Genomic DNA, 144,179 nt, shown 5'->3' with positions numbered 1-144,179 from the left:
CCCAGTTGTGTTGGGACTTTAAATGTGAATGGTGAACAATATGGGCTGAAGCTGAGGCAAATGAATCCTTCAAAAAAAAAAAAAAAAATTATACATATATATAAAAGGAGAGTTGAAAAATCCATGACCAGATCAAAAGGTCATAACTGACAAAGTGAGACATTTTCAAAAAGGATAAAAAGTATTTAGGTCTTTCGCAAGAATAAAAAGTGATGGACTAAAAGGAGAATCAGAGAGATGTGCTTATATAGCGGAAGAGACATATTTAGTTGCTGGACCATCTGAGGTCAAAGGAAGTTTATGTGGAATGGAGAAAAAACAGGGAGATGTAAGCAGACAAACTAATGCATTCTCTGATTTGAAAGGGAGATCCTAGGAGGACAGCGGATGCTTGGGAGCGCAGTTAACCACAGGAGTGACTAACACCACGGAGCTGGGGAAGGGATGTTCCCAGATTACTGTGCACCCCCTCCGTCAGCATCGGGGCTGCCTTCGGGCTGACGTGGAGTCACAGCCTAACGCAGTAGGAAAAGAGTTTCAAAGCTGCTCTCTGAAGAAATGAAAATTTGGCTCACTGGTCTTCCCATCCCCACTGTGCTGTGCTTCAGTTCCCCAGGTTTACAATGAGGATAATGATGTTTGCATAAGAGCATAAATAAAAGGACAGAAATGGTACTTGTTGAGTGTTGCTGTTACAGTATATAGCAGAATGCCCACAAGCTAGCATTTTGGTTTGTATTGTAGGTAAGATTTCAGTCTCAGCTTACAAGACCATATGAGGATTTTACTATACACCCTTTCTCTCCTAATTCTTGACTCATAACAGAACTTAAGCTTAAGTCATCTACACTTCAATTATTAATGTGTCAGGTATATTCCCTAATTTCCTTTGTCCTTCTAGGACATTTTTTAATGTACCACAAAACATTTGGTTTTGCATCTGTAACTATATGTTCAAGAAAGTAATTTGCTTTTTAGAGTTAACTTACTTTATTACATTGTCTCTGCATGTTGTATGTCTCTTTCCATGATTATATTAATCCATTCTAAACTGTTGATCTTATCAAGCTAAAACAAATTAACATAAACAGTCGAACAACAGATTTCAAATGTGGGATTAATTTAATGTAAATTTCAGGTTTTTTTGCAAAGTTTTGGTATTTTGTCACCCTTGCTTGGCCTTAGGTTGTTGTATTTCAATTTAGACCTCATTCTATACAAATGGCTTCGTAACATCTCTATCCTTTAGAAGAGGACTGCTGTGTTGCTTGATTATTTGTTCCAGTTAGGTCAATATTTTTTTTCATCTCCATTGAATACTAAGAGCTACTGAAAAATAACTTTTTTTTTTTTTTTTACCAGAAGCACTTTCTGACAAAAATATTGTTTCAACTAAGACCTGATGGACATATATTTTATGGGATAAAATGGTTTTAATTGAAATATTCTCAAGGGAAAGCAGTACCCTGACCAGTTTTAAAAATAGAATAGTTTTGTCAAAATAGATACTTGGACCTGGAGGAAAGTATGGCTTATAGTTTTTACTTTATTTAAGTTGTTGGAGAAATAAGTATGTGTAAAGCGTCTAAAGCATATTTTGTTACTTTCTTGCCATAGTAATTTTTTTCAGTCACAATCACGTTTTGTTGCAACATGCCCATAACTTCTCATTTTTATGGTTAGGCATTATGGGGAATACTCCCATGAGGTCAATTTCTGGTTAAAAAGACAAATGAAATATCTTTCAATGTACCTATGACGTATTTGTCATAGAACTATACAAAACTTTGTGTAAGCCCACACTCTGCCGGTAATAAAGAATGAGGAAATTAAAGGGATTTAAAAAAAAAAATCCCAAACCTTAGTATAAGAAAACATCCATGTCTTAGTTTGATTCCTGTAATCTCCCCACATCTTCCTTCTTTGCTGAAAATCACACTGCAAGTTTTCTTATTATCCAACTGCTCTCTCACTGTATCACACTGCTGCTGAGGACCGTCTCACTGACTTGCTGGCTCTTACCCCATGAAGCTCCTTTCCCCACTTGTTTGGCTTTAGGAAGGATCTAATTGCCCTGTTTTCCTACTTTTCCATCTTTTTCTGTCATCTTCTACAGCAAAATATTTTAACCCGTCAAGGGTAAGACAGAGCAAACAAATTAATTAACAAGTTAGCTTTAGTAAATTGCCCCAGGCTGGTTGCAGACGGACACCGCAGCGTGCCCGAATGCCGCAGTGGGTGTGAGGGGCAGTGGTGCCCACTCAGAGCCTGCTCCAAAGATGCCTCCGGCTCCATCCCCTGACACACGGCTTGGTGCTGCCGCCCAAGCGTCCCAGACTGAGCCACCCGAGAGATGCTGCTGGTCCCTATAGTCAGGGGGCTCACAGGCACCGGAGTGCAGTAGCTATACTTCACTGCTGATACGTGGAAATATCCCACAAGAGGAAGCTGTTTGAAAGAAAGGTTTTTAAAGTAATTTTAAATCAATATAAATTCAATACAAATGGAAATTCTTATTCGGACTGACGCAAACTCCCTGATTACATGAGAGTTTCCTCTGCCCATCTTGGGGTGTTATTTGGTCTGCTCAGTCCTCATAGCAAGCTGGTGTCTGTGGAAATAACAAAGAAATCAGACAATCTTCAATGTTCAAAGAAATACATACATGTGTACAAATAGATACACACATTTGTAATACCTAGAACTACACATTTGTGAGATATTTTATACATTTACTTTATAGTCAGACTGGAGATATTTTCTCTGCTCACAGGTATTTCTTACCTTTGCATTAGTTAAAAGTAAAATAATTGCAGTTCTCTGTATTTTAAATTCCTCCATGTTTGCATCCATATGATGTAGCCATCCATAATTCTGGCTGATAATTCAGCCTATTTAACCTTTTGTTTCACTCAGTTTGATAACTTTACATGATGGCGACAACATCAAGGAAATTAAGTAATTTTGTTATTTCATTTGTATAATTGAATTTGTCTGAACTATAGCTGAACCGGAATACAAACTTGAGTATGGAGGACTAATCTTGCAGATTTAGCGTGAGAAGGAATATTTTTTGGATCATAGGTTAATTTTATACCCAGACTACTGAGTAAAGATGATGATCATAAAAGAAAAGATCATGGAAACTTGGGGCTGCAGCTGCCCAGAGGATGACAGGTGCAGTAGCACAGGAGAGGAGTAGTGCGAGTCAGCGCTGAGAGGAAGCGCCGGACACTCCTTGCTCAGAGGGATAAGGAACAGACTATCCTGAAAGGATAAACCCGCCTGCACATCCCCAGACTATGTGTCTGCCTCAGGTAGGATCCAATGAGTAAGTGTAGGGCAGGACTGCAGCTTCTCTAGTGATGATCCTACAAAGGGACCATCAGAGCATGTGAGCAGGGAGTGTGCACGGGGCATGGGGAAGGCTGGCGAATTAGCTTTGATGCCAACACCAGCTGGAGCTCTGTGCTCAGGGCAAGCGGTCTGGTGTGGCCACTACTATTTGTTATCTTGATGGCAGACTTTGGCCTGTTTAGGAGCCTGGTTGACAGAGTCCCTTGGGAGGCAGTCCTGAAGGGCAAAGGATGAGGAAAAGGCTGAGGTACTTAATGCCTTCTTTGCCTCAATCTTTAGTAGTAAGACCAGTTGCTCTCTGGGTACCCAGCCCCCTGAGCTGGAGGACAGGGAAGGGGAGCAGAATGAAGCCCATAATCCAAGGGGAAATGTTTAGCGACCTGCTACACCACTGAGACACACACCAGTCTATGGGGCCAGATGAGATCCACCCCAGGGTACTGAGGGAACTGGTGGAAGTGCTCACCAAGCCACTTTCCATCATTTATCAGCAGTCCTGGCTAACCAGGAAGGTCCCAGTTGACGGGAGGTTAGCAAATGTGATCCCCATCTACAAGAAGGGCTGGAAGGAGGATCTTGGGAACTACAGGCCTGTCAGTCTGACCTTGACACCAGGGAAGGTTATGGAGCAGATCATCCTGAGTGCCATCACATGGCAGGTACAGGACAACCAGGCAAACAGACCCAGTCAGCATGAGTTTATGAAAGGCAGGTCCTGCTTGACTAACCTGTATGAGGTTCAACAAGGCTCAGTGCCGGGTCCTGCGCTTGGGTCACAACAACTTCATGCAATGCTACAGGCTTGGAGAAGAATGTCTGGAAAACTGCCCAGTGGAAAAGGACCTAAGGGTGTTGGTCAACAGTGTGCCCAGGTGGTCAAGAAGGCCAACAGCATCCTGGCTTGTATCAGAAATAGTGTGGCCAGCAGGACTAGGGAAGTGATCGTCCCCCTGTACTCTGTACTAGTGAGGCTGCACCTTGATTTCTGTGTTCAGTTTTGGCCCCTCACTGCAAGAAAGACATTGAGGTGCTGGAGCATGTCCAGAGAAGGGCAACAAAGCTGGTGAAGGCTCTAGAGCACAAGTCTGATGAGGAGCAGCTGAGGGAACTGGGATTGTTTAGTCTGGAGAAGACGAGGCTGCTCTCTACAACTACCTCAAAGGAGGTTGTAGTGAGGTGGGTGTTGGTCTCTTCTCCCAAATAACAAGCAATAGGATGAGAGGAAATGGCCTCAAGTTGTGCCAGGGGAGGCTTAGATTGGATATTAGGAAAAATTTCTTCACCGAAAGGGTTGTCAATCATTGGAACAGGCTGCCCCAGGAAGTGGTTGTGTCACCATCTCTGGAGGTATTTAAAAGATGTGTAGATGTGGTGCTTAGGGACATGGTTTAGTGGTTGGACTTGGCAGTGCTAGGTTAATGGTTGGACTTGATGATCTTAAAGGTCCTTTCCAACCTTAATGATTCTATGATTCTATGATCTTTAAATTTTCACGTTTTTTGAGAGTAAAGAATAATTGTTTCATCTTAGACATGTTATCACACATTCCTGGACTAACGGCCATTAGATTAAACATGGAGTAGCTTAGTTCAGTGATGGCAAACCTTTTCAGCATCTGGTGCCAAATTTGCTTTAGAAAGCACTGTAGCTCACTGCCACTAATGTCCACACAAATCTGTCAGTGCAAAACTTGGCATTGGTACAAACACTTTGTGATTGTTGGCTTAGACAATGGAAAAGCTCTTTGTAATTTGAGCTGCCTGTTGAATGTGTGTGCTATACAATACTGGTAGCCAGGCTGCCATTGTCCTCCTAAAGGAATATTTTTCTTCATACAGTGTTACACTCGCAGAGAGAATTTAGCTCAAAAGAAATATTTGATGTCTACTGCATTTTTTTCTCCCATTTGTAGAGGATAAGAAAGTTCTTTAAACTGCCAAAACGAGATTACTATTCTCTACATGCAACTTTCATCCCAACAGTGACACATTTCACTTGCCTCAGAAGAATGTGGATAAAGCTGTACAGGAGCTTCTATGGAATAATTTCCTATTCATGGAAGTTTCTTACTGACCCTTATTAGTCTGAGCTAATTTTATGCCTTTAAGCATGATAGTTGTCATTCATTCTAAAATTACTTTCTACTTTCTTAATGAGAATGAGGGCTGGCTTAGAAGGTTTAATTCACAGACAGTATTGCAAAAGACACTTCAACTGGAAGGATGTTACATTGCATAGCAATAGATCTTTGTATCTGAGTTCCAGTTATTTGTTTATGCATTCTGAGGTCTTGTTTGTTCATTTTGTTTTATTTTGTTTTGTTTTGTTTTGTTTTGTCTTGTCTTGAATGCAGACATACACTAAGCTTGATTCTGCCATTGAGTGGTTTTTTTAGTGCTTTATGACTTATCTATTTATGCATCCTTGCTATTTTGGTTCCTCGTCCTCCAAATGTATGCAGTATATTTATACTAGTGTACTAGTTGCATTTTTGACCACTGAACCATTCACCTAAAAGCAGGATGTGAATGTAGAGGATGAAGATGAAATGCTGTCCTTTTCCCTACAGTGAAAGAAGGGCAAGGTAAATGGATTGGACAATTCTGCTCATTGAATGTGTGCCATTCCAAGGTAGTGTAAGTCCAAGGAGATACATAGTGAGATGTGCCTGCATCATATTTAGAAACTAGTCTTTGAAATGTTTGGACCAATATTGAATAGCACATCAACAGGGGCAATAGAATGAGTCAAAACCAGAGCACAGCCCCTTCATTTCAAGAAAAGTGGGAAGTGTTGTCCCAGGTGTGAATCTCTCATCATGGTCATTCCACATAATCCGGATGAGACACTGCACCTTCTTTCCATCCTTGTGCTCCCCTTCTTTCCTTTTAGCTTTCATATTAACTTTTGGTATGCCATAGATCAGTTTCCCAGCAGCTTTCTTACTCATGTGTGTGGCACTGCCCCGTCCATTTACTCCACTTACAAATTTACTGTGAAAGACATGGTCAGACATGAGACATGACAAAGCCTAACCACAGAGAGCAATGAAGGAGCTCTTCAACGGCCATCACTGCTCTGAATTTTGGCATAAGAGCAACATTACAAATGAGCTGGTGAAATGTCATCAGAAAGTGAGGACCCTGCTACCCGCTGGTTTAATGCCATCACAGCAAGAAATGCCCAAGAAAACTATCAAAATATGAGAAATGGGGCTTCAAGGGTACTGATAAGCTGATTAGCTTCCTGTGTATTCTCTTCTGAACTACAGTACAGATTTTTGATATTAGCTCAGTTGAGTGGTGGGATTGGATGTATATTCATTTCTCTATTGCAAATTCAAACAGCCAAATGAACAGAGCTTATTGTTGTTTTTTCTGAAGCACAAAGACTAAACACTTGCCTTCTTAAAAAAGAAGTTTGTGAACATCTACTGCCTTTCCCACAGTTATCCTGCAAAGAACTAGGAAATCAAGTAGATCTGATTTGCTGGTCTTTGTTGTCATACTCAAAGCAAAATTTTAATTTATTTATTTATTTATTTAAAGGCAACAATTGCCCAAAGTGGTAGGAGAGCCAATATTTTAGAGATAGTTAATGTAATACAAACATTCCACACACAGTTGATTAAATGAAAAGCAACACTAAATAACACTCTATCTATAGTACATATTTCATTCATTGCACAGACCTGGCCTGAGGCTTGTTTAAAAAAGCACCAGATGTTTCTCCAAGAAATGTATTTGTCTTTGTGTGATGACAGATGCTCTTTGAAATCACAAAGTATGTAATAGCAGAGTTTGCCATTTGAAATCAGGAAATTCAATTTGTTTTCTTAGAGGCACGACTGAAGGGCAAAGCCCAGTAAGAATTGCTGTATAAACTAACGCTTTTTAACATTATGTACTCATCTTGCTACTTTGAACCTCACTTCCAACACTGTTCCCAGAAAGATACTAGAAAATCGGCTTCCAAATACAAGAGACCTCTGCCAGTGGGAATTTTTCCTCTGTACTTTCCTGGTATGTTGTTTGTTTTAAACACAAGTTTACCTTTCATATTAGTCACCTCACATGGTCTTGTAGACTGGGTTTTAAAGAAGCTAATCAAATGGCTCGTGGAAGGAAACTGTACTCAGTATGAACTAATTAAACAAAATAAATTTATATATACTATGTAACATATCCTCTCAGTAATTCTCACATTGTGGCAAATTAAAATGATGCAATGCAGTAAAAGATGAGTGTGTGCCTAAATTTGTTAGCAGAATGGTTTTGTTTCAAAGATTTCAAAACAAACTGGCATTTAAAAAAAATCACCATTACGATGATCCCAGTATGTGAGTTCATGGTTATGTATTAATAATCCTGAGAAAGTAATGAGCAAACAGAAACAGGAGTTTGACTGAAAATAAGTTTTCAACCAAACTTGCATCAAAAATTGTGGAGAGAAAGCAGGACCAAATTTGCCCTGCTTGAGCCTCTGTTACGAATTCAGAACTGACTCGTTCATGGCAAAGTTTGTTGAGGTTCAAAACCTGGAAGATTTTCATGCCACCTTAGTTCATTAGTAGTATGGGATACAAATAATGTAAAAAAACAGTGGTTGGGGCAAAAGTTAAAGCATGAATTTTAGGTCATGCATTCTTAAGAAGAGCAAGCAGTGGTTTGAAAACTGCCTGATAATGTAGATGTCCTGTAACATGTCTGAATATGCAGGACATAATTCCTCTCACGTTGAGAGCAGCGGAGTTGTTTCAGGCTATAGCAATTTTTGACTAGATTACTTTGAAGTGTGTAAGTTTAAGACAGTTTTTTAGCTTTTCTTTTTTTTTTTTAATCCTTCAGTGGTCTCAGTGTTAAACATATGTTTTGGAGTAAGCTCTCAAAAAAAATTGCAATGCTTCTATGAAAAGCTTTCAAACTCCTTTTGCTAAGAAATAATTTTCTTGTAAGATATTTGGCAACCTCTGGGTTGAGTAGAAATAGTGAAAAAACCCTATTTCTTGACATATCCTAACTTTTATACTTCAAGTGTGACATAAGCTAATGTTTTTGCATGAAAAATATGATTTTTGTATCATGGTCCAGCTCCATTAATTATAATGACATAAAATATTTGTAATTCTCTAATAATAAAACTTATTTCAGATTTTCCACTGCTTTGAATGGACATAGACGTGGTGCACCTAATCCTTTTCTCACTTGTATGACTGGGTGGGTCAATGACAATAGCCAGGAGGAGAGGAAATTCAGGGCCAGGAGTTGTTCACACAGGAAAACCAGCGCGAATAAAACTAGGACGTACAATACAATGCTCCTGCAAAAGGCAATCCTGCCCTCTTGCTCCTCTCCATCTCTCCCCACCTTGTGCCAACATCAACATGTGTATGGCCACGTGCTAAAGTAGATCCAGGAACCAAGCTGAGCAGAAACTGAACTGGAAGGAGGAGAGAGGCTCATCTCTTTTTGGCTGGCGCAGTGAGCATTAGTCTGTGATGAGTGAGGAGGGAAAAGAAGGGCTCTGCCCTTAGACCATACCCTTTGATAACATAGGGAGTCTTGGGAAAACAGCTTCTTTACTTTGGCATCTTAGATTCTTGTCTTCCCTTTCTTTTCTTCCAAGCTCCTGCCAACCTGTGCTGAAGGCGCAGCACACAACTTAGCTTTCAGACTGTCGCTGTGAGGATGAGGTCAGAAGAAACCACTGGGCTGTATATCAGCATTCTGCTTTACAGTACGTTAACTTCCCTACCTTGAAAACACCCTAGAGAGAATAAAGCCTCGTTGCAATCCCACACTGTAAAAATCAGGTCTTTCAGTCAAGTTGACTGGGTTTATGTAAGTGCTGAATGAGTACAAAAGAAGTCAGAATCTGATTCAGAGGTTCAGTTTGCAGAGCCAGTGTTGGGGAATTCCTGCGTGTAGCACTTCTCCAGATTTTATAATGCAAATAGTGGTGCATTTATGCCTACTTCCAGTAACAGCCTGCCCATTACTGAAAAAAAACCACATGCATTTGGTTAAATTATTTTAGGAAGTAATTATTGTGTTCTTAACCCTGCAGTAACTGGTACACAGGAGACCTGTGATTTCTGAGCACTGTACGCTTCATGCCTACATGACTTCCATTTGTTTATGAGCTTTTCCTTTGTTTTTAATTATTGGCAACACTTAAAAGGTCTTTTACTGTAAAATTTAAATCCTCAAAATTAGATAATGTGCTATTTTTAACCACTCTTTGATCATCACTTAGAAATACATCCTGGAAACTCACATGTTCTTATGTGTCATATCTGGCTTTGAAGGCAGTATTTCTCTTACCAGGCAGTATACTCCTGGGAATGTCTCTTAGAATGCAGAGACACATAAGCTTGTGGATAAGTCTTTGTGGCACTGCGGTCTTACAATTCACATTTTTTTACACTATGTTGTGTTTTCTGCATTTGGGGTTTTTTTTTCTTTTTTTCAATAGTATGCTCAAAAGCTAAGATCAAGTTTCTGTGTTTCAGACTTGAATTCAATGCTGCATTCATTGTTTTAACACATAAGTCATTAACTTAGGGTTTGAATTCCACGTCCAAGCTGATCCAGCCAATGGTTGCTGTGGTGCCACCTTACCTCTCATCCTTGATCAGGTAATTTCTGCTTGTCCCTCGCAGCCTCTGCACTGCAGTTAGGCTCATCTCCTTAAACCATCAGAAAACTTCACTGTCAAAAAAGTGGTTTGTTTGCTCCTATTTTAGCTTACTGAAATGGTGTGGCACAGGGTCTGGTGTGACCGCTCCTGTGGGGGCTGGCATAGGGTGGGTGTGCAGTGTCCAGCAGGCTGGTTGTCTCAGGCCATGGTGGAGCTATCAAAGGCACTGGATGAACTTGAAGTCTGTGATCCCTGTAAAGCCAATGGAGAGATGTAGACTGTCCCACGGATGTTAATATTGATCAAGTAACTAAGAAATCCGTCCCTCTCTGTTGATTTTGGCATGAAAAGTATATGCCTCATAGAGTGTGTGTGAACACTACTTCCTCGTTTCTAACTTCTAGCTCACCCAAGGAGCAGCGAGGCAGGCATGCAAATCCCACCAGCTTGCAAGACTCCTCTGTGAAAATTGTCCTTGAAAAATCTTGCTGGCAAAGTCTGCTGGCTTGGGCATGGGTGCAGCTTATGAAAGTTTCTGAAGTTAATGGCTAAGAGCAGAAGTTTGAACCCTGGGGAATCTCTGAGAAATGTGATATGTAACCTCAGTGAAGGTAGGATTTCTCTCTATAGAACTAACTTTGTGCTTAAAGATAGGCACAAACTTGCACCACTTACTGAACTGCAGCTTCAATAAAAGCATTTTTTTTTCACTATTTTTTGCTTCAGGTTTCCCATAACCACTTTTAGACTTCAGTTCATCCTGTCCCATCAATGAGACTCTGAGAATGTGGTCCTGAAAGAGACATCATGGTTCATAAACTCCCTTTTCCTACCACACCATAAAGTCCCTTTCATTAGTTTATCCTCATTTTATTAGTTTACCATTCAAGACATTTTCTATAAATTTAGTTTTATCCTTGACGCCTACAAAATATGTTGTGTTTATATTGTTTTATTCTTTTGATACTATATTTAAGCAAGATAATTCCATGCGCTCATAGCAACCAGCACGTAGGGGCCATCAGCACAGAACAAATACATACAAAATTGTTACCAAATGTTCTTAGTATATACTTTTCAATAAAAGAGAAACAAAAAACATGCATAGTCTGACTTCTCAACATGGCCACTTAATTACTTACTTGACAAACATTGAATAATAAAATGCAAATGAATTCCTTCAAGATTTTGAATTCTTCTAGCTGCAAGGTACAGATTTTCAGTAAGTGGGTGGTCTAAGAATTTGCCTTTTGTTCAACAATTTTTCTTGAGATATGAATAGGACTGTGTTTTCCTAAGTGAATTAGTGCAACAGTGATATATTAGCAGATAATTCACAAGTCAAATTGGTAGGGAAGGCAGGAAAACATGAATGAACATCTTTTGCAAAAGATTGACTATTGAAAGTAGGAGCTACTGGTAATGAGCTCCAGACATATTGCTGTAGGAGCGATAAGAACAGGAAATGCTTTGGGCAACATTGTTCTACAAAAATAGCCCTTTTAAAATGCAACATGGCTGGCCTGTCTTCAGCAGCATAGCTGTTGAAAGGATTGCATTAAATGAATTGTACGATAGATGACTCTTGACATGCTGGGCTCCTCCTTGTTTCATATTCTACTTCATGGATCTTGTTAAGCTCTGGGACTGGAACAGCGGACTCTTTCAACAGATAACATGAAGAAGTTCAGCTAATCTTTTCTGTAGCTCCCTGTTATCTAGCATTAATGGAAAGATTAAGAATATCAGCTTATTTTCATTTGATGGGAAAGGCTCTGGGTATTCTTTTTACAGCCATGAAAGGAGTGTCTGACACAATCTGGGAAAGCACTGGCATTCAAACAAGTATTCTTCTGAACCCAGACAGTTATATAAGTTTCACTGGGTGCCATTGCCAATTTACTGAAAGCAATTTTTTTGATATTACGTATCATTTCAATGATGTTGTGAAGACACTGAAAACTGGATATTTGCTACCTCCTGTTCTAAAGACTTTATTAGTTTGGGAACATCAGATTCCAAACAATGTAATTATTCATCATTAACTTTTTTTCCACTTTTCCCTCTGGAGTAAACTCCATTTCAGGCCAGGCTTGTTGGGAAACTTTAAATGAGGGAAAGAGCAACCAGACAGTAAACAAAGGCAGAAGTTCGGTTGTCATGGATGTATTTTTTAAGTTATGTCCCAAAAGCATTGCTCATTTGAAGGTGTGCAGGTGTCTAAGCATGACTGTAGATTATACAATACAGTAATTATCTAGGTCTAAGGACTTTGCTGTTGACAGAAGAAAAAAATCAACAGTTTCAGTTAGCAGTCCACAATTTAGGCACAGAAAATTCATAGCAGATGTTCCTTGCAAAACCTTGGCTCTTTGGAGGGAGATAAGACTTATGGTTACATATTTCTACAAAATACCCACTAGGACCTTTTCAAGGCATTTGTTTGCTGCTTGAGTAAAAAAAAAAAAGTGTTTTTTTCCTACATCAGATACTTTAGTTGAAAGAGAGAGATAATTAGATAATTACTTGATTCAATTATTGACTCCCTGCAAAAGAATATACTTACGTAACTTCTTGTGCTTTTTAAAACAATCTTAGATTCAGAGCCTAGCTCCCAACACTTGAAGTTTTTCTGAAGGGAATTCTCAAGCAGTGAGAAATGAGGCACATGTTTTCCACACTTCTTTAACCACAATTGTAGGCAGTTATTATTATTATGAACTGTCCTATACAGTAGGCTCCAGATATACAGAGTAATTAAGGTGGTTAGCTTATTGAAAACATTTTATTTTTGTCTTAAAAATGGAAGTGAAATAGCTTGCTGATAAATTAAGTTAATCGTGTAATAAGTACCCTTGTAGAAACATGGAAAAAACATCTTTGGAAGCATCAAAGATTGAAAAGGCATGAAGAGTATATTCTTACCAGATGAAATGGCATGGCTGAGGGACAAGAAGGTGACATGACTGAAGTATGACTATTCTCCATTTCTCACATGCCATCTGAAGCCTATGAGAAGCAGAATATAATTTGAAGTGGAACAGATTTTACTGTAATTGAAATCAGAAAACCATTGGCTTGAAGGTGTCTAAGCCCTTATAAACGATTTTAAATCAAATATAATAACAACTATATAATAGGAAATTGAGAGATTTATTGTTGAATACTTTGATTACTCCCAGGAAACTTGCACAAACATCTTGAACTTCTTGGGAAGACAGAATTTTCAGACACCTTCAGAAAATATACAGAAGTGACTAAACCGTAAGTAGCACAGTCCAGCAAACTATTTTTATTTTCTGACTTGAGGTTTCAGCTTCTGGTCCTAAGGAAAGTCTACATTCTCACTTTTGCTAAAATGGGAATCTATTTTCTCTCGCTGTTTTTCAGACGAGATTACTGTGCTTAATCATAAGTGTCTTGTGCCATCGTAGACTATCCAGCATATCCCATCTTTTCCTGAAGGCTGGAGCTCTAGGAGTAGCAGGAGGTTGTGAATCAGCTTTGATGCCTGATCCTACCGGGTCTGTAGAAATTGAGGACAGCCTTTGCATCAGCGTTCAACATTTAAAAACTCCATTTTTAAAGTTTCCCTATGGAAGGAATTTAAAGACACTAGGGAGAGTCTAACAGTCCTCCTCTTCAACTGAAGTTTTGAGTAGAGCAGAACACAAACTACAATTGCAGTTAGAAATCCATCTGATGGATTCTTAATGAAAAAGAAAAAAGGAAGTAATTTTCTCCCCTAAAATCAATAATCTATTACTCTGATGAAAATCGTGCTTCAGCTACCAGCCAGTTCCATAAATTGCGGAATCTGCTGTGTAGTTTGCTACTAATTAGTGAGTAATACCCCATAAAAGCAATTGCGTGTGAACTCTTTCCTTTAAAAACACAACCCTCAATGGGAGTTGACTTCCTTACTCTCCTTTGAAAATTCCATCCCTGGTATTTATTATTATATTAGTAAGAAGTTATTATTCAGAAATTGTTACTGGCTAATTACATTAATTGGAGAAGGCAGATAAGGAGGAAACCTCTTGACTGACTAATTACAGTAAATAGTATGTATGTCTTCTTAATGGTGGGGACACAGTGAGTTCTGCAAGAAACTCTGCTTAGGAGTTTTGCACTCTGCAAAGGGTACAGAAATAAGTAATTTCTTCTTCTAAAGACACGTACTCTGTTGAAGAGTTTTTCGTTTTTCACACAGTTGCACTTGCATTTTGTCTGCAGCTCTTCACTCCCAAAATCTTACACTATTGAGAGAGTGTGGCTTCTGAGCCCATCATTGCTCTGAGGTTGCCAAGATGACCAAAATTATCAAATTTATACTCGCAATCTTGGTAAGTACAGGAAGAAACAGTACTGCTTATATCACACAGACATTTATTGGAGTAAATGCTTTTCTTTCCCAAGATGAATATAACTGGTCAGAACTACAAGTTACTAAAGCATGGCAGATAGGCTCAGCTGAGTCAGGAGAACTTGAAATGACTTAAAAAAGGTTGCCGAGTCCCAGACGACACAACAAATGGGTGCGAGTGCGCATTACACACACTCTGAATATGCTTTAATGTTGTTGCTCCAAATGCCTGCTTGGATATTTTTCTGATTGTTTTTGGCAATTTCTCTTGGCGTGAGACTATGATCTATGTTGAAATGATAAAGGAGACATTGTTACAATGGAGTCAGTGGCTCTGAATCATAACTCCCTGCGTAATTGTTTCTCTCTTTTACTGGCAACCCACTAATACTGAGGATGCTTTCTGGTGTCTATTCCCTGTTGCTGAGGTATTTCCTATGCCCTGTGGTAAGCGTTCTCATGGAACAAAGAGTCTGAGAAAATGGTCGCTTTAAAGGACTGATCTGTGGTGTCTGGGGATAATAGAGAAATAAATTAATTTGTATCTGCAAGTTAAAGTATGCCTACAAGCCGGATAAGTGCTGTTATTCTGTCTTTAAGAATAGTTCATGGCAGTACTGGTGAATGTTGTTAGAACATAAGAACAGCAGCAGTAGGTCAGATCCAAGGCTTCTGCATCTCAGCATGCTCTTTCCTGTTGCGATCAATAGAAAATGACATTACTCAGGAGTGTACGAAAGGGAAAAGCATCAGATTCAAAGATCTGGTGGGCACTGTACTGTATTGTAATAAGCAAAACTGAATGACATATTCCATATAAAAAGCTCTCTAATCGAGATCATATTGGAGCATGTGGTATCTTCAGCAAAGGCTGAAAAGGAAAGAAACTCAACATGGCATCCCAGATTTGCACACCAAAAATGTATGTCTGACCTGGATGTGGGTCATAAGGTTAGGTCACATTTAAAGATTTTTTTCTCTTTAATTGTTTTTGAACCTGCCACAGGAATGTTAATGCCACAGAAGACTAAATTCAGGGCTCTAAACTTCCAGCCTGCTTTTCAAATACATGGATAATTTTGCTTCTCACTGCAGCATTATTAGTCTGGCCATTACATTAAAATAAGAGAAGGCAATGAAACACCAGGCTTGATATAAATTTATTGAAGGCACCCTTCCATGTCTTATCTTTTTGATATGTTTCTTTTAAAACATCTGGGTCATGCCACAATCATTTAAAACTAAAACCAGAGAACACTGTCTTCCACAACTACCTTGTGCTCTTTGAAGGTATTCACCAGTTGTTAAGAATAAAAAACCACAATGTGAATTTGGATATGGATGGAAGCATAAACTGCATAAAGTTTATATTTGGTTTACACTGAGAAATAATAACCTAGGCTGTAAAAGATGTCAGCATTGCTGAGTAAACAACTTAAAACTTGATTCCTCCAAGGAATAACTAAATTTCTCCTACACATAAGGAAATAATTCCTTGCAAAATGAATTTTGATGTGAACATTCATAAACACTATGGCCACAGAATACCGTAGAGGGATGTGAACACCAGAGGCTTGCTACTCTAGTGATCAAACCTTTTGCTCTAATACATAAAGTTCTTTATCTAAGTGGATTGCTTCTCATTTAAGGATTGATGCATATACATAAGTCTTTATACCACCCACAGGAGTCTCCTTTCTCCCACACAGAAAGTGTAATTTATCCTATTTTTGAGGTATAACCTACACAATGTAGCACCTACACAATTGTTGTGCTCCCAGTGTTATCAAAGGTGAGAATACTGTTTACTTCAGTGTAAACTATAGCAAAGATACTGAAAAGCACTTACCCTAAGCAGTTAGTACCAAGCTTGGTGAAGCTATATCAGGGTAAAATTCTCACTTCCTTTTCTGTAAATAGGTATTGACATTCTAGTGGTGTCACCTGGAATCTGTGATAACAAAGGGCCAACATGTTGCTTGCTTAACTCCTACTGTCTAACAATGTATCATACACTGTGCACATCTGGCAAAATCATTTGATTTCTGCTACCACTGATTAGAGCAGAAATTGACCCACTGTGTTTTAGAGACACTGTAATCCCTCTCCATTTGATTGAGAATTACTCAGCATTGATGAAAATATTTAATGCAGCTAAAGTTAATTAATAGCATTCGTGAGTGAGTGTTTGGTTCATAGTACCTTAAATGTGCAGGTTGATCTCATTCAATGAAACAAACACAAAAACAATTTTTAGAAATCCAGCTCCCAATGTTCCTCTTGGACGGAGGCAGACCGATCACATTCAGACCAAATCTGTTTTTCTCCCCGCATCTGCTCTCAGTTTACATGCAAGTACATGAATTTGAAATCAGTGGAATTACGTATGTGTAACTGAGAACAGAATTTGGCCCTTCAGCTGTCTCTGCACCTCTCCTTTCTCATAAAATTTTATTTTTCTTAGCAAATGATTGAAATGCGTTCAGTTATGTTGTGGTCCAACAGAGATATCTGCTCATTAGGCATCTGTGTAGTGGAGTAAGCTGTGGATCAGCAGTTAAACATGAGAGTTTAAGCAAATCCCTATAAACCCTGGTTTGTTTCAAGTCCAGCACAGATGTAGAGCTGTTCATCTTCATTTAATAGCTAGCATATCCCTGAGGTTTTGGTATTTAAATGGCATCATTTTCCCTTCTATGTCTCATAATCTTCATATTGCACCTCTTCATTAAATATTACTTCCAGGCCATGATACTCAGCTTACTGTTATTTAATTTTCCTTAAATTTTTTCCCACTACAGCTCTTTCTTCAGAGACAAAATTGGAGTGTTCTTACAGGCTGAAATCTTGGTGAAACTCCCACTGAAGCTGATGCAGCCAATACTTGGTGCTCTGTTTTCGTTCAGACAAACTTCTTTTTGTGGCAGCTGGCACACATTTAGGAAAGCTCAAGGCACCCTTGGCCCCTGTGTTAGTCCCACCAGTTAAGACAAGGACAGGAACTCAGGGTTTGGCCCTCTGTGAGTATTTTGCTACTACTCTTTTTGCTAATCCAATTGCTCTTATGAAAATCTTTCTGCAAATGCTATACCTGTTAGCAATCCATCCCCTCTCTATTGGTTCAAATCTGATGACCGGGTTACTTTTCAGAGCACCTTTGGTACAATATAAACAGTGTTTACATTACATATTTGTAAAACAAGGATAAATTTCCATGACATTTATGCAAACTTCTGGTCTAGCTTGTGTAATTTGTACATTCCCTATGCACAAAGAATGGACCTTATTACATTAGTGAAAATAGGCTGAGCAGTTCAAAGAAAGTATTACTTACTCCAACTCAATGTAAACATATAAAAAATCAAAATTAAAGGCGATAATGTTTGGATCTTGGGGATTAAGTGGAGGGAAAAAAATAACATGAATGTGAAAAAAAAAGAACAAGTTAACCTTAAATTCCCTGCTGGCGTCCTTAACTTGCACATGTGTTTGGCAACCACGAAATACTTGAAATATGAGACCTGGCAGTGTCATGGTGCCAGACATAGTTAGCATTAAAAATGTTCTTTCAAATTATTAAAAGGTGCTCTGAAACTGCTGCAAAAACAGAGTTCCTAATCCTAAAATATACTCCTTACATCGAGCATATATATGTATTACCATCCTTTAACATTAAAAGAAATGGAGGTACATTTACACACTCAGGACGGATTATCCTCGATCAAATGCAAATACAAAATGGCTCCAGGTTGCAAAATCATTGGCAATTTGACTTTACGAAGCTTTCATTTTCCCCCACGATGCCGTCGTATAGACAACTGCTACAGCCTGTAGCGGCCAACAAAAGCTCTCTGTCACTTGACAAGTCCTCTGCGCTTTCTCTTACCAGAATTCCCTTTTTTTTAACATTGATCATAAGAAAGTGAGTGGGGTCAGTGTTCATTCAATTTCAGTAATCTTATCAGGTTCTAAATGGCACTGATAAATAAGGAATATGTCTCTTAAGTGATTACAGTACTGTAATTATATTAACTTTATTTCAAATTTAGTGGATGTCAGTTCCTCTAGAATAAGTGTGTCCATGCAGAATGTGGTGATTACATGGAAGGCTGAAGGTCACTTAGAGGTAAATTTTCCTATCTTTGCACAGGATTAATGCACATACACATTCCCATTTGCCTTCTACAAGTATAGTACAGTTTAAGGGGAAGTGCTGCTTAAATCAAGAAAAATCAAAAGGCTGGAAAATTGTACTGATTTGGATGAAAATTCAGTTTGCTTTAAAAAAACATAATTTGGGTAATCTCAAAGTGATAACATAGCCTTTTTTAGTAATATCAAAAAACCTTTCTATGACACCTTAATGGAATGATCCCCATTTTCCACTAAAATGGCTCTTTTAACTAAGAAAACTCAACATTTTTTAATATTGAAAGTGGAAACATTTAAAATGTTCAAAACTGGAACATGGTGCTTTATTTTTTAAAAGATTAATTACCTTATTGTTAAGTTTTGGGTTTTTTTCATGGGTCGTTCCAGCACTTCCAGTTTATGTTCTCCTTGAGAAAGCAACAAAAGAGAAGAGTTTGCCAATGAAATGGGCAAGCTGGTTCCCAGCCAGCTTTATTAAAGTGTAACTAGAGATAGGCAACCAACATTACCTTTTACTGGTAATGTTCTACATGCACTGAAGGAGGAATTCCACAGCCAAAACCGGCTGTAGAGACATGTCCATCACAAACCTGTGCCACCAGACTCCCAGCATATTCTACAAGAAGTTAGTAAGAATAGCATTGAACGAAAAAAAGCCTACACTAAGCTAGGCTGACAGTTTCCACAGTTATAAGATCTTCTGTATGAAGAAATATCATGAGTTCCTGATATAAAGACTGTTCTATGAGAAACGGAACTACGTTCTTTTGGTGCTTTCTCTAATTTTCAACCTGCCCTTCCTTTGGCTCACTTACTGGGCTTTGCCTGTGTTAGCAATCCCCTGGTGATTTTAATTCACGGCCCTGCTCAACTTGGTCATCTGACAAATGACTGCAGCTGTTCATCTGTTGCTCCCTGCAAAGGAAGGTGAGGACGGTGCTAACTAAAGGCACTGCTATCTGTATGGCTACACTATTATCGTTATATGATAACACTGTATTTTCATAAATCAGACTATGTCCCTTGGGGATATAACTCCTCCAGCTTCAGGGAATGCATAAGTAAATGTTCACCTACTGAGGCTGAAACACTAGAATTTACAGGTTTTCCTTAGGCTGCTAGGCTGTTGGCAACAAAATTCTCAGGTCAGTGGACCACTGGCTGGATGATTCTTCTTGTTCCCAGAAATATTTTTTATATCCCGAAGTTGTGATATTTTGCCGGTCTGTACAAGTTCCTTTAACATTCCTATAGTGGCATGATCACCAGTACCCAATGCTTCATGCTGTGGCGACACGTCATGTTTTCAGTTTTGTTAAGTAAGATTCTGAATAGAATGGTGGTCATTTCTGCTTGTTGGTAAGTAAGACTGCTCCTCACACTTGGTTTCTAGATGGAGTCAAATTTTGAGGCATCTCCCTTCTGCCTACTCCATCAGGTAGTCTGAACATGAAAAATGCTGGTGGTAAATGACTACCACTAACACCTATAGCACATAAATCTGGGCACTGAAGAACTAACCTGCGCTTCACCCGTACTTTGCTAACTAGCAAGGGCTAAGTGAACACTACTGTGTGGTGTAATCCCTTTACCAAACGCAAATTTCTGAAAATAACTGGTTTTGCTTGCAATGCCTGTAGGCCTTCAGCTGTCTTGAAATCTGCAAAGGCACTCCTAAGAGGCAGCCAGTGTCTGCATGTTTAAAAAACTTTTTTTACAATATTTTCAAAAGAAGATGGGGGCAATGAGCTATGGAAATGCACCATTTGTCCTCTGTCCCTAAGAGAAACTAAACATGCTCCAGGGAACAACAAAATTCTCTGTTACAGTAACAGCTCTGGCTGTAACCCAGCAAATTCTTCCCTGTTTATAATCCTCTTTCCCCTATGCCAGTAACAAATATGGTAGAAAGAACTTATCAGCTGAGAGTGTGTTCCGTGCCCCGACTTTTCTTCAGAAAACTACTCAAGGTTCTGGCTGTCACATACCACCCAGTCTAGTGATCCTGGTTAGCTGTCGGTTAGTAAGGGCCAACTACATCCTGGGTTTGATCACTCTTTTTCCCTACCTGCTTTATTTTTAGAAGATCAGTTTGAGCAAGACACGAGTTAACTCTGCACAAGCTGTCTAGGACGGTGTGCATGGAAAATAAAGATTAAATATAGAGTTTAGTGATATAAAGCTTTTGAAGCATAGACAAGTGAGAGAGGGAACAGCAGAGTCAGAAGTTTTAAGTACAGAGGAGTACTGGAAGAAGGGAAGGAGACGAAAGTCCTGTTAACGCTAATGCTACACCAACACTGCGGAGTTGTCAGCCTAGCCCACAGGAATGCCTACACTTCTCAAATAAACTTATCTGCTCTACCCACTTTTGTATACTTGTATAGCTGTGAGAACTGGTGACAGACAGATGTGGTCACTGAATGCCAGAATCAACAAAACTTTAAGTACAGCCCAATTCTCACATATCCTCTCTGCTCAGAGACCAGCCTTCAAGTCTCCGTCTCTGGGATATGCTAGTGTCGGATTGGATGCAGGTTAAAGGAAGAGAGATGATATTCATGACCACTATATTTGTGCATCTGGGCTCAATAACCAGCAATTATTCTATATGTAATTGATTATAAAGAAAGAGCAATTAACTCTATAAAAATACATACAAAATAGTATCTGAAATGCCCTGTACTGCATGTTTTGCATTTGTAAATCTCTCTAAGACTGTAAAGCAACTGTCATGTGCGTGTCTAAAATGTTGCTAATTTAACTGGCAAGAAGCCAGAACATAATCTGTGTAAAAGTAGTTGGTGGTCTCTTTAGTTTAAAATTTCTTACACCCTCCTGCTAGTAGTTTTTTCTGTACACCTTTCTCTTCTAGTTCCTCCGAGTGTGATTTTCAGCAGACAGCATTTTAACTAACTCAGTCAGATTTAAAGTGGCTTGGGATAATGGGCATGCTGAGAGTTGGAGGGAGGTTTAAGACTCTCTTAGGCTTACCTAGAAGCTTGGCACTGAGTTTTCAGGACAGGTCCTCAACAAAGAAATCATGAAATACATCTACTGCTTCCTCTTAATTCAATGACAGACTCTCAGACTCTGTGGAAATTGTTAGCTTTTAAAGACCAGTCTGCCTTTAATTATGCCAATAAACTCTGTATGTCTATCAGTCTATTAGGGAAAACATTGCTGGCATTGTTTTTAATACAATGTTTTTAATTTGCTTAAAGGATAGGAAAATAGAGTTAAAACCATTGTCCTTCAAGCAGGACTTAGAGGAGAATGAAAAATAAGTGCTGGGTTTGCCAGTGGCTAAGAATGGATTTTCAGCAGCCTGACACAAAATTTTCCTTCTTTTCCTGCCAAGATAATGCAATGAAAAGTAGAAACAAAAATGAAACACATGCTAAAAGTAACAGGTCATGGGCCACATCCTAGAATTCCTATTAGTACCCAATAACTTCATAAAACTGGGAGCTGTGTTCATGGAGCACTTGGATAGGAGCTCACTGCAACCTACAGGAAGTCACAGACAGGATTTGGGGCTCCAGATTGGGGAAAAATGAGCGCGAGGGGCCCACCATCAATGAAACCATAATATGGGTCTCCACAGAAGCCAAAGAAAGAGGTTTGTGCCGTGTCTGTCCTCACTGTGCACTAGTTGTCTGTCCTCACTGTGCACCCTGTTGGCTGGACACACGCTCTGAGTTTTTGGGAGCCTTGTTCCCCTACCTGTTCTCTGAGAGAGAGATGGGGACCGTTTTCCCAGCTGCCCACCTTGCTCTCCTGCTGAGAGGCTTTCAGGGCTGGGTTGGGGCAGACCCAGGCTGTGCTTGAGCATGTGTGGTGTGGGAGGGAGATCGAGAGGAGGGGAGAGGAGGGGAGGGACCATGCACTTCCCAAGAGTCCACTATGCTACTCATGGATAGACCTCACCTCTCACAGCACGGACCAAGCCTTCTGCTGCCCAACCTGCCCATACCCTGGGCTTCATCCTAGAGAAATGAGCCTTTCTTTTACAGGTCACTGAAGTTCATAAGCAACTGTGACCAGATGACTTATACCTACTTACAGGGCAAGGGGCTGGGTGTCCTGAGCCACTCAGGACCCAGGGAGGTGAGGCACAGGCTAGGCTTACTGCTTTGTCTTGCTCTTCCCAAGCTATTTTCTTTGTCATTATAACTATTCCTTTTCTGTCTCATGTTTCCGATCCTTTTATTACATTGAAAATCTTCTACTTCATAGCAATTTCAGGATTTTTTTTTTGTTGTTCAAAACTTGGTTTATCATTCAGTAATTAATTCTCAAGAGTTTATAGTTTTGTCTTAGCAGGGGCAGAGTATGCAAATTATGTGTAGTACTAACATTTCGGAAAAGATACAGTTACTAAAGGGAACCTCTTGAAAGTCGAGTCTCTTGGAAGCTTATTCTGTTTGACACTAGTGAAAGGCAAAAGTCCCAGCTGAAATAAAATGACTGTTATTTATATAAGGAGATCCTAGTTACTTTAATTATTGCTTTTGGCAGGATCCTCGAAGTTTAATCTTTCTTAAATCCCACAGTAATGTCTGCTGGCGAAAAGATTTAGTTACCATGAAAAAATATTCAGCCGCTACCTAACCTAAATGCAGCTATACACTAGGGCAATGTTACCCAAGATAGTTTCACTTGGATGAAATGGGAAGATCGTTCTCATTTACTAATTCAATTAGAAGCCTGAGGAACATGAGATACATATAAATCTAATTTCTTCAGCACAGCAATTTGAAAAAACTGTAGGTCTTTGAAATTAAAAGATCTTATTTATATTTCCTGATATAGGTCAGTCATTGCAGCACAATTTGCTCAGTCACTTTTTTTTTGGGGAAGCCAGTTTTATAAGAACAAAAAGAATACATTCATAACATGGATACAACAGTGCAAATGGTCTGTCAGTTGGGAAAGAACTATCCCAGTGTGCATCGAAGAAGATTTCCTACAACTGCAGTTCCATGCCTTCAACTCGCTCTTGAACAGACCACCCAAAGTACCAGGAAGCTGCAACAGGCTGTGCTGTCCGGGGCTGCTGAGCTGCCCGGTGGGTGCAGCTTCATGACGGAGACGGTAGAATCATTCTTTGAGTAAAGCGCTATTCAAGCTGACTCCAACAAAATTCCTGCTCCCTTCAGTGAGATTTGTTTAAAGCTCTGACCTATTACTTTGAAAAATCTATGTTGATTACAAAGTTACCTGAAATCGCTAATTAGTTAAGTTTTCTTGTACAAGGATGACTTAAAGCTATAATTTGACAGTACCTTTTCCTGTACCCCTTCAGCACCATCAGGCCTTAAAAACCTTTCCTATTCTCCTGGCCTTGGGATTCAATACAGCCCCGTTACTTTAAGAAAAACAGTGCTGTGACTCTTTTGGGTTGGCTGGTGATAAAATTCCCTTTTGTTTTTATTGCAACGCAAGGTGGACTAAATCTCTACTTTGAGTTCTCATAACCCAGTTAAAATACTTTATTGAGACTTTTAAGAAATAAAGATTATTTGTATCTTTCACTCCTATGTTTTATTTCTGTTAGAATAATGTTTGGGTTTTGCAAAGGTAATTGAAATGTAAAATGCAACTCAAGGCATAGTTTCCCCTATTGTTAAAAGTTAAATGAAAGTTTACATTGAACTTAAAAATATTATATAAAAATAAAGTTTGAGATAAAAAATCTAAATATTTCTGGAAAGATAAAAATCTTTCTGGTGAAAAATTTCACTAGTGGCAAGCCCTCGTTTTTTTCAACGAAAGGTTTCAGTCAGAAAGAATCAATCAGATCTAGTGGCCATGCTATCAGAGTATCCAACCATTCAATCAGCGACTGCACGAGGCCAAGCCACATTCACATGACGATTCTGTTAGCAATCAACGCAGCTGATCTGTATCCAGCTACGTTATGCTGAGATCATGTATCACCACCAAATAAGCATTTTATTAGTTTAATATAAAGAAGGGTGACATCAGGAAAAAATAAATGACTGCAAAATGTTTGACAGTGACCCTCTGTGACCCTCCCCTCCCTCAGTGTTACAGTGCTTTACATTCTTGGAGGAGCCCTTTTTCAGATAAGGTATAAAACTAATGTACTCATCACTTGTGATAACTGAAGATACCTTGATAACATGTCTTTATAAAAAAGGCAGAAAATTAGAGGAAAAAAAATAACAGATTTCTTCTTAAAATAGGTTTCCATGTTAAAAAATTTTCCTTGGAAAAGATTATTTTAAAATAAAAGAGTGGCTACCTATAGCTGTCTTCTAGAATGAGTAGGCGCAGTATAGAGAAAAAAATATGTATTGTTATATATACAACATGCAGCACATTTTGCAAAAGCAGTGATTTCACCCACATCCAAGAAAAATTAATGCTTGGATCAAAACATTAAGTGACTTAAAGCTACTGATTTTTTTTTTTTTTTTTACATTTTTCTATCATCTAGCATTGAGTAAAGCAGTCCATAAAAATCTCTTTGTTCCAGTATGTGTTACTTTAGAGGATGTTTTTGAATCATTTTAGTGAGCTCTGGCATAAGACACTAAAGACATATTAAAAAAATGTATTCCACACACAGTTCTATAACAAGAGTCCATATGCTGTATCAGAAATTACGTTGAACACAGTGTTGACAGTCTTTTTAGTAATATAAGAGAAAAGAAGAATGTGTATGGAAGTTAAATGGAATTAATAAAATGGACTAAGCTATTTCATTCACATTAAAAATTAAATCTAACTCATCTCAAAATGCCTTTTGGGCTATTGGATATAGATCTCCTGACAGCTGCAGATGTAGTCACAGCAGTATTAGAAAAATAGAGATTTTTTCTTCCAAAGTTCAAGACCTGAGCACTGCCTAAAAAGGGAGACATGCCTTCGAGCATTGAACTTTTGATATTTTTCTGACTTTAATGCATACCAACACTTGGAGTTCAAAGCATGGATTTAGTAACCCAAGGAAAAAAAAAACATTAATTTCAACTGTGATTACATAACAATGTACAATACAACATAACTTTTACTTGGGAAACCTTGAAAATGCCTGGCTGTTGTTTTGTTTTTCTTTTCCTTCTAGGGTTAAAATGGAGCAGGGAAAGAAAAGAGTGTTATTTACAGTCATCTGTAACATTTCAAAGTTAGCAAACATTTCTGATATGTGTAAAAGTGAAGATCTGTAGCAGGTAGCAACATGAATGCCTTCAACAACAACGTTACATGCTTCCACGCTGAGGTAGATGGCTGTCCACCCAGCAATCCAGACAAACAGCCATCCATTTCTTTTGGGCCCCTGTAACGGTGCTCCTTGCAAGGCTGAAGCCAGAGTTGTTTTCTGGCTGGGTGGCAGGTTGGACCTCAGACTATTTTAGGGAAGTTTCCAGGCTGGCCTATGTTTCAGTCAACACCAACTCTGCTACGATTGCAGCTGTATGGCTACTCTCACCCAGCCCTAGTGCAGCTTGCTGGATTTGTTTTGTCTTTTCTTTCACCAGATCACTTTTTGGGCAGACTGAATCCCTGATCTAGTTCCCAGAGCAGCCACCTGAGGACTAGAGCTGGCATGGAGGATATCATCCGTCCTCTTTTCAGTGGTCGTGCACATTTTTGTTGAATTGACAAGGCTGTGCAACTGGAATCTAACGGTAACTGTTCCTGCAAGCAAGGATTTGAGAAGATGCCAAGGGACCAGGGATAGACCCCTTCATTCAAGAAAAAATTCAGATGAGGGGCTGATAGGTCTGACGGCAGCCAGCAGGTATTTCTATACAAAAGAAAAGAATACGTGCCAAAATGTTAATATTCTCTACCCAGTCTGACCACCAAAAAAAGTTAAGCATAGAGAATGATATTACAAGATAATGATGGCACCTTAATGACAAACACATGCTTAAAATCTCTTAAACTTATAAGCAGCATACAGCATTGAGACAAATGTCACATCATTAACGTTGTATCTATAAATCATCCTTAACTCAAAAAATTGTCCTTAACTCAGACTACAAGAGATACATTCTTTTGTATTTTTAAGTGGAGCTTACAATAATTGATGCTTGGAAAGTGGAAAAAACCCAAGGCATTCTTTCTAGCGGTAACTGAAGGAAAGTTTCACAACAGGGGTGTGCTATTCAGCCTCGCTTCTGGGCATGAAAATATTATTGAGAAGACTCAGAAGAGCGCAGTGGTTTCTCCCAGAAGTACTAGACCCAATGTTATCCTTTTTTCTATGGGTGCAAATCCCTTCCTTGAAGAAATCAATGAGAAAAGTTTACAAGTAACCTGAGATCAAATGGAGTCCTTATCAAATGTAAGAAATGTTCTCTGGTCCTGGATTACAGTCAAATCTTGGTCTCACTGAAGTCAATGGAAGGTTTATTGTTGATTTCAAGTGAGCTAGTTAAAACTTAAAATTGCGTTAAGAAACAGTTACCATCTAAAATATGCTTAACATGTGACACAGGGGAGCTTCAAGGGAATTTGAACATGAAGCAAACAGAGCTTGGCTTCCAGCTGGACCACTGACCCTGCTGGCCACATTCACAGTTATAATTAGGTTCTTTTTCGCTTGTTTGGCAATGTAACGGGTCTTTGAAGTCTATATTTCCTCCTTGCATTTCTCTCCAAGTCACTTAAGACGCAGGGCTCCGCTCCAACCTTGCCGCCAGGTCTCTCACATAAGGCCATTGCTGATGTGCCACACGCTCTCCTCTGGTTGTTAGCACCCACCTCGCAGAGCCCCTGAGGTCCCAGACGTGGCAGCCAAAAGCTGGCTGAGAGCCGCTGGCTCTCCATTCTTCACATAGGTTCTTTTATCTGCTCTGGGGCTGGACAAATAACCTCTCTTTGCCTCGTTTTCTTCCCAAGTTAAAGGAGTATGCTAGTGTGTGCAGTAGACCATGGAAAGACGAGTTGTGGGGAGAAAGATGTTCTGCATCAGCACCTTGGAAGAGGACTCTGGTTTCAGTCATTGGCCCTTACCTAGCCAACTATGCATTGCAGTGAAAAAGCCAGTAAAAAAATATTTTCTGGCCCCAGAAAGAGGCTATATTGTGCCCTGAAGAATATAACCCGATCTTCTAACTCTTTCTCACAGTGGAGAGTCTAAAAACAAATGTTAAGCTTAGAAGAATTTTTTCTTGTTTATTATCTATCTATTCTTGCTTGTTATCTTAATATCTATATACCTATCATTATTTATTAGTCTTGTTTATTACACTTTTTTTCTCAAATGGATTTAAACTCCAAAAAAGATAGGAGATTCATATTTTCTCAGATGAAAAACACTGAATGCAAAAATAGGCATTCAAACTTTTTGTTGAAATCTCTTCCTAGCTATTTATGTGTATACATATATATAAACATAGGTATGATTGCAAGCAAATTTTATTCACACAGTTATGGGAAGACAGAAATAAATATCCCTGATCTTCACATGGCCCTCATATTTGTATTTTCATATATTTAGCAGTCACAAATGTGTACAGCTTCTTATTAAAAGCAATTAGCTTTTCTAAGTACCCATATGTTTAGGTATATTTACTTTTCATATTGCAAAAAGATATTGTACAATATGCTATTAAAAAGAAAACATACATAGAATGGGATTATACTCCAACTTCTTGTACTACAGAATTATTCTTTCCACAGGTACTAAGCTTTGATAATAATTTAGGTAACTTTTAATTTTTAATTCTTGAGGCATGAGACAGACTATAATCAGAAAGGGCAAAAAATATTTTCCCAATTATTTTCTAATTGTTTTTGACAAATTAAACCAAAACACTGTAACCTTAATGAATTCCTAGAACATTACTTTGGAAACAGGTTATTTTGAACCATAGCAGGGTGTTTGCCTCAGAATATGTTCTCATTAAGTTCCTATCTTATTACAGCCCTGATGTTAAAGGAACACTACATAATTTCCAGTAGCTGCAACAACGAGAGCTAAGTCTTTGCTTAGAGTTAAGAATGTAAGTGCTTTGCTGGACCAAAGCCACCATGTTTAACACTGAAGCTGGTTTGCCAAGACTTCTTTCTGCCAAAACACAACTTAGTAAAAATCAAAAAGTTTTGCTTTCACAAAAAGAAATTAAAAAATGGTTGAGAGGAAGAAGAATTTCTAGTGAAAGTATGCCACAGAGCATAGATTAGCCTGGGGAGTAGATTTTACTCTGTGAGTAGAAGACACAAGTTTAAATTACTTTTCTGATTGACTAGAAGCAAAGATTTTGTCTCAGGTCACTCTGAATTGAAAAAAGAATGGACTTTCAGAGTAGAATTTCTAAACTCCAAGTTTGGAATATGTGCCCTCCCCAGCAGGGTGCAGAGACTTCTCCCCCTCCCATGCTTTTCTTGAATTAATTCTGTGCTGATACAAAAGAGTTTGCAAGACTACTTTTTTTGCGTGTGACAAGGAAATGCTCCCACTGCAGATGTATGCAGCAATTGGCAAAGCCCAGCCCTCAGTGAGAGCAGGATCTCCAGTAGGCAAACCACACAAGAAACCTTCCAATACTATGATAAAGTAAATACTACATGAAATGAACTTGTTTTATTGTTTATTAAAAAACGGGTTTTCTTCAACCTTTCTTTTTCATCTACAGTGATAGACAGTGACGCCTCTGAAGAAGACAAAGGAGATCACTGAGTGATTCCACAGGTCAGTCTGAAGTCTATGTGGGACTTTCTAAAGAATTTTGAAATCATTTCAGCTGAACTGATTTTAAAGTCAGAAAGTATAGGACCAGTCTGAAATACCTTTATCATACCAGGCCATAAAATCTTCAGCAAGGTGTTTTCTTTGGAGATCAGGTTTTTTAACTTAAAAAAATTCAGTTCAAGTATGACGGATGCCACTTCAGTTCCCTATCCTCAGAGCAGACCCATCTGGTGACAAGAGTGCCTGTCTCACTGGTAGTGAATAAGATAAGTTTGCAGTTCATTGAAAACATTAAAAAAGATTGATTTAATCTATTTTGGATGTAAACCACATTAAAAATACAAAACCAGAATACCCAGAACATTTTTTCACAAACCTGAAAACCACTTTCAAGTACCTCCAATCTTAGCATACTTTTTGTTGAAATGGTTTCAGAAGTCAAGAAAGTATTTCAGTAAAAGCCCATCAATCCCCTTACACACTTAAAGATTCAGGGTGTACTATTGTTCAAATCACTTAGCAAAAACAATTTAACAGTTTTGCAGAAGACAGATTGGAAGCTGGAGATCATATCAGTCATTTCCGGTGTGATTTCTAGCTGGCCACTGATAGCTCTAAGCCATAGTACTTGATGATATTAAGAAAACCTATTTTACGCAGTTATTTTTTACAAGAGGTTGGCATTTAGCAGTCATAAACAGCAGCAAAGCAATATTGTGGCTTGACACTGTTTTGGTTGTAGCGATGATGTGGTAGGAAGTGGGTGTCAAGTTCCCTTGGTAACAAATAGAGGATAAATGACACACTCTGAATCACCAATGAATCATTAACAGAGTTCTGCTTCTGATTTTTGGCTTTTATTTCCAGATTCTGAAATTACGATATTTCAAGATAATGGATGATGGTGAAAACTTCACAGCATTCTCAAGTGTGTGGTAAGAGTTAGATTGTTATTAGACCTCCTAACACCATGAAAACAGGAAGCTTTAAAAACCAGCACTTACTGTTTCTTTCAGCTAATACCATTTAGAGTTAAAGGGTGTCCATGTTCTTTGTAGAGCAACAGAGAGGATGAAGGTAGAAGTATGAACTCTCAGTGGCCAGCAGCAGAACCACCAAGTTCAGCACAGTTCAGACAGGTCTGGATTTCGCTCACAGAGTTTACAAGAACTCATACCCTGTAAGCACATGCTGTACTACACGCAGTGCTGAAAAATGAACTACAGTATCTTTTACTGTGAATAAATATATTTTGATAACCAATCAAAATAAAATGATAACATATGCTAATTTGAGCAACTGGGAGCTCCCTCAAACTTAAGACTTGATGCCACAAGTGAAAGTAAGAAATAGCAAGCTGTTAAAGGCAACAAGATTATCTACTTCGAGTATGTCTGTGTTTGTGTGTGTGTGTATACGCGTACATACATAGGTTCATTATGTGCGTGTATAGTCAGTATCATCAGTATTAGTGTTGAAATTGTTTTAGGCAGAAGTTGCAAAAGCAATACCAGAATTCAGACTGTCACTTTGGAGTGGGCTTAATTACATAAAATATTTGATATAAAGATACACGCAAAATTTATCCTGCATTGACTCTTAATTCCTGTGGGAGTTCATTCAATAGGACCTAGACCAGCTGAAGGTCTAGGTTCTGGTGTCTTGACACACCAGTTGGAATTGGATAGCAACCAGATTCACCCTGTCAGAAGCTTTACCCTCCACTGGTTTTGTCAATTCAGTACTGTGTGACAAACTGCACTCATTGAGTAGGCAGGACCAGAAAGAGCCTGGGAAAGGTTTAGTACAGCAAGTGAAGAAATTTATCTTGCAGGTTTTTCATCTGAACACTTCTAGATGTTAACATTTACATCAACATTAGGGACCTTCACAGGCTTGAGAGGTGGGCCCATGCGAACTGCATGAAGTTCAACAAGGCCAAGTGCAAGGTCCTGCACGTGGGTCGGCGCAATCCCAAGCACAACTACAGGCTGGCCAGATAATGGACTGAAAGCAGCCCTGAGGAGAAGGACTTGGGGGTGTCGATTGATGAGAAGCTCAACATGAGCCGGCAGTGTGCACTTGCAGCCCAGAAAGCCAACCGTGTCCTGGGCTGTGTCAAAAGAGGTGTGACCAGCAGGTCGAGGGAGGTGATCCTGCCCCTCTACTTGGCTCTTGTGAGACCCCACCTGGAGTACTGCGTCCAGCTCTGGGGGCCCCAGTACAGGAGAGACACTGAGCTGTTGGAGAGAGTCCAGAGGAGGGCCATGAAGCTGATCGGACAGATGGAGCACCTCTCTTATGAGGATAGGCTGAGAGAGTTGGGATTGTTCAGCCTGGAGAAAAGGTGGCTCCGGGGAGATCTAACTGCGGCCTTCCAGTGCCTGAAGGGGGCCTACAGGAAAGCTGGTGAGGGACTGTTTATCAGGGAGTGTAGTGACAGGACAAGGGGTGATGGGTTCAAGCTGAAGGAGGGTCGATTTAGATGAGATGTTAGGAAGAAATTCTTCACTGAGAGGGTGGTGAGGGACTGGAACAGGTTGCCCAGAGAAGCTGTGGATGCCCCATCCCTGGAAGTGTTTAAGGCCAGGTTGGATGGGGCTTTGGGCAACCTGGTCTAGTGGAGGGTGTCCCTGCTCATGGCAGGGGGGTTGTAACTAGATGATCTTTGAGGTCCCTTCCAACCCAAACCATTCTATGATTCTATGATCTATTGCCAAAAAACTGTATTGGCTGTAGTTTTGTTTTCTGTTATGAAGTGATTGCATTAAATTAGCAATAGTCTAGTCATATAATCTATCCAGGCCTCTGTGATAGTTATTGTGTACATTAAAACACTCCTGAGCTTATAGAATAGTTGAGTTACAATAAGCAAACGATGCTGATAGAAAAATGCTCTAGGATTATCTAGGGCTATGACATAGCGACAGTGAAATAGCTATGAAGAAAACGAAGTGTGCTTTATAGACTCACAACATGATTTGACATTTTAATTAACTAATTAATTGTTTTAATTAACTAATTAATTAATTAACTGTATTAACATTTGCATTTCTACCAAGAGAAATTTCCACAGAAGAGAAACACCATGCTGCATGTCAGATTGATTTATCTTTTTTATCATCTAAGCTCTAAAAACTCCTTTGTGAAATGTTTAACTCTGGTTAAAAGAAAATTAACAAATTCAAAACTGGTTCTGGCTGTCATCCCAGGGCACAATAAAGAGTAGGTTTAAATTAGTGCGTAGGCTATTATCTCAAGAACACCACCACCACCACTACTTTTCTTGACTTTTGACTTTTCTGGTGCATGTTTTAAATTATAGAAGCACATTCAACTGTGAAAGATCTTGTTGGGTCATTCCATACTCTTTTCTTTCTAGGTTGAATTCAATCATAAAAGTTTGCTTCCAGCAAAAGCTTTCAAAGCAAAGACACAATGTTCTTAACTATTACTCTCTTTCTGTCTTATGAAATTGTACATATATTCTGCCAACTTGGAAACAAATGTTTTTTAAGAAAATGAGAGGTTATTGATATCTTTACTGGAGCTAAGTAGCTTATTTTCCGTACCTATTACATTGAATGGTGGTGAATGAATCTCTCTGCAGATCCAGAGGTGAAATTGAAGCCAAAATCTTCCAAAAATTTCTCCCACCTGTAAACATGTACTTGAATGTTGAGGTTGTGCAGTCAAAAGCACAATGTAATCCACATCATGCCAGTTTGTGCTGTTGTCAGTAGCGATTAGTGAATCTTAACGTGAGAACATGATAAACTAGTGGCCCAATTTGTCTAAGATTGACTCTGACCTTGACTTGATACAACATTCTCGTCCACTCCAACTTTTGTAGTATCAGACTTCAGAATAAAGCCTCCATAACCATAAGGAAAACTGAAGCCCATAATTTTCAATTGGTAAAGCCCAAGACATCTCTGTTCTTGAAATTACTGGACATAACTGCAGTTGTCCTGATTCAAAGGTTGAGCAAGGAAGGCTGACTATGATCAATTGACTATATTTTCACTGATGCCTGATACACATTGCCAGATACTCAGCACAGCTTTATGTACATCATGGACTTCAGCCACCCTGTAGATTACACCAATGCAGCTTCATCAGGTGCTTTTCATGAACTGCTGAGCTTAGTTCTCCCAAATTCAGGTAATTCCTCCATGTGCTACAGTTACCTACTAAACCTTGGCAGCCGGTCACAAGTGGTATTCCCCAGGGCTCAGTACTGGGGCCAGTTCTGTTTAATATCTTTATCAATGACCTGGATGAGGGGATTGAATGCACCCTCAGTAAGCTGAGGAAGCTGGGATTGTTTAGTATGGAGAAGAAGAGGCTGAGGGGAGACCTTATTGCTCTGTACAACTACTTGAAAGGAGGTTGTAGCCAGGTGGGTGTTGGTCTCTTCTCCCAAGTAACAAGTGATAGGATGAGAGGAAATGGCCTCAGGTTGATACCAGGGGAGGTTTAGATTGGATATTAGGAAACATTTCTTCACCGAAAGGGTTGTCAAGCATTGGAACAGGCTGCCCAGGGAAGTGGCTGAGTCACCATCCCTGGAGGTATTTGAAACAAGAGTAGATGTGGTGCTTAGGGACATGGCTTAGTGGTTAGATTTGGCAGTGGTAAGTCAACAGTTGGACCTGATGATACAGATCTTTTCCAACCAAAATGATTCTAGGATCTTTACAGAGCAGAACCCTGATTAAAAAAGTGAATGTCTGTTTATGCTGCAGTCTGCATCTATTTCTACCAGTAGCAGTAGCCCAGGTGATAATTTTGCCAAAGTATTTAAGGTCTAAGAACTGTTTCACATTGGCTGAGTCACATTAGAAGACAGATTTAGCCTTGTCAAAAGAAAACTAGGCCAGTTGGCCCATTGCCCTGGTTTCAGCTGAGATAGAGTTAATTTTTCTTTGTAGTAGCTAGTATAGTGCGGTGTTTTGGATTTTAGTATAAGAATAATATTGATAACACACTGATGTTTTTAGTTGTTGCTAGTTAGTTGTAGTGTCTACACTAAGTCAAGGACTTTTCAGCTTCTCACGCCCTGCCAGGTGCACAAGAAGCTGGGAGAGCACAGCCAGGACAGCTGACCCAGACTGGCCAAAGGGATATTCCCTGCCATAGAGCGTCATGCTCTGTATGTAACTGGGGATGCTAGCTGGGAGGCAGATTCACTGCTCAGAAACAGATGGGGTGTTGGATTGTTTTATTTTCTTTTCACCTGTGGTGATAAATTGTATTTGTTCATCACTTGTGTTATTATTGTTGCTGTTGTTATTACTATTATTATCATTCTGTTCCTTTGTTATCTTATTAAACTGTCTTTATCTCAACCCACGAGTTTGTTTTTTCCATTCTCCTCCCCATCCCCTTGTGGGGGAGGAGTGAGCGAGCGGCTGTGTGGTGCTGAGCTGCCGGCTAGGGCAAAACCACAACACCCGTTAAGAGATTGATGTGTTTAACTTTTTTAGTTCCTTATGCCCTCAATAGAAGAACTATATATCTATCTAAAATTAACTGGAGAAGATTTCATAAATTGCCCATGCACCCAAAGAGATGGAAAGCATCTGTGGTAGATGGACTGGCTTTTCCTCTCCTGGTCTCCAAAGATGTCTCCCTCTGTCTATTGGTTGTATAGGGAATGTAGGGACCTGTGAGGGTGTCCTCCCCTTTCCTGGGGCAAGGTAAATAAAATAATGGCAAAGCGACATTAAAATGACACCCTGAGTTAGGAGACTGATTCACCCTAAAGATTTTTGCTGAGGCTGCACACAGTTAATGGGAGTGATTGGCACCGTCTATCTCACTGTGCTGGTAGCCCACCTGAACAAAGTTAGGGAGCACATGGTTGCCCCAATCTGTACCAAAGTAAAGTTTCACTGACTCTAGATCAATGGTGAGAAAAATTCTGTAAGTTTTAATGAACAACCCCAAACATACGCATTCAGCATTTGCATGTTTTCAAATATAGTAAGTGCTTATACTGACATTTAAATTTCACAAGTACAAAGTTTCTGCTTTTACAGACTAATCTGATCCATCTCTAAAACAGACATAGCCTTTCCTTTGTGATATTGTGTAATATTTTTTCTCATTTTTTTGACTTCTACTTCCTTAGTTAAGGAGCAAAATAAAAAGTATACCTTGGGAGTTTAGGAAGTTATTAAGAAGAGAAACTTACTCAGAAAAGGAACTTCTTGTTTCTCATAGATGCCAGACTCAGAAGTCGTCTTTTTTTTTTTCTTTTTTTTCCCCCCAGCTACAATATACACTCTGGTTATTTGACTCATTATATTCCACCACAAAAATCAAAACTGAACATTGTCCTTTTGTTTACCTTCTTCAAACAAAGTCCTGTGTCTGAATATACAGCCTTTTCCAGACAGATGTTTTTATTTTACAGTTGCAACCTCTACAGTTTCACCTGGCCAGCTTCACCTCAGTGTTTTATTAGTGTCACAGGTGGAGATCATTTGCTATGACTTCAAGGTTATTATTCTTTCTCTTTGCAGCTGAGAGATAACAGATAAGCTATCATTGTCCCCGAGGGGAAAGTATATTCTCTTGTACTAGCAATGAGTCAGCAACGTGTTATGATGTGTGTGATCATCTCACTGCATGAATTTTCAGGCAACTGTACACAGGGTGTTAGCTTGTTTGCTGTGCATTACCTATTTCTTATCGAATTATTGCATTCAGAGAATCCTTCTGGGTTGAAATAGCAACAAAAATAAAATAGTATGAGAAAACAAAAAGAACAGCTTTTATGCACAGCAGAAAATAGTGTAATTCATTTTATCCAGGCTCTGTCATATCTTTACCTTCTAAATTTGTTTGTAGATACAGGGCAAATGTCTGCCGTGTGCTTGACTTCCATCACTTTTTCATATATTCTTAATACCTGGAACCACCTGTACTCAGTAGGGTCCCACAGAGGCAAGAACAGCACAACCCCTATGCCCAGCATCACCAGCCAGGAATCCAGTGCAGAAGAGGCTCCAGCTCTGGAGCCATTGAGATCTACAAGATGCCCTTCCTCTCTGTACTTGAAATTTTAAGGAAAATCACAGAGGAGTGTGTAGCAAAGTGCCTAACTTTCAGATGTATCCATGAAAACCAAATCAGATGTTTTGCCATTCAGACAACGTTCCTGAATTTGACTACACTTACTCTGTCCTGTGATGACAGGTTCTTTACCATCCTGTTTTTTCCTCACCTTCATTTTACACTTTGCTTCTTCTCCTCTTTCCTTCAACATCCTTCCATACTCTTTTTTTTTTTTTCTATTTACTTCAGTCCTTTCTAGTCAGTAAGGAAACTAACATGAAAGTGCTGCCTTCACACAGCTCAAATACACAATTATTTCACCACTTCCTCTACCTTGGGTCTTCCCTTTCTATTTGCTTGAGAAGCTTTACAGGAAACCTATGTCTCTATATGTGTAGATGCTAGACAGAACGATGCAGGGCTTTGTTCTTTATTGGTCTTCAGCATCACCAAATAGTATCGTTATACATGTTCTTAAATTAAGACCTATAATTTGATGACAGAGAAACTCACCGGCAGGAAGAGTTTTTCTTCTTGCTGCTTTCTACTTTCCTCCCATATCAACATGCAAACTTTTAAACTAAGTTTCTTCATCTGAAACTATGGGGTTACATGTTTCACAAGCTGATCCTTAAACCCTCACTCGGAAGCTGTTTTACTTTGTCCAGTTAATGACCAGATGAGAGTCGGGCACACTCTCAGCATGTCAAAGTACTGGACAGCAGCAGAGGCAAAGCAAGTCTTTGCAGGAGAGCCTTTAGCCTGTGGCATGCGTAAGGGAAAGCAACCTGGTGTAATTCTGTCAATGTTATACTGAACTTTTGAGTATTTACTCTCATTTTTTAAATGCTTGATGATAGTAGATTCTGAGTTTTCTTGGGGGGGTGGGGCGGGGGGAAGCCTGTTTTAGACCACTCGTAATAAAACAGAGCAGCCGTCATTTGCCTTATCTTAATTTTTAACATTGTTCACTGAATAAAGAAGGTGAATAAGTTCAGCCAACGCTTTTTGAAGTATGCTTATGTTTTGAAAAGTTGTGAATGTAATAAATCAACCCAGATGTCTGGGACTACTGTATTTCTCATACCTGCCACAGGATTTATCAGGGAAACAGCTTATAAGGGTTAGTTTTGTATAGTAAATGTAGCCCTTGAACTACACTTACTGCAACACTCCACTGAGCCTTTAAAAGATTGTGGGGCACACTGACAGCAGTGGGAGGTTAACGCGTAAGAAGAGAGACTGGGGAAGGAGACACGGCTGGAAGAGCTGGGGGAAAGGATGGAGGTGATCTCTGAGAAGTCACCTGTTGATTATACTGTGCAGATGTTATTTTGCCTGGCACTCTAAAATTAAAAGAAATGACAGAGGAAAAAAAAAAAAAAAGCGGAGGAATGGCATTTCCTTCAATCCTAGAAACGGAATAAGCACAGTTATTAAGGCCATCCTTTAATCTGAGTTATTTCAATGTGAATGGAATTACCTGCATCGACTGGTTGTCTCTGGAGTGAAAGAGCACAAAGGCAATAAAAAGTTGGGCAGCAGCTGGACCCGACTGGTGCCTGCACTGAGCTGTCAGTGGGAACATCCTGGGCTTCACCGGAGCTCCGCTGAAAGTCTCAGACTGGTTTGCATAGTCAAACAGTAACTTTTAGTTTCTTTCCTTCTTTTTTTTTTTTTTTTTAACCTACCTGTTGTGTAATATCTCAGGTTCCCTTCTGAGATGTGAAAGAAAACAGCAGAACTGGAAATATTTTTCTTAAGTTGGAGGAGTTTGGGGGTTTGTTGCGGGGGAGATTAAATTAAAACAATGAAACCTCTTACTGAGAGACTGTCATTTATGACAATTTAGAAATACGTGGAAATAATTTATTCTTTTTTTCCATTCTGCCCCCCTCCCCCCCAGGCACTGTGCACTTGTGTCCCTTGGATACATTTGTAAAGCTTGTTGTCTTTTGTTAGCAGTTCCCATTCTTTATATTTCCCCTTCAGGGGCAAAAAACCCTTCTCTTCAAGTGAAGAGTCAGTCTTAAAACAACAGAAACAAAAAGCAGGTGGACTATTTATTTTAGATAAAAGGATTCTTGAAAGTAATTTGGTTTGTCTGTTTCTGTTGCTCATGTCAGACCTATTTACTTCACCTGCAGGAGTAATCTGACTTTAGTTATTTCCACACTTTGGGCTGAAATTCTATCAAAAGACAAAAGCACAGATGTGTCTACTATAACTTGCACCTCTGACTTTGTAACAGGCTCAGTAAAGCAGTGTGTGTATGTGTTCAGCTTTCGAAAAGTAAATGTTTATCGCTTTGAGGACAAATGTTTGAAATTTTCTTCCTAAATTAAGAAGAATATATTTACCAAATAGCTAATTATAACAAAATATACTCATAAAGCTTCCTCTTAAGGTTGAGGATTGATTACTTCTATTCTGGAAGATTGTAAAGACATGATCATCATTTTTGGGTTCTTATTCCAAATAAGAAATAAAATATTTTGCTATCGTTTTACCTTCAGCGGAAACATTCTCCTTTAATGTAAAATACAGGCTGTTACTTTCTCATCGCAATACCTTAAATATATGACCTGATCAATGCCTTGTTCCAAATAGTATTTGTGTCACTTAGAAATACATTTCTGTGATGTTTTCTTTAGTCGTGTGTCCACAGAACTTCCTCTGTGCACAGAGTCCTCTGCTTCTCATCATTCTGGAGACTCTGCAGACAAATTACCTGCCTTTCATCTTTCTGCTGGGGCGAGGGGGAGATTAGTAGAGAAAATAAAGGCTTAGTAAGAGTGTTTGTGTAATAGAGTTGGAATGTGAGACAAAGATAACAATTTCAGGAAGAAAGACTTTTAAAAGAGCAGAATGGAAAAGGAATATGAGAAGATAAGTTATGCCTTCTTTTACATTTACCTTTAAACTTTCTCCTCTACTTTGTAAAATTATTTAGTTTTTATTTAATAAAATGTACCATTTTACTAGAGAAGAATGAAGGGAACATACTAATCTGTTTTACCTTTCTTTTGAAGCAATGTTAGGAAGTAACGTCCAAGTAAATTAGAGAAGCGTGAAAATATGGCATAGGATCTAGTTTCTCTTCCTTGATACAAACAGGACTAGCCTTCTTATCAGACATGATTATATAAGGAATTTCATAACTAAGTAGAGCAGAATCTGCCTGAGTGATGCCCAAAAGAAGATCTGGGAACTTTGCTTTTACTTCATTTCAGGGACTGTGAGACCTTGAATATGACATTCTTAAACTAAAAGTTTCAGAACATTTGAGAATTTTCAGATCTCCCACCCCCCAATATATTCAACATTTGAGAACATTTGCTGTCAGTGGCTGTGCTGGAGAGAGAGAGAGAGACACCAGTCTCCTCTTTGGTGTTCTTGAGGGTGCAAAGCTCCTTCATCAAAGTCTTGCAGGCAAATCCGAGAAGTTTGATACACACAACTGCGCAGCTGAGTCTGATGGAGGTTGACACTGCTGTAGGAAGTGGGTAGTACTGGATGCTTCAAACTGGAGAGAATTGAACCTGGGTTCCAGTGTCCTAACCACAAGGCTGAGCAGCGGCCTGAGTGAGATGCTGCTCTGGTGGTTGAAGCTGATTCATCTGTGCTGCCAAGAGCGGAGGTGTCATGGGTAAAAAGGAAAGCTGGTAAAAAAGAGCCTAGTCTAGCGGTTGGAGCATCCTGCTAAGGGTCACAAGTAAAATGCCGTGGCCAGGATTATGTATGCATTTATATTAGATCGTCACTGAATAAAATAATAACCAGTCCTGTAAGTAGGGGCTACAACCCCAACCTTTTGCTGAACCTAGATCTGAAATAAGCAGGTGAATTGGACAGAATTATTTCCATCTCTGTTGTTTTCTTAACAACTGTGTCATTAGAAATCTTAAACAAATGCTATAAACATGTGTAAATATACACATAAACGTGGACGTATATAAAAGTAGTAATTTTCTAACCAGTATCACCTGCTAAACCATTAAGTCTTCATTGGATAAAACAGGAGACAATCTAATCACTCTGTGCTTTATATGGTTCTGACTACTCCAAGTTTTCTTGATAAAACACTTGCCAGAAACCTGTGGTTTGCTTATATCTCAGAACTATATTGCCAGTTACTTGTATTATGTGGTGATGTTCCATTCCGAATGCCAGATTCCACCATCCCTTACTTCTGTGATTCATTTTTACTAAAAGAAATCATCACACACACCCCCAAATGTTGCTTAAAATCACTTGCCTGAATTATTAAGAAATGCAGTTCCACAATATCACACTTCCCAAATTCCCTTTCTTCAAATACCATGTCCTGAAGTTCCTTTAATGCTGTTCCCAGAAAGTGACTCATGATTCTTTATTAATTATGAAAGATGTTAACTTAATGACTGCACTAAAAATGTGTTTTTCTCTTCTCACCATAGCTTGAAGGAAATATCATTGCCAAGGCACTATCTCTAACACTGATCTCGACTAGTAGTGTACATGTAACCTTTTCATGATTGATTCTTTAAAGCCTGGCCAAATGTTGGGTTTTTTTAACATGTTAATTCAGACCTGATTTCATTTTCAATAGACTATACCTTTAATTGCATGAATAATTGTAGGTATTTAAGGTTAAATATTAATTTCATTAAAAATGAGGACAAAACCTCTCTGACTATAGGATGGCCAGCATTTTGCTCTGTTCATGCCTAAGTTTATTGCTGATATGGCACGTTGGGCTTTTTATTATTATTCTTTTTCGCACTGTAATAATCTGAATAATATTACACTTGAAGTAACCTGCTTGTGTGAGTTTGACAGATAGGTTAACCCAGTGTCAGGAAGTAAATGGGAATATTCCAGTGTTAGCTTCAGATACATTCTCCTGGTGTCATCAAGGGCATGTCTGGAGAATTATCTTGTGTTTGTATAGAGATGATAAGTGGAGCAGTTCATATTCTTAGTTATGTTGTGCCCTCTGGCAAGCCTAGAGGAGATTGCTGTGCTTGTTTTGTGAAGAGAAACGTCCTCCGCATTCCAGCTTGAGCGTATCTATTGTTTTCAGACATAAACAGATGTGTTCCTTACCTAAGGGAAGCTCTCAAAAATATGGAAGTAAAACAGAAGAAACTGATGTGAAACCACAACAGTATTTGACCTGTCTGCATGCATTAATAATCCCAGCTTTAGCTGAAGGCACAGGTCTGTTGCATTCAGTTTTATTTATTTGCTTAGCTTCTGCCCTGCAGTATGTAAGAACAATAAAGGATATAAGTATTAACTTCATGTTTTTAATTTTAATTAGGATTTTGTTAAATACATACATGCTTATTATGTCATTCCTAATCATTAAATGTAGGATAATTCAGATTTACTTAACAAGAGCTGGGGAAAGGAGGGTAAATATATTCTTTGTTCTGCCAAACCATGCTGTACTCCACAGGCCAAAATCTCAAAACTTGTGATGAGACCAAACTATAGAGCCAGAACAGAGCTTTTCCTAACAATTCTGAGAGGGTGGGTGAATTTTATTTGCATGCATCTCTGCTGATTGCTAACAAAAAATGTGCATTTGTCAACACTCAGATTTTTTTTACTTAAATACATTTACTTTTTGCAGCATGCTGATCTGTCTTTTCTAACCTTAAACCAATGTCTGTAGGATGTTCAGGCATGTGTTAGACTTTAGATGTCTGTGGGAGGTAAAATGATAACCCACAAGTGGGTCAGGGTTACAACTCCTTCATGAAGACAGGGCACGGCAGACTGGGTGTGCACATTCTCCCTTGAGTGTTACTTCTTTCTCCTCTCCCTCATCACCCATCTACGCCACAGTTACAACACATACTGTATGATGAAATAAAAAATGGCTAATATTGAGTAACTACTACTAGTACTGGGAAGAAGTACCGAGTGCTGGGGAAGGACAACAGCATGACCATATCAGCGAGGGGGAAGAAAGGGAACTGATGAACACAATGTAAGTACAAAGGGGAGAAACGTTGGAGCAAGGTGCAGTACCCCCAGCATAGCACTGTCCTGGAGCCAGCTCTAGGCACGCTGCGAGAGCAACACGTCACAGCACAGCAGGGGTTGATGTCAGCTGTGCTGGTGCTGGTGCTGCCTTCACTGTCTGGGTTGTATTGCAGAGCAGAGGCAGCTGGCCCAGGTTAGAGACCTCCCTGCAAGGTTACATCCATTTGTAGAATTAGCAGCTTGGATGTAACAAATCTTATTTAAAAGCAAAGATGCCCAGAAACTCAGATTTTTTATTTTTTATTTTTATATATAATATAGTGCTACAAGAAGAAAAGAATAAGAATCTAGGAAACAGTACAGCAAAAAGTGATGGAAGGATTCAAGAAGTGGAAATTAACTTTATTTTTAAATCTTGTAAATTCCAAAGTATTCAATTTTAAAATTTAAATGCAAGTAGCATCTCGGTTCCATAAAACTCAGTGAGACATAATTTAAAATATAAGACTAAACACAAACTGGAACTACCTGCAAAAAAGGATAATTAATGGTTGGAACCCCTTTTACTCAGAGGCAGAAGAATTTAATCAGTCTCATTCATAAGTAAACTGTAAAGTTTAATTTATTCATAGAGCAAAAAAAGATTTCCTGTAGAAATTCTTAAGAATTATAGTTATCATGATAGACTGCTATCTTTGTTCTTTATTTGTTATTTCTGAATATGCATCATATTAAAACCTCGGTTTCCATGCTACTGCAGTGTGATTCATATCTTGTGGTTGAAAAGACTGGGTTTTGTTTCCAAAATTTCTGCTGTGAGAAAACATCTGCTGAAATGTAGATAGTTTGTGGTGTGTGGATGAAATATGTATTCTTTATAACCTCCTCCAGTGAGAATAGACTCATCACAAGACATGTGACAACCCTATTCACACAGTTGCAGTCGAGTTGGAACCTCACCCACTAACTGTATTTTTTCTGTTTAGAAAGACAGGTTTCATGTGATATTCACATGTGTATGATTTGCATAATTTCCAGGTTGTAGATGTATACATTACTCTTGTTGCAGGACAGACTATTTCTATCACTTAAAATTATATGATCAAAATTATTATTCCATAAAGCATAAGTATTTCTATTACACAGAAAAAAGGCTCCTTACAATACCAATAAACACTTGTTCAACTGGAAATCCAGCTTTAAGTCCTGGGAGCAGAGATTTTTTTCTTATTCGGTTGCAGTTTATTGGGCTGTAATGGGAACTGTCTAACATGTTACAACATGAGTATCCATTGACAGGAGCTACCTATTGCTGGTGTCATCTCCCAAGCTTCCAAATAGAGTTCGTATGTCTAGACCAGAAATCCATGTTTTTGTATCCCTATGCTTCTCTACCCACTTTCTAAACTGAGGACAACTCCCAGAAAGAGTAGAAGATGCCCAGCCTTTCTGGTACGTGCTCCATGATGTCTACCAAGGCCTCGCCTCAATACTTGATGGCTTGGGCAATTCTCTTATATAAGAAATGCAACTTTGTTCTCACCAAATTGGAGGCCCACCTTGTATTTCCAATCTCAAAGCAACCCAGGCCTGCACCAGCATCCTGAGTGAGAAGTGCACGACTCCCTGCAGTTTGCCTAGAAGTGCACCCATGCCACCTGGAGAGAGACAGAAACAGCTGTTCCTCGCTCTGTACGTACATAGAAATGAATCGTTTCCTTTGCATCCAGTAGAATTAGTACCACAGTTCAACATTATCTTCCTGGAGAAGCTGTGTTTGCACTACAGAGCAGTGGAGGCTGATGGGCTTCCCGGAATCCCTCTGTGGCCGAGACAACGCTGTCATTGTGTATCGGAACACTGGAATTACACAAAGTTTTGGTGTGAGAATTTTCACATTAAAAAAGCCCTAATGTTTTGTGATGGACAGGCAAACTTTTGAGGATTTTGAAATTCAGGCTACCTTATTTGATTCCCCCTATATTTGTATATTTACAGGAATTTCAAAATGTTTGTATTTAATGCAAATATGGGTAATTAAATTATTAATACACTGTTGTCTAGCAATTTTTATGGGAAGAATTTTAAAAAGACGAAACTGGTGGCTTTTTTTTTTTTTTTGGTCACAGTATTTGATATCATCAGCTGCTCCAACAGCTGGGCTCATATATCCTGGCCGCTTCTTTAAAACATGTGAAAATGTATTCCCACAGCTAAGTAGTTAATGTAACAGATGTCTTTTCTCCTTCTAGACCGATTTTTTTTCTTTGGCTGCTTCCTACTACTGAAAAGCAGAAATATGTATTATGTTTGGTAAGCAGCATGGTATTCAAAGACTGATGCATTCAGCTATGATCCTAAGAAAGATTATTTCGTCATTGGTTACAGCTTTTCCCAGGGGTGTTGTGCCATGATTTTTTTCTAACTATTTCTCTTTGGATTTCTTTCTTTTTTACAGTTTGAAGTGGAGATCACTTTTGCACAGTTTGCAGGATTATCATATATGTTTTCTTGATAATAGCCAGCACTAAAAGAACACTTTTGGTTTGAGATACTTGAAGAAAGCAGTCACGGAGTGAAGTGGGTGTTCCCCTGTCCTCTGACATTTTAATAAGCAGAGCTAAACTTTACAATCACATATGCCTGTTACCTCAATGGGATTGCTCTTGCATGGAAATGATCAGATGCTCTTAAGAGGGAGCCTCCCTTGGATAGGGATCTGACATTCTGATCAGCAGAACGTATGCTGTCTCTATATGCAACTGTGACCTCATTCAAAGCCCTTTATGGAACTTATGGCATTGGTGACATTTTAAGAAGTCGTTTCCTTGATTGTCTCTCATTTTTATACATGACTGCTAACAGTCTGGTTATTCAATTTTAAAAGTTGTTTTTTTGTTTGTTTTTTTTTTTTTTTTTAAAGACATGGGGGAAGTGGTAGAGGAAAATGATTCATTTAGTTGCTTTGTGTGGGTGTGTGAGCCTATGGATTTAAAAAGCCACAGGAGTACAGAAAGATATAGTGGGAGGAGAAATTGCACTGAAGATTTTGTCAGGTTCAGAAGCAATGGGTGTAGTTGCAGCCCTACATTTCTCTATTTGGCTGTATCAGTGAGAACTTGGTATTAGAATAAAAACATGATTTTTCAGAGTAAGCTTTAAAGCATTACTAGGCTGCTTTGGTCTGAAATATACCCAGGCAAAAGCACACTGTGCAATGGCAGGGGTTGTATAAAAGGGAAAGGTGTGGGAGGGTGTCAGCCACCCTTTTGGAGACATTTTAGAGCCTACCAAGAATGCCCAACTGAAATGCCAACACCAAACCAAAAATGCTTTGCTGCAGTATAGCAGACCTCAGCGTCAACATGGCAGCACTGAATGCAAATCTGCCTTAAAAGACCAATGTGTTCTGCTCACTACACATCCACTGAAGTATAAAGTTTTAACTAACAATTAATAACCACCATGACCCACCCCCACCCTCCATCCTGAACACTGTCAGCACATGGTTTTTTAAACATAGCTTTAAAGAAGGAAATTTCAGAGACAAATGCTGCTCTTTCTTGCCAAGTCTGGCTGAATTGGGAGTAATGGGAGCTCTTCCCGATGCCTGGCTCTGTCAAGAGATGAGGGAAGAATTCCCTCAATACTGAGGTAGGCTTCTGGCTTACGAAGTGAGTGGAACTGAACTTCTCCCTCTCGAAGCCAATGAAGTCCCCAGCAGAGGGAGCTTGCCTGGCTGTTAGGGGAGATAAACCAGGTTTCTGGACTAAGAAACATCTCACAAACATCAACTAAGGGTAGTTTCTTCTATCTGTGAGGTGTAAACGGCCTCTTAACTTTCACCAGGCACCACAGCGGCTTTTGGCACAAGCTAAATCTGATAACTTGGAAGTATTAAAAAGCTCTGCTCTCCGAATCCTTTGACCTGTCTCTTACACTGCAATGCCCCAAGGCAAAATTCATTAATTCTCTGCCACTAGTAAATGTTTACATTTCAAAGGTAGCTTGGAGGGCCTTCAACCTGTACAGAACCTGTGGATTTGGACAATGGCTGAAGAAGACTGTCTCCCCACACCTGCCTTTTGTTTTGATTGTTATGTTTCTTCTGTGAAGCCACCGACTTGTAGTCTGACAAAATAGAAATATCACCTTCTCTTTTTGTCGGATAGGTGGACTTCTGAGATGAACGTTAACACCTACTCAGTACAAACATGCAGGAGAATGTTAATGTGCTAATGTTCAGTGCCTGCTGATAAATGTAGTAGACCTTTCCATGAGAAGCTGACCAGACAAAGAAAACAAGAACAATCATTTGGTTAAAAGGTTAAAGCCAAAATCAGAGGCTAAGCTGAAGAAAGAACTGGAAGGCAAGAGGGTAGAGAACTTGCTAAAGGCCAAAGGAGCCTTGCAGACTCATTTGGTAGGCCATAGTTACATATGCATCAATCACCCTGTACAGTGTGGTGGGGGAAGAAAACCAAAACCAATGTGGCCACAGGATTTAAAAAAGGGAATCATGGACCTAGTCTGGTGCCCCGGGTCAAAGGTTCTCTAACAGAAATTTAGAAGCTCACAATTAATAGCAGGTCAGGCTCTGTAAATATTCAGGGCCTGCAATTAGGCAAAATACAAGGTCATGTTTTCAATTTACAAGTTGTTCCTTGCAGTCTGGCATTGCTGATGATACTTAAGTAATGGTTCTTAGGATAATTTACTCATCATGCTCAGATTTGGCTCAAAACTTCTTTTATATTTGTATACATTTAGAGTCGCCCATGTCTAGAGTTTGTTAATTACAGCTTTTGAATGTGTTCTCCTCAGCATTGCAGAGATCCTTTTATTTAAAATAACAGTAGGAACATAATAAACAAAGAGAGGAAAATAATCAAACACAACTGTCTTTAAGCTGATCCACATCATGTTATATTGGATACCCCATCAAAATAAAAAACACTTAGAAAAGAGTGATTCTTTTATGGCAGTAAAAACCAAATACGTTCAACTTCTTATTGGAAAGATTAATCAAATTGCATCGTGTTGCTGCCTTAATCCCATTAGGGCTTAAAGAACATTAGTTTATTCGCAGACTTCTTTCATCTTACACTAGACAAAGCCCTATATTAAATCATTATTCAGAGTCCCTTTAATATTGTAGATCCCAATTCCATGTTTCTCACTTGCACTGCAAATGGATCATTTTAAGATCTGACAGGTTAATATTCATATTTCTAGTAAATTAAAAACAACTTTTTTTTCTACTTGTCATATGATTAATAATGTTTTAATAATCTCAGTTTTTGTCTTTCCTGAGAGAGTTGTGGTTTTAGCTTATCCGCACACTAAGGCTTTGGAAAATGATACTTAGTTCTGTTCAGTCATATTCCTAGCAATGCCTCTGTTGTGGTTCACCCTTTTCCCAGGAGACTTATATTTTAGCTTTTCCATATTGTTATCAACACAGAATTTTTTCTCAGTCCCCAGAAGGCTTGGTTTTAAGCCACTTGTTTCCAGTTTGTTTCAAATCTTTGCCCACAATATCATTCCGTGCCATAAAGAGCAGCTATTCACCAGATGCATAAAGTGCTTTTCAGTTGGCTCCTTTCCTCAAAATTACTGATTTCAATGCCAAACTAATTTCTAATTTTTGTACTTCATAGCTGCTGATTGTGCTGTTTCCTCAGGGCAGTTGTTACTGGAAACAGTCCCAGATGTTAGTGACTACTGTCACATAACTTTAGAAAAAGTCTCGATGCATTCTCTTTCTCATGTGTTTTTCCTGGAACTGCTCAGGATAAGCGACCGAGCCTCAGTAGCAGTAAGTAACTGTAGAACCCAGAATTTGCTGCAGAGCTGAAGTGTCACTTTCATAATCTGTGAGCACTACGTTTCAACAGCTGCTTTTACATCCTAAATAACATTCTTTTAGCATTTTTTTCCCAGATATTAATTAAACATATATGACGATATAGGTATATTCCATGTGAATGAATTTTGCTTGCCTAGCCTATTAGGCCTCTTGGCATTTTTTTCTCAGAAGATGAAAACATGCAGAAAAGTACAGCATAGTTGCAAAGTTACTCCATAGCTGAGGTGTCTTACAGCTGACAGTTTGAGGACTATCCCAAGTTTTACGAATTATAGATCTGAAATTTATGATGATAGGACTGCTTAGTGTAGACTGCTACACACAAGTGAGTCTAGAAGACAAACTCTATGGTTCAGGAAAAGATATCAGGAGTGTTACGCTGCATTTGTATATACCTATTACAATACTGTCTTCCATTACATGATCATGTGCTATCTTATTCCATAGCACTCTATGTTTATTCTGACCTCTCAAGAATTACATAAGAAGGAAGATTTAAGGTTCCTTATACTACTGTAAATCCCAGAACATTTACTTTCTTGCTCTAAAGTAAGCTAAATTTTACTATATTTTTTGTATGTAATAAAGGTAGATATGACAGAGGTATCTTTGGTAGTTTACAAAACTACATTCCAGCAGCATGTTAATACTGCTTATCTATTTTCTAGGATTCATCTTCTCCCTCATTCTTCTTTAGGCCTATCAAAAGCCTCTTTTTCTAACTCATACCCTACAGCAGATGTTTTGCTCATCCCTTTCTCAAAGAAAGAAGAGAACATAAAAGCAACTGCTCGCCAGGGACACAATCTGATCCCTTTAAGGGCTTACTTTAAGCCTCCCATCCAAAGGATTTTGTGGGAAAGCACCTGAGTGGAATGAACACTACTGATTTGCAGGGAGCTGCTTTCTCTGGAGAAGTGATGATTACAGCAAGATGCTGGGGACCCTGCCATCCCTCCCACTGTTCCAGTCACAGGAATAACAGAGAAGCACATAATAAAGGCCAGAATACTGTATTTGACAATATTTACACAGTGAAAAGCACACACAGAAGCCCCATAGGTGATTCACATACACACCTGTGTTGGGTAAATCATTGAATAATCCCTAAAATAAGGATCAAGGTACAGGTTGTCAAAACAACTATTGTTCATTTTCCTTTCTGCATTTCAATTCATTTTACAAGAGATACTCTTCCTGTATCAAATATATTTTAGAGTATCTCAGATATCATATTTTTTTATCTGTTACTACGTCTGTCTGGTGACTATACCATACATTAGCATAGGGTTGGCTTCTCTAATCTACAATCAGCCTTTCCTGTTTCTGACTGCTATGATGAAATAAAGTTCCTTTAGTTTATATGTTGGCTATTCTGCTTCAGAGCCTAGCTTCCTAAATGCTAGTGGGATGGTTACAGCTGTCCAGTCTTCTCACTGCCAGCCCTGCGAGATTACATCCAATCGTTTTGGACATAGACGAGGAGAAAGAGAATTCAGCTTCCTCTTTGTATTGTTTCTTAGCAAAAGACAGAGTGCTTTTGAGTGGTGGATGAAGAAATAATGTTGCCTGTTTTGCACATTCCCTGGCATGACAGACAAGTTAGAATGACACGCTAATCAAGACATTGCATCTGCTGGAGAAACTCCTGAGAGTCTTCCGAAATCCATCCCTGTTTAGGAATGTATAGGTCCAAATGTGGGTGTTGGGGATTGTAAATTATTTTTTATATTTTCCCAAAGGTAAATGAACATATGATCAGGATTCCTGAGCAGAGGCGCTGTCCTCATTCAGAGCCTCAGAAGGGTCTTCTGTGAAGCAAAAAGGTTAATGTTTTAGATTTTCAAAACTATAATAAAGATCATTAAACACAGATAGGCCTTAGCCATCAGTTTTTGTTTTGCATGCCAGCTTCTTTGGAGAGAGTGTTTAGGTTAGGGTCAGCAGACATACAGGGATTTTCACATCTGGATTTGAATGTGTGCAGGTCCTGAGAGTCTTTGAATAGCAGGTTTGGATCTCAGTTTTACATCTTTTCCCATCTTTCTAAAGAGTTTTTCATATTCCTGCACCGAACAAAAAAAGTCCTTCTTGAACCACTTAAGCTATAATTGAAATCTTTTCAAAGTCAGGAAAAGAATATGACTATAATTTCAAAGTGTATTGCTCACTTTTTGTTTTGTACATACCAGCTCCAGATAACTTGTTGAATTTCTTGTGAAACTAGTGGAATGCAACATCTTTGTTATTGTTGTTACCATTTTTATAATGTTAAAGGAAAAAAGGAAGTAAACCTGAACTGAGTGGACTTGTCAGCACTGCCAGTGTGTTTCTGTGTGGATTCTGAGTGAACAAAGACAAAGAAATTCTGAGAATAAAGAAGTCTGACAAAGTCTGTGAAACACTTTACCCCACTATTCTTCCTCTTTTTTTTTTTTTTTTTTATCTTTGCTTGGTTTCCCTTGTTTTGGTAAAAATAAAGTGAGCAAATGTACCAAGTTGAATGAAGGAATGACTTTATAGTCACACTCTTTTTTTTTTTTTTTAATTTTTCCACTCTCCCTTGCTAAGTAAAGCAGTTAAGAGAACCGAAGTCTTACAACAATTAGCAGCATTTGGCATCAATTTGACATTACAGTCTCTTTAGATGAAATACAGAAATATTATGATGAATACTGAAGTCAGACAGGCAAAATTTTCCCTTTGAAGAAGAGGTAATTCCCCAGCATGGTGGAAGCCTTTGCTTCTTTTGCTTTAATCCTCAAGAGAGCTGACACCCTTATGCATGACATTACCCTTAGACCCTCACGTTGGCCTTGGGACTATATTCTGTTTCATGCCCTCATTCAATATCGTCCCAACTGTCTAATGCAAAGAGGGATCCATCGCTCTGTCTGGAACAACATTTAAGCTCAGTATTTCCCCTGTGTGTTAGATCTAGCGCCCAGTTGATATAAAGGCAGTAAAAGGAGAGACAACTGGTGTTTTGTTTAGAGATGGGAAGTGGTTGAACTTGGTCACACCACGTAGTCAACTCAAAATTCTGCATAGGTTTCTTTTCTTGTGAACTGTGAGACTCCAGAAGTTTTCTCCAAGACAGGAGGCAGTATGAGACAAATGTGTTTTTCAAATGTCAGTTCAGCAGGTTGCATAACCATGAAAACCATACAAGCGAGTTTCACTTTTCTGCAGAATAATTCACAAACACACACACAAAACTGTACAATTATATCATGACACAAAATCCTGAAATATTCAGGTCTGTTCACAACTCTGGTATTTTCTATTGTAAAAGACAAAGAAAGCAGTTATGACTTTAAAAAAAAAAAAAAAGTAAATACTGCAGAAGGTGCACTGGAATACAAAATATACCTTTATGTCTAATAATCCAAAGTACTATGGCTACCTAGTATAGGCAGCAAATTTTGTTATTAATATTTGAAATAGTCCTACTGGAACTACCTTTTATAGTCGGAGACAAGATGGGACTCTCAATTTAAGGAAATTTAAGAAAAACTTTCAGGAAAAGAAATCCAGATTCAAAAGATATTGTGAATGTATCTTAATAATAGTAGCTATACTCCAAAATAATAAAAAAAAGGCTAATTTAACCATGCAGTATCAATGCAAATACTGATCCTTATGGTTAAACAAGGTTTTAAAAATATGTTTATACATATAAGATATTTCTATCTTTAAATAAAAAGCTGGCTGCTTTTTCACAGGAGATTTGTCAATATACTCAGAAGTCACCTTGGGTATATTTAAAAAAAAAAAAAAAAGACTTACTGGTACTTTTTGTATACTGCATACCAGCTACAGACATAGCCTTCAGCATTATGATCAAAAGTATCCTTGCGCTGTCTTCCCTCCCGTCTGCCCCCTGGAAAGCATTATTGCTGAGAAATTTTCACAGGTGGGAAGAGAGTAAGGAACTGTTTGAAGGGTTTTATTTTCAAGTCATTGATAACTTATTTTAATTAAAATCTTTCTGAAACTGCATCTGAGCATTTAGTGTGTGTAGAGTGCAGGACACATTATGCTGTGGAGTCTTGCAAAAAGGGAAAAAAAAATCACTCATGCTGTGTAAATATATTTTTAGTGCTTGGAAAGTTCTCTTGCACAGATAGTTTTGTGTCATACCCTGTGCTGACACCGTTGAAATCTTGCTTGAAGTAGTTTATAGCTTTGTCTAAACTGGAGTATTTGCACATGATTGTTTATTCGATGACGAATTACTCTTCACATGTAAGGACTCTGTACAGTTGTTAGGTTTAGCACTGCTATATAAAGCATTAAGCTTATTACGCCCAAAAGAATTAAATTATGCTGAGGCAGTTTGATTACTTGTGTCCAAAGGAAGACACAATTGTAATGAGCTAAAAGCTTGAAGTGAATATTACTAACATCATAATTTAAAAAAAAAATATTTGCTTAACTATTTTCATTAAATATATTTTCCCTTTTGTTTAGTCCATTTGCTGTTCTTGTAAAAATGTCATTTGACTTCCAGGTGATTCAAGGTGTGAAAGCTTTTCAACCTTCTTTCAGTGTTTATACACACTACACATAATATTGTGTTCACAATCTGTATCAGCAGTTCTGGATTTGTTGGATTTCTTTCAAAAAGTTAAATTATAGGCATCTTAATATAAATTTTCTTGAAATATCCAGGTCTGTGTATGAATTGTGATATGAAAATTAAACAGCATCTACTCATTTCAGTTTGGCAAACTTAGACCAGTCATGAATGGAAGCTGGTTGATATTTCATTAACATTATTTTTTGTTGAAGCAAATGGAAAACCTAAGTGCCTCCTGGTGGTCTGCTGAACGCTGAAGAAGAGGGAAAACTACTGAAGCAGTGAGGCAACACACTGGGCAAATCAAGAGATTCCTGCAGAAGCAGGTTACTCAAAATCAGCATCTTGCCTTCCGAAACATGTAGCGATGCAGTGATGGCAAGTGATGTCTCATGGGCAGCCTTCACAGCACAGCTATTTTCTGTGAAATATAATTTGATAAGCATTTTCATCTCAGCACAATTTAGCACATCTATTCCTTCGTAAGTTTTAATTCCTCTTAAGAGGAATGATCCTATCAACATAAAGGGGTCATAAGGATTGCTGCATGATCAGATTAACCTCTCTTCTACTTCATTGCCTCTGAGCTTTAGATCAGTTCTGCTTGATTTTGGAAACAGTTTGTGTGCTGTTTCCAGGCTACTCTTTCCATTTTATTGTTGTGATATTATATTTATTTATTACTATCTATTACTTTAATCATATTAATTATATTAGTTATATTCCTACCATATAGCCTGATTCTATGAGGATTACATATCAGCACTATATTTTAGGATTTTCCTGTCTCTTTACTTTTGTAACTTTTTTGTAAGTAGCTAGTTCTACCACACCTATAACATAGATTTATGCTGATATTAATAACAATCTCTTTCTTTCTTCACAGACTGAGATGAACAAGCACCTGTTAATAATAGGGCTGTTTGCAGTATTTATGCTGAAATCTCAGAGCCGTCAGAACTTCACCTTAAGACTAAAGCTGTATGGATTTATGAACTTTAGCTCACTCCTATAGAGGTTTTTAAATGCTTGCTACCGTGGTTGATAGGATAGATGTGGATTTCATATTGTGATTACCCCGTGAAGTTCCTTACAACAACCCCTTTCAACAACGCTTTCTCACTGTCTCTGTTGAGCTTGAAACACCTGATTCCTGGAGTTCCTATTGGGACAACTGAGAGAGGAGGCTGACTTTTTTCCCTCCAAGGTGAAAATATGGAATGAAAGCAAACAGGCATGACTTGTGTTTTGCCTAGTCAGGGTTTCTGCAGTACGTTTATGGTTCAGGAACTATTTATTAGTTATTCAAATTAATGTTGTTATTATTATCCATACACTTGCTTGTGGCATAACCACTTAAGTGCAATGATTCCTTAAAAGCAACACTTCCCTGGGAACTCCTCTCCTGCTTTGCATTGTTTTCCACCCAGTAACAACAGCTTTTTTTTGGAGCAATTTGGCACCTGGGCACCAATATGTTGCTACTGAGTTTTGTTGTTGCATTTGGTATTAACTGCATTGTGTGTTACGTTATTTGTATTTGTAATATGGCATGTTAAGGAATGTAAGGTATTCTGTATTTGTTAGATTTCAAGTAGGATGTTCAGTTTAATTCTGACTTTTTAAGACTCAGCTTCTCAGGATGATTCAAATCTATTTATTAATTGCTATGCAGACTGTAAACTGATGCCTATTTATTTCAGCATGATAGCTTCAAATGGAATACGTAACACATGGAATTGCATCTGACATTACTTTAGACACCTTTAACATTCATTCTTGAAGAATACAGTTTAATTTCAATAAGAAAGCAATAAAAGAGGATATTTCTGCTCCTGTTTTTTTTGCTTGTTTTGCTCTTGTTGCTTGTTTTCCCCATGCCTTCAAAATAACCAAAGCTGTGTGTGGTGGTGCAGTGCACAGCTGCAAAAGAAACAAAACACATTCTGATGAAGGGTGATGGGAGTACTTTCAATGACTAATGTGTTTAGCTTTGTCTTGTTGCCTGCCTGTTCAACAGCTAAGAGTTAGATAGAAGGCAGCAATAAAGGAAGAGTTAAAAAATTGAGAATGAAAGGTGAAATAATGGTACTGGTACAACCTCCCCATATCTCTTCAAAGCTATAGAGAAAAATGGTTGTACATTGGGTATGTTGGGGTAAGAACACTTGGGAGGAATACAACAGAGATAAGTCAGTAATCCTCAGATCAGGGGAAACCAGAAAGCTCAAGAATCCTTCAAATAGGACGAAGTTTGTAAAGAAAGGAGAAGCTATCAAAAATGTGTCACTGATATCTATTCAAAACAATAAGCTGATTTTTTGTTTGTTTTCTTTTCAATGGTGGGATTTGCTCACAAAGAGGATTTATTTATGTATTACTTTTCCTAAAGGCTTTTTACCTTGCAAAAAGTAATATAAATGACTCTGTTTCTAAAGCCCTCTGTCAGCGCAAACATGCCATGACAAGTTCCCCCAAGGAAAGTCCTGTAGGGTCCAAATCCCAGTTGAAATTCCTGAGTGAGCCATGCTGAAATGTTTGAGACTGTTACCTGATTGCTGGTCTGAGTGAATGGATTGCAGAATCTTGACTTGAAAGGTACAAAAGCCTGAGGATCTGTACATCTGGCAGTACAGGTGGCTGCTCATCAAACCAAAGAGCACCACTGGGTTGGTTTTTTTTCTGAATCCTCTCACTCCTTAGAAAAGTATGATGAAATTGCAAAAGTACTCATCATTGGTTAGCTTCTGCTAACTTTATATTCAGTAATATCTCTTCCTGGATTGCATTTACACTATGGAGCTGGGGTAGTCTGTAGTTGATCCTGCAGTTCAGCTACCCTGACGCATAGTGCACACTGGCTTCCCTTCCTATTGGTGTTTCTTCTTCCAGTGGAAGCTGGAGTATACGACGTAAGGGAAGAGGAAGAGACAAAAAGATATTCAATTGTGGCTCACCTCATCCCACTGTAGCATGCAGGCAGCACCTGTACCCAGGCTCAGGGACTAACAGCACCTGCAGTTTGGATGAACCATTAATTTCAACAGAAATTAAACAGTGTAGATGGAGAGTGATGCTTCTTCTCTTAAATCGGAGTGATTTCTGGGAATAAGATAGGTTGGATATTAAATAACTCACATGGAAGCCATAGTTTTCCAGAAATGAATATGTGTTTTCTTCCTGTACCACCATTACAATAGTTTCAGTTACAAGAGAAGACAGGAATAGTGTCACCAGCTTGCTGTCCTGATTATTTTCTTAAACAACAAGTTTGAAAAGGAATGCTTTGTTTCCATCTGTGTGCCTCTATACATCTGTTAAACTGAAGAGATTGAAGGGATTGGGAAATACTACCAGATGAAACACTGTGACTTCTGTGATTTTATAGATGGAAATGACCTACCTGCTCAAAAATTATCTTTTATTTCATAAAGAAGACACAGGTAAGTTAGAATATGGAATACTGTTCAAAGCTTATTATGTAAGTTATGTCAAGAATTTCTGAAAATAAGGAGTATCTGCTGTTTGGATACATGCAAATATATTACCACTGTGAAACAGGGTCAATTAAATGAGCACAGTATATCAAATATTACCAATATTGGCTGTTCTTACACCATGTGAATACAAAGAAACTCTGTTATATGCCTAGTGCTAATAATAGTAACTCAACAGCAAAAAGGATATCATATTCCTTCCTCTCCCTCCCCCGCGACACATTGTGACTTAAACCAGAATCATTTGTTCATTTGTAGAAAATTCTGCTGTAAGTCTGCATATAGCTTGATGTTTCAAATTATTGTTTCTCTGCCTGTATGTTAGGCATATATAAATATTTGTAGCATAGTTAGGTGCATATATATGTGTATCTCATGCAGTTTGCACTCCTTATGGACTGCAGTTTTAATAAACTTGGAGAGGACCACAGTAGGATATTCTAGCCACCACAAGCCTAAGCTATCTACAACATCATCATCAAGTTTAATGTCATTAATCATGTCTGTGTGAAATTACATTACTGTAGCAACTATTCAGCTGCTAACAGGTAGACTGTACATAGATGCCGAAGGAACAAACTCAGCAAAGTCAAAGTATCAATAACCATAGCAGGAACAGAATGGCACAAACATAGCTGGAATTCTTGTACTTAATGTTATTTTCATCTAATAAATGCAGTTCAGGTGACCTGCAGCCATGATTTTAAGGTAACCATATTTTCAACCTTCAGGAACTGTGGCATTTTAGGCCGAAAATTCTAAACAGGCAGTTTTCTTTATTCTGCTCTGTCTACAATAGAAGAAATTGAGATGAAGGGCAAAAAACCCCACAGACCTGTGTTTCTTCCATCTGTGTAGCTACAAAGGGAAGGAAAACAAGGGGAAAACACACACAAGGTAACTACCAGGTTCTGCCCTGATCAAGATAACTGCCTTATTGTGTCCATTATAAATGTTGTCATGACTTCAGTTCAAACTTTGGCCTTAAACAATGGAGACCATGAAATACGTATTTGCTACATATTGAGAATGTTATGGGAATGACCTAAATATTTTATACAAGGGTAGCAATGTATCTTGAACAAACATTACCTAGCCATAACATTCTGAAGCATGGGCTGCTGAAACAATTGTGGCTGGGGAGAGGTTTCTACAGGAAGACTAATATCCCAAAGTAAATTTGTTTTCAGGTCTCCATTTTTAGAAAGGCTTTCTTTTTTCAGTTTACTGTAGAAGGACTGCATGGCAGGGGAAGTGGAGGTTTCCCTGTGTATGCCGTTCCTTGAGGGCTTCACTGAGGAAGAATTACTGTAAATTCATAAGATGCTCTGTGGAGGCAAAAAGCCACCAGAAGACTTTACGGGAACAAACTGAAGATTAGTCCCATATCTTTCCCTTTCTTTGTCCATCTTTTGGAATGGTTGATTCTAGAACAGTGGCGTAAAAGGCAACATCTACCTAGGAAATTAAGTAGACCCTAGATGTTGGCAAGGACCCAGATACTGCAGGTCAGACATATATATGCTGTTAAATTTTGAGAATTCCTCACACGGCTCTTTGCCACTGTAACTGCGGCCATTAAGGTCTTAATGTAACAACATATAGATCACTAGATCCTACAGTGACTTTCCTAAATGAATTATTAGAAAATAATCACTTCCATGGTTCTAAGAGCTAATAGTGAAACTCTGATTTTCTCTTTTATTTCTTATTTTCAGATTTTTTTTTTAATGTCTTCTTTTTGGTCATCTCAGGAAAAAGTTTCTCCTTAGCCATTGTCAGCTTTCTCTTCAATAACCACCTCTTTTAAATATTGTCTTATTTTTCTTTCTAGATTTCCTTGTCTGCTGTGCTTATTCTCTTTTCTCCAGTTTTATCTTTCTGTTCAATTCTGTCCATTTCTAAGAATGTACTGTATGAATCCCACTTTCACAGAGTAAGACTTTAAAAGGTCTGTGATTCCAAATACTAATGACAAGATATTTTTTGTTATTAAACATCTCAAGGTTGTGTAGAGATGGTTAATTACTTTTAGCAGATAATGAATGCATATATTGCACCGACAGCAAAATTCTGTTCTCTTATTACCTAGCATGCGCAAGATTATTTGCCAGATTTTCTGATCTGATGAAATTAGGGAACTGGATGAATCACAGCCTCAATGCACTGCATATTGTTATTACTATTTACATTTTTAGTAGGGAGAGTAGGAATATTTATCAGAAAACAGAAAAAGGAAATGTAACAGAGTTGTTGCATTTCATTCAATAAGAAAACTTCAATAACTGAAGTAACCTTCAGGTGTAACTCCTGATTCCTTGAAGGTCAAGGTAGCAAAAAGATCAGAAATTATTTCTTCCATCTTAAAATAAATCACACCAGTCTTGGGCCATTATGCAGACCAGAGGCCACCTTAAGCCAAGCCTGAAGGTCAGCTGAAAGGTTTAGATAGACCAACCTGCAGCTGTTTGTTTCTTTCTTAACATGGATGAGACCACCTCACCCAATTTCTGTGCTCATTGTTTGGTTTCTTTTCAAATCCCATTCTACTTCAAAATATTGTCATGTGTTCCTTGATAGGATTAACAAGTACTTTTGAAAGACTGTCTATCATGCTGCCCATTACCCTCAATTTTGTAACCGGAAAGACCCCAGATCCAGACTTAACAAGTGCGGAGTCAGGGAATCTTTATAAGACAATCCTGGATGAAAAATTTGTGGTTGCTGGAGTCTTGCTGCCTCTCGGATATCTCTTTTAGTAAGCCTTCCTTACGAAAGAAGCTGCAAACTGGCTCCAGATATATGCCCCCAGAAATAAAACAGCAATATTTTATACCTCTGAAATGAGCAACTTTTAATCTCTAGCAGACAGACTAGATAGCAGCTCCATTGGCTGTTTAGGCAAAACGATAAACTTCTAAGGCTTTGTGGTATCTTGGTGATGCAATCTATTGTAGCTATAGGGACACAGTAAGAATATTTGTGTGAAACACTGAAGAAACAGTTCCGAACACTATTGTGCTGAGGTCACTGGAATTGCTAATAGCACTGACAACCATAAAAACTATCACTGTGCAGGTTTTGAAGCTGTTTTTCCTAATGTTTTCTAGAAGGTTAAAGACTAATACACTAAAAATAATCACTTCTTTTTAAAAGATTATTATGAGGTTTTTATTACAAAGAATGCCTATGATAGCTTTGTTCCTACTTTAATGTTGTATTTATTAGAGACATTACAAAGTTACATATACAATACAGAACACAAATTGTAAATAAGACAACTTATTTTAGAAGACACAGAATGGAAAAAAAGCTTTTCTTACCAAACACATAGTTTTCTAATTCAGCATCTTCAATGACATTAGTCTAAACAGAAAAATATTTAAAGAACATTGTGAACTGCAAAAGAACACTCTAGACATTGGTCTGGTTTTGTACATCCAACTACACAAACATTTAAGAGACAGCTTCTGCATAGCTGGGATTGTTAAAAATCTCACTTTTCAGACAGCACATGAGGGTCTATGTTGAAGCTGATGCTACGTAGCTAGTAACAAAAATTAACAGGTAAGTCACTATAATTTAGGAGCTAAAGATTTCTCTTGCATACAAGGTGCGCTGATTAGAAGGTATTCAGAGGACTCATTACTAGCAAGTGTTAACTATTACAAGTTACTCTGTGTGCCAGACCGAATTCAGAGAACCAAAGATAATGGGACTATAAAGATGATATGTAGCAAGCAATAGTTGTGGCTTGCTTAGGGATACATGTAAACACAGTCTAGTTAGGACATTTATCAGGATAAATGTGGAAAAAAAAAAAAAGGATAGAGCAAACAATACATCAACCAGCCTGTGGGCAGTTTTCAGTACATGCATGTTCTTCTGTAATGCTGAGAAGAAAAAACATGCCATGATGACTAGTTGTAGAATAAAACTGCTCAAGCGTTTCCCATAGCAAAGATACCCGCTCCTCTTACCCTTTCTCCAATGTTATTTTTTGCTCTATGTAATGTGGTAGCTCTCTGAATTCGTGCTGGTTTTAATTCCCCAGAGACAGTTGTTTCCCTACATTCCTGCCCTAACTGACTCACTGTCCTCTCTCCTCTCTTCACTTCCTCAGGTGTCTCAGTCACAGCTGAAATCAAAGAAAATATACCATAGGAACAGTGGAAAGTTGTAGCCACTCTGGACGGAAAAAGATGTTACAGGTCTAAATTACAAAACCTACAAAAAATACAATTGCTCATTGAGAAACAGTGTCTAGGAGTAAGCCCTGGACAGGTTTACCTGGGGACGCTGCAGTCTCCTTGTGACAGAAGGCTGTAAATGATGGGTAGGGCAATTAGCTGTCAGGCGTGACACAGGTACAGCTCACTATGCTTTTGAGAACTATGGACTCAATGAATGACTGTATTTTGTATTCCATCAATGAAAATAGTTTGAATGGAACTAACTCATACCACATTTTTGTTCTCAGGAAGACTATTTCCTGAGAAGGTATTAAAATCACTGCTTTTAGGCTTTCTTGTTTGTTTGTTCTTGTTCTTGTTAATTATTAGTTATGCAGTACATTCATGGAAATCTCTCTGCGTGATTATGCAGATTTCGTATTGGTTTTAGCCTTGGCCTTTGGCATTCAGACATCTGTGTATCTATTTGCTATTTTTTCATATTCTTCTCTATGTATACCTACAAGATTTGATAGGAAGTCCCATTAAAAAGAGAGAGAATACAATTGCCAGTAATGCAATACCCGTAGCTTGTCTTTGTCACAGGAAGGTTTTATAAAGCTAAATTAAAATTCAAGACAACCAGCTATATTTATTAAAATTAGCTCAGGTTTGTTGGTACAGAAATTAAGTTCTGGCATGGCAACTGCATTGTCACTTCTAATTTAGATAATTTTTTTTACTCATTAGTCTTACTTTGTGTATACCCTTTCCTCTTAATGAGAGCAGAAAGAGAATTTGCAGCCTACTGAGTTAGCCATCATAATTGTAAGCTTGTTTCAGGCCCTCTCAAACCACAGGTTTTGCTAATATTATAAGCCAATTTAGTGACAAACCCCTGTTAATAAGTATAGTTCAGTAGTGTTTTTAAAGCAGAAGTAAAATGATCAGCTCTTTATGTATCTACTCTGTGTATAACAGCACAGAAGGTCTTGGTGCAGCAAGATCATATGTTGGTGCAGCTGGATCATATGTTGCCCACATTTGCTGATTGTCATGGTGATTTAGTGTTGTGACCAAAACTTTCCTGCTTCTGCATACCAATAACTGTAGGCTATTTGTTTCATTTATGGCCAAAAGCATTGGAAATATACTCCAAGGTTATATCTGTACTAGTAAATTTAATGAGTGCCATGGAACTTCCTGGACATTAAAACTCAATCATTGGTAATTTTAAATGGTTAGAATGGTTCTTTACACAGTTTTGGCATGTTCCCACATCATTCCCAGGGGCAGTTCAGGGGTTAGCACAGGCCAGTGGCCATTTGCAGTTTGCATGTAGCCACCTTAGTTTTGTAAACTAAGAAAATATGATATATGGATGTGATTTGTTGTGTGTCAGAGAGCCTCAGTGGCAGGGAAGGATTCTGGGAACAGAAAGTATTTGTTGATCCAATAGTTTGACTGTTAGAAACATTGTACAATGTATGCAGATACAGCATTTTTCTTTAAATGGCTTTGTAGTTGCAGACATAACTCTTTGTACATTGACATAACAAACATAAACTTACTCCTTCAACAAGGAAGGAGTGGCAGTCAGTCATACGGGTGTCTAACTGCTGGTGTCTTGGTTGAGAGGCTCTACCAGGTCCTCCTGACTTGCACTTGGGAAGGGATGACTTGTTACCACTGATTACTTTATGGCTCTCAGTACTTGATTAGGAGTGGATTACGCTGGATTAAAATAATGAGTGGTTCTTTACTTTTCAGGACAAAAACATGAAGCTCATTGGGAATGATAATGTAAAGACTATTTTAGCCATACAATACAATTTACTTTTAATGTCTGTGGGGGAAGTGGGTTGCTGAATGTTTTAGGCAGGCAAGGTTAATTAAGTTGCTTGCTCTATCTGTATAGCTCTTTAGAATTTTTTGGTTTAGATTAAAAAAAGAGAGTTCTTTTCTACTGAGAGGCAGTTTCTGTATAAACGTGTTCTCTTATGCTCATTTCTGTATATGAGAGAAAACCTGAGAATAGTAAGCAATGTACTGATTTTTATACTCACTCTATAATATTGTCCCTTTATTCCTGTAGTTACAGATGAAACATGCTTTTCATTTTACATATCATAGAATCTGAGCAGAATCACGATCCTGCCTCAAAGATGATGCTTATCAATTTCTCAGATTTTCTTAAAGTGGAAAAATCTTGAACACTACCTCTAAACGTGTTTTTTGTCTACTCAGGATTTTTTACCCCTGTCAGAACAATTAAGACTATAGATTTCATTGGATCAGTGCAATTCAATGAATTTAAAATAATTAAAATACCTTTATTAAAAGACTTTTCAGCACTAACCACTATGTGCGGACCATTGTCTAGTTGCCCAAATATTATTTCATCCTTTATATGGCTCTTCAACTTCTGGAAATGCTCCCCAAGTTAAATACTCAACAGAAAACCGGGTGTAATTTTAAACACTGGCAAATAAGAAGCTCCTGCGAGGGTACTGGGAGTGGGGACAGGAGAAGAGAAAAAGAATGTGCTGGTTCTGTCCTATATTGACAAAAATACCAATAGCAGGGGAAAAAAAGTTTCTTGTAAATCTAATTCTCATTAAAACTGTATACAGTTCAACCAGTACCTGCAAATGACACATCTGTAAGAAAAGTCATCATGAAGCAGTGTACTTTTAGTCCCATTACTGAGTTTCTTTTTTCTAGATATAATTATTTCTGTTTAAGTTTTAAAAAGTGGGGCAGAATTTCTCTCAATATTCCTGGTTCCTCACAGTAAAATATTTGTGTGACCTTCCCAGTCACTAAAGAGTCATTATATAGGCTATTCACTGACTTTAATTCAACTTCCCTACATGATCAGTTCCCTGAAATGAGTACAAAGAGATCATCTGAGTGACCATAGATATTCTTTCTCAGCAGAACAAAGGCGCATGGAAAATAATGCCTAAATCAGCAGTAGTTCTGTATATCTGCAAAATTTGAGCTGCGTAAATCACAATTTAAAATCACAATCCTCTTTCATCTTCTCCAGGGAGGCAGAAGAGAAATCACAGATAACCAAACCAGATTTCTTCTATGTTATTTGCACTGGAAACAGCTAGAACAAGTCAGCACGCAGAATTAAGCTGAGGGAAGTAAAATTTTGGCCATAGACAGAAAGAGTAGGATAAAGGCTAGAAATGAGTCAGAGATGACTCTAAGATAACAAGCAGTGTTTATAATTCTTATAAATTCTTCCCAAATGACAAGATTTTTGTTGGTCTAGTGGTGATCCTGTGAAACTCCAGCCCACTCAGGAATTTCTGTCTGTTTAGTAAAAGTCCCCTCTTCCAAACAGGTCCCATCTTGGGAATTGAGTGAGGGGCCAGGAGAAAGAGCTGAAGAGGGAACTGTGCAGGGCAGGAGAAGCAGAAATTGGGCAGAATGGATCTGCGGAGCAAAAGAATATTTCTCATTTTGGACTCAGGGCAGCGGATGTGACTGCTGACAAGCAAGAGGTCTGGAAGCTTCAGAGGATGATAACCACAAATACTGGATACAGAAGAATGTGTTCATTAATATGGCACCTCACACATAGGGATAGGGAAAGGCATGGTTCACTATATGTACAAACACATTTTTCTTAAAAATGTCATAATTAGATGGCATCATGATTCATGACTATAAAGGCAAAAATGCTGGATTTGAGCAATGAAGAGAAAAGTGATTGCTAATGGTTCGAGAGAATTTAGTAAGGGAAGATGTGATCTTTAGTTTAGACCTAGTAAGTCACCTGGGTAGTGGCCTAGAGATAAAATGAGAAGAAACTAACTAGAGCTGCACAATACACTTGCAAGTGATCTGCATAGGAATGAAATCCTTTTAATTGTCCGCATGACATCAGCCACAGTCATCCTTTGCAAGACCAAACATGTTGTTAAACCTGACAAAATGTTAGTTTAAAAAAGAACAACAATAAAGAGAAAAACCCAACAAAAAAATTGCGCTGTAAAGAAGGCTCTAAGATTGCTGGATCATGGCTGTATAGTTTTTGCTTGTTTTACACTTGATATGAGGAAAGATGTCTACTGTACCCAAATTATCAAATAGAAAATACTGAGACAATGGGTTAGGCAAAGAGACAGTAAAAACATCATGTGAGGACAGATTTGCAAAAGCTGCAGGTAATGTGATATAGAAATTTTTAGGTAATTGTCTAAAAGGCTGCAGTGACACATAAAGAAGTTTCTCCATGCATTCTATGATTCTCTGTGCGCTGAACATCTGTAATCTCATATTTATTGTTAAATAGGTGTCTGACCCATAGGAGTGGATTTCCAACAGTGGGCAGTGGCTTGCAGAAGACGTGGTTTCTGCCTAGCAGCATGAGTTTTCCTTACTCTCCATTTCCAACTTACAGAATTGAAGAGTAGCCACAGTACCTCACTGGTGCCATGCCAGTTCCCATCACCCCAGAAGGGAACTGGGAGACAAAGTCCATCATGGGAGGCTAAAGCTTACCTCCTTCTTCATGTAGCCCCCAGATTTGGAGCTGGCAGATGAGACAGCATAAGTATGGGTAGCTCTGACAGTATCTAAGTAGCACAAAAGGTCACGAAACAGTTGAGATCTTGAGGTCCAGTGAAGAATAAGGAGTTGCTAGGGACTTTGTTCAATCTCAGTGAGGAAGTAAAACACAGATTGGAAGCAATTAAATTAAAAAATTAGAAGAAAAAGAGCCTTAAACAATGTCTGTAAGCTTTCAACACAAAGATGAAGAGAAGAATGAAAGCAGAGCAGCAATTTATGTTGTATATGGAGTGATCACAACACACCAGTGAGCAGGGAGAGGCTAGGGGTGGAAAGAGTATCGAAAGCAACTGGGAAGGTGAGGCTGGAAGACACTGAGTGCTTGGGTAGATGGATGGGTTTGGAGTGAAGAAAATGCATTCATTTCCAGTTTCAGCCCTAAGATCGAAAGAAGAAAGGGGCTGGAGAAGAGAAGGAATGAAGACGTGGTGTACAGTATTGCCCACCTTTTTTTCCAGGATGCAGGTAAGATTTTGTGAAGAGAGAAGAGTGTGAACAGGAAAAGGACTGAAGAGAGACAGAAGCCAGCGAATAGTTGAAGTCTTCTGCAAAGGTGTTTGGGCAGGAATGTGGCAGGAATGTGACCGCAAGGCACTGACCTTGATCTTTTACTATATTTTTTTCCAAAATTTTGTTTGTTGAAGACATATTTTTCAAAACATCATTTGATCAATTCACAAGCACACTAGCATCGTTAAGGTTTAGTCAAATTAATTTTATCTGCATAATGTGGCTTCAGTGTACTTTGCATCTGGGATAGCTTCCCAGGCAATTAAACCCAAGCAATTAAGCTGGTAAACAAGCGCGCGTTATGCTGCCTAATCCCAGCTGCGAGCGCCCGAGGAGGAGGAGGCCCGGGCGGTGGGACGCCCCGTCCCGCGGGACGCAGCGGCTGCCGGCGCCGGAGTGCTGCCGTGGCCCCGGGGGAAGCCGCTCTGCTGCGGGGCGGGCACCGCTCCCGGCCCGCCGGTTGGCTGGGGCCGGGCTTTGCACAGTCCCGAGTTTTTACCGTACGGTGACACCTGGGCCACCTCTAAGCACCTCCGTCAGCAGAGCGGAGCAGAAACGCTTGCACAACCGGGGCTTCGAGTAACCAGCGAGGGAAGGTGCGAGCTCCCAAGCCGCTGGTGCAATGCTGACAGCCCGGCCGGCCCCCGCGGACGGGCAGACAGACACCAGCACCACGGACACTGCCTCAGCCTCCCGGCAGCCGGGCACGGGCGGCTGCGGTGGGACCGGACCGCGGCGGCCGGGGCTGAGCCCGCAGCTGCGGTCGCTGTCCGGCGTCTGGGCTCGGCTGTCCCCCAGGGACGCCCATGCGTTTGAAGGAGAGAGGGGCTCTTCCCGGCTCTCGTCTCAGCCGGGACCGTGTACAACTTGTGTTTACACAGGGCGACTCCCAGGCTCCCAAGTTTAGCGTTGAGACAAAATTTATTGCGGTTATTCCGGGGAAGAGCTCTGCTGCTGCTGCTGAAGGAAACGGGAAGAAAATGGGCGGGAGAAGCGGCAGCGGGTCAGAAAGGCACCGAGGCTCTTCGGGGATGGTTTTATTTGCCAGCACCTCTTTTTGCGATGCTGCCCCTTTCCTTTAAAATAAGGGTTTAGCTTAAAATGTCAGTGTAATAAAGCAGGGATTTATCCCCTAACGACATACGAACCACGTCCTCGTCGAGTAAGCCCCGTCGGTGCTTAGCGAGTGGCAGCCGTGCCTTCCTTCCCGTCCCCAGGTGTCCTGCTGTCCTGGTCCTCGGTGGGGGCTGGTGCCTTTCCACCTCTCCCCCGCGGGCACTGCTACCCAGGGCTCCCCCCACCCCTGTGCGGGCGGTCGCGCATTATTTCTGCTGTCTCTGCTAGGCGGTCTGCGGCCGTGACGGTTTCAGCCCAGGAGAGGCGGGAAGCGGGGCAGGTGGCAGGCCTGGGGGTGACAGACACAGGCCCCATCGTGCCACTGAGGCAGTGTCATTTTTCTTTCAAAACTGAACGCTGCGATTATTTTTTTTCCCCCGGTTATTTTTTATTAGGGCTACGCGGGCGCTTGGAGCTCACCTTCCTTCTCACTTGCCGCTGGAGCACCCGCCGCACCCCTCCCCGGCCACCACAGGCTTGGGGGTTTTCTCTCTCTCCGAACCTATCCCCCAGGCCCTCCGTCGCGGTCCCCCCGGGCTGCCGAGCGGGCGCCCCCCGCGGCGCCCCCTCCGCTGCCGCGCCGGTCCTGCTTCTCCTCGCGTGACCTTCCCAACATGGCGGCGCGGCCGCTCCCTCCGCCCCGCCGCCCCGAGGGGCCTCCTCGGCGAGGGGGCGGTGGCGGCTGTCAGCCGGGCGGGGCGGGACCCGGCCGGGAGAGCGCGGCGGCGGCGGGAGGAGCGGACGCGGGGCTGGGCTGGGCCGGGCGGGGCGGGGCGGCGGGGCCCGGCCCGGCGCCGCACTCACTGACAGGCGCTCGGCCAGCAGACGGCGGCCGCGCCGGGGTGCAGAGGCCGCCGCGCACCCTCCCGTCGCTGCAGAGGGAGCCGGCGTCGCCTCGGTGGAGAGACGCGGGGCGAGCGGCGCTGGAAAGCCGCGGCTGCCCCCACACCTGTGCCCTCCGGGGGCGGCGAGTGGGTGTAGCCGCCGCCGATCACCTGGGATCCCCGCCCCGTAGCGCCTCCGCCTCCCGTCCTCGCCCGGCCGGGGAAGGCGCCGCCGCTGCGAGCGAGCGAGCGCGCTCCGAGCGGCCGCGGGCAGCAGGGCCGGGGCCCGCGGGCGAAGCGAGGCGAGGGCTGCGGCGCCGGTGGGGCTCGCCCATTCCCGGCAGCCGGGGCGAGGCGGGCAGGAGGGCGGCGGCCCCCGGCCGGCAGAGCCTGCGGCGCGGGGCGCTGGAGCCGCGGCAGGATGAATCCCAATGTCACCTACGCCAGTCGCAAGCGGCGGAAACCTGTGCAGAAAATGTAAGCGGCCCCCGCGGGGCGGGAGGGGAGAGAGGCGGGCAGGGAGAGACCGGCTTCCCGGCGGCTCGACGTCCTGCCGCGCACCGCGCCGTGGAGGCCCGGCGGGGGTGGCCGGTGGTGCAGGGGTGTCCGGGAGAGGGGGTGCCTAGAGGTGCCGGCCGGATTTTTGTTGGTTTTAGCTTTTTTTTCCTTTTTTTTAAAAAGAAGGGAATGTCGGGGCGCAGAGGGTCGTGGCGGTGGAAGGAGGGAGCGGTGCCGGCTGACCTAGATTGGGAGGCGTCTGAGGTGACGGCTCCCGAGCGGTGGCTGCGCTCGCCCCGCCGGAGCGGGTCCCGCCGGTGGGTGCCGCGCCGGCCCGGACGGGCCCCCCGCCCCGCTCCGCGGCGCGCCCGGCCCGCTCCGCACCGCTGCGCTGCTGGGCGCTCAGGTGTCTCTGCGGGCAGCTTTTCCCGGCTCCGACAATTCCCACCGTTTAGGGCTATTTTTAGCCTATTTGGAAGGGCTGAACTAGCTTTAACCTTCTGATTATTACATTAGATGTTTCTATTTGTCCAGGTCCAAACAAACCCAAGAGCTGCAGACCGGTCGAAAGCGGCAAAAAAAAAAAGTGTGGCCGTATGGTGGCTTTTTGTTTATTGATTTATCTTTTTGAAACTCTGGGAACAGCTTAGTACCTGCGTAATTTCATATCATGCACCTGCTGTAGGTTTGAGTCCTACGCTTTGCGTGCTCTGCTCAAAGACTTGGTCTCGTGAGAGTGATTTTTTTCAGGCTAGAGGAGATGCTTAACTTCAACTTTCAGCTGAAAGTCAAGAGTCATAAAAAGTAGCAAAGCTAAACTACTGAGCTGCAAGAAAAATAAGCTAACCATGATGTAAAGCTCAAAAAATCCCCATCTATTTCTGTGGGGTACTTCTGTAGATGTAAAAAAAAAAACCTGCCAAGACTACAAAAGCGTTAAAGGAGAGAATGACAAATAGTTAATGAAATTCTATTGTGAATGATATGTTTTTAGATTTATAGCAGACAATTGTCTTGGGAGGAGGGGCATTAGCTTGAGTGCTTGTTTCTTTACAGTTGGAGTTGTTAGAATGAATGCGTGTACATAACTAGGTTTTCACCCTACAAATTACCACAGGAAGTCTAAACATGGATTTTTTTTTTTTAATTCCCTTGCTAAAAGATGCTTTCATTATGAAAATAGCAGCATTTGCTGCTTTGACCATTAATTCTCAAACAAAAAGGTACAGGTAGTGAATTAAATTCACGCTCTAGATCCGGATTTTAAGAATAAGTGGAGTTTTGTGAAGAAATAAAAATGTATTGGTGGTATTTGTAGACTATTAGTTGCTAAAGGCAAATAATTCTTAAGTTCTGGTTGTGAAAGGACTGGGCGCTCTTAAGATCGCTTCATCTCTGGCTTACTATTAAATTCTGGTTAGTCTGGATGTGAGAGGATGTGAAACTTTCTCTTTTACGTTATCATATTAGCTGTGTAAGTAAACCTTTTCCATGTATCTCTCCTTTATGTTAAGTTGGCCAAGCTTCTCTGATTAATTGAACTTGAAGCCTTTTTCTTTACTAATGGAAATCATTTATCTATTGAGGGACTTTGCCCTTTAGGACCAAAGGGAGAAGTAAGTGTTTCTTCTTAAAATAAAAGTATTCCTATTAAAATAGTTTGCTCACCCATAAATTGAAGTGGAGGCTGCTTGTTAACCCACCTTTCTTGGATTTCCGGAAGTTATTTTTATGCAAGACAAATTTATCTCGCATGTAATGCTTATGTGTTTCTTTTCTCCTCAAAATGACTGTGCTTTGTAGTTGCTGCTTCTGTCAGACCAGCCTTACAGAACATTGCTAGTGGGTCAGAGGGCTCCGATTTCTCACGTAACTAATTACAGACCATACCTTTAGGCCAAAAAAAGTGAGAGGGTCAATAATATTTCGTAACTGATTGGGGGAGGGAGGGAAGATGTACTTGCTGCTGGTTAATAAAGATTTTAACTTTATGAACAGTTCCTATATTGTGTATTCTTGTCCTATCGTTTGACACTACTGTGATTTTAATCTGTTTTGAGTTGATATTTCCCCCCTCCCCAGTAGAAGTCACAGCTCTTAAAAAAAAAAAAAAAAAAAAACAAAAAAAAAAACAAACCAAAAACCAAGCAAAACCAAAACAACACATTGTTGGGATTACTATCTTTTATAGAAGAGACTGGAGACTGTTTCTGTAGATAGTTCTTCTAAGGTTTTATTTGCCATATATGTAACTCTGAATAGAGGATGATAATTGGTAACCTGTGGCAACAGGCAGCTAGTTTGTAGTAATGGAAGAAAGTATTCGTATAATGCCATAGTTGCCATGGGAAAAAATGAAGTAGAAGAAACACTTCTTGCTTCAGGTGCAAATAACTCATTAAAGCTGTGGTGGTAACTCAAGACCAGATTAAGAGACTTCCCCCCTGCAACTCCCCGTTTTTATTATGTGCCATGAAGGCACTGAATTTGAGAGGGAATCTCGGGCTATTGCCTGACAGTGCCGAGTGTTGAAATGTGCTTGTTTGATTCATAGGGAGTTACAGTATCACAGCTGAAAAAGAAAAGCAATCATGGGGGAACTTAATAGGCAACTGTTCCTGCAGTTCATCTTGTTATCTTGTCATCTGGAGAAAAAAAAAAAAAGCCTGCTAAGCCATGTGCGCTCTAATTGCATGTAATATGCTACAGAAATGACTTTCTTAAAACCTTGGAGCCTTTAGATTTCCTCCCCCTGTAATGCTGGGGCACCGCGAGGCCCCCTGGCGGCAGCGCGTCTGGGGGGTGTCTCACTGCCCGCCGAAACCTGGGGGGGGCTGGCCCCTGCCGCTGCTTTTCTTTTTTGTTTTTCTTTTAAAGTCTTGAATTCCTCTTCTCCAGTGATTAACTGCGCTGCTAAATTTATGTACCAATATTGTAGCAGAAAGGATAACATGCAAGTTTTATGGAAGTGGGATTTACTATAGATAGTTTCTAACATTAGGTGAGGAATATTATATAAATATAGCTCCACCTTGCAGTGTTTATATTTTTCTGCCTACTAGCTCTGATTTGCCTTTTTTCCTTTTTTTCTGGTGTTTGGAAAGTAATTGTTTTGTGTAACTGCATAAATCTTATAGACAAGTAATGGTGTGAGGAGGTCTAAATACTTCATACTATGTAGGTGCAAAAAGCATAATGGCACGTTTCTTTAGCAGGCTAAATAAAAAGTTATGATATGACTTTGTGCTGTGTTAGCTTCAATGTATTTATGATATTAAATACAGAGGAAAAATGTTTGACTGGTTGATCCTTAATTATGAGTAGACAGAGTAATTTCAGAAAGCAGTGCAGAGATATTTTAATTTAAAAAATGAAACTATTTACGTATTCTTTCAAGGCAAACTAGAAGTGCCAGAACAAGCTTTCAAAGTAGTTCATCAGAAAAGAAAAATAATCATAAAAGATTCCTATGTGTAAAGCAGTATGTTACAAACAGCAGTTTGCACCTCTTATTTGAAATAGAGGCAATAAAGCTGTTACCATATGTAGAATAAATTTATTGTATATAAACGATAACCTTGCCAGTCTTGGGGGACCTGTATGTCACATGTAGGCTGCTACTTAAAATTTACTGGTTTTAAGGTTTGGGGGGGGTTCTTGTTGGTTGGTTTTTGGTCAATGCTTCTTGCAAAAATATACTTTTTTAGAAAGAGAATCTGCAACAAATGGGGATAGACAAATGTAGATAACATGATCGGTAGATAGGAACATACCTCCCTGCCACTTCTTTCCGAATAGCCCTGGCTTGTCATCTTAGACAGTGATGAGATGTTCAGACCAAGTGTGGAACTTTGATTCCTGGTTGGTGTTTGGCTGTCTCTATCACTCTGGTGGAGTCCTTCGTACACCAAAACAATCTGAGCAAGCTAAAACCTTGTTTACTACTGGAGGACAGGTGCTCAGCATCAGATGAGTAGCATGCTGCTGATTGAAGTTTTTTTAGTAAAAACAACTTTATCTCTTCAGTGGCCTAAATCTTTGCTGCTTTCATTGCGTGCTGAAGGAGCCACTGGAAAGGGTCTCTTGCCCCTTCAACATAGGTTGACAACAACTTTTGATCCAAGAGGTCGATAGTCTGTGTCATACCTGTTGCTTCCCAAGGAATCATCAGCTGAATTTTCAGTAATCATAAATTTGGTGTGGGAAATAAGTGAAATAAAAGTGTAAGTGCTTACAAGTATTTTTAAGTTGCTAAAGTAAATAGAGAATTTTGGAGGATGTCACCTATTGTAATAGTTGCTTAGTGGTAACTGATGCATTTAATATACCTGGCCTACATTGAATTAAATAATATATGTAAGAATAACACATTATTGTATGTACTATTAAATAAGAGATGAAAAATATACATAGCTGAAAAAATTAAATCCATTAGTTGTGACAGGTATGTTCTTCCTTATGTCCTTTTTCCGAAGCAATAAAACAGTTCTGATGAACTTCTAATTAGTTTTATTAACAGAATTAATTTTTTAACATGTTGCTATATCTTCAGGGCTGCTCTTGTGTATTCTTTTGTTTCCTGACTTCATTTCACACTTCAGTCTTGTTAATAAGGTATCATGCTTTTCAGTGCTTGGTTGTTGGGTTTTTTCCTTCTTAAAATTTTTGTTGTCATATTATTAACAAAATAAATTTGTGCTTTCTTTTTGTTTTCTCAAAGTTTTCTCTGCTTTCATTTCCCTTTTAAAAATACAAATTAGCATGTAAATATTTAAACTTATTTTGGCCTTGTGATAATAATAAGACTCAGGTACTTGTGTACTTTCTTTTAATAATTTCGTGTTGTTAATGTCTGTGAAGGCACACATGGTAAGCATGTGTAATGAAAACTTCTGATTAAGTAGCCTGTAGCAGCCCTGGGAAAATAGTAGTCAGCTAATGTTATGATGGGAAATCCTTTAGAATTGTTAAAACAAGAATTAAGACTGCTTGCTTGTCTTGCAGCTGTTGGATGATAAGGATTGTAGCTCAGTTTGGAGGCACTGAGTGTACAGAGACCTCTGGCCTTTGATTAAGGAATTCAAATTTCCTGTGAAAGGTAAAAAGATCAAGAACTGAAAGATCAGCTTAAAATCCATTGCCTCCTTTAGTCTTTTTTTTTCCTTTTAAATAAAACACAAACATGGATTTAATCTTGGCATAACACATAATTTTCCTTGAAGATAACTTTCTGTAACGCAGCTAGGGCTGTCTTTAGCATCAAGGGTTTACTTAAGTGGATGGAAAATGGTTTAGCTTGCTACTTATGCCCCTGGCATTTCCGCCCTTATTCCCTTCGTCACTGAAGGATCCTTTTTTACGTAATGGATTTTAGCTGGAGGAGCATCAGTAAAATCAGGGAAAATCAAACATTGGATTTGGAGGGAGAACATGGTAAGATTTATGCTGCAAATAGTATTAACTTAGTCAGAATTGTATACTACACTTACAACTAGTTCAAAGCGTAAGGATTTTCTAAGAAAGAAAGAAGTCATTAGAAAGTAAAGCAAAACCAATTAGATATAACTAACAACTTGACGAGATAACTGCACAGTTATATATAATCTCAACTAACTTGTCAAATTGCTTATATATGTTTTAAGCAAAGTGGAGGGCAGTTGTGAAAATAGAAAAGTCTGGTATTCAGCGCTGATTTATTTGGAAAAGATTGCGTGTTTTGAATGATTTCCATGGGGACCTCCACTTTTCGGAAGCAGACCTGTTTGGATAGTAGCGAACTGTTAACTGTTACACAACTGTTATTTGCTTAAAGTTTGGAATTTACTATTCTGTCTATACATTTATGGCAGTTTAATACATAAAAAAATATTTATGAAGTAACTTTTAATGTTACTAGTAATGTTTGGTGATTTTGAACTTTATTTTATTAGGGTTATATTTAAATTGTGTTAATCATATGGCTTGTACAAGTGAATGTTCTGCCAGAATAAGAGAATGTGAAGAAAGCTTTACTAAATTATTTTAAGTTTACTATTCACTTGGGGATGTGGCGAGCTGCAGGTCTCAAAGTCAGGGCTTGTGATCGAAGCACACATCTAACCAAATAGTTAGTTTGTCATGCATTGCAGTTGATGATGGACCTATGGGGTGTTTTTTTGCAAGAGAGAATTTTTGTATTGATTCACCTGTCTTTCCTGCTTTCCCAATGCTTTTAAGATAAAGCTCTACTAGAACTGTCCTAGACAATCTTTATCCTGCAGCAAACTTAACTTTATCCATCTGGGGAGTAAGTAGTTGCTGCTGATATATTATATTTCTGTGGGTTAACAACATTTTGTATTATGGAATCTTCAAGTTTCCAGGCTCCGCATCAGGAGCATGCCTCCTTTAACGCGCTACAGGGCAGCCGTAGTGCTAGAGAACAGGCAGCCCGACTTAAGTGCAAGTTTTTGACAAGTGACCCTTGAGTAAACAATGCCTGTAAAAAGAAGGGCTTGGATTTAAACTAACAAGAAGTGTAATTGAAACATAAAGTAACAACAAGATAAAAATAGGAATGTCTACTTTATCACTGCTTATTTGACTGGAAATACAAGATGAAATTTTTTTTAGTATGGTTTACTTTCAGCAGTGGCAAAAATAACTCTTGGAGCTTTTGCAATTTATCATCATAAAATTGATATAAGGATGAAGCTTGGAAGCAGACTAAATGAACTACTGGAGAAATTACCTGCTGAAAGTCTTCATGCTCAGTATTTTTGAGTGATACATCTTGCAGAATCAACATTCCTATGAGAGCAGCACAAATTGATAACTGCTGCAGATCTCAAGTAGAACTGCAATACTGGAAAAGTGAGACTGAATCACTTTTTAATTAAAAAACTGTCTAATAAATATCATAAAATCTACTATGGCTTGTGCAGATAAATTATTTAGTTTCAGTATTGGCTTGTAATGACTAATTATAATTCAAATGAGCAGGGCTTAAACCTGTTCCTAGACTTCTGCGTACGTGGCAAGATGTTACTGTCCAAGTATCTGGAACTGGAGCTCAGGATGAATGTGAATTGACAATAGCAAGTTTACAGAAAAAACTTTAAGTAATTCATAACAGAAAGCTTTTTAAATTGTACTTTGTAAGGTACAAAGGCATGCCTCCCTTATGCCATACTCAAATGAAATGCCTTCAGCTGAGAAGTGACTTAAAGGCTGAGCTCAATAGTGTTTGCTACAAAGATTTTACCTGCTGACTGAGCTGTATCTCTTGTTTTCTCATGCAGTTTTGGATGTCTCATTGTCTAGCAAGTTACTAAAACTTTTGTTGTATTCAACCAACAATAGCCTGTTCCAAACATTGACAGAAGTTAAGGACACCTGTGAAAAATTGTAATTGAAGTGAAAAAGTGTACTGTCAAATGCATTTGTACACAAATACTACTAAAAGTTATTGAATTACTTGTAATATGAACATTTGGAAGAATTCAAGTGACATTCGAGTGAAAGTGTATGAAACTTTTTATAAAAACCTCCGAATCTCCAAGGTTTCAAATGTTCATTACATGTTCAAATACCCATTGTAGCTCTAACTGCTTCATTTAACAGTATATGTATTGCAGGGGGGAGGGGGGTTAAACCATCTTAGATTATTATTTTTTTCCAATGGGAAACAGAAGTCACTTGGGAAAAACATTTTGCTTGTTAAAGTTTAAAAGACAATTTGTAAAATTAGGCTTGGCAAATATGTACTTTCATTTTTGGGAAGGAACTTACATTTATATTGTGTTTGGGGTTTTTTTTTGCCACAGAGTAAAGCCATCCCCAGCTGAAGGAGTCAAGTCCAATCCATCCAAGAGACACAGGGACCGCTTGAATGCAGAGTTGGACCGCTTGGCTAGCCTTCTGCCTTTCCCTCAAGATGTTATCGCCAAATTGGATAAGCTGTCTGTGCTTAGGCTTAGCGTCAGTTACCTGAGAGCCAAAAGTTTTTTTGACGGTAAGGGTTGGAAATATATTTGGTTTTGGACTGCTTGTAAAATTCTGTTCATACTGTATGTTGATTTCAGCTGCTTAAGTATTTAAAACTATTAATTTATCTGTATTTTAATGGAATATCCAATTGTGTGGGTGTATGCAATGTAACTGTATAAAGTAAGCTTTCCAGTTTCTTGAAAACCAAATGTAACTACTTATATTTCACTGAAGTCACCAGTCTTTCAAAGCCTTGCATTTGGAAGTAATATTGTCCTTAACGAGTCTTCCAGTCCTTTTCCTTAGACTTTCAAAGATACTGAAGAGATTTCTTTTTTCCCCCCTCTGAGAATCGCCTTCATAAAACCATTACTGTTCAAAACATGTCATGTGAGTTCCCATCAGCTATATGTTTTGCTTAACGATGCATCAAAAATTACTTTATTTTGATATAAAGTAATTGCTAATGCCTTTTTCTATAGTTTATTGCAAGGTGACCTCTAAAAAAGTAGAGGCAAAGTCTTTCCTGTGTTCAAGCCATGATTAATGCAGGGCATGAGGCATTAAGATGACGACTAAGGTTCTCCAGTTGTGTGGGCAGGTTTTCCCTGGCCCCAGCCCTGGCAAAGGTAATACAGCAGGGCTCGGAGTAGTAATCAGGCCAGAAGCATGTGTTCTCTTACACCATCTCAGAGCTGGCCAAGGAGTCCTACTCCTTTCCTTCACTACCCGAGTTGTTCTGTAGGGTGAGATGCAATGGCTGGCTTCGTACCAGTTTCTTCAAAGGCAGAAACAGTCTGGTCCTTTTCATTGCTGGAATAAAGCCAGGGAGCTTGTATTTAAATAATTGTCCTTTTTTTATCAGTCAGTGAAGTTTTATAGTAGTATACTGAAGATGGAATTATATTGATCAGCAGTAGCTAAGGATTCTTGCTTGCAATGAAGTTGATATTAAATTGCAAGTTTTGGGGTTTTTTTTCCTAAGTTTTCTGGACATAAAATAACCTCTGTTATACTTAAGCCTCTTGATAGTGACTTCATACCATGGATGAAAGGACTGAAGAAACCTAATGGCCTAAGATAGTTCTACTTTTTCCTGCGTGAATATAGAACATTTATTTTCATTTATTGTGCCTAGTGGCTTCAATTTAGTAATGCTTGTAAATTTATATCCTGTGGTTTATTGCTTGAAGAATATATGCAAATGTCTTGATTTCTGTGCTTGTTCAGGACAATTCTTAGTATGGAAAGGCTAGAGTTGGTCAAATACTTCTTGCAGTGTTTTTTCAAATGAAAATATTTCCTCCTGTGAAATGAAAGAGTTGTCTTGGCAAATCAGTTTCATCAAAGTCTTTGTGAGACATTATCTTAGGTTGACTGCCGTAAAACAAATGATTTGTCTTGTCTGTGCTCTCTTGGTGAATTGAAGAGGAAGTTCTAGTCTCAATGAAACTTTGTTTTTGAAAAATTATGTATTCTGAAACAAACACAAGATTGCAAGTTTTTTGCTTTACTTGGAGTGATAATAGTAAATCTCAATTTCTCATGCAATGGAAGTGCTTGATTTTTTTTCTCCTGTCCCCTGACAATTTGCACTTGAAGGCTCTGGAATAAAGGGGTTTAAGGCTATGATTTCTGTATAGGAAAAGAACTCATGGCTTTAGCTGTAGAGAGACAGCCAGAGTCACTTAACACCAAAATTTCCATCTGTTGCTTGTTTCTAATTTGAACACAAAGGTAGCTTTCAGCTGTTTGGAGTGGTGATGAATTAGATGCGCATTAGTGGCAAGAAGTTATATTTGCATTTCAGGTTGCAATTAAACTACTCTGGATCCAGAATTGAAGCAAACATAACCTGTCTTTTCAACTCAGTAGCATACTATTAGGATGGTATCCACATCAGACAAACATACGCAGCTAACACTACCAGCTGTAGAATATAAGGTATTTAATTGTGTTATAATAAATTAAATATCAGAATTTTGATTTGCCTCATAAGAAAGGACTTTTCAAGCAACGAGTAAGTGCATATGCCAGGTGCATTACAGCAGAATATTTTTCCTGTAGTCTCCATAATATAAAAAGGCCTGGTAAATGTGAAAAATAATTTGATCTTGCTTATTTTGTGCAAGACACTGAATAGTGTAAGATGAAGCAAGTTTAATTTATACCGTCGGATAGAATAGCTTCAGTAGAAGCTGCCTTAACACTTTTTTAGCAGAAGAAGACTTTTTGCTACTTCCTTTCAGGCCTCTGAACTGTAGGACTACAAATCAGGTTAGTAATCAGTATCTATCTGAAGGTGTTTAAAGGGTAATGTCAATGACTAAAGTGAAGATAAACAAGAGTAACCAATCTATGACTATGACAGATCCAGTATTGAAAATGACACCTTTTATACTATTTTAATGTACTTAATATGGAATCTATTTCAGTTGAAACTTACCCTCCAAAGGAGAAATCAGTGCTTTGAAGTATAGAATTAACAAAAATGCCTTGAAAACCCCTAGGTTAGAGTTTCATGATCTGCCTATGCAGTGCTTCTCACAGAATTGCTTTTCTGAAGGAATGTTTTCTGTAGTTAAATGTATGCAGAAAGCCCTATAGAATACATCTGACAAATGCAAGAATGAGCACTCGTTGTCACCTTGAGTGCCTAGACTGAGCCAACAGGTCCACTTTATTAACGCAGCGTGCTGAAGTAAAGGGAAACGCTAAATGAATAACAGGATGCAAATGGGGGGTGTGTAAATTCCTGCGGAAAGTAAAATATAAACGCGTAATCATATGATCTTGCTTGAAAGGAAACCCAAGGTTTTGCTGTAACAATAGATATTTTTTTCAAAGAAAACACTTGCATTTTTCCAAGTTTAAATAATCCAGAGTGAATGTCTGTTTTCTGAAGGCGGAAGTGGGGGTGGAGGGGGGAAGAACTGATTTGTGAAAGTCATCTCAAGAAGTTACATAAATTTGAATAAATGTACCTCACTTAGATGTCTACAAGGTTTTTTGTTGGTATTTTAAAAGCTAAGTGTGTGTGTGTGTATATATAAAACAAAAAACTCCAAACCAACCCAAAACCAACAAAAAAGCATCTTCCCCTGCCCTCAGTCATTAAGATGGTACAGAATTGTCTCCAGAGCTAAAGGTAGATGAGTTTTTCCATAGCGTCAACTGACATGTGGTAGACTTCTGCATGCTTACTGCATTTCAGATTGTAGGAAAGAGGTGTGCTTTTTTTTCTTCTTCCACAACCTCAAAACATCTTACTTTCTCCTGTTGGTGATTGTATTCTGTTAAGCAGTTGCTTTTGATTGTTGTAGTTTGTTAGTGAAGTTATTGTGCTGCTAAGTGATCCTTCTGTATCACTGCCCTGCAGATCCACTAATTCTGTGTGCTCAGGTTAGTCTCAAGTCCACACGGTGTCAGAAGGCTTTCTGTATCCCCATGTCAAGCACTCTGGTATGCTTTTATATGTACAAATTTGACCTTGTAGTGAAGAAGGAAGTTTCAATACCGGCTTAAAATAATGTCTTGAGTCTGTTTCTTTATAAAGTCAAAGTTCTTGCGTGGTGAGTCAAAGCTAAGAAGTGATTTAAGGTGGGTTGCTTCTCAGCTGTGTGGTGCTACCTACCTGTACTGAAGTGGATTAGCAGTACTCAAAGTCAAGCAGGTTAGCGTAAATCACTGCTGGAGTATTTATTTTGTGTAAGATACTTTCCGAAAGTGGCTTAAGGCAAGCTTTTTATTTTTAAGAGACTAGGATAAATCAGGCAGGTGTCTGCTGACAGTCAGTAAAGAAAGACTTTATATGTTGTCCTGGTATTATTTCACTTCGTTTTCGTGCTAAGTGCCCATGCATGTGTGCATTCAGCAGTGAAAAATGTAAAGTGGAATATGGGACAACAGCTTTTTGTGTGGGTGCAGGTTAGTGTGAGTTCAGCATCTGGAGCACAACTGGACAATCATTTAGGCATAGCCTGTGTTCTACATGCATGCTAGAGGAAAAAGCCCTTCTCCCTCTAGCTTTGGTTCTTATATGATGAATTGATAATAATTTAAATACTTCACTGCAGTAAGGAAGAACGCTTATAATGAGCCTTCTCAGGGTTTTGGTGAAGCCGTTAGATTAAAGGGATAAAAGTAGAGATCATATGATTGAGCACTTTTTTTAATGTTAGGGGAATTATTTTTCTTTTTAAAGGTATGCTGAGAATCAAGAGGCTTGCAGAATCAAAAATGAGGTAGCTGTGCTATACATTAGAAACAAAATTTAACATGTTGCTTATTAATCATCCTTTCATCCATTTCACTAAGAATTCCTGTGGTTGAAAGTATGTGGTTTTTTCCCCTTTTGCTTATTGGACGGTATTCTGCAATTACAGAAGAAAGTTTCTGCTTAAAATTAGTTTAGAATTGGTTTCTTATGTTGTATGCAAGTGATTCTGGCAAGCACAGCAATAACAAAATAATTAAGAATTTTTTTCCAGTAAGTTTGCATTGCCTAATTTTGCTTTGTAATATAATTAACACACATTCCTTGGCATAACATAGCTTAAATTTGTAATGCACCCATTGTCATCACATAAAATATATTCTTTGATATCATGTATTTTTCTTGTGATGCCCACTGTTTTATCATGCTGTGTATTGGAGAGAACAGACTGCATGTGGCTCCTGCTCTGGAGAGTATAGCTTAAGATAAGATGTACAGATGGGAAAGACAGGCAGAATGGGAGACAATGTATTTATTCTGTCACATTGTGAAGGGCTGCAACCTATCTATAGTCTAGCGGATACAGATAGCCTTTCTGCCCAGTGTTAGGTGGTGGTCTGAAATGCAAACCTGAAAGTGCAAAACAACCGATTAAAACTTAACATGTTAAGGCCATGATAACACTGCAGATCTGACCTGGTTTTATTTCAGACTGTCACTATATTTACCTGCCTTGTTTGTCTAATGCAGTTTTCATCGTGTTTTTTGAACGTGTGACTTCCTTTCATGTTACCCTCTTTCCCTGCTCCTCCTGCTGTATACGTAGACTCTCCTGGCCCCCATGTCAGGAAAAGCTAAAGCCCTCCAGGGTAGAGCCGTGGAGTCAGCTGCACTTACTGCTTTCAAGTGTTTGGTGATGCCATATAGGAATTTACTGTTGCCAGCAGCCTCTGATGGGCTTGGCCAGTCTTATTTGATTCATGACTCTGTTTTGAGCCATTTTTGTACTCTCAAGGTAGAAAACACCCCACAGATTGAGAGAGGTTGGTTGTAGTTTTTGTAGAAAACCATCCGATTTTGATGTGAGGAAGTTTAAATGGAGAATCCACCACATCTCTTGGTGATTCTTGTGTCAGATATATCATCCTGTTAAAATATTATTCAGACTTAAACTTGCTTGGTTTCCAGCCTTGAAAGTTATGTCATTCTCTGTCTAATTAGCTTTTCTGTATTTGGTATTTCTACCATGCATATGAATTAATTTTCACATTTTAGAATGAGTTGCTTTGAATCCTATCTGAGAGTTGGAGGGAAAAAAAAAATTAAAAAAATCCCCCAAACAAACCAACTATGTTTCCTTTTGTACTGTCTTCCTCCCTGGCCTCAATCCAAAATTATTACAAAATGCAAACCTTAGAATCGTATGGTTATTTCAGTATCAGACTATCATACCATTGAAGTTATTTCCTAATCCACGCTTGTTCTTCCATGCTGCTGTTCTTTTTTTCTTGTCCCCTAAACATTTCCCTCCTGCCCCCAGTCCCCTGAGATTCACACTGAGCATTTGTGGCTGTCTGCTACAGGAGGCTATTTTAGCCTGTATTTTACGTAACAGAACATAAGTAGGGATTTAGGCTTTGAAGCCCTAAATTCTGATCATCAAAAATGATGATTAGAGCCACGTAGCTGTGACATCATCTTAAATCTCAGAATGCGTATGTTTTCATTGTTACATGCTCATTCTTAGCTTGCTCAGAAACATTTTATTTTTAGGAGTGCTGTGTCACTAGGTATGTCTTGCAGTTAGGCTGCCCTGTACCCCTATGGATTGATAAAACTGACATTTAATATACCCCAAACTGAACACCTAAAATTGAAAATTCTGTTTATATCACCAAGAGCTTAATATGTCAATATATTTGCAGAATAAAGAGGAGAAACTGGGTACAAATACTGGTAGTTAATGTATTTTTGGATTTTCTTTTCCTGTTGCACCATACTGTTTCAGTAATTAATGTTAATCATTGTTAGAACTCCCTTTGCAAGGAAGAGAAATAAAAGGTTATCTCTTCTTCTCTGCCCTGTATGTATTAATCAAAGGCATATGGAAAGTCAGTGTAGGAGCCTCTTATGTTCCACAAAGCTGTTGTAAAATTTCTTGAAAGCCCTGTTCCAGTATTCAGAGCATTTGTCTTTTCTCTATAGCCCTTGTTAATAGGGAGATTAGTTTTAAGCATACTGTTCTGGGCTTTGCTCTGGATACCTATTGCTGTGAATATTCTCTTGTTTGTAAGATCAGAGCCTAAAATGGAATTTATCCTATGCTAACCATATAAGTGTTCTGGAGATTGATGTTGTTAGGGTTAGTATGACATTCAAACCCAGAACGAGTAGCAAGATAAAAAGCTTGGCCTCAGGAAGTACCACTGCTTTTTTATTACTATACTGTAGCACCTAAAGATAATGAGACTTGGAGCTTTTTAGTTTTGTTATACAAACCACAGTATTTGCTGGTCTGTCCTCCAAAGGCAGTTTGAGTGGGGAAGTATAATTAGAGGTAGGACCAGGCTCTCAACATCTGTCTTCCATGGGCTTTGTGATTCATCCATCTGAATTTGTACAAGTATAGTTTGCTTGACTATGACCTTAAAAATATGTCCTGGTAATTCAAGACTCCAGTATGAATGCACTTTAAAAATATGTTCAAATAATCTATTAATACTGAAATAGTTTTTAATGCTGTGTATGCCTTTGACTCGGCAGTTTTCCTCCTGTGTGTGCTTGTTGGTAGGAGAAATGCCCTAGCTTTTCCTGTTTGACTTTATCTGTATTCTGATAAGGAAATAAGGCTTGCTTGTATGATTGAGCTCTGTAGATGTTTACAGTTCTAGCCAGTTATAACACTGTTTATTTTTCCTGAGTAAACAAAAACTTTAGCTCTGTTAAAACAGTTTCTGCTCCATACATGCTTTGATAGAGCACTAACTAGTTAAAGAATGATTGCTTTGTGAATTGTTTTGGAAACCTAGCTAGATAGCTAGAAGTTAATTCTATTTACCAGAGCTCAGTTGTTGTAATGGATTAATTTATAATTTCTTTTTAAGAGAATCTGAAAAAAATAAATCATTTTAGAAGTGTTCTTCAGAGTTTCAGATGATGTATTGATGAACGTTTCCTGGGAAAAGCCTCCCAGGTGTTCCTGCACCTCAGTGCAGTGGTGAACTTTAACAAAGCATTATGTTAATAATGGTACTGAATGTAGTTATTCTAGAAACTTAAATGAAGGAAACTGTAAGAACCAGAATAGAGTTATATGAAACTACCTTAAGAGAATGTAGATTTGCTGTTTGCCAGCTGTGGACATTAAAGGGGACACACAAATAGGAATTAGTTGCCTTCAGTGATGCATGGTAAACTCTGTTTTTAATTGAACAAAGAGAAGCTCATTTTTTTCCACTGAATAATTACCTCTTGAAATTCAACCCATGTGCCTCTTGAATCGCTTTGTACTGCACACTTTATGCGTGGCATCATGTAACATCTAGTAAGCTGAAAGACATACATGCTTGGCCCCTCAAGACACATTCTAACTGATTGCATAAAGCAGGAAGCTACTGGAGCAAGTCCACGGCCTGGCTGGTTAAACGTTCTGACTCTCCTGTCAGACTCCATTGTCACGTCTTCAGTGATACAATTCCTGTGGGCCAGCACAAGACACTAGCTTTTCATGCTGAAGTATTCAGTTTTAGTGAATTCCTTTTTGCCTCTTGGTGTCTACATCATAGTTACAGACTGAAGGATGATGTCTCTACTGATTTTCAGTGTGACACACAAACATTTTATAGGTTTGGAGGAAAAAATAAGGGTAGGCCCCAATCTCCTTGCTTATACAGTTTGCTGTTTGGTGTACTTTTATTGGACAGTGATAAGAGATGCATCTAGAACAATCCCGGTCTTTCCTTCTTGTCCTTCTCACAACTGTTCTTAATTTTGCTTTGATACCATCATGCTCTGTGTGTTGCTTTATGTAGTATCTTACCAGAGACCAGGCTGTTGATTTGATAACATTAAAGGATGTTGAAATGCATCTGGTGTCATACAGCACACTGATACTGAAAGCTTTTGTTAATACTCTTTCTTGACCTGTTTAATGGGAAAGTTTGTAGACAGGTGGAGCCTAATAGATATAATTTTGTGTTTTGTAGCTGATACTTCAGAAGGATAACAATGCAAATATGAATTCCTGGTCAGTATGCTAATCAGGTGGCATAAATGCTAACGACTTTTACCTAGTGGTGTGGAAGGAAGAAAAGGTGGCCCTCTTCATGGACCCCATCAGCATTTGAAGTTAGAACACAAGGCTTATGCTCTCCAGCAGGAAGGGTTTGAGCCCTGTGGCTGTAAGAACTTTCAGGAATGCATCAGCCTGTGTGTTTCTGGGTGTCTCGCACTGTTAGCTGACTGCGGGCCCTCTGCTGGAACGCTTGCAATTACTGGCCTCCAGTGTTAGGAGCACTAGCTACCCTGAATCCCTCAGTGTTTCTTGTGACATGGATGTAATACTCTGAAATGGCTACTGCCTTAGTTAAGTGAAGTAGTTCTTCCTCAGCTTTTACCCTGTGAGAGTATTAGTCTTATTCATCAGTAGACTGGTTGACAAACCTGACTGCCTTTTATGAAGGATGCCTGGTTTTGTGGACAATGGGGGAGCAGTGGGTATTGTTTCCCTTGACTTTAACAAGGTCTTCAATGTTGACTCTTATTGCTTTTGTATCACCAAGCTAATGAGTTAAGGTCTCTCCAGAGCATCCCTCCAGTTCTGTCCCAAGCAATCCATTCCTCTTCCCTTCTGTGTAGTAAATTGACATCTGTGTCTATCTCAACAACAATCTGTGAAGTGCAGGCAGTGACTAGTGGTTTCGGCAAGGGACGAGGAAGGACTCATCTTTCAGATTGAGGACATGCATGTGGCTTTAATGGGATACGTCCATGGGCCTTGACAGTGAAATATGCTGGGAATAAGTCCCATATCCCAAGTAGAGAAAAAGACAGTCTTGGGCAGGAGAGGAAGCAACTCTCCAAAAGCCCACTTGACTCCCTTGCCATGCTTCAATCATTGCAGAAAGTCTTCTGTTAAATTGTTGAAAAGTTTTGAGTTTGCATAAAATGACAACTTCATCTTTTTTGGTGGAATTTATGCTTTTCCTTAATTTAAATAAGAGATGTTTCTGTTAGAAAGTACTTATTCATTAATACGCTTATACAGCAAGGGTCAGACTTGAATGGTCTTGTAAAGAAACCTTCCAAACCCACCACCATACCCTTTTAATGTAATAGTGGCAAAACTCAACATCACATTTTACTAGGAGAATAATTAAACTGTCCTGTTTCATACATGGAATGTAATTTACTGTTTCCTTTTTTTCAGTTAAAGTCATAGATAAAGTCCCCAGGCAAAAATTCTATGAAGTGGCTGTTGAGCCATCAGTTGGGTGAAGCATTTAAGTTAAGGCATTTTTTCAGTAGGAAAAAAACCAAAACAACTGATTTGAGTTATTCATTGAGTAGCAGGTCCAAGTTTGAGTGAGGTGAGCTCCTCACTGAAACTCATAGGTAAGAAAATAACTGTGAACTGTAAAGGGAATTTAAAAATAACTTTAGATTCCTAGGCTTTATAATAAAATGACTCTTGATGTATAAAACTGAGAGAACAGTTACTTTGATAAGATTTATTTTTGGCAAAGAGTTTAACCGTTTGTTTCAGAATTAGTGATTTAATTAACGAAGTTTGTGGTATTAACTGTCACTTTTCTACTTGGTATCAACCTGTCTTTTCTACAAATCAAAAGCATAACAATTGGATGATGATTTTTTAAAAATATGTAACGTCTGATTAGCTTTATGCATATAAACTTTCTGCATTGTTCTAACATATGGAAAAATTAAGTTATAGGAAAAGAAAACTCTGTTTTAGCGACCAAAGGTTCAAAAAACCAAAAATATGATAGGTAGGTACCTCTGTGAACCTAGGCTCAATTTCCCAGAGTTCTCATTCTACAAGGAAGTAAATCACTTTCTTTTTTGACTTTTCATCACTTGCCTCAAGAAGTTTAGCAAGCTTTTTTTCTCCACTTTTTGTGGCTAAAGCAGCGTCATATTAATAGGTCTGATGGTAAGTTACAATTTACAAGCATGCACCTCTTGCTGACTTTTTTCTGTAGAAGAAAGGAAGATGTACCCAGACAAGAAACTGAATGGGAAGTACCTCAGAAGAAATGTGGGTGTGCCAGGATATGGTTTTGGTGATTCAGCAGGTGACTGTCATCTCTGTGGTAGTTATGGAACAAGAGTTCATTGCCTCTTGAGTCTTGAAACCACAAGCAGTATACGGTTTGGTATGTGGTTGTTAAGCTTCAAAGCCCAAGTGAGAGTTGACAAATGTGAACAACTGCATGTTTCCTGAGATTTACTTTTATGTCTTAAAGTAAATGATAAGAGCAAAAGTAAATTTATATTCCCTATGTATGTTTAAAAAAAAAAAAAATCCTGAACTCAAATTCTGGCATCAGGTGACTAGCTGTAAAAGCACTGCACACTAATTTCTGTTCTGCATTATAGCTGTGTCACAGTCATTCTTCAGAGTTGTTTTTTCTCAACTCCAGTCTCTGCTTTAAGTTGAGGAGAACTAGCACTGATGTATTAGAAGCTCAGAAATTCCCAGACAGCATGTAGTTACCGTTGACCCTCTCAGACAAAGACATAAGTGTTTATTCCTGATCCACCTCACACCACTTCATGGTCCTGTAACCTGCCTACTTCTTAGTCTAGAAAAGGGGCTGCTTGCCTTTCAACTCCCATCTAAATCTTGTTCTGTCTCCCTTTTGTATTCTCCCAGTCTGGGAGCCTGACAGCGGTATTCTGAGCAAGAGGCACACGCATGATTGTAGGCTTTAAGGTTGTGACAGCTTCTGACTTTTTTTTCTTCTTTCTCCCCCCATCACCTTCCCCAGTTGAGGTGTGGTGGTTCCTAATGCCTACTACACACATAAAATAACTTTGAAGTGTCTTGCATAGCACAGTTTGGGAACATCTGGTTTAGGTAGTGCAAGTGCTTGTGTGAACAAAGACTGGAGTCTTCCAAATGCAGTGACTGAAGTCTCATTTTTGGAGGTAGGCACATGTTGACTTAGTGCGGAGTTTCTGGAGTGATTAATTAGCACACTGTGAACTAAGTTCAGCATCACTCAGTCACTTAGGGGAAAAAAAATACACAACTTGGTTGTTGGTTTTTCCTTCTACTTAAGAAAACATAGCACTGTGTTAAGTACCACTTTGTGGCAACTGAAGATATGTTCCACCATTTAAGGGAGACTACTGCATAAACACTTAACGTTCTACCCTTAATAATGCTGTTACTCTTTTTTTTTTTTTTAAAGCAACATTAAAAAGGATAAGAACATACAAAACCCCTAAGTTCAGCTATCCTGTGTAGCAGAGCTTGAGTTAGTTTTAATCTGTGTTGTGAGCAATCAGTGGTGTATAATGTTTTTTCAGATCTTTAGCAGAAGACTTTTTTACTTATTTTAATGGTCTTAAGAGAAATATCAATCTGCTTCAGCAAACAGTTCAGGGCTTGCTGAGCTGCATTTTGGGAATGGGTCTAAAGAAAGTATCCTATCAAAGTTGAGGAAAATCTCATACACAATCTGGTTCAACTTCAAGTGCTTGAGTTATGTGAATGTGTTAAAACAGGTTTTTATACCTTTATGGTATATATGTTAGGCAAATCTATTAAAATCTAATGTCTTTCTGTAAAGTTTTTAAAACCAGTAAGTGTTTTTCTTCAATGTCACAACTTCAGCCATGTTTAAGAATGCTATAGCTCCTGTTAATGCTTTTAAAAGAAACACTGACTCTATGTGGGGGTGATACTGCAGGGGAAAAGAATTCAATTACTCTGCAACTTACATTTTGTGAAGCATTTTGCTTGAGCACACAGCAGGGTTTTTTGTATAAGCTAGTAAGGTTGATTAACATCGTCTGCCATGTAACTACCTCGATAAACTATCGCTCTTCTAATGTCTCACATGGAGGACTAGAATATAATGCAAGGTACTGAAAATGGAATTAATTCAACAGATGTGGGGAAAAAAAACCCCACAACCCAACAATTAATTTTTCTGTAGTTGCTAATACAACTTTACTGTTTGGTAGCAGTATGTTTTATAGATGGTAGCAGCTGTGACTTCAGGAGTGGGATTTAGCCAACAGTTTGTAGATTTCTCAGGGTGAAGGGAGAAAACAGACAGTAAGAGCTCAGGCATTAAACTGCTGATGCTCATGCTAGTTTTCCATTTTAGTGAGTCTAGCACTGGAATTTTTTTTCAGACTTGTGACATTTCTGGTACCTCAAAAGTCAAGACATCTCTGTCAAGGAATTTTTGAGGATAAACTGCTGATGTTATGGGGTTTGTATATTTGAGCTGAATTAGGAAAAGTTTAGTAGAACATTGTCAACAGACTTTCCAATTGCATTTAGGCTGATTTGTATATTTTGAAGACGTTTTAAAACCGGCACTTAAATATTTAACTCACTTCAGAATTCAAGAGCAAGGTAGACATTTACTTTTCTCAAACCGTATCAGAAGGTCACTAGGCAGTTTCAGTTCATGATAAGTTATGGTGTTTCTGTTGCTGTTTTAACATTTTTGCATTAGTGATAGAAACACTGATTGAGAAAATATTAAAAAAAAGTGGCTAATTGCCTGGACTTTTGAGCACTGTGTTGTGCAAGGTGGTTTCCTTCTCAGGCACAACTTCTGCTTGCTTAATTGAAAGTGCTTGCAGTAGTAGAAACAGGCTTTAAAAAACTCTCTGATCTTGTTTTGCTGTACAGGCCAAGTAAAGGTTAACTTTTGTAAACAATCAGAGGCCTTGACTGTAAAGAAAAAAAATATTTGTGAGAGTGGGCCTGTGTGTGTGAGTAGGTCACCCTTCACCAAATGGATCTGAGCTGCCTGGTCATAAAATGTGATTTAGGGTTTGTTCAGAATAAAAAGTTGGGGCAGAATTTCAAGAAGTGATGAATGCATGAAATGGATCAGTTGTATTTTTGACCTCTTCAGCAAATGCTTTTCCAGTAAAATATAGACTGGGGGGGAAGGAGTTGGAACCAACACTGTGTAAAAGCGGAGGAAACTTCTACAAAATCATTAGGATGCTCGGTCAGAGAATTACATAAGGCAAAAGAGAGAAAAAGCTATAAAATTCATGTATACAATTGAGAAGTATAAAAGCATAGTTAGACTAACAAACAACATTTCACATAAGCAATATGGAAGCCTGGAAAAGATGGAATAGTGGAATATTGTAATAACTATTATAAGCTATATAGGAAAAAGTAATTCAAGCAGAGTTGGATTGCTAATAAAGTAAAACATGATCCTTACACTGCCTCTTCAAACTTAAGAAGGTATTAGAGATACTAATGACAGAAGAGCAAGTGCCTGAGCAGGCAAACTCTTAAGAATAAGATGATATCAGGCTCTATGTGTCATGTGTGCAAGAGCACTGGAAGAATATTACAAGCTTTTTTCTTGCAGGATTTGAATCCATCTGAATTAGAGCAAAACAGAAGAACGCGACAAAAAACTTGTACAAAGTGGGGAAGCATGGCTGTGTTTGAGAGGAGAGCATTAGCAAGAGTTTGTTTCACACCTCCCAACTTCAAATTACTTTGCTGTAAATGAATTTGTCACCTACAGTATCCATTCCAGTCTATGTTTGCCTAATGCAAAGGAGATGTGGTTTTGGTGCTACCATTTACTTATGTTTTGTTCTTCATCTCTGGAACAGTATGGATCAAATGAGTTGCTGCATTTATATACAAAGATGTGTGTTTGAGAGGGCTATTACATTTTATAGACAGTTTTCATTCTGTCTTTTAATGGAGACAGACAATATGTGAAGTGCAAGAGTGGGCACAGATCATCTGATGTCTTTTTGTGTCTTCCTGTAACTGAGGTCTCACCTGACTGTTAGTGACTAACCTGCTGATAAACAGCTAAGACTCTCCCTCATTTTTTTTTTTTTTAGACCTTCACCTTATTTTCCCAGTTTAAGATCCCAGGTGTCCTAGGAAGGAACATAGCTATGTTCATTTTTGCATCTTCTCTTCCAGGAAACCCGTATGTAAATTACTTTATAATCTCTTGGAGGGGACTGGTCTGGTTAAAGAACATAAATGGAAAGGAACAGGGAGTTAAGGCGATATCAGGTGGAAGGGGGCAGAATCAAATGATACAGTTATAACCATCTAACAGTGCTCAGAAAACACTTCTGCTTTAAACCTCTCTTGGAGAAAATGGCCTTTGCAGAATCTTTCAGTGCTGTTCAAAGTCATGTGCTACTTGAAACTTTATGGGATCTTATCTGTGAAATCCTACGGGAAAAGATCTGTCTCCCTTCTGGTTTGGTAATGGCCCTCAAGCGTACAGTTGCTCTCTTTCGTAAAATGAGTCACATTCGTTTAAGGATGAAAATCAAACATGGGAATTTACACTGTATATAAATATTTTCATACTTGAGGTATCTTTCAAGTATCCTGAAGACTCTTTGGCTGTGTTAGCCAACCCCATACCCACAGCCATGGTAAAGTGAATGTCAAATTAGAGCCATATTACATTAAATGGAAGGTGCAAGAGACTTTTGGAGGAATTGCCTTAATTTATCTCTCTCTTTTTTCTTTCCTTTAGCAAGGTACAGCTGTGAGAACACAGCTATATTTCAGACATTTTTAGATTTGCTGACTCAGGGTTTCACAATGGCACTGTCTGCGCAGCTATGCGATTCTTACAGACATCCTTCTAGGACTCCATGATTTTTTCCCTGGCAGGAATTCCTGTTTTTATGTAGGTGTTTACTAACTTTAGATGCCATGACCAGATTCTCTCTTTTCTGTTCACCTTCTCTGATGGAAGAACCCAGTAGGTACTATTAGGTCCCTTTGTAGCATCAAGAATTTGAACTCCATGTTTGAGGGATTTAAAAAATGCAAATCATAATATTAAATGCCTATAGGCATACTTCAGAACCTATAGATATGTGGAAAGTTCTCTGGGAAGATACACAGTCAAGATTATCACTTTCAATGTTACCACCACAATATGATACAAGAGGATTTCCTCTCTCCTAATTAGAAACGTAATGCTTGACAGAGGGTGTAGCTCATTTGGCAGCATCTGTAGGATGTCTAGGGAATCAGTTCTCTATTTTAACAGCTTTATATTTTTGTTTGCGATTTTACAATCAGTAGGAACCGAAGCACTAAAACGTTTCACTAAATGCTACTTTTTGTCAAAAATCAACCTAAGAAATAAAAAAATCCATGCTGCAGGACACTTGCTATATTTAGAGAGAGAGAGATATATATAGGCCACAAGTGGAACTCTTTTCCTCTCAAGCCATTGATAATAGCCTTAACTGATTTACATTTAAATTACACTTTTGTAATTTCTGGTAACTCAAAAGTTAATCTTAACCTGGTAAACTGTTAGCTGATGAAGTAAGTTAGAATATAACATTGCTACAGTGTCATCTTTTCCATGTACTTCTCTGAGAAGAAATGTTGTGTCTCCTTTCTGAATGTGATAATGGACTGCCTGTTTCTCGAATTGAATTTAAAGATGAATTGTCACCCCACTTAAAGGCTCTATATAAGGAAGCTACTTGCATAAGATAAATGGAGCTAAGAGATGCAAATAATAAATAATTTTATAAAAGCTAATTACTTTTATATTTTTATGCTGTGTAACAATGAAAGTTGTAATCGACTGTGATACCCAAATTTTATTTTTAGTTTTATGAGCAGGATGAATTGTTTATAGTGGAAGCTTTTGCTGTTTTGCTTGTAGAGCAAGTTACTTCCAGGGAGCAGGTTTGATGTCAAGTATTTTGTCACTTGAATTTATTCTGCAAAGCTGGCAGCTATATATTTGTGTATGTATAGTCAGTGTAATACTGCTGAATGTTTGGAATGAAATAGTAGGGGTTTTGGCACTAGGGTCTAAGAATGGAAATGCCATTTGGTACATCAAAGCAGAAAGTTGTAAATTATTACAGTATTAACTAGACTAAACACCCCTAGTTCCTTTCTTAAATGTATTACTGAACTCCATCTAGTTTATTTGTAATTCACCTTTAAATTATGCCACTTATGTTTGAGGAGAGAGGCAAGTATTGGTAGTTTTCACAGCCTTCTATGAAGAGCAGGAAAACAAATCTGATACTATAGACACTGCTTTTTTAATAACTACTTTAGTTGCTAAAGCTAGAAGTGGGCTAGGAAAGTTCATAGCAGTAAGATAACTTTTTGTCTGCCCTACAAAGCCAGGCTGTCCTGAAAGAGGAATGCCTGGCAATTCCACGTCTCTTTTTTGCAAGACTGAACAAGATCAGTTCCATCTCGGAGGTTCTTGATATGCTTTGTGCAAAACAGACCATGTCTATCTCACCTGCTATTTTAGCATTGTACAGATTGTTACCTTCCTCTGCTCACATATTAGTATAGTCAACACCAGTAATGTGCCTTTTTAATTCCTTTTTGCACTTGAACTTTTGTGTTTAAACATACCTGAGAGACCAGTCAGAAATTATGCTTTTAGCAGGGTGAATTATTTTTTTTTCCCTGAGTAGTTGATATACATATGTACCACAACACTGGAGACGGTACAGACTCATTTCACTTTTCCTAAATTGGTAAAATAACATAAATCGCTAACTTTTCTAGCCACCTTGCACAGCCTAGTTGTTTTAATTGAATATGTTTGGGTCAGAGAGAGTTAAGAGCTGTTTATGGAATACTAACATTTGTAGGGAGGACAGTAGTGGTCATCATCTGCTTTCTTTGATGATAAATGTAATGCTGGATTTAGTGACATTTAATATTTGGCCATCACATTTGCATATATCAATTAATGTATGCAAAGGGGGCTTACAAAATTGGGAGGTTGAAGCTGATGTTACTAAATATGTTCTATTAAACTTTGTTCGGGCTTCTGGCTCGCATTAGCGGTTGAGGTCTGCAGCAATGGCTGAAGCTGGGTGGCTGTGAACGTTTAGTTGCAGTGGTGTACTACTCACCGTATTAAGGAAGCACTATTGATTTTGTTCTACTTGAGCATCATGCACTGTGAACTATCATAGCTTAAAGGCAAATATGTCCCCTGCTAAAGCTACCCAAGTTGTCAAGCTGGTAATGTTGCTTTCAGGTGAGAAAGCAAGTTTGCGGGGGTAGTGTTTGATGGCTGTCCTACCTTCACAAATCAAACCCTTCCATTCTTTGAACAGTTGCATTTGTTTCCATCTTATTACTTGTGTTTTGCTATAAGAACAAGGATCATTCAGGCTTGCACTCATTTGGAATGCACATATCTGAAACTGAACTGCAGAATTAATAAACTATCCCAAATTTGTTTGTGTGTAAATGCTATAAAACTCCTCTAAGAAGTTTTTTACGGAGCTGTGCCTGGAATCAATTGGTACTCATTTCTACAAAACACTTCACAGCAGCAGTATATTTGGGGGGAAAAAAAAATTATCAGAATATGATATAGTATACAACCACTAATTGAAACAGTCTTGATGAGTTCAGAATCCTCCTGCAGAAAGGCCTGTGGTGCAGGAAGGAAGTGGGGTTCCTATCAGTAACAGTCACAGTCTGAATCTCGAGGAGAGCTCCGTGTCGTCTTGTAATCTGTCCTCTATGTGTTTCCCTCACTACCATATTAAAGCTAATAATAGTTTCTCAATCTGTTTTATGAAAACTAATCTTTAATTAGATGGATTAATTTTAGAACTAAAGCAAATGTCTTAAATTATAAATATGGGAGTAAAACATAGTTTCTATTAAAAGATTAAACAGATGGTGAATAGATGCAACTGCACTGGATTGTTTTATGTAAAAATATATCTTGTCATTAATGACGATTGTCAAAGAAATATATTTATGCATGTTAATTCAAAAGGCCTAGTAAAGCAGGTGGAGTCAATTTAGTGAAACTGTCAATATAGTATTTCGAAGTATTTTGTACAATTTTTTCTCATTTTAAACTGTCAAACTAAATGCATATATTTCTGAAACTATGTGGGGTTTTTTTCTGGTGAACATATTGAACAGAAATAGTTAATATGAATCTTTTTACCTAAGCATCAATTGTGTAAAGATAACTTGATGCACATTTTGGGGGGGAGCTGCTCAACTACCAGAAGTGCTTTTGCTTTTCTTCCTGGCTGAATCCCAAATATTCTAAGCATATGGAACAATTTAGCAGAAAATACATAATTATCAAACAGATCTGTCTTTGCCACCTTGAACATTATTTTTTGTGGCAGAGTAAGTGAAACCTCATGTTTAGATTTTACTTCATTTAATCTTCCGCTGTATTGGCAGAAGATTACAAAAAAACATGACAGATGGCACCATTAAAATATGAGTTGATTTGTGCTTACTCTAATATCAATCTGAATATACTTGATAAAGGCATGGCACAAACTTCTAACTGAAATTTTGAAGCAAAGAAACCAAAGTACATTTATCTTGGTAAGAACCTGAACAATCTATGTAACTGTAAAAACAAGTTTAATATCATGCAGGTGTTCACAGGCAAATGTATGCATTTTATTACATTCATTATAAATAAAGCTGACATCAAATTTTGGCTCTAAGCTTGTTTCTGTTTTTCTATGTGGAGGCCAAAACTGGTGAATGCTAGTTCTCCATTGCAGCGTGCTCTGTGGGCAGATATCCTTACTGATGTTGTAGCCTTATCTATAAAAAACACTTTTTATATCCTAAGAAATGTGGTGTCAAGATTAATTCAGTATGCTCCTGGTTATAAATGATTTCTGATTTCTCTTAATTAACTTACTTGATCTAAAGTCCTTTCAGAATTGAGTTTTCTGGACTAGGTTATGCATTTCCCGTGAAGCATTCATCCCAAAAAAGAGTGGAATGGCCCTTTCAGTGGGGACTGGACCAGAGATGAATCTCGTCTTTTGTGGTCAGTGCCCTAGCTGGGAACCTGCTTTCTGATTTTAACTTTTGGGATTGGGAAACTTGTTTATTCTGTTCTGTATGACAGAAATTTTTCAACTGGAAGAGTAGGTATTACTTGTATCTCAGCTTTAAGACTTAATTTTACTGCAGTGGAAGAAAGGAGTGGGAACCACCTGTAGCAGAGGGAGGGAATGAAACCTGGGTTTAGCGTATGCTGATACTGTAAAAAAGTTATTTTCTCCAGACATGTGAAAGAATCAGTGGCTACCAGAACCACCTGGATTTATGCCATATGGGGGAGAGTCAGGAGAACACCTAGTTTCTGGACCGTGCTTGGGGTCAGACTGCGGTGGGTACCCAGCCATTCTTTCCCATCCAGAGGGAGGTATGGCAGCTTCAGGAAACTTAAGTACATATGGTATTTAGATTGTGAGGTTTCTAAATAGTGTATAGAACCCCAGATTTCAAGTATCAGGTCCTTTATATGGATCTGGCCTTCTGGATTTGAGTTGTACAGCGCTCTGGCCTATAGCCATATCAATCTATTACAATTGTCCATGTTAAAATGGTATTTCCTATTATGTAACTGTTTTCAGAAGTCTGGGAGCCAGACAATAACTGTTCACCTACTAAAATGTTAAGAATGTTTTTCACTTCTGTGAATATAGTTAATAAATACCAATGAAAAGTGTTTTTATAAACTTGTAGTTGTTCTTGTTTCAGCTTTTCTGGTGAGACTTAAATACAGTAATGGGGAGGACTATTCATTAAGTTGGAGTAGTTGTCTTTTGTTTCTTCCTTCTGAAGATTTTGGTGGAGTCTCCTGAAGCAGTCTTGGGGATAGTATTGGATGGCCTATTCCTGTAACGCGTGATTACTCAATTTATAAAATTCAGTTTAAAGCAACTGAGATTCTCTAGAAGATCTGAGAGAGATGTCATTCAGTTTGTAAAATCAAGTTTGAGTCTTACAAATATAGTTGGAACAGGTGCAGAGAAGGCCTAGAGAGTGTGGATTACAGGAGAGGACTCCGAGTTTGTCATGTTTGGCGTCGCAAAACGAAGGCTAGGGGTTATGATTGCTGTCTATGAATATATGAGGGAAGGTAGCACTGAGAAGGGAGAAGAGCTGTTGAAGTTAACGGGCAGTGTTGTCACAGGAGGGCATAGGAATAAGCTAGACATAATAAAACATGCCCTGGAGATTTGAAGGTTTTGATTAGCAAAATAAGCCTTACTAGAATTTCAGAAAAAAAGAAGAGGGACTAAGTATTCTTAAGATTTAGCTTGATATTTGCTGTGGTGATGTGGTCCCTCTCAAGTCTTAAATTCTTACAGCAGTTACTCACTGATAATGTTGCTTTGTCTCCTTTAAGACATTGCACCTTTCAGCTTAGCTTTCTAATGGCATTTCAGCTGCAGCGAAGGTTGGATATGCTTCAAAAAGCATTTCAAGAGGAAATGGTAATTACTTACGTACAGCCTTTCAAATGTCAGAGTTTCTTTAGAAATAAGAATATATGGAATTCCCAAACAAGAAAGGAATGTGTGTGAAACAAAGTGAAATGGCTCGTTCTTTCTGTGCATCTAGCAAAGCCTCATTTTCTGTATAACTGTGGAACAAAGTTATATGGAAACAGATGGAAATACCTTTTAAGTTGTGGTGTAGAATTGTCAGCTCCAGAGACAGGTGATACTGCAACAACGTGTCACGGGTACCTCATCAGCTCCATGGCCAGGTAGTGTCACAACTCCAGGAAGGTCCCTTGTGCTGTCAGATTCTCACAATCATTTGTATCTCTAAAGAGTTTGAAAACAAACAAACCTCACAATACAAACAGAAAGCAAAAAAAACCTCAAACCCTCAAAACCCCTCAACCTCCCCTCTCCTCAACCAAAAAAAAAAAAAAAAAATCTTTGCAAGTCCACACAAGTCACGTAGTACTGCTAAAGAGTGAAACTGCAACAAGAAACTGAAATCTTGTATTAGAAGTCTGAGATACTATCACTCATCTTTTGTTTTTGTGTGGTTGCCCTCCAGGCCAGTCTTTTCAAGGCAGGAGCTTTCTTACGCTTTATGCGTATCAGTGAGACAATTAAGTGGTGATGCTTAATGAATACTCTTCGAGTATCTATTTTGATTTCTGAGGCAGTTTATTAATGGTAGAATGGAAGTATTAAAAAATATTGAGACAATTCTATGTGGTTTTTGGTTTACTGAAAAGCTTGTGCAATGAAAGGTATGTATCAGTTCTGCATTTAGTATTTTGGGGAATAGAGCCTTAACAGGACTGATTATTCAAATCATAAGTAAAACTCTAGATTAAATTTTGAATCTTGAAAATATAAAATATGTTAAAATATTTTTAAGGCAAGAAAAAAAGTTCAGTCTACGAGAACTGGTAGATGTGCCTGGTAACGCACTAATCAATCTAGCCTTTTGCTTTATCTTTACCGTGACTGTCTTCATACAGTTCCCGGTTACTTTTCTAAAAGACTAGTAAATGAATTGTTCAGGAGCAACTGTGTGTTAATGCTCAGTGTAATGTGTCTAAGGTATATTCTAAAGTCCTCTAGTGTTAGAATTAATGGAATAAGCTTTGCAAAATGTAGACTCATGGTTTGTCTGCGGTTTTGTCAGACCACTTCTGCGTGAAAATGGAGGTATTCACAGGTTCACTCATGGATGGACTGAAACAGGCCCTCTGCGAAATGCGTCCCTGGGGGGGAGAGCAGATGACAAGAGGCAGAGTTTCCTGTTATCTTCTCCCAGACTTTATCCTGTTTTCTCCAATTCTTCTCCTTCACAGCCTTCCTTGCCTTTCTCCTTCCCCCCTCCTTAGGGTTATAATGAATAAAATATAGTTTTCCTTTGCATCACAATCTAGCCCTTAATGACGTAAGTTATATAATGCTTGCTACTGATAATTCTGCTTTCTGATGCTTGATGAAAAATACAAGCCTCCCTTCCATGTGACCTTCTAAGCAGTCTTCAGTAAAAGTGCCTGGGATGAAATCCAGTCTAACCTTTTTTTCCCTTTTTTCTGCTCTATGTAGAAAGCCATTGAAACTTTTACCTTGTTTGTTATATTTAGACTGTAACCATTCATAGGTCTTTATTCATAAGTTTTACAGGTCAGTGTAGCGAACTAAAGTTGTCAGGAAAGATGATATTGGAACATTGTGCAACCATAAACTTTATGTATTATCTAATGGTGTCAGAACTGCAAAAGGATCCATCTTCTCAATTTTTTTGGCGTATTTTTTATAACTTCCTCCTTGTCTTCAGCCTCTTTCTTGCCCACCTACCACACACCCTGCCCCATGTATGCACTCTAGGGTAGCTTATAATCCTGTATTTACTTGAAAAGTATAACAGTGTCTGTTACCATGTGAAAAATATACCGAAGCCACAGATGCTGTACAGTTTATTACCTTTCTCGTTTTTTGAGTGCTGCTGTCTTAAAATGCTGCCATGACTGAAGCTGTGGGCAAAGACAGCTGTCGGTTTATGCAGACTCTTGTGGTTAAACCGTCATTCTTTTAGGATATTTAACTATGAAGGTTGTGATGTTTCTCCAAAATAACAGTGGAAATCCAATGTCTTGTCCAAATTCTGGCTTAGGAAGTTGCGATACGTTTAGCCCATCACAAATAAACTCATTAGGTAAGATCTAATTCCTGTCCTGGTTACCTGCTGTTACCTATTCAGCTTTCCGTAGGAGAGAGAGGTTAAGGTTCATTTCTTTTAAGAGGCTTTTTGCTGGTAAAAAAAATACCAGGGAGAGCTGGAGTTTTTTTAGTTGAGGCTTTCCCGTATTTCAGGTGCTAGAAAGAAAGGGGTTATGGTTTTCTTCCTCCTCCCATTTAGTATTTACCCATGTAGTTATGCACTTAGCTGAACAATGGATTGTTAGTACAACAAACTATTAAAATATATCTCCTAGTTTTATGATTGAAATTGCGGTTCAGTAAGCACATAACTTTACATGCAGTAAGATGGCAAATAAATTACTGACTTGTTGGTTCACCTTTGTGTAACTTTAAGACACTTTTAAAAGTTGCCAATGTGCATTTGTATGAAATTTTTTACAGATCTACCGTTTAATAAAATTATTTAAATGACAAAAATAACAAATTTAAATAAAAATCTTCTATGGAAGATACATATTCAAATACATACCTTGTTAAAGTATAACATATCAAAGCCAGACTGAAGAAAGGGACATTAAAATATTATGTTACAATATTCCAGCATAAAGTGGTTTATCAACAAAAGGTGTACAGAAGGGTTTTGAAACCTTTTGAAAATATTTTTGTTGTTGGTATTGGTAAATTTTACCAAGCAGCAATAATAGATTTTATAAAAAATATATATTTTTTACAGTAGAACCGTAAACTCATTTCCTGTCTCATAAATAATCTTGTGATCCAGAAATGTAATTTCTGGGAAATTCGCGGCTCCCTTTGAGTCTTGGCCAGTGAAACTTGATTGAAGTTTAGATAGAAAAAAAGGTGATACTCCTGCCAAGTTTTTGTCTGTCTTATGATTTATAACTCTGAACATTTGAAACATATCCTTGCCATAGACCTGGAAACCAAGTAGCAATGGCCTGAGCTCACAGACATGTCAATTTTGAAAGGGCAAGCAACAGACTTCCTTATGCCAAAAATAGCTTTTGTGCTAAATTATTTAAGCATAGTATTTGATCACAGATAAATGGATAATTTTTTACACTTTGGACTTTTTTTGTATAGTGGGGGAAACCCAACGTCATTTTAAAATGAAATGGGTTTTGTTAGGTGAATCTGAAATATCACACATTCAAAACCCATGGCGCTTGGCATTGAGAAAAAGGGTTTGTACTGTTTTTATTCCTCATGTATGTTGGTTATATATTGATTGCAAGGAAGAGAGTATTTTAGACTCCTGCAGCAGTTCAAGTAATGTGTACCACTTCTGCGCTTTTCTGTTGTTGAATGTAAAATATGCATGAAGACATGTCTGAAGTGTAAGTACAGCAGGCCCTTGGGAAGTTCTGGAGCTGTACCTTGAGTAATTTCGGGCCAATGCTGACAAAATATTTACTGGTTTATTTTTGGTTTGTAAGTCTGTTTTCATCCATGGTCTGTGAAAAGTTGTAGGATGGTTTTTAATAGAACCTTAACATTGGAAGTTCTCTATCTCAGTTATACCAAAAGTATAAATGGTTCTCTGTAGTCTAGCAAATAAATGCGGCTTTATTTTAGTAGTTGCTTTGGTGGCAGCCCCTAAAGGTTCCACATAGTTTCTATTAAAACCTTGAGTATTCAGGCACTTTTAACCCTCAGAATCATCCACTTTGAAAGATGAAAATTTCCTTTTTCTGTTTACTCTCTCTCTAGCCTAAGCATTTTGGGACAAATTCCTTCCTTCCTAAAAGAAAATTTCTTGTTGCCTCAGACATCCTTGTAGCTGGGTAGTCTTGTGCGCTCTCTGCACTGTCTGATTGTATAGCTGATGAGTTTGTATTTTACTTGGTTTGAATTTGGGTTACACTAGAAAGTAGTGGATGGCTGGAAACTAAGAGTGCGCACACACAGAACTTGCATCATGTTCAGTGCACATCGATGGAACCGAGGGGCTGTGATTTGTGTCACTGGTGCAAAAGCTGCATTGCAAACAAGACGCGTACCTGGAAATTCTTCATTTCTAGAGATTTGTACACATCAGTAGGTGATCTGTATCTGTACAGCAGTTATTGACTCTCAAAAGCCCAGGAAATTCCCAGAACCTGACCACTTTTCACCCTTGTTCTCTTCTCCTTTTTTAATTAGTGGAAATAATTTTTTTCAGGTTTTTTTCCATCTCTCTTGTTAAAACTTGTTCTGGTAAAAGAACCCCTCAATCTCATTCTCTTCCTTCACCAGTTATAGCCTACTAATGTTTCTTTGAAAGTATTCATGGTGGTATGGTTTGTCCTCTTGTGATAGCTGCTTCATGGCGTTTCCTCTCTCTTGAACCATGAATAATTTCTGTGAGGCCAAATCAAGAAGTACCTCTCTTCCATGGCTCATAGGTTCTTTCAATTGCTTTTCCTAAATATGTAACATGTTTATATGTTTCAACATTAGCTGAAAATATATTCATGAATCAAAGCACCATGTCCTCTGAGGCTGCAGGTTGTTTGTTACTAATTTTTTAATCTTTGGCTTTTTTATGGAAATAATCAAAATATAGGCAGCTCCTGCATATGTTTCATTGGCATTTTTCTGTTTTAAAAGTAAAATATATTCTTTGAAAGCAATTCCAGTATTGTCATAATTTGGCACATTCATTCATTCACATGCTTAAGAGGAAAAACATATCCTTTGTTACTAGTCACTCCCAAATGTACAATTTCACCCTCATTTTGTTTAAGTTTACAAAATCCAGTTAGTCAACTTCCATGACTAGTTTTGTAAATTGTTTTCTACGTGTATTTCTCTGGACTGTATCAGAATAGTGATGTATATTTTATGTTTTTATTAACATGTTTGTGTTTTGGTGTTTTGATGCTAATGGAAAATACATGTTTTCATGCATCCATCCACAGTTTTCTGTAATTTACAGGGTGTATTGTAAATTGTAATAGAGTTTACAAGGAAAACTGCCCTAAAATTGTTTCCTCTTCAGACATGTTAAAATGCTGATGCATATCACAACTTTCAGATTTAATGGTTAATAGATGGCAGAATAATTGGATGCCAAGCTATAGGAATTAGAAAATGAAAATACGAAACTCTTCAATATTAAAAACTTGTCAATATCAAACCCACAGATGTGTCAAAAATCTGATCACGTGGAAAGTGAGTGCATGAGAGCAAGAGCCTGCTGACCAAATAAATGACAAAATTTTGCTTAATTAGTGGAATAATTACAAATTTAATTGACTGTTATCAGAATTTCTGTAAACAAAGATAAATTGTCTACCATACGTTGCTTTTTCCTTTTTCAGTTGTTAGGATATAAACAGACAATAATGCTATCTTGATAATTATTTAGAATACATAAATAAAGAGATAGGAAATGCAAAACTTAAGTATGCAAAATACAGTGAAAACTTTTTTCCCCATGTGTAACATCTTACTTGTACATGTAGCCTATGCAGAAGTCTGTCTTATCTCTTTGTGTAACATAGCTAAAACTTTAGAGATAGTTATGATAATTCTGAGTTGTATTTATTTTTTCTTGTATCTCTAAGTACAGAGCAATCCTTAGCAAGTTTTATTTCTGAAATGTGCAGTTTATACTATCTAGTAGAAGTGTAGCTATTTACAAAATATCCAATCAATTTATGATTTATCTTTCTAAAAAAAAATTGATTGCATTTTATTTCTTTGTGTTACTTTCATGAACATTTTTCCTTTTACAGTTTCAGAGATAGCGAGTGCAAAATGTTTCATACAATCTTAAGTAATGGAGATAGCTAAGGTTGCATATAGATACATGGTGATATATTATATTTTCTCCCACTTAAAATGGATCTTTTGCCAGCATAAACAGCTTAATGTATGTTAATGATTTAGGCAAGAGTTTAATATTAAACTCTGTTGTCTCAGTCGTGCCCTCCTTGTCTTGTTTCGGCTGATGAACTTTGTGTTGGGTTTTAGCATTTGCTGCTGAAGCGAGTAAGACCACCCCCCTCATGAGAATGGTTGTTTTTTAAAGTAATCTAGAACAGACTAGTTGAATGTATAATTCTACTGGAAAGGTTATGAAACAACCTAAATTGGCTCTGACTGCAAACTTTGACCTGTTTGGCTGAATTGTGGGAACTGTGCCAAAATTTGATATGAAGCAGTTCTGGGAAGCTCTTTAAGATTAAATACCAGGACTGCAGGACTGATGTGCTAACCATATACTTGTGATATTGGGCAAGTGTTACTTCAATACAGTTTTAGGCTTGAACAGAGCATTCACCTAAAAGAAAAAAATTATCTCCAGCCTTATTTAAGTAATTTGTTGCATCTCAATATGATTTTATAAAGCCCAGTTAAATTTTGGCATCTTGATATTCCTTTCTCTGCACCTCTCTGCAGTGAGCTGCTCTGGCTCCTCAAAAACTTTTTGCTATGCTTTTTATTTGGGCAAGAAAAGGTGAGAAAGAAAAAAGCTTCTAACTGCGGAGTATCTTGATACGGTTTCCATGAAGCTTTTCAGCCAGCAGTCGCTGAATCGGTTTGCATTCAGCACTCTTATAACACGTGGCTTGTTTAGGGAAATTTTGAGATGGAAAGTCTTTTGAATCATACAATTCTTCACTCAATAATATTGAGACATTTGGTGTGGGAATGCTCAGGTTTCATTTGAGCATAATCTCTCCAGACTCCACGGATAACCACCAGCAAATGTGGTATATTTTCTTCTTTATGTCAGAAAAAGTTGTTTATTCACTCAACACAGAAAGAATAACCCTTATTTATTTTTTCTTGTTTATTTTGTTCTTTCTGAAAAAAAATGCACTTTTTTCAAATTAAGTAGTTTCTGGATTTGAGGAAAACATTGTAATAGAGCTTGGTTTGGCTGAGTTGAGTATTGCCAATGTCCTGATATACACTGCTGGGGATGCTCACCTCTTGTTCTGTGGCCACACAACTGCATATTCCGTAAGACAGTAGTCACATACAGGTTAAAGGCATTTTGATTAGATTTCATTTTTACTGATATTCCTTTTGCATATTTATACGGATATTTTAGATGTGTCACTCCTTTCATGGAAAGGGGAACTAGAAGGGGTTTTGAATGCCTCTCTGTATTGCTTTGAAAAGTTTAACTGCCAATATTATTTTCTTAAAGTAACGGTAAAGTAGACAAGTTTTTATGTGTTAAATTAGGCTCCTATATGGATGCCCATCAGAAAGTTGGCTAGATAGTTGCTGATGTAAACCTTATGCTGAATTCTCTGCATTTCCAGTTACTTTATTAACTTTGCAACAATTAGTGCAGGTGGTGCCCTCTCAACTATGTTAGTAGAGTGTGTTTGCACTTGCTCTGTGACAATTTTGTGATTCGCTGATGTTGTAACTTCTGGTAAGCAGAGTAAGGAATCACTGTTTACAGGATTCCAGCTGAAGGTACTCTAGTAGCTACAGGCAGCTGCATGGTCATTGATTTTGCAAGCTGAACTGGATGAAATAGTGGAGATGGGATTTCAAAGCAGCTGGCTCTCAAGTGAGGAAATGATGGCAAAGCTTCTTGCTGAGAACAGGAGCGACAGCCCGGGTGGATGAGGAGACCTGTTGTTGTGGGTTGCAGCTGGGGAGAGCATATCTACCAAACAGAAACCCCAGGGATCAAGTGTTTGAAGGTGAGAGGCCTTTTTCACCCTGGTCTAGGGCCTCTCTTGGAGGACAGCGTGGAGATTAAATGAGGTGGTGGATAGACTCTTTATTTTTTAAAAATAATTTTCCTCATATTCTTTGCTATGCTTCTGTTCTTAGGAGTTAAGATTATTGCATTACATAAAATCTGTTAATTTGTTGATCACTGCTCACAGCTAGTGAGGGAAGGACTTGGAGGTTTTGGTTCCAACTGAATCCACTGAGTCATCACGGTTGATGTTAAGTGTGTCTTAGTTCAGGGACCTGGTTTGACGAGAGGAAGAATCTGAGAATTTTCTCCCATAAATGGTGAAAGCGATAGGTCTAATATTGAGGGAAATGCATTTTAAAAGACCGGTTAGGACCCAGATGTGTTGTTATTCCTACAAATCCAGCAGCTGCAAAGCATACTGATTTTCTGCATCACAGCAATGAGTAATTTTTGAGTATCTCAACAAGTAGTTCACGAACTTCATCCATCATGTACTATCAGTTGATTCAGCATGCTGCTTATAACTCATGCAGTTTAGGATATATCCCAAAGCACTTTCTCATCCTGAATGTTATTCCCTGGAAAGAAGGAAGGCTGATTAATACCTGCTGTCCTTAGGTACTGAAAATAATTTTTCAATTAATATTTACATGGGTTTAAAATGAAAGATGGCTTTTGGCCGTGCTTGAGTTCTGTTCCAGACCTGAATAAGTAGTGGTATGTCTGATTTTTTTTTTTCCCCAGATGTATTGACGGTCTAATAAAGTACACTTCATCTCTGTACAAATATCTCATCACCTGAATGTAACAGTTAACACCAGAGATGAGGAGCTGGTAAACACTGATGTTACCATTGTTAGGTAATTTGTCTTTGTAGATACCATGTAACGCTGATTATCTTTTACATTTGCTGGTTTGGGTCCCAAAGCATTTCACAACTGTAAAACAAATGTACCCGAAACTATAATGTTGTTCATGTCTAGAAAACCTATTAAGGTCACTGTCTAGTTTGGTTGTTTTTGAGAGTTAGCTTTTACTTCGGTTCGGGAAAGTCCAGGCAAAGGAAATGATGCTTGTTGCTAGACATAGGATTAAGTGACAATCATTAACCTACTTGGAAAACATGTGTTTACAATCTAGCCCTCTTGCTAAAATTGTGTAGCAGAAAAATCTTTTTTTTTCTTTTTTTAAAGGTGTAAACAACTATGCTTTTTTTTTTTTGGCTTTAACATTATTCATGGGAAATTCTGAGAAATAATGTGTCTTTCATGTCTTTTAGAGTAAGTATAGAGATTTTTTTATATATTTACTCCATGGGAGTATTCATGTTTTAATTTCCTGTAGCTGAAAATTAAAAGTGGATAGACTGATATGTTGTACTTAATTCACAGATTCAAAGATTATAAAGCAATGAACTATTTGGATTATTTCACCTGACTGCGAGTAACATAGACTATGAGAAGTAGCAGAATACATGGCTGATTTTAAACTAGGTTACATAGACTGTGATAGTACCTTGTGATGCGTTACCCTTTTTAGCTTTAGTTCTCCGTGTCATCATCTGTTACTGTATCTCTAGCTGGTATTTCTGAGGCCACAGCATTGTGCGCTGTGGCTAAGTCTTTTCAGAATTACTGCTTCGCAAGATGGCCCTCCCACGCTGTAAGGCCAGCACTTGTTGGGACCTGGTAGCCTTCAGTTTGACTGCATTGAACCACACGTTGCAAGTTTGCATCCAGGTAGCCGGGGTTGCTCAGTGTCAGGGAACTGTGTTGTCCCTGTTACTCTCATTGGATTTGTGTCGACCTAAAAATCTTACTGGCAATTTTTTTAAACGTTTGCTTGAAGAGTATTGATAAAGAAGTTTAATCACACATGGCTGGTAACTACCATACTTTAATTATATTAGCATTGTAAACTTTATAAATTACATTTATGGTTTCTTTAATAAAATTTTATACTTAGTTTGAATACTGATTTATGCTACCTTCTTTTAAATATTTATTATTCAAAGTTCTATATCATCCATTCTATTGTCTTGTTTCCCCAGTAGGAAATTCAACAAGCTGGTTTTAAAATCTTGACTAAAATTTATCAGGTCTTGTTGATCTAAGATACCCATATTCAGTCACTTCCGTTTAGCTCTGTTGAACTAAAAGGACTTTCATCATGAAATGTGACTATCTCACTCGTTATTCTCAGAAGTATTAAACAGAAGTATTTGGTCATCTTTCCTGTTTTTTTTACATTATTATTTACACTTTTATCACTTCCACCTCACAAGAAAACAGTTTTGGTGTTGCAATTATGTGCTTCTAGCTGATTTGACTTTTGATTTTTGTGAAATTGACTTTTTCTAGTAACAACTAAAAAGAATAATTAGGTTTTATTTAATAAATGCAATTTAGTTTTTATGAAATCAACTGAAGATCACCCCTATCTAAGCAACATCTGCACTTCAGTTTTGATGCCCCTTTATTAATTGCGAAGAGACATGATAAAAATTTTCCTTTCCGTAGATGGAACAGTTAACCTTTTTCCAACTTAGTCTTTAAAAGCGTGTGGGTGTTTTAGAGCTGTCACTGCATCTCCAAAGTCTCAGAACGTAAAGTCCCCTGTAGTGCGATCTCTTCACCCTACCTATGGATATTGAGGGAGAAACTCCAGTGACAGAGCGGCTTGTAGCAGGCACTAGCAGGCCTGTGATTTATCTGTCAGAACAAGCTAAATTTCGGGATGTTTTTTCATTTGGTTTGGTTTTTTTCAGGAGTTGTACACACCTAATGACGTATATAGCTGTAATTTCCACTGTATCTTCTTTTTTTTTTTTTACCCCAGATTGTCAGCAGTTTTCCATCTGTCTTAGTTTACAACAACATGATTTCCTCCACATTCTGATTTCTTCAAAAGATGTAGTTCCAATTCAGCAAAATATGTAATTTCACATTTTGAAAGTTAGGAGGAATATAGCTATACCAGTGCGTAGGCTGTTTGAGCTCTGTAGCTCTGGTAATTGATAGATGTAGAGCAGAATGTCATTCACTAGTCAACCACCTGTGATTCCTACCCCTACATGACAAAAGAAAAATCCCACCTGTATGTAATTGTATATGGTATTTTTCAGAATGGCAGGCGTGATTAGATATCTTTACTTGCAACTTCCAAAGCTGAATGTGAGTTTTCTCAATAATCATACAACATAAATTAAAAGGATAATAAATTTTCTTCGACTGCCAGTGGACTTCAGGAGGGTTTAGTGAATGTTCCAGATATCCTTTTGAAAAATGCTTACGAAAAAAATACTGCTACATCTTCCACTCACCTGAATTTAAAAAGAATTTGTAATTGTAACTCTGTGTGGCCTATTACAGGACTTCTTGACTATCTGGTAGGAAGAAGAGCATTAAGGTTTTAATTTCAAAGCAAACCCTCAGATAAATTCCTGACTGATTAATCAGTTAATGTCTTTTTAGAACATGTTTTTCCTCTGCGGTGCCTTTGAGGGATATTTTAATGAAAACTGTCTGGCTTGAAAGTTGTTAGCTGCAGTGATAGCTTAAAAAAACCTGAAAGGCATAATTTATCTTTCAGTTAATATACTTTGTGTAAAATATCATTTAACATAGTCGAAAAGTGAGTGAACAGGAGTTCTTTAGGATTCTTGACTAAAGTTCTGAGCAGGTTTTCAGCAGGTTGAAAAATCATTTGGGTTTTAGGGTGAATATCTCATTGTTATGAGATAAAGTGTTTGTATTGTACAGAAGTGCCATTGGTTGTATAAATTTCCCTTGCTTTACAGTTTAGAAATTTTGGGGGTTGGGAGGGGAGGGGGGCTGGTTAGCTTTATGGTAAAGGTTTAAGGTACAATTACTCCAGTAATTTTAAGCTGTTGAGACACTACAGACCCACTCAGAGTAATCTCAGATTTGGAGACTTTTTCTTTTTAGAACTATGTGGCAAGTAGATAAATTCTGAGTCATGTATCGGGTCTGGCTGAGCTGTGTATTATCAACACCTTTCTAGTTACCAATAGAAAGCACAGCACTATGAGGGCTGCTGTGGGGAAAATTAACTCCATCTCAGCCAGACCCAATACAGGACAATCTTCGAGTATCTACTTTTACGTGACAGCATCCTGTTTATTAGAAGGCAGGGTGCAGAGATGGGAGGTGGTATGTCTTTCAGGTACTTTGTAGCAATTTGGTCTGATTCTTCATTCCTTATTCATCGAGTAATTTTTTTTTTTTCTTCCAATGGAATGTATTTGTGGCCTGAATAATGGTGATTCATGGTTATAGTATTTTCTCTGAAATTGGAAAGCTTGCTTAATTGTTTAAATGATAAAATTTAACTATGACAGGAAAAAACCCTGTCTTTTTGTTTGAAATAGCTTTCTTTGTTTTCTTTAATGTGTAATATGCATTTAGGATTCCTGTAATATCCATTTAGGATTTCTTTCAAGGGAGCTTTGGGTCTAGAGCAGGCTTATATCTAAGGTACCCTAGTCTGATGTTTGAAATTAGATAGGTAAGAATAACTGTAAGTGTTGTCCATACCTTAAAGCAAATTTCTTATTAGGTAATAGGAGGTTGTTGCATGAAAACAAAAATGTCCTTTATTAACAAGAGTGACAAACTAAAAGGGAGCCTAAAAGTGAGTCTTACAGTAAAGAGAATGAGAAGGGGAAAATAAAGAATAATGAGAATTGGATTGATTTCAATAATACTGATTCTGTTGTAAAGTAGTATAGTTTAGAAAGGAGATGGATGACAAATTTGGGGATTATCTCTAAAGGTAAGGAAAAAGTCTGACATTGCAACAGAAATCTTTCATTAGATTGACTTTATAAGCATTTTTAAAATTTATTTTGTGAAAGAAAAAAATATATTTCTAGTGAGCCTTTCAAAGATGACTGAACCTTTTTTCTTTCTTATTTCTAGTTGCATTGAAATCTTCTAACTCTACAAGACCAGAAAGAAATGGCATTCAGGAAAACTGTAGAACAGCAAAACTTGGAGAAGGGATGCAGATCTTGGAAGGAGAACTCTTACTGCAGGTGTGTTTTGCAGTGGATAATATATTTAAATGATAAATAAATAAATAAATTGTATTTAATGTACCAGTTATTCACTGATGAGATTGAAAAAGGAAACTTTCTTATTGTCACATTCTTTCCTCGTTTTCTTTAGGTTAATATTATACAGCTTTTGCACTTTTCTCTGGTGGTAGTAGTGACTCTGAAGAGCGAGTGTTAGACTACAGGGTTGTCTTAACTCTTTCTGAGTCATTTCTTAGAGTTGTTTTTTCCCCACTTCTTTGCATCTGTTGTTAATAAAGATATTAATATAAAGAAACAATCTTCATAAAGGTCAGCTACATTAGTCATCTACTGTAAATTTGATGACTAATTGTCTAAAAAAACCCAATTTCTCTTTAAAAGACCTTGGCCTTGCTGGAATATCTTGCTTTCTCAGTGATTTGAAGGAACCCAGAGTTCATAGTATAGCTTCAGGACAAATTTTAAAATACTTTCAATAACTTTTAGCAATGTGAACCACTTGAAAGTATTAATGAAATACAGGGTTTTTTTTAAATTCTATAGTCTGTTTTATAGTCTGTTTTAATGTCCTAGAGTGTCAAAGCATATGAAATATAACACTAGGTCTGGATTAAACTCAAGAAATGACTAATATAAGTATTCCAATATTCTAATTAGCTTCACAAAATAGATTTTACTGAGACCTGCAGCTCCATTTGAAATATGCTGATAATCTATCAAGCACAGATTTCAGATGAATGTATCAGAAGTGGCAAATCACTAGGTCTGTCAGAGCCAATAGTTTGCTTAGAATTAATTTAACTGTTCAAAGGGTAGAAATGAAAATGGATCCTAAAAATCCCACAAAACAATTACTGTAAACTAATGCTAGTGGAAAATTTTTTCCTAACCAACTAAAAAACTAGGACAAACGCGATTTTTCTAACCTAAATAAAGTATGACAACTGTTACGGAGTTACTGCAGGTGAAGAGCTTTCTTTCAAAGGGAGATTATCTAAAAAGATACACTTTATGGTTTATATTGGAGGCATGTGAAATTTAGTTATTTTTTTATGACTTCTGAATGGAAGTTATACGAGGGAACTGGTATAGCAAACTGCTTTCCAATATGAAAATTAAATGGATGATATATTTGTTACTGTAAATTCTGCCCCCCCTTGGGAAGTAAGTAACTGAATATCTTAAATGAATTTTTGTAAATATTTTTTGTATAAAAAAATTATGAGAAACAATATGCAGATAGAGTTTTCTTAGGGAATGTAAGAAATTGAGTAATGAAAGTGGGAATTTTCTAGAAGACACTGAGTATCAGTAAGATGTAAATATTGGTAAAATCCTTCCTTTCTGCCTAAGCTTGGAAGTCTTATGTCACACAATTTTCCATAAATTATAACTGATGATGAACATTTCCTTTTTATTCTCTATTTTTTGCAAAGGTGGTATGAATATATACAATATTGTTTATATTTGTTTTTACGTGCTCATCAGATGTTTTTTCTTGTTTCCTAACAAACAGAAAATTGTGTCTTTAATTTCTGACATAGAAACTGTCTTATGAATTCAATATATTATTGTGGAAGTAGAGATCAAATACATAGATGTGCCTTCCTTAAAATTAAAAAAGCTATATTACCTTTAAAATTATGAAATTATTTCAAAGTCTTATTTTAGATATATGATCTAGCCTAAGCAAGTTTATGATATGAAGTGCAAGTCAAATGATGACCTCTAAGAAATTTTTAAAACCTCTTAATTCTCACTAGCAATGAACAGTTCTGTAATTACCTTTGTATTATGAATATTGAGAGTATTTCTGTAGAAGCACAAATATTATGTCCAATGCTCCAGAATAATAAACTCACTGAGAAATTTCATTATGCCTTTAAAGATAACTATTTTAGGATTGCATTTTGCCAAAACCTCCATCGAACCAATCTCCCATTTACTTGTGTATCCTGGATACCTGCATGTTTTAAGGAACTTCCTGTAATTTGTTGCATTAGATTTTGGGGCAAACAACTTGCATTTTACAGAATTTTTGGCTTAGAGAAGGCATCTCATTTCTGCAGTAGCAATCCTGTTTTGAGATGAACTGCATACCAGAGCCACTGTAAAATGTGATGGAATTCCAGGTACAGGAGCCGAACATAGCTTTGTATGAAACAGAGCAGAAGAACCAATTTTAACATGTGGGCCAGAATTAGATACTGTGCAGCTTTGCAGACTTTTTCTATCAACCACTTGAGGTGAAATGCTCTGCAGAATAGGTCAGCAGAGGACACAGGCACCTGCCATTGCAGCATTCTGCTCCCTTGGAATTACTCTGAGTTTAATCAAAATGAAGTATTCTATGTAACTACTCAAGTTTTCTTGGATTGGCTACACTATTTAATTTCAGATTTTTTTTTTTCTTAGCTCATACTGTATTCAGGTAAATTTCACTAAACTTATATAAAGAGTTTTTATAGAGCTCACAACTGTTTATGAGAATAGATTGAGAAATGTATACACATTAAAAAGGAGTTGTTCACAGCATTTAAAGACAAGTCATTTAATCAGATATTTAACTTGACTTAATTAGACCATATTAGTAAAAGAACAAGAAATAGTAAAGCCATACCTCTGCAAAATATGGAAAAGCAACCATGGTGGTTAGCATAGCGTAGGGCTGTGGGAGTTAATGTTTAAGGAAGAATGATGCTGGCTTATAATAAAAATATTTTGTTATGTTGTTACGGTAAGATATAGGATATCCTTCACTTACTTTACATTTTCTATGTTATAATAATTTTGCATAATAAAGATTTTTTAAAAAAATTTGTTTTGAGTATGCTGGCCAAATTTGACTTTAAATGCAGCTGAGGAAATTAAGTGGCACAATATACTTAATCCAGTCCCTCGAGACAGCCTTTTGTTAAATCTTGACTGAAATCCATAGAAGTAAATCAGCACCTTTCAGATGAGCTGCCAAGTCACAAATGTACTGTTTGCTATCACAACAATTGCCATGAACCGTATTGATTGGGAGCTCAGATAAATGCCCTTTGCGTGACTTTGAGTAAGGAGCCACTTAGTCTGCTGCTTCATGAAGAGGGAAATCTCTTCAAAAACATTGTTTACTTGCAACAGTCTGCTTGTGCAGAGGTTTTCTATTTTAAGTAAGCTATAAAATGTTTTTCTGGACTTTATAGGGGATCTTGATCGCTTGATTTCCTGTCCACTTAGGCCCGTCTGCGCTATGAATAGAACAAATTTTGGGAATGGGTTTGTGACGTGGTTCCCATTGGTGCTGTGGGCAGCTGGGTGTACCCAAGGCTTGAGCCACGCAAGCATTGTGAACTACGGTTGATATTAGATAAACCTATAGTTGTTCATACTGCTGTCCCTCATCTCCTCCAACCAAGAGTAAATAAAAGTCATCAACAGGCTTTGGCTTCTCCTCTGAATTTTCCAAAAGAACTTTTTTTGTTGTTCATTAGATGCCGTTTTCTTCATTGTGCCACGTACGCTGTAGAGGGAAGCAATGAAGAATCCTTCTGTTTATGCTATTAGATAATGATAAGTTTTTGCATGCTTCACATTTAATGGGAGACTAGGGTATAGGTAGACTTACAGCCACAATAATTATCTGGAATTTTGTCTCTGAAGCTGACAGATTGGTGTGTTTCCTCCCCAGGCATTAAATGGTTTTGTATTAGTTGTTACAGCCGATGCTCTGGTTTTTTACGTCTCTTCCACTATCCAAGACTACTTGGGGTTCCAACAAGTAAGTATATTTTTTCGTCTTATTTTTTTTGCAGAGGTTTTGCTTAATTTCAGAGGGCATCAGTGTTCATGTTTAGAGTCCAGTAGTTGTGAAATAAAAATCTCAGGTACTTTGTGTTGGATTACTCTGAAACCATATTACTTTTCTATCAGCTTACATAGCTGAACTGGGACCTGAGGCCAAGCACAACAGGAATATAATTTCCAAAGTTGAGTTAGGCAAGATAGGAAATTTTCACACTTAATTAGTCTTTACTGGAACAACTGTCTGAAATTTATACTGTGGTGTTACCCAGTTTATGATGCTGAGTGAGACATAATTCAATGTGAAGGTAATTATTTTAATAGAAACCTTTCATATAAAATTAACTCCATATGCCTCGAGGTTTTAAGTATCAAATGAGTGATTTTAGTATTTTTAGAATTTTAGTGTTCTCTTGTGCATATTTATGTTCTTTCCTTATTTATTTCAAAACAAGCATTTGTTATCTACAGTATGGTGCAGATCACGTATGGCTAACTTCTTTGGGCTTGCAAGTCAGGTACCAAAGTAGTAAAGACCAAGACCCAGGGGGCAAATGTTGCCTTCCTTAGAGAGCTCCTGGGATTAGTTTATGTTAAGGTGATAGAAGCTTACAGTTATCAGTTTATATCTTTGGGTACTGGGGTGATGATAGATTCAGTTGCTGTCTAAAAATAGGGAGAAACTCTGCTTGGTCTGCAATTTTAGCTAACTGATAAGAGATTGGGGAATGTTTGTGTAAAAGAAAATGTTCCAAACAAAACATTATTATTCCAGGGGTTACAGATTCTTTCAGTGTTGAGGAATGAAGAAAAAAGCTTGGAAAACAAATTGGGCGTAAAATTTGCGCATGATATAGAAGTGAAGTCCTAAAGTTACAAAAATTAGCATTTCTGGCAATTTATTCTGGAAAATACTGATTCTTTTATGAAATTCATCAAAGCAAAATTTGAGCTAGGCTTCTGCTTTTGCCAGCTTGTCTTAATTTCTTTAGATCTGTTCTATTTGAAATATTTTCTGTTTATATAGTGGTTGGGTTTTCGATCCATGCAGAAAACAGGCAGTGTAACTCCTCTCAGCTGACTGAGGCTTTTCTTGAATATTTTGGGTGGTTTTTTCCCCTTAATTTCTTTCAACCACTGATCCTAGCTGTTGTAGCTTTGTCGTTTGGATCATATTCCTAACCATGCAATTGGAGATGATATAAGACCTTAATAATTACAGATTTTAATGCATCCTTAAGGAGTGATGGAGCTTTCAGGCTGTGTTCGTAATCTACTTGGTTTAGTTTTGGAAGTTGTTTGGTTCAGGCTCTTTGGCTTCTTTTGTATTCCTGTAGCACCTAGAATGGGTCAAGTCCAAGTACCAACTGGCAAGTACTTTATTTACCAGTATGTAAAATTAAATGATTTAAACAAAACCTAAGCATAACAGTTCCAGGCTTGCTTAGATAAAAGCAAGTAAAGAAATACTTGACATAATGTTATTTTTTTCTAAGGTAGTATTTTTTTATTATTATTTCTCATGTTTGCAGTCATGAATGTGACTGAACTCTTCTCTGTGCTGCCAAAAATTGTTTCATGACGCTTTCCCACATGTGTGCAAAAGTATATTTTTATCCCCAAGCAAAATGGATTTTACTATGTCCATAGTAGTGCTGTCAACCAGACAACTTATATCATATTGTCATATAAGTTTCTTATTCTCTTTTTCCCACCTTTTTGTACGTAGTCTGATATTATACACCAGAGTGTGTTTGAATTGATTCACACGGAAGACAGACCTGAGTTTCAACGACAGCTACATTGGGCATTAAATCCTGCCCAGTCTGCAGATTCTGGACCAAGCGTACAAGGTGAGAATGCAGCCAATTTATGTGTTTGCCTGCCTGATTAGTTGGTGTTTTTCAATTTGTGTATGTAAAAAGGATTAGATTCTTTTACATGAACAAAGGAAGAAATAAAATCTTTTCAACTTATTTGAGTTTTATGGACATGTTTAGCCAACTTTTTTTTGCACTTTAATTAAGCACTGCTATTCATAGCACAGCACCATTAAAATACTAATTTTGCTTTAAATTTGGAGCATAGATGACTGAATGTCTCCTGTGTCTGATCAGTAGTCCTGTGGTAAATAGCAAAGCAGGTAATCCTGCATGTTTGCATTGCAAACAGGGCAGTAAGAATTGGATAGTTCTTTTGGTGACATAAGGAAGTTTGATTTTTTTTTTTCCTGTGTTTGCCCTCAATTACATGGCTTGTCTTTAATGACTGTTTGAATGAGAAAGTGATTTCTCTGAAGTAATGATCTCTCAATACAATAGGATACAATTTGGTATAGCAAACAGCTGTTGGTGCTCAGAAACCAGATTTTTATGTGGTGGCTTACTGTTTGCTTCAGAGTGAAATGGTGTTCTGTAGCGCTTAAGCAAGTGCACATGAATTTACAAAAACGTTGTGATTGAAAAGTATGATGCCAGGTTGACTTGGCATCAGGTTTGACTGAATGACAGAAGTGCTGAGCAGGATTATAAACAATCATTTATTTTGTACGTTGCATTCCTAGCTTACTAGAGGCTGCTAATTATTTTTGGGCCTCTAGTAGCATAAAATGTTTGGATGTTGAGGCTTTTTAAACCGAATTTGGATTTATAAGAATAACGCTATGATCATAAGGATCCCCTCCCTATTTTTGCTCATTTAATCCATTTCCTTTTTAATACAATCAGCTTGCATTTTGTAGGTATTTATAGACTTTATAATTCTGCTCAGGCTTAAGATTCTAGTCTGAGTTTGGAACTAATTCTGCTTCAGTCAGCCTGGACTGGTTACTTCCCTCTCAATACTCTGGTATGCCCTAGAGCACTGGAGTCCTCAGTTGTTTACTGTGCATCCCAGATGCTCCTCCCAGCCCCGTCATGTTCCCAGAGAAGTTTGCAATATCTTGATTTTTCAATTCCAAATATCTGTTTTGCAGCACCAAGTTTGGGTTATCTTTTAACATTTGCTTGCTACACAACCATGTATGGTCTTGAGCTTAAAGAGAAAGAAAAGGATTTAATGCATCACGAGTTCTGCACATTGCTCCATGGTGTCAGTGAGCTCCAATGTCAACTTCACGAGGGCTATGGGTTCTACCCCCTGTAGTATTAGCCGGTAGCTTTGCTCCAGGGATTGCAGATGCTCTGCAAGACTCTGCCTTCTTACAGTGAGTCACATCTCCAAGGTTCTGATGCTAAAACCTCTCTGCCTCCTGTCTGCCTGGGAAAGTGCAGCAGTATTCCTGTCACAAATGTAGGAGGCTTGGGCTCAAAGCCCATTCGGTCCTGTTTTGAGTTCTGTTCCCTTCTTCTTGTGAGCTACAGACTGTGTTCCTTCTTCCACCAAAGCCTTGTTCACTCTTGGGAGCTGCCCATTTTACTAGGGAAGTTGACAGAGGCTTGAGAGAACCCAGATAAGATACCTGCATTCAAATTTCAGCTCTGACACTGAGTTGCTCCTGTGGCAGAAATGCTGAAGGGCATGCTTACCACTGCTAAGGCTGCCAGCAGAAAGCCTTGCACTGCTTATTGGATACTAGAGCTACACTTGGTAGGCACTCCTCAGCCAGAAGTTTTATCTGAGTTGGAGGACTTAATCAGAGCCCGTCGAGGAGCCTGCTACTGATGAGTCGAGTCTTTCCCTACATCCTCTTCAAGAAGTTGCCTATAGTCTCATTAATCTCCGTGAAAGTATCAGCTGAACAAACAGGCGTAGGGCCTTTAAGGTACCCTAAACTACTCAGTGTTCTCAGTTTGTTCCTGCCTGGCCAGCAACTCTTGCAGTCAGCTCTTCTTCTGACAGTAGCCATCTGTTGATACCAATTTTTTCAGCCTCACTAGCTGGCACCTTTCTCAGTAGTAGTTGGTCTTGCAGGAATAAAGTTATGGCAATAGAAAAGGAACACAAATATTGGGATTTCTTGGGGGGAAAAAATGTTTTAGTGACTTCCTTGGTGCTGGTACTTGTGAAACACAAATGTTAATATATGCAGTGTATTAACCGTTTTGAGAGATGTTGAGTAATGTGTATGCAGGGATTCTCAAGGATGTCAGAGTTGCCATTTTTGAAAGATGAGTTGGGATTTGCAAGCTGTTTCTTTGCCCTTTCTTCATAATCATTGCTTCTTCAGAGAGCATCTAACCCATTTCAGCACCTCTTGGGAGAAGCACTGCCTAGAATTGTTGAAAATTCTCACCAAGAATTAGGCAATTAAAAAAAATCTGCAGCAGTAGGAAGGAAGGAAGTTTGCTTTTTTTTGAGAACTATCCATATGACAAGTGTGGGAATTTGTTATTTTCTAATATCAAAGTTAGGTGGTAACTGTCTTGGACAACAAGTATCTGAGTTTTTGTACCTGTGGGATCAGCTCATAATGGTGTTTTTGGCCAACACACAGTTCTCCAGATGGCTGTAGTTTCAGATTATCCCTTTTCATACACACTATCAGTTAGGGCACTTCTTTTCCTCCATACCTTGAAGTTTGTTCAGCAAAAAAATGACTATGCATAGCAGTTCTTTTAAGAAAAAAAAAAAAGTATATCCTGATTTTATCTGAAAAGCTAGATAACTCAGCATTCTTGGATTTATATGGCTTTAGGTTGCAAGGCCTCTTGGTGAGCCATCAGCAATCTCATGTGACTCCAGTCCCTTGAATTAATAGGACATTAAATTGAACTGGCTTTTGGTCATGATTTGTTTTCCTTTGGGGTTGATTCCCCATTGTACAAACCACCTAGCCTATCTGTAAGTTTTTCCAGCTGTTCAAGAGGCAGAATTGTGTTCCAGAGAACATAATGTGGTCTGTGATTGCGTGACATGCTCTCCCTGACTTCATCTCCAAGTCTAAAAGGTCAATATGGATTCTTTCTTAAAATCTGTATTCTTCTTTTGTCTATACATGGCAATCAGTTCTCTTGGAGTATCTGGACTATTTTTTAAATTGCAGAGTATTTAGCACTCTAAAATAGCATTTTACACTTTTTTCTGAATTTTCTGTGTCTATGAATTCCTAGGGAATGACCAGTTTGTGAGGTTTTTTTATATGTATTACAAACAAGATCACTTAGCTAAATTTGCTGTGTAGACATGCTCTGGTAACTCCGTATATGTAGCCTCATGCAGAACATATGTGTTCTGTCAGAAGTTTATTGATTTACCTTCTGGTTTTACTTTATATTCCAAATGTTTAAGTCTATTTTCTAAATGCTGCTTAGCAGCAAACAGTTGTCCTGAAATGGCAGAAGAGTATCACATTGTTATCCTAGTTGTCAATCATGTTTTTGAGCCTTGTTTGTTTGTTTGTTTTGGTTTTGGGGTTTTTTCTGATAAGTGTTCCATCTTCCTCTGGAGAGGTAACTATGGTGTTTTCTTGATCAGCACAGTCCATAGATATTTTCACTATTGAGTAGTTCTTTTTGCATCCATTAGAGAAAGTGCTCGCACTGATTTATTGTGATGGTTTTCTAAAGATGCTTCTTTTTTTTTTATTGCTACTGACAGCTTTCACCAGGCTGTCTGGAAAGTAGCAGTTTCACAGTTTGATACCATCTACTGAGCTTTTGAATACTCAGTTCCTATATTTACTATGACTGGGTGCCTATTTTTGCAGATCCTGCCATTGCTGAAATGTGGGTGTGCTCTCTGCAACTGATTCAGAATTTAGGTTGTTGACAAACATAATGAATGGATTGGGGAAAAAAAATAAAAAAAAAAATTTGCATGCAGTTTTCAAATAGCATAGCCTGTAAGACAAAATCCTGTCCAAAGAACTGATACTTAACCTCATGTTGTAATCAGTGTATGTTCTGAGGATGTTTCCAGTTTACATTGTTCTTGCTCAGGTCACGACCTAATGCTTTGTTTATGAGACGGAAGGTGATTTGTTATAGATAGCCTTCACTAGGTGTTCTTCTAAAAATAATCCTTATAAATAATCTTTTCCTGTAGGAGATAATGGCTTTTCACAGCCAGCAACCTATTATAACCCAGACCAACTTCCTCCAGAGAATTCTTCCTTTATGGAAAGGAATTTCATCTGCAGGTTACGATGCCTCCTGGATAATTCATCTGGGTTCCTGGTGAGTATGGAGTTATGTAAAAACTTCCACACAAGCTTGCAAGTTGGAAATGTGCATTATCCCTACAAAATGTACAGCAACATACTTTATTTGTTAAGTCTCTGTAGATACCTGGGCTGCTTAAACCGGTATGTTTCAGTCAGTGACACTAAATGACAAGTAAAGATTGTATTGTTGGGTTACCCTTCAACATGTTGTTACAATCAGGTGCAAATTCCCTCATTTCTCATGGCTCAGTTTCTTCTGTGAAATACAAATAAGCATCTGCTTTTGTAAAGTACTGTGTGATTTGTGGATAAAAAAGCATTACAAAGATTATTTTCGGTTGGGTACCTTGAAATGCAATAAGTTATAATAACTATGGTTTTCCCTTACTTGGGAAAGTCTGCACTTACTCTTTTTTAATCTACTTTTTGTTTGTCAATACTGTAGATTTTAAAAGAAATAATATGGGTTTATCACCCTCGAAGTGACTTCTTACAAAAAGAATTGTTTATAAAAGATTTCGCAATTGTACACATTTACATACTTTATACTAATGACTGACAGAAATGCAAGAGAAATAATGTAATGTTACTTGTATGTATATATACTGCTGTGTTCATTGGAATACTAGGAGATCCAGTTGGCATTTGCTATTATACGTTTGGGGTTTTTTGACAAAACAACCTTCCCATTAGGTCTTTCTCTAGTGAGTTTATTAGTAGATCTCTGAGTGACATGCTCAGGAGTACAACAACGGTATTCTGTACTTGTTAGCTAACTTTCATGTATGCCGTGCTACAGAGCTTGAATCTGATGGGTCTGAAAAAGAATTTTAAAAATGTTTTACATCATAACAGAAATGTCTGACTCTTAAATGTCTCCAACGTAAACCAGTTACTTTTTTCTTGATCCTAAGGCTATGAATTTTCAAGGACGATTAAAGTTTCTTCATGGACAAAACAAGAAAGGGAAGGATGGTGCCACTTTATCTCCTCAGCTTGCTCTGTTTGCAGTCGCAACCCCCCTGCAGCCACCATCTATCCTTGAGATACGAACCAAAAACTTCATCTTCAGAACTAAACACAAACTGGATTTCACGCCTACTGGCTGTGATGCAAAGTAGGTGTCAATTCTTCTGCATAACACTCTACTCATATGCTGATGAGATGGGTTTCAAGTATGTTTTTGAAATCCAAAGCTGGTTACTGTTTCAATCGATACTGATGTTTGTTTAGGAACTGTTAGGACTTTTCTCTTCAGCCCTGCTAGTAAGTAAAGAGAAACAGGATTGTCATAGTGTACTTCCTTGAAAGGGCATATTGCTTTCTGACTCTCAATCGTTTAAAAAAAAAACCCCAAACCTAAAAAAAACCCCAAACCCAAGACAAAACAAAAAGCCCAAAAGACAGAATACTAGTGAATTAGGGAAGAAGAAAAGTTTAGTGTTTAAATCTGTTTGAAGTTTGGTTTTAGAACTCATAGAACAAGTGTTTCATTTTATTCTACATGCTTATTTTCTCCTTCAGTTCAAATAGATTTAAAACATAATGGAAATGTTATTTGCTTCAAAATAAACAAATGAAGTCCTTTTTTTATAGTATGACTTCTACCCATTTCCAAGCTATTCTTTTTCCTATATAAAAACTGGAAACACTATTGTATTACTAGATCAACATAATGTGACTATGCATCAACATGGCAAGAAGCCCATTAAGATGCTTCTTTATCAAAAGAAAAGCCCCTGGCCTCCTTCCTTCCTTCTCCCTTCCCTCCTATTTTTGAATGATAATGCTTTCAGCTTTCAGCCTCATTTTCAATGGAATCTCTCACATGGATTTCCATGCCTATTTATAGAATAATGTAGAGTCGAATTATTTAGTATTCTGTCTACTTATAAACCAAAATGTTTTTCTTGGGATCTATAAACTGATAGAAGTAAAAGTTAACAAAATTTTAACACAGGCTTTTTTTTCCTCTTTGATTTTATTCATTGTGCTTCACTTGAAACCTTCTATTTTTGTCACGTTTTATATTTTTGCATATATTGTTCCACATCCCTACTTTTTCCTCTTTTTTTTCTTTTCTCTTTTTTTTTTCATTTTTCTTCTTCTGTCTTTGGATCTCCATTTCTTTGTTCCAAATCCTGTCTCAGGCTGTTTTTGATTATTTCATTCTATCATGTTTCTCCTAGTGCTCCCACAAATGCTAAGTTCTTCATGTACTTGACCTCTAGTAAAGTACTCTAATTTTAGCTACCAGGGTCAAACATGACTCTGTTGCCAGTATTCCTCTGAGGCACTTCTTAGAAAGCTTAAATGCAAATGCAGGGGTCACAAGCCACTGAATAGCAAAAGGGGTGTAGTTCTGAGATACACCCCGTTTCGAATTTTAAGCTACTAAAAATACTAATTTAGGCAAGAAGTTTTAGGTAACTCAGGTTAAGCCCCTAATTCATTCTACATGCAAGCACCTGTAGGTAAATGCTATGAAACAGGGCTAAGCAAATGGTGTCTTTCATTGTAACAAATGGGAGCTGCCTGCTAGAAGTGAGTATGTTCAAAAGTATGGAATTAAGAGTCCAGCTGAGCTGTAGACATACTCTTTATTTTTGTTAATGATCTAATATTTTCGTGAACCCATTCCTAGTCACTGAAGGCAACCTGGGGGACTAGTAAAAGTTTTATGATTTGTTAACTGTATTTTTTATTAGAACTGTCATGCTTCTGCATACAATTGATATTGCAACAAAATGTAGTTTGCATTTACATCTGAAATGTTCTAGCCAAAATTAACTTGCTTGGCATTCATTCTGTGAGTTGGTTCATCAGCAGTGTTGCAATTTTTTGTTTTTACCTTCCAGAGGAAAGATTGTCCTGGGATACACTGAAGCAGAGCTGTGTATGAGAGGAACAGGATACCAGTTCGTTCATGCAGCTGATATGCTTTATTGCGCGGAAAATCATGTCCGAAGTAAGCTTCATTCCCTAAAAAAGGCTGAAAAATCAAAGCATGGATTATATTCATACTGAAAAAATACTATGAAGTACTCTTTAAAAAAAAAAAAAAAGTGGTCATTAATAAAAAGAGCACTATTCATTTAATGTGATCTTTCTATCCCTATAAGAACTTAAACTGTAGGAAGAAATATTTAATAGACCCTTTAGGTTATATATTCCAGTTTCTGTCACATCTTGCTCTTCTCACTTCCTTCTCTGCTCAACCCAACTTCTGCTATTTCAACAACTTCCTTTGGGCACAGGGACTATTTCAGACAGCTTTCCTGTTAGAAAGTTAAACAAAGCATTTTCTTTTGATATCACTGTAAGTTTTTTTACAGAAAATCATCTCTGATTTAGCATGCTAGTGTCCTATATGTTTCTAGTTTTGATTCTTGGCAGCTTGGTGTGGTTTAAGTAACAATGAGAGAAGTATAATGTTTTAAGCTAAGGAAATAAGTATCAGCTATCTGAATTGTAACTATTTAGTGGACTTCTTTATTTTTTTTGTTAGCTGTAACATATTTGTCTTTGGCAGTTACAGAAACATCTTCAGGATATTTTGGTGCTGCTTCTGTTCTACCCACTTCTCTAGAAAAACTGTTTTTTCTTTTGTCCCCTTACATACAATTAAATAACCTCCCTCTGTAGATTAATTCTCAACCTATATTAAGAAGGTTTTCTGTTTCAGGTATAGCTCAGTCACTGTTGCCTATCAGTGATTTTGTTTGTTATTCTTAATGAATAAGTAAGAAAATATTTCCAGAATAGATTGGGATTTTTATCTTAAAACTGGTTTTGCTCCATTTTTGATGCTAAGATAAAAAAAAATTCTTTTCACAAAGATTATTTTTTGTTAGGATTCTTAAACTTTCCTAATATTTTTATTTAATTTTTTCTGTCTAGAAATACAGTGTTTTCAGCAATGTACAACAACAATGTAGTATGTTTATCAAGCATTGCTAGTGAAGTGATAGTGGGAATAAAAAATAATGGATTTTGAATTTCCTCTGCATTAACTGGTCAACATGTGGAAGAACTGGATTCAGAGCTAATGTGTTTTCTAATTTCTTAAGTAATAGTCACTTTTCAGACTTAGGCTTTTGTCATTTACATGATCTAGTATTTATTAATTTCTGTTATTGCAGAAATAATGGATGAAGAAGCTCCATATAGGATGGTGCCAGTCTGCAGTGGCTATCTTACAATTGCTTGCATTTTGGCTTTTATTTTACCAGTAAATTAAAGTAGACATCCTAAAGTGATCGATCATGCTGTTTCACTAGGAGTACTTTAGTGCCACACAGAAATGAGTGATTGAGGACATGAGATTTGTAAAAGTGCTGTACAAATGGGATAACTTTCATGACATGCCAGGTTTTCCTATTTTTGTTCGTTGGACAGTAAACAGTATGCTTACTCTTTAACTCTAGTGATGAAGACAGGTGAGAGTGGAATGACTGTGTTTAGACTTCTAACCAAAGAAAATCGATGGGCCTGGGTACAGGCAAATGCACGTCTTGTCTACAAAAATGGAAGACCAGATTACATCATTGCCACACAAAGACCTCTTACGTAAGTCATCATTGTATAAAGCAGTATACTTCCAAAACTGAAAACTTTTGAACTTGTTTATATTCAGAAAGGAATTCTTTATTTTTAAATAAACCCCCTTTAAATCCTGAACTCCAAAAAGAAAACATATTTTAATTTGCTAACAAACATTGAAAAGAATTCTGATATTTCAGTACTTATGTGGCATAGTCCTTCATGTGTAAAACTTCAGACATTTTGATTTCATGTAAAGAGTAAGAGCAGTGGTACAAGCACCAAGTTATTCCATCCAGCCTATTTTTAATTCAGTATCCCATTAGCAAAAATTAAGAAATCCAACTGCAGTTGTGTAGAAGAAACAACAGATAACAAAGAAATTAAGTCCTTTATGGTGCTGAACTAAATTCTACATAATATAGAATTCAGCATTATTCTACAGCTTAAATAATTTTTGCTAAGGAGTCTATAAAATGGAGAGAGAGAGATAATTCAGTATCGAAGTATTCATTTACTTGCTATGCCAAGAAAAACATAATGCATGGAATGAAGCCCACTTATTTTCATTTCAGCTCATAATGCACAGAAAATACTGTATGTTATCTAGATTTAATTACAAATGTAATATATAAAGGTGGTATTACAATCATAAGCTCCTTATTTCATAATCTGCGTCTTGGTTTAACTCAGCCAAGTTGAGCTGGAATAGCTAGGAATTTGAAAAATGCTTACAAATAGAATAGGTCTTTTTTTCTTTTTTTATATTAATTCCAGGGGACAAAAAGATCACAGTAACTGTTTAGTACTGCAGTATTATGCTATACATACATATATGATTTATTTTCAGAGATGAAGAAGGGGCAGAACATCTACGGAAGCGTAACATGAAGTTGCCCTTCATGTTTGCCACTGGTGAGGCTGTGTTATATGAGGTATCTTTCCCTATGTCGAACCTTATGGATCCCTCTCAGATGAAGAATAAAAGCACGACGGGAAAAGGAGCCAAAGCAACGCTACCCAATGATTCTGTGGATCCAAACTCCCTCCTAGGTGCCATGTTAAGGCAAGATGAGTCTGTGTATCTCTGCCCTCCGGCATCACATAAACTTTCCTTTGAGCGGAACTTCTTTGCGGACAGCAGGGATGAACTGAGCGGCGTTGTTAGCAGTGGCTGGACAGATAATCTCCTACCTGCTGGAAATCACAACGTTCTCAAACGGGAGCTAATGGAGTGTTCCCAGGACAGTACTGTTCCGCTTCCTGAAGATAGTGCAGCACTCTTTCAAGATAACAAAACCAGTGATTTGTACAGCATCATGAAAAGTCTGGGTATTGACTTTGAAGATCTAAAGTGTATTCAGCAGGATAAGGAGTTTTTTAAAACTGAATTATCTGGTATGGATGATATCGGGGACATCGACATAACTGATGAAATCCTGACGTATGTTCAGGATTCCTTAAATAAGTCTGACTTCTTATATTCAGGCTGTAACCAGCAGCAGCCCCTGGTCCAGAATGAAGGTTGCTTGGTACAGCAAGAGTTAGATCCACATCAACTTCTTCAGCACCAGAAACAGCTCGTGGAGCAGCAGCAGCAGCAGCAACAGCAGCTCTGTCAAAAGATGAAACATATGCAAGTCAATGGGATGTTCGCAAATTGGAGCTCTGGCACCAGCATGCCTCTTGGCTGCTCGCAGCAGCAGCCCCAGCAATATGTATTCCCTGGCATGCATGCCACTACGTCTGAGTTGTCTTACAAATCAGAAGTAAACACTTCCCCTTATGCGTGTACACAAGAGTTTATTCCTTACAAGCAACCCACAGCAATGATGCCACAGCTTTCTAATTTTGCTCAAATGGATTTCCCTGTAGCAAGTTTTGACAGACCGACCTATTCTGCTTCTTCCAACTTGGAGGATTTTCTCAGCTGTTTGCAGCAAGTCCCTGAAAATCATGAGTGTGGGATAAACTCCGAGTCGGTTATGCTAACTCCTCAAACGTGCTATGCAGGCGCTGTTTCTATGTACCAGTGCACGCAAGAAGCACAGCCCAGCTGCGTGGATCAAATGCAATATGATCCGATGATGGCAAGTCAACAAACGTTGTTGAACAAGGTAAGGTAAACAGCATTGTTATATTGCTTGCATTTTGAATCGTGTTTTTATTGTTTTAGACAGCTACCAGGATGCAGAGTTTGTCGTAATTGAATCACTGAGTTTGAAACTGATGAGTTAGCAGCATGTGAATGTCCTTGTTTTATTTATTCGTTAGATTGAAGAGAGTTGCATTTGGTCAATTTTTTTTATTAAATGAATCCACATCCTGGTAGCTCTCTTTGACAGTATTAAAGCAAGAGCGAGTGAACTAGTCTGTTGTACCTACCAGTAATTTCCCCAGTAGGAGCAAAGGAAAAGCAGATTGATCAAAAGCTTGGAATTTGCTTATGTACCTTTTTTAGTGGAGTGGAATGTCAGTAATATTGTCTGGCACATTCATTTTCATGAAATGTGTTGTAAGGATCCAGAAAAGTATCTTTTTTTTAAAATGTTAAGTGTTCTCTAGCTACTCAGATTCTCCAATGATTTTAGGATTGCTTATTGTATCAGATTATAATATCACATATTATATACGAATGCTGTGAACTATTGCATTTCTACACATGATGATACTGCAAAAATATTTTTATATATTGCCATAAGTGAAACTCAGCTTGTTCATCAAGCTGCTAAATTGTCTGCTGAAGACAAAAGAGCAGGAAAAAATTATATTCACAGTAGAGGAGTTGGACCTTTTTCACATTGTGCTTAGGAGAATGCACAATAAAAGCTGTACAAGAGGAGCCTGGCTGTAGCACAGACTACAGTTTTAAGCACAGTTCTTCATAGGAAAAATTAACTTAGAAATAAAAAAATTCAATTACTAAGGCAGTTCCTGATTCTGAATAACCTTTGTTGAAGTACTTTAAATTGTACCATTTATTTCTGTTAATGCTGCTCAAGTAAAGAGCCACAATTCTTTTTTTTTTTAACCTTGAGTTAATGTTCTAAAGTACTGATCCTACAAATGCTTATGCACATGCATAAGCATTTACAGAATTAAAGTATTAATTGGCATTTAACCTGCACAAAACAGAGGTGAGGAATGCAAGAACATACCCAGTTTTTTGGTATGCTTAATACAACTACAAAACATATCCTTTTTAAAACTGCTTCACTAGTGGAAAAAATAGAATTGCAGAAAATTAGCTAAAATATAGGACAGTTCAGCAAGATGAATAGTTTCTGCCCGAGTGCCCGAGGGCTGAGATAGCATGAAGTGACTTTGGCAAACTGCAGTGCGCAAGCTTGCACAGTGCTTGGCTGTATGTTGCCTGGCTGTGGTCAGCGTTATTAGTCCTTCATAGTGCTTGATCATAGAGCTGCAAAGCAGTTCCAGGGTCATCCCAGTTCGTCCCTTATAATAGTATAGAATTGTTCTTTTCACAAAACCTATACTGGTGTGGTGCATCAGTTTTGAACAGCCAGCACATGAGCAATTCAATTTCTTTCTTTGTAATGGTTGGTTTCAAATACATTTATTTTGTGAATTATTTTGTTGTTGTGCTGCCTGAATTGTTTTTGCTGTGCCCCCTTTTTGTTATTTTCTTGCTTGCTTTTTCTTCTCATCTATCTGTAAAAAGTTTAATGATTAAGACAACAGCATCTCTGATTGCAATAAATGAATACGTCTATTACTTCATATTTACTAGAATGCTGTACTACAATAATAATATTGTTGTCAAAAGTGAACAAAGGCCGCTTTGTAAAACATTATCCTTAGGTTGTTCAGAAGCGAATTGAGCCCCTCTTGCTGTGGTATGCCTATGCTGTGTGGATCTGGGTAGCATTGCATCAGCAGAAACCTAGTGCAGAACTGGTGTTAACTTTGTGCACATTAGCTCCTGTTTACCTCGGAACAGAACTGCTGAACGGTTGTCCAAATGAGCTTAAAAGAGAAGCACGCTTCTTGATGAGATAGAGAAGGTTTATTCCCCCAACCCCTTTTGTAAAAAAAGTGATCGCAGATAACTGATAGCTATCTCCAAGTCCTTCTAGGTCCAAAACTTACGTATGCCAGCCGGGTGCAGTGGAGGCTGGAAGAGACTGCTTGTTCCTAAACCAAATAGCATTGACTTTTGCAGCCCATGCTGCTGTATACTGTGCACGTGGAAAAAGCCAACATCTCTTGTCTCAGACTGTACTCAGTTTTGACCTCTAGTCACATCTGCCAATTAACATTTTTATAGATTGAGGGCAAAGTGAGGTTCTATGTAAACCAAAGTTGTTACGTTCAGAAATGTTTTAATGTAGAAACATGTTTTTTACCTAGAAATGTCATTGCTCCAGAGAAAGTTAACCCTATATGTATATATTATATATTACAGAGATTGTGTTTAGTCTTTTATCAGAGGTGTTAAGAACTTTAAAATATGTGAACTCGTTGGAACTAGTAAGTCAGCAGTATGGCTGCTGCACGTGAAGTAATCTGGTGAAATATCACCTATGCCAAAGCCACGATGGCAGAGAATATACATTTCTTTATTGTAAATAGGGAGAATGTATCACTGCTTATGATAATAAACTTAAGGTTTGATTTTATTGCTAATTGGTAACTTTAGTAAGGATACGACTAAGCAGATAGGATACTACAGTCTGAGCCTACATTGACACAGCCAAACCAAAGTAGGGCAGTCTTTGTGGCTGGATTTAGCACACTGACATCCCTGTCAGTGGTTGGAGTCTGGGGAGAGGACAGATGTTGCTACGCAAGCCGTGATTGCTGTCCTTTCCTCAGCCTTCTAACTCCCATCGATTTCTATGTGAAAAGACTAGGGGATTAGAAAGCCAGAAGGGTCTGTTGTGGTCATCTGCCTCGACCTTCTGCCTAGCTTGTAATTGCAGTAGGATCATAGCCAATGTAGTCTAGAAACACTTTTGGTGATGGAGAAGGGTAGAAAGGCCTTAGATAATTTGATTGCTTGTTTAAGGTTCGTATTCCTTTATTAAACAGGAGAAACCTTGCTAATTACGAGATTCTGTCTTGAGAACTTTCTTAGAAATTTTAATGTGTGTGCTTATCTTGTTAATGAAGAATATGGAAATAATCTGCTTCTGTCAGAAGTAATCCTAGCTTATGTTATTCTAGCTGTCTTTAAAAGTATGGCGACTTTGATTAAAACGTAATGCACATGGCTATAGTCTTGCTGTTAAAAACTTAGTAGAACTGTGCACAGTTAGTCAAATTTCAGTCTTTGCTAGAAGGAAAAAGGTTTCCAAAAACCAGTGTATTTTGATGAATGTGTAATATATGTTTTTAAGGACAAACCTTGGGTGAATAAGTGCTTACGATATAAGCTACTCCTGAAGAGATGATGGAAATGTTTAAAATGCTTTGTTGTATTTTCTTTGCATGACTGAATGGAGTATTTCGTAGATAAAGTGACTTTTCCATAGCATGACAGGAAGCATTACATCAGATGATTAAAATAATCCTATGAACGCTTATGTCAAGACTGATGAAAGCCATTCATTGCTTTTACTTGGCATTGCCAATATGAAGACTGTTTGTCAAAAAAGCCCACCCTACGACAGGATTGAGTGCAGTCCGCTTCACCTTACGAATAGGACTGCGCCTGCATTCCTGGAAGAGCTGTAAAGTCTGGATCCCATTGCCGACATGAAAATATGTAAATAGGTTGCTTTTAAAAATGTAACAGCTGGAAGTGGAAATTAGGAGTTCTCAGTCAGACTGTACTTTCTATAAATGGAAACTGTATTACGCTTTAGATAATAGTGATGTTTCTTTACTTAGCTAGAAGTAGGACTCCCACCGACTTCCGCATGGGTAAGTTTGATGATTCAGACCCTACTTTAATGAGAATTGACTTCTCATTATTCATAATTTAAAAAGAAAAAAAAAATTAAAGCTCTTCATTGTATTTTAAGATTATTTCATCCAATCTGTGTATTTAGGAGGATTTTTGAAAACTTACAAATAAATCAGTTTCCCACACTAACCATTTATATTGTCTTTTTTCCTGCCAGTTCCAAAACGGCTTCAATGGAGGAAATGTAAATGAAGCATATCCCTCCCAGTTAGATGTGATCAGTAATGCGCAGACTGCCACACATCTTCAGCCTCTTCATCATCCGACAGAACCCAGATCCTTCTCAGATTTGGCATCTAGTGGATTTATGTGATTCAGATCTAGAGCTCCATCTGTGATCTTGTCTGGGTGTCAGGCTGCTCTGAGGAAAAGCTTGATAAGTCTATCTTTGAGCATCGGACTTTAACAGCTAAATTACATTTTGAGAATATGAGGTTGGTTGCACTATATACTGGTGGATATGTAATCCAAGACCTGGCTTTTTAGAGCAACAGGTGGAATTAAAACTTCTGACTAAAAGTATGCATGTGCTGTTTTCCATCAAGTTGACTGTGTCTTTGCAGTGTGGATTACATATGTACTACAAACTATGTCACGCTATACAACATAAGATAAGGCAAATGGTTTTGTTGTTTAGAAAATAATTGGGCACTTTACAAATAGCATCAATGGCACAAGGAAGATGATTTAACACGTGGATTATTTCCAGACTTTATTTTTAAAAAACTATTAAAAAGCTCTGAATTCATGAGAATCAAAAGCACTTAATTTTAATGCATACTAAGCTCTTTAATCACTTATTTTGTATTTAAATCCTTTTGTTTTAAGTCTCCATTTCTAGCACTTTAATAGAAGGCTTAATACAAGGATATGATATGCAACTTCAGGTTTTCTATGAGACAGACCCCTTGCATTCCTCCTTTTCTTGTCAACCTTAAGTGCCTCACAATTTAGCTACCTTGTTTCTGATGGGAGCTTATTTTAGCAAAACTCACTATAAATGTCATCCATATTATGTGAACTTTTATGTAACATCTACAGTGCTACTGGCTGTATCTTTTTTCCCCCCTAACGATAATTTGTTTAGAGTATGACTTAATTCTTCATCTGTGGATTTGTTACGCTGTTATCAGGAGTTATTAATGTTCTGAATTTAGTTCAGCTAAAGAGTTTTGGTTTATACTGCTTTTCTGCTTTCTTCAGGTAATACAGGGTATATTAAAAAAGCAGATTTTGCTGAGGGGAAGGAGCAGATCCTCAGGATTAGTTTTAGATTATTAATGCTGAAAAACATGTGCCTTATCTTGTGTTAAAATGCTCATAATGTTCTTCAGAAATAATACAAGGCTGCTCTATGCAAATACTTTCAGTAAAATGGATATTGAAAAGGATTGCATTTTAAATAAAGGGGAAAGGAGTCTCAATAGCGATTGGTATTGATGTTTACTTTGACTGCAGTTTTCAATGTTTGTAGTGAGGAAAGGGTCAGTTTTGGTTTAAACTTTATCCCTAGCAAATTGCACTGGAAAGTACAGAGAGGTTATTCTTTTTATGTATGTTGATCCATTTGAAAAGCTTTGTGCAAAATATGAAATTGGGAAAAGAAAATGGTCATTAGAGAAATTCTCCTTGTAATAGGTTTTATTTTCAGGAAAAAAACCCAACACATCCACAAAAACATTCTGGGTTTTTGTTTTGCTTTTATCTGAGAGGATTGTTAGAATTGCAGACACCAATGTTTGGTGCAAAATAATAATCTACGTGGAAAATACAGAAATGTGTATATGTTCAAAATATTTCATACTCTTGTGTGTTGTATAGTTCATATATAATAAAATGTCTTTGTAAAATATTTTAAACCAGTTAATTTTAAAGTGTTACATCATTATATGTTAAGAACAATTTTATTACATTTGTTATATATAATATAAAATGGCAATTTAGCCAGTTTGTTTAAAACAGGCAAAAGTAAATTGGCTCCCTCCAGACAGTTGTTGATATTGTTTAATATGAGGACAATCACTTAAAATTGGAATCCTTTCATAGCTGAAACAGGCTTTCTTTGAAGAAGAGCATATTTTCTTCCATTCTGTGTGATATGATATGCTAGGCCAAACTTCTAATTCAGTTACAACTGTTCAGATGAATAACTTCAGCAGTTCTTTTAAGTGAAATTACCATATATGAAAGGGACATTAAGGAAGCAATTACTATTCAGGAAAAGCCCATAAAGACATTGTGGGTTGTATTACAAGGTTGATTTTTTTAACGTTTCAGATTTTGTTTTCCACACAAGACATCAGTAACAGATTTAATTAATATCATTTGAATTAATTTGTGATTCTGTCTTTTTTATTATTATTATTTTTATTGAAGGTCTTGTTTTAAGCCAATATCTGAAACGTCTTCCATACCTAGCTAGTGTATCATGTTTGCATTTGAACTTGAAAATTAGAAAAATGCTGTAAAACCGGAAGGTTTAAAGGGATAATATCTGTTTTACATCTTGCAGACCAGTATATATCCTGTTTATGAATTTAGTTAAACCAAATACATGTTGTCCTATCACTAAGTGCCAAGGATGCAGTACAACTGTGCTGCCCTACTTACTGTAAACAATTAGTTGTTTATATGCATATCAGCGTATTTTTGTGCATTATCTTATGCATACAACATTGACTGTATTAGTGCACTCTTGATCTGCACCAAACTGTACCTACAGTGCACAGATGTTTCTAAATTGCATCTCTGTTAGCCCTTCAGGTCTGTTATAAGTAAGATTATAACCCAGCGTTAGTCAGTATTACTGTCCATTTTTGTACAAGTTTTCTTAAGCTTGTTTTTCTTTCCAGTTCTTCTCTCTCCTTTGCTATGCCTGCACATACCATGCAATACACCTCTTGCGTTAAGGTATGGTTTTGTAGCGCTCTTGCTCATCTCCAGTAAAGTTTGTAAGACATAATATATGGTAATAAAATAATCACTTGAATGTAGCTGAAATGTATGTTCTTTTACTACAAAAATGTTTGATTTCAGCAGTATACAAAAAGATAGATTATCTTACAGTTACTAATATCTTTTCAGAGCTTGTCATCTAATAGTTTACAAAACTATTGTTATTTACATCACTGTGGACTTTGCACTTCTCTGAATATTAGATGCAAATACAATGTATATAATTTAGAGTGGTGAACAAATGTGTATTTGTCCATGGAATTAGTATTTTATACTTGCATGAAAATGAGTTTATAAATAAACTTTGTAAATAGTAAGCCACAATTAGCAGTTGGAAGGCTTCTATATTCATTGCTTAGTGAGAGTAAATTCACAGCTGAACCGTACTGAGGCAGGAATAAATTTCATCATAGATGCTGCTAAAAATAAGAAGCATTTTCTGTTTTGAGATTTGTAGCTGGCCATTGGTAACCTATTTACTGTTTATTGCTATTTCATAGATAGTGATTTGAAGTTAAGAAAACAATTCTTTTAGTTTATTTCTAATTACTGATATTACTGTTTCCTGTATGCTATATTCATTTTGCATTATAATCTTTTAAAATCAGTTGTAATGCTAAGTCAAATGTTTCACTGTAATCCCCTATGCAGTTTACAATTTACAATAGGTTTTCGGTTTAGTGACATGACGAACAGGAATTTAATTGGTTTCAGCTATGCTATTATATTGTAATTTATTGACACATGTCTTATCCAGAATTAATACTAGGCTATGAACTCTGTATGTAGGTCCTCTTGTTTACTCTGCTTGCATAGCACAAAAAGGCAAGCTAAGATACAGGAGTAATTCAACAAGGCTGCAAATCTATTAAGTAACATCTGGAAATAATCAGGCAATAGTATAAGCAACACAGACCATCCTTTTTGTAGTCTGTTGCATTTGTTCAAAAGATACCTTCAAGCTACATATTAACCTGTTCCCAGAAGTGCAAGACCTCACTGCCCAGTTTTGTTTGGAGGAGGGAGATACTTTCTTCTGGACTAAGCAATTTTCTTGACGATTTATGGAATTCCACTTCTATTTCTAATTCAATGTGAAAGTTAACCACCATGGTGGTACCTAACCTGCAGTACTCCACTGCGTCATAAGCTCAGGCAGCTTGGTGATAGAAGTCATCATCTTACTCAAGGGTCTGTCAGAGGGAGTTTTTCCCAAGTAGCTCTTTTGGAGATGCATTTTCCTACTGAGGAACCACATTTCCCACTCACACACTTGAGAGCTGTTTTAGTCTCAGGTGATTTTGTTCACCTGAGAACTGGCTTATTAAGTTACGTTAAAATTACTATCTAGAATAAGAGCCTGATTCCACTTTTAATATTTTTATTCTGTCCATTGATTAAGTTGACAAATTGTCTTCCTGCCTTCTTCCTCTCTGCCTAGGCATCCTTCCCTGCAAGCTGACACTTCTAGTGCTAAATAAGTAACACCAGACCAAAACAGCTTTACACATCCAAAAATCAAGTTGACATCTAAAATTAATAATGAAATTCCATCCATCGTATACTCTGCATAATCTGAACATTTAATGATTTCCATCACGGACCACTGTTCACTTTTCCCTTCATTTCTGTTACCTCCAGTAAGCAATATGCACTTTGATTGCTTACCAGGGATTCTGAGCCAGCTCTCCAGAAAAATACCTGTTCTTCCTCTCAAGTAAGTTCTGGTGCACTGATTTTTGTTGTGAACCTACATTTTATAAATCCTCTAAGCTCTTGAAGGTGGTCTTCCTGACAAGTAAAGGAGGACAATAATAGTAAGGCATCAGCACCTAAGTGCAAAATTTTCAAAGATTCAACCAAAGATGTGAAATTGAAGATGTGATCGGTCTATGGGGATAATAAATTTTCTTTATAACCTAACCTTTCTAGTCAAGGTCCAGCAGACAATGTTATTAGCATTAAACAAAGCCATATACATACAATTTAGTTTCCACAGTAGCCAGTCTTTGAGAAAGGGAGAAGTTCCTCAGCATTAAAGTTACGGTGTTTTTTAGAATTTATGCTGAAGCCAACAGGCTCTTATCTTCTCTTGAATCCAGCCTGGTTGCAAATAAAAGTATAAGCAATATTCAGAAATTAATAATATCAACACATTATTTTTTTACACTGTTTTGAAAGTTGTGTGTGATCATAACTGTCTGAATGTCTAAAATCCATACAAATAAGTTTGAGAAGTTTCATTATAAAGAAAAATTAAAAACAGAGGAGGAAGCCTGAGGGTTGTTAGGACTAATTGGAATCCTTCATATTGCATTATAATAATATTCAGTGTAACAATTCTTCCTGTACTTACAGAATGACAAGGGAAAAGAGAAAAATTTTTGATCAAATTTTCATTTTTACTGACTACGGACATGACGACTTCCCTCAACATGGAATAGTGGGCATCTGTTTGTAGGTGGTATGAGCCAGAGGAACTTGGCTCCTTGCTAATAACAGTGAGAACTAAATTAGAAGAAACTATTGAATTTACTTTGTGACACTAGTCAGTGAAGTTTTGAGAGAAGTGTGGGAAGGGAAAGAATAGTCTCACCCTTAATGTACTTGAAAGATGTCTGAGAGTATTTGTATTCTTTTCTAGTTTCTGAATCATCATACTTTTTTAAAGAGCAAAATTTAAATCTTCAGAATCTCTACTCAGCTGCCAACTACGTTGATTCTTCCATAACCACTCAGATCCTGGCAACACTAAGCTACTTGGCTACCAAACCCTTGAGAAGTTGCATACCAGGTGTTTCCTGCACCTCTGTTGGTCCCAAACCAGTAAGTGGTTTCAGAACATACTGAACAAATTTGTCCAACAGAAAGCAGCCAGAAAGTCTTCTGTCAAAATGAGTAATGGGCAAGCAAAACACACAAGTTAGCTCCATCCTCTACCTTGTTTGGAGTTAGGATGTGAATGAAATCAAGGTCTCTAAAGTGGTTCATAGGATATCCTGAAATGAAACGAACTTTCCTCTTAAATTGTTCCGCTTGAAACAAATAGTTAATGAATAACTAAGAGAGAGCGAGGGATGTATCCTTCAGCCTTGGAGCTAGGGCACTTAAGACAAGTGGATTCTTCAGTAGAAGGTGCTGGGTGCCCAGGACAGTTGGTGGCCCAGGAATTAGAGTGCTCATTCTACTTTTCACCAGCATCATTTTCATTCTCTAGAGGGGAGAACTGTCATCAAGTCTGGATGGAGATTTAAATGTAAAAGCCCCAAAACAAAAAAAATATGGCCTGAGCTTCATACTTGGTTTTACATCTGCATTAGGTGATGGATCTCTGTAGTGAAATATGCTATAGATGGTATCATCAAAGAGGTTATTCTCTTTGATTTTAGCTGTCCATGCTGCCATATATGGTTTTTAAAACATGTTTTCCAAGTTCTCGTGAACATTATAATCATCATTGTCTCTGAGACCTGTTTCTACAGAAGCTGCAAATTGCTCTTCCAAGTTATAAATGGAATGAGCTGTAGAGAAGAGGAGAATGACTTTCTACCACTAAAGCTTCAAATACAATGCTAAAAGCTGGTCAGGGCTTCACAGTAGTGCCAATCATTATAAAAAATAGAACAATCCTTTGCTTGCAGAAGTCCCTAAAATTACTGGACAAAATGGTATAGCATTTGTGAGTCCATGGTGGGTGGTGGTAGCATTGCTGTGTAACATGCACGTGCACACACACAGAGCAGCCTGTGATCATAAAGGCACATGATCATGTGCCAAAGAGTGTTTTAATTACACTGGCATCTAATCAAACCTTGAAAGGCTAATAAGAGCCTGTGACACCTCATTTAATATAAAGAAGGATCTGCATTAAACTTCAGACCTAGACTTATAATCAGCACATAAACTTTTATGGACTTAGCTCAAGTCTACTCTCAGTCCCTCAATAGCTCTTAACAAAATAAAGGAAATTCTCAGGTAAAGAAAAGTTTTGCTAACTTAATGCTTCAATTTTAATATTACTAGGTAAAACAACAATGGCAGGAACTTCAGACCAAGAATATTATTGTTAAGCAGCAGGAATATGGAAAATAGGAGTTAAAAGAATGTAGATAAACCTCATTAACGTGCTTCTAAAATCTTGCTTTTCCCCTCAAATATAGCTCTGTGAAGTCACATTCATCAAGTTTCTTCCATTCCCTCCTTGTTTTGCAGACATCCAAAACCAACATTTAAAATGTTCCTTCCTACAGATGAGAAAGATACAGATTTTCTGATTCAGCTGTCACTTCAAATCTTGTGGAAGTTCAACGTTCTTTGAAGTCAGCATGCCAGTTACTCTCTGATGATAAAATTTGGACAAAAGTGAAACGTGGCACCACTGGAAGATTTTTCATTGCTTTTATTTTTAGAAGGAGGGTATTTGTGTATTAATGGACACGTGTGCCTACCTACTCTCAGGAGTCGTATAAACCTTGCATAGAACCTACTCCAATAGATGCTAGCAGCATAAAACCAATTTAAGCTTATCATTTAGATGCTATCAATGTTGGATTTAGCCTCTGCTGCTTCCTAGTGAAAACAACTGTGTACCTTCTGCAGAAAGGGCCATAGTATGGAAGTCTGTTCAAATCACAAATGCAGGTAGCTCCCAGCTGGCAAAGGCAGACAAAGAGTTTCGATAGCTTATGGGAGTCTGTGTAGCAAGAACGTTTGCTTCATGGCTGGAGCAGTTGCCCGTTTCCTCAGGGAACAAGGTAGCCAGACTCCTGCCGCAATGCTGCACGGTAGCTGAAGTCACCAACAGGACATGCAAAGGGCAAACATGGCTCAGAATTGCTGCCAAGGCTCTTAACTCCTTTACAGGCACTGCATGGAGACCTGTATTGCTAAGTACAGCTCACACCATGGGGCCCAGAGCCGACCGTAAGCTCCTAGACCAGACTTGTCTGAGACAATTGTGGAGAAACCGGTGACTCCCTTTTATGCAACAGCCTCATGGTTCTAGTAGAACCTTTCTGCCAGGGCTTGACTGGCAGCAGGAAGGACTGCATTCAAGTGTAGACCATCGCAACAAACACACCCGTTTCCCACCCAGCAACTTGCAATAACTGATCTGAATTATTTGATGCTCAAAATGAGCTGACTTCCCTGCTTGCAAACACAGATCACGTAACTCTTCTTATTTAGCGGGGGGAGGGGAGAAAGAAAATTCCAACAAGTTGGGTAAACAGGATGATTTATAACACCTAATGCCTAAAGCAAATACCAAACTATTTTAGAGTCTGTTTTCCTCTGATGTGGCAACTGTTGGGTCAACTCTTGTCCACTTTGCAATACCACTTAAGTAGCAGCCCTCAATTGATAAAACCTGTTGGGTAACACGACCCAATCTGAACAGCTGCGAAGTTGCTTGTGTTATTTGCTTTTTTGTAGCTTTGCCACACTTTGCTACTGTTCTTTGCAACTTCTCACCGCTCTCTATTCCTTGCTCTGCCAGCCACTCTCTTTACCGTGGCGCATTGGTGAGTGGTTCCTGCTACGGCAACTCAGAGCAGGTAATGCTGAAAATAACACAGACATCTAACGTACATGTTTATGTTTGCTAGCTTAAACAGCTTTTCCTACTTTGCAGCATACAGGGAAATTTTGCATAATAGTCCTTTAATCACCTTCAGCGGAGAGATTGGGGGCTTTTTTAGGCCTTGGCCATCAGTCTCACAGCAGAGTTGGCAAGTAGAATACCTGTCTTGGGTCTGTCTCAAGGTGTCATCGCCGTTCGTCCTCTGCCCCCTGCGTGCTGGGAACAGGGACCTCGCCCCAGCGCCAGACTCAAGGTGATACTTCAGCGCTCTCATTGCCAGTCGCTTCTGAGTCATGTCTTCCCTCAAAGCAGTCTTTCTCAACTTTTTGGCCTGTCAGTCTTCATGCAGCCCTGAGTCAATTCTTCTGCCCGGGAGGAACCAAGCCGCTGCCAGCAGTGAGAGGTAGGTAGCAATTCCCTGGCTAAGATAAACATACCCAGCCAGGTATTACAGCCCACTCATGTTCCCTCGTCACTCCCCGCGTTAGAGGAATAGAACTTCCACATACTTCTTCCACCCATTACCTCTTTGAAGCCCTCCTAGTTGTAACCCAAAATTTGAGAAACACTACTTTAAAAATAGCATGCAACAAATGATGAAGGACCTCCTTCCATCCCTCAAGAGCCAGTACCTGACCTTTCATTTACCATACTATATTTTTAGTAGTATAATTTCAGATACAATTACCTACACTCAGCTTCTTAAATCATGCATGAAATGCTTTTTCAGAGCCACATTAACAACTAGCTGCTCAGCTTGCTGGAATTAGAAACCAGATATGTTGTTTTATTTACAATATAAAATCAGACTGTGGTTTTGGTGTAGATTGCTATAATAAAGAGGAAAGGTCCCTTTGGTGTTCTTTAATTTATGACACACTGTAAAATGTCCAGGCATACTTTGCCTAGTAGCAGAATGAGGAAAAATAGTAACTCTTGGCTGGAGATTAAAAAAGTCTCACCCACCATGGATGTATTTTGAGATCCTGCACATTTGGGAGCAAATCAGCTACTTATCTGCTTCTGGGATCATGCTCATTTGTAACCACAGTGCAGGCTCTGTGGCTTTTAAGATTTTTTTTTGTTAGTCTGCCTAAATAAAATCACTCATATCAGATGAATGTCAGTACAGTGCCATTAAGATCACATTAAAGAGATCTTTAGGCTAACGTTTTTTGCCTTGAAGGATAAATTACATCCTGTTCAGATTTTTCTGATTCTTAATGTCTCAAAGCCTGCTTTTTAGGCACACTAGAAACTAAAAATAGTCAAGTGCTGTGAATTGCAGCTATATTGTGCTCATTATCCTGTTCATGTAAAGTCTTGTCATCATTCTGCTGGAGTGTTTCCTGGGGAGCTGCATAAACAAGCTATGACCTATGCCTTTCTATAGCTTGTGATCAGACTGTTTAATCTCTGCTTATCAGTCAGGAACATTCAAAATTGCTATTTCACAGCAAAGCCTTTAGTAGAAGTACAGCACCTGATTAACTTTAATCAACTGCATCAGTAAACAGAAATATTACTAGTGAATCACAGAGTGATGCAAAGACCTCTTACATCATCTCTCTCCTCTCACTGACAGAACAGGATTCCTTGTTGTTGTATAAAAGCTTCATCTGTCTGACTAGGGCAACTGTGGTAAATCCTATTCACTCAAGATCACAGTCAGCCTATACGAGCTCTCCCTGGGAGAAAGATTTCCCTTCATTCTTCCTATCTTTTCCTGCTCTTCATTTCTTCCTATTAATTTCTTTATGTAGGTATCTCAAGATACCGCCTCCCAGACAGCCACACAGAAAAATATTTCTTGATTATTACCCTTAGTCCTTTTTAGCTGAACAGTATATATTCAGGAACTGCAATTTCCATACAACATGCAATAAAATAGCTGGTAAGAGACAAGTGAAAAGAAATAGACCAATCCATCAGAAGTGCCAGGTGACCAGCTACTATATTTTCTTGAAAAGAAAGGAAGTTCTTCAATAAAACTCCTCAATCCCTTCCCTTGTAACACGAGCCTATTTTTATTATTATATTTCCAAAATCCTTTCATTTTTGCAAGCCGGGTTTTTTGTGGGGTTTTGATAATTTTTTTTTTCCTGAAACTGAATACAGTCCATTATGTCAGTGCTGGACAAAGAGACATTAGTTGAATCAATTGTTCATCATATTAGAGACATACATGCACAGGAAAATCGCTTGCCTCCTCCTTTATACGAGGAATTTCCTTAAGCATGCTAGATTTGTATTGGCTTGGCTTTGCTGAACATTATGTTGCAAACTCATCCAGTGTCTGTTTCTCCATCACTAAGAATTCTTTGTTTCCTTCATACTTTGAAAGAGGTGATGGTCTGCATTTCCCAAACAATACAGATAAAAAGGAAAGGGAGAACCGTTCTGACAGAAGAGGATGCAGCAGGGACCTGTTAGATAAAATTGTGAAAGAAAGGTAGACCAAAATATTAAGGAAGGTTGGGGTGGTGCTAGGAGATCCAGTGATGGTCCCTTGGGGGTTCGTTAGAGGTGCCATTGTGTGGGGCACTCAGACCTAGCCTGAGCTAGCGTGTACTCTGGGAACAATCTATATGACTTAATGGATTTCTCCCATCTTTTATTCATGACTGTTTAGTCCATGACTGGGGCCTTTCATTCTATGGGAAAAACATGTGTGCACAGCCTAAGAGTGGATGCTTGCCTGCGTGTTTTTAAAGGGCTCCTAGTTGCCTGCCAAATTGCTTTATCTTTTTGGTTTCATGTATTTTTGCAAATCATACAAAACATTTGGAAGTGACTCACCCAAACATTTCAAAACCCATCCAGAAAAATTGGAAAGGGAAGGTGTTTACTCCCTAGCTGACAGCCTTTGTGTGTCACATCCCAGCCTGCAGTGGGTGTTCTCAGCTATCATCAAGATGCTCTCATAGCAGCTGAACATACATCTTCCTTTGCTTTGTTTTATCTCATGGAACTTGACAAACTGCAGCATAAATTATCTGAGTTTTTTTACAAAAATCTCATGTAAGTCCTGCATTTGCTGCTTCTAAATATTTCTGCAACGTTTTGAGGAATCCTGTTGGCCTATGGGAAAAACAAACAAACAAACAAACACACACAGAGTTAGATTTACCCACTGACTTTCCGTCTTCCCCTCTATTCCTGCCTGTGTCTGTACCCTGACTGTTCTTCCTCACCTGGAGGCCCAGTCACAGTGGATTTAGTTCAGTCTGCAAAGTAAGAAAATTAGCTTGTTTAAAGCTGACAGGTGAGTTTAGAAGTGGCCTACCGTACTTAGAAACCACATGCCTCAGGAAAGAGATCACTTCTGCCTATCCATGTAGAAAAATACAGACCATATTTGTAAAAATAACCGTTCTCTCCACATGCACCCAAAATAGTTCTGGCAGTCTCTGGCTCTGAATTTCACCTCTCGATCTCCTAATTTTGTTCCCATCCCAGCAGTAATGGTTACTGCCTCTGAAGCTGGAGATGATTGTCTTTCATATAAAACACAGAAAACCTATTATGGCCATTTTAAAGATGAATATGGATCAAGCTTGGAAAACACTGACTGCTGTGGGGTTTTTTAACCTTAGTTTTCTGATCTACACTACAACCTTTTTGACACCAAAGCAGAGAAGGTAGAAAATATCACATTAGAACAAAAACAGGGCTCTTCCCGTATTTCAGTCCTGCCACTGTTTGGTCCATGAGACACATATTTTTCATAAATGATGATATACTCTTTGGAGTGGTTGAGGCAACAGAAGAATTTTGTAATTTATTTTCTAAACACCTTTTGGAAAATTATCTTTTCTACAGGTGGAGAAATCAGCTTTTGTGTTTTTCTTTCTTTCTATTTTTTTTCCTCAGCCACTCAGCCTCTCCTCAGCATCTGTGTAGTTTCAAAGAATGTAATCCCTGCCCTTCACTGAGAAATTGAAACCTTTGCTGTATTAGCAATCTACTGACACAGTCTTAATGGTATGCATCTTTTCCTTCTTGCTCAGCGATAATGTCATCATCCATTTTACTCTTAACACTGAGGAATGAAGAGTGGCTATCTGAAATACCTCACTGTTGCAAAGGGAAAGGATCTGTTACCAGATGTAATGCTAGATGTAGCTTTTTTCTGTATTTTACGGAATATCAAGAGCATGACAAAGGTGTAAGATCAAGATCAGCCATTTAATTACTTGGGGTATACATAGCTAGTGGTAACACAAATAAATTTTGAAATTCTGAACTCGTAAATTCAATCTCCCTACCCACATCAATGAATGATACATTGGAAGATATTCAGTGACCTAAACACAGACATTTAGTGCCATTTTAGCTATCAGCTATCCAAGGCATGTACATAAGCAATCTCAGAAACTTTTAGAGCAGCAGCTGGTAGGCCAAAACAGATTGATGCCTACAGTAGGCATATGAATCACTGCCACACTGGGGCATCCTCACATTGTTGAGGAACACTTAGGAGGAAAAAAAGTAATAAAGAATTACATCCCTTTCCCATTCTGACATAATCAACATGTGGATTCGTTTAGCATGTTAATAGGCAAACACTTTGAATTACCTACCGTCTCACAGACCTGGAAATTAGGAGGGCAAAACCGAATTTAGTAAAATCCTACCTTTCTAATTCATCACCAGGACATAGTGGTTTCATGCTTATCAGTTGTACTAATAAAACTTTTTAAAATTTAAAGTTAGTTGTATCACCAAAGCATCTGGAATGCAGAAGCAACTTACATTTTTATGTGCAAAAACCTGCCAATCTTATCTCACTAAAGAAAATGCAATGCTTTTGTCCACATCAGTTCCAGCCTCTGGTGCTTGACTTTCAATAACCATTCTGATCAATTATCCCAAACATTCAGCTAGGCTGCATCCTGCTTGTAAGTGTTCTGTGAGCAAAAGACCTTGGGAATCATCCGTTTGCTGCTGCCGGTGGCATCTTGCCTGTTCCCCTCTCTGTGACAGAGGATAAGAAAATCGACCAGAAAGCTTTTATAGTGAGGTGCAGGCTGTTTGCCAGCACCACTGGGTGTTACAGCGACGGGTCCAGGCTGCCTTAGGCAGACACGAAAGCCAGTTACAGTGAGCACAGCACTGCAGCTCTGCTGGAACCGCTGGCACTCAGCTCTGTTTTCTATGCTAATTCTTCCTCCAAGTCTCTGGCCTGGTGAGGGAGGAAGAACATTTCTGAAGAGAGATTTTTTGAAGCAAAGACTTTTAAACCTGGTTGTGATCCCTCAAGCATATGTTTTGCATGTATCTGGGTAGCATCAGCTAGCTGGAACAGTGCTGGATGTTTTTCACAGATGATGCATCCACTTCTCCCATAGAAGCTCTGCCATAACTGCTCCCCTCTTATCTCCTATTTCTCATTCTGAAGAGTCTTTCTGTTTACAGATGAGGTAATGGGTCAAAGACAAACTTGCTGACCAGGCCAAAAATTTTGTGGACAGTTCTGCACAGTTTTACAAACTGGATGATCTGTGACTCAAAAGCTGAGAGAACTGAGTGGAAAGGCTCATCTGGGATATATGCACAATATAAACCCTCATATTAGCTGTTGTAAGTGATTAAATCATTCAAACTATCTATCCAAGGGCAGATATTACTCTAAATAAAATTAAAATATGGGCACATTCCAGGTAGTGTATTGAGAATCTGCATCTCCCCCATGAAGTGAATGAAGCTGAGAACTCCTACCACTCACCAAGGTCTGGGCTTATAGGGGAATCAGGCAGTT

General features: G+C 38.2%; 2 protein-coding genes across 3 annotated transcripts; one reads left to right on the top strand and one right to left on the bottom strand.

The window, feature by feature from the left end:
• Positions 1 to 43,263: 43,263 nt before the first annotated feature.
• On the bottom strand, positions 43,264 to 67,725 carry LOC129202401 (translation initiation factor IF-2-like). Its single transcript, XM_054815056.1, has 4 exons — positions 67,562 to 67,725; positions 66,987 to 67,248; positions 59,502 to 59,544; positions 43,264 to 44,090 (listed from the first exon to the last, which is right to left on the bottom strand). The coding sequence occupies exons 1-4, from the start codon at positions 67,723 to 67,725 to the stop codon at positions 43,966 to 43,968; spliced, it is 594 nt and encodes a 197-aa protein (XP_054671031.1). The 3' UTR covers positions 43,264 to 43,965.
• A 53-nt stretch (positions 67,726 to 67,778) lies between these two features.
• Positions 67,779 to 132,875, top strand: AHR (aryl hydrocarbon receptor). Of its 2 annotated transcripts, XM_054815747.1 has the most exons (11): positions 67,779 to 67,867; positions 75,694 to 75,881; positions 109,401 to 109,516; positions 113,196 to 113,285; positions 115,038 to 115,161; positions 119,294 to 119,424; positions 120,326 to 120,528; positions 122,270 to 122,379; positions 123,839 to 123,980; positions 124,804 to 126,070; positions 130,040 to 132,875. In XM_054815747.1, the coding sequence occupies exons 1-11, from the start codon at positions 67,812 to 67,814 to the stop codon at positions 130,193 to 130,195; spliced, it is 2,583 nt and encodes an 860-aa protein (XP_054671722.1). In that variant the 5' UTR covers positions 67,779 to 67,811; the 3' UTR covers positions 130,196 to 132,875. The 2 variants fall into 2 exon arrangements, with proteins under 2 accessions (XP_054671722.1, XP_054671723.1); XM_054815748.1 differs by lacking the exons at positions 67,779 to 67,867; positions 75,694 to 75,881 and adding an exon at positions 104,375 to 104,455.
• Positions 132,876 to 144,179: the final 11,304 nt, after the last annotated feature.

This window comes from Grus americana, chromosome 2 (genome assembly GCF_028858705.1).
Source record: "Grus americana isolate bGruAme1 chromosome 2, bGruAme1.mat, whole genome shotgun sequence".
Taxonomy (NCBI): Eukaryota; Metazoa; Chordata; class Aves; order Gruiformes; family Gruidae; genus Grus; species Grus americana.
This window is presented reverse-complemented; position numbering and strand designations above follow the sequence as displayed.

Excerpts from the sequence above, each read along its gene's own strand:
- LOC129202401 (XM_054815056.1), bottom strand. The coding sequence starts at position 67,725 with ATGGGCGAGCCCCACCGGCGCCGCAGCCCTCGCCTCGCTTCGCCCGCG. Across the intron at positions 59,545-66,986 it reads AGCGGCAAGTGAGAAGGAAG|ACTAATGTCATTGAAGATGC; the intron begins GTGAGCTCCAAG and ends TTTTCTGTTTAG. Across the intron at positions 44,091-59,501 it reads ATTAGAAAACTATGTGTTTG|TGTTCCGATACACAATGACA; the intron begins GTAAGAAAAGCT and ends GTGTAATTCCAG.
- AHR (XM_054815747.1), top strand. The coding sequence starts at position 67,812 with ATGAATCCCAATGTCACCTACGCCAGTCGCAAGCGGCGGAAACCTGTG. Across the intron at positions 115,162-119,293 it reads TTCTGGACCAAGCGTACAAG|GAGATAATGGCTTTTCACAG; the intron begins GTGAGAATGCAG and ends CTTTTCCTGTAG. Across the intron at positions 123,981-124,803 it reads GCCACACAAAGACCTCTTAC|AGATGAAGAAGGGGCAGAAC; the intron begins GTAAGTCATCAT and ends ATTTATTTTCAG.